Source organism: Ambystoma mexicanum, chromosome 6q (genome assembly GCF_040938575.1).
Source record: "Ambystoma mexicanum isolate Mex_15411 chromosome 6q, UKY_AmexF1_1, whole genome shotgun sequence".
Taxonomy (NCBI): Eukaryota; Metazoa; Chordata; class Amphibia; order Caudata; family Ambystomatidae; genus Ambystoma; species Ambystoma mexicanum.
Window position 1 is genome coordinate 1,630,222,095 of NC_090937.1, and position 101,029 is coordinate 1,630,323,123.

Genomic DNA, 101,029 nt, shown 5'->3' on the forward strand with positions numbered 1-101,029 from the left:
AGTTAGGGTGTGAGCTAGAGAAATGAGGCCTGTCTGCAAAAGGCCATGGGATGGGAGTGCGTGGTTGCAGGTTGTTTGGCTTTGTAAGGGATACTGCCCGCTTCACTCGAAACTGGGTCTAGGGTTGTCGGTTTGTAGGCTGTAAAAGCCCCGAAAAGCTCTCGTTCTCCAGCCAGCAGAGTGGCACAGCGGAAGCGTGCTGGGCCCATAACCCAGAGGTCGATGGATCGAAACCATCCTCTGCTAAGTTTTTTCAAATTATGTTTTTGTGTCATGGCATTAGGGCACAAAGAGCTGTAAGTGCCTGGATGCAATGTCATTCCTTGAACTTGCTGCCTCGTTTCACTCTTGCGCTAAATAGGAGAGGGTCCCAGCCCAGCCAACAAAATGTACTGTTCAATCAAACCAAACTTAAAACCAAGCTCCTTTTTTAAGGGGTCCCGGGGAAATGTTGGGCTGACCGGCAAGACCTCATGATGCGAACTGCTTCTGCGTCAAACGCAAGCTTTTTTCATTCCCAGCCAATGACTTATTCTTATTTCTAAGGGGCGCTCCATCAGATAGTCCAGACAGGCAGGCGTTGGTGGTATAGTGGTGAGCATAGCTGCCTTCCAAGCAGTTGACCCGGGTTCAAATCTTTAAATTGTTCAAAATGCATTTTTTGGAAATCAGACTCATGCTGAAAGCAAAGCTGACACACTTTTCGCGAAAATCAAAACCCCATCCAGGAAAGGTTCTTGCATCCTAGTTTCTGCAACTGTCTATCGGTGAGGGGATTGAAGCGAGCAGGGCTCCTGGCCCCTCCCCGACAAAGCCCTGACGAAGGCCTGACAAAGGCCTATTCGCCTTGCCCTGACGGGCAAAGGTCCCAGCGGGCCACCGAGCACAGCACCTCAGCCTATTAGAGTGAGGTTTCAGGATCTCTCTCATCCTGTAAACCAACATACTGAGGAAGGTGAAACGTGTGGCTGCGCTCCTCACATGCTGAAGCAGCAGCAGCCCTTTCCCTGAAGCAAAGTTCCTTCATTCCTCCCTCCCATAACCCTTAGCAGGGGATTTATGGTAATTGAGTTGAGTTTCCAAACTGGCCCTTCCTTCCTTCCCATATCTGCCAGCTCGAGAAGGCTTGTTTTGTTGCACCTGGGAAGTAAAGTATCTATTTGCGAGAGAGAGAGAATGAGAGAGAGAGACAGAGAGAGAGAGACAGAGAGAGAAGGGGAAGGGGTGTTGGCAGTTAGGGTGTGAGCTAGAGAAATGAGGCCTGTCTGCAAAAGGCCATGGGATGGGAGTGCGTGGTTGCATGTTGTTTGGCTTTGTAAGGCCTACTGCCCGCTTCACTCGAAACTGGGTCTAGGGTTGTCGGTTTGTAGGCTGTAAAAGCCCAGAAAAGCTCTTGTTCTCCAACCAGCAGAGTGGCGCAGCGGAAGCGTGCTGGACCCATAACCCAGAGGTCGATGGATCGAAACCATCCTCTGCTAAGTTTTTTCAAATTATGTTTTTGTGTCATGGCATTAGGGCACAAAGAGCTGTAAGTGCCTGGATGCAATGTCATTCCTTGAACTTGCTGCCTCGTTCCACTCTTGCGCTAAATAGGAGAGGGTCCCAGCCCAGCCAACAAAATGTACTGTTCAATCAAACCAAACTTAAAACCAAGCTCCTTTTTTAAGGGGTCCCGGGGAAATGTTGGGCTGACCGGCAAGACCTCATGATGCGAACTGCTTCTGCGTCAAACGCAAGCTTTTTTCATTCCCAGCCAATGACTTATTCTTATTTCTAAGGGGCGCTCCATCAGATAGCCCAGACAGGCAGGCTTTGGTGGTATAGTGGTGAGCATAGCTGCCTTCCAAGCAGTTGACCCGGGTTCGATTCCCGGCCAACGCAGATCAAATCTTTAAATTGTTCAAAATGCATTTTTTGGAAATCAGACTCATGCTGAAAGCAAAGCTGACACACTTTTCGTGAAAATCAAAACCCCATCCAGGAAAGGTTCTTGCATCCTAGTTTCTGCAACTGTCTATCGGTGAGGGGATTGAAGCGAGCAGGGCTCCTGGCCCCTCCCCGACAAAGCCCTGACGAAGGCCTGACAAAGGCCTATTCGCCTTGCCCTGACGGGCAAAGGTCCCAGCAGGCCACCGAGCACAGCACCTCAGCCTATTAGAGTGAGGTTTCAGGATCTCTCTCATCCTGTAAACCAACATACTGAGGAAGGTGAAACGTGTGGCTGCGCTCCTCACATGCTGAAGCAGCAGCAGCCCTTTCCCTGAAGCAAAGTTCCTTCATTCCTCCCTCCCATAACCCTTAGCAGGGGATTTATGGTAATTGAGTTGAGTTTCCAAACTGGCCCTTCCTTCCTTCCTTCCCATATCTGCCAGCTCGAGAAGGCTTGTTTTGTTGCACCTGGGAAGTAAAGTATCTATTTGCGAGAGAGAGAGAATGAGAGAGAGAGACAGAGAGAGAGACAGTGAGAGAAGGGGAAGGGGTGTTGGCAGTTAGGGTGTGAGCTAGAGAAATGAGGCCTGTCTGCAAAAGGCCATGGGATGGGAGTGCGTGGTTGCAGGTTGTTTGGCTTTGTAAGGCCTACTGCCCGCTTCACTCGAAACTGGGTCTAGGGTTGTCGGTTTGTAGGCTGTAAAAGCCCCGAAAAGCTCTCGTTCTCCAACCAGCAGAGTGGCACAGCGGAAGCGTGCTGGGCCCATAACCCAGAGGTCGATGGATCGAAACCATCCTCTGCTAAGTTTTTTCAAATTATGTTTTTGTGTCATGGCATTAGGGCACAAAGAGCTGTAAGTGCCTGGATGCAATGTCATTCCTTGAACTTGCTGCCTCGTTCCACTCTTGCGCTAAATAGGAGAGGGTCCCAGCCCAGCCAACAAAATGTACTGTTCAATCAAACCAAACTTAAAACCAAGCTCCTTTTTTAAGGGGTCCCGGGGAAATGTTGGGCTGACCGGCAAGACCTCATGATGCGAACTGCTTCTGCGTCAAACGCAAGCTTTTTTCATTCCCAGCCAATGACTTATTCTTATTTCTAAGGGGCGCTCCATCAGAGAGCTCAGACAGGCAGGCGTTGGTGGTATAGTGGTGAGCATAGCTGCCTTCCAAGCAGTTGACCACGCAGATCAAATCTTTAAATTGTTCAAAATGCATTTTTTGGAAATCAGACTCATGCTGAAAGCAAAGCTGACACACTTTTCGCGAAAATCAAAACCCCATCCAGGAAAGGTTCTTGCATCCTAGTTTCTGCAACTGTCTATCGGTGAGGGGATTGAAGCGAGCAGGGCTCCTGGCCCCTCCCCGACAAAGCCCTGACGAAGGCCTGACAAAGGCCTATTCGCCTTGCCCTGACGGGCAAAGGTCCCAGCAGGCCACCGAGCACAGCACCTCAGCCTATTAGAGTGAGGTTTCAGGATCTCTCTCATCCTGTAAACCAACATACTGAGGAAGGTGAAACGTGTGGCTGCGCTCCTCACATGCTGAAGCAGCAGCAGCCCTTTCCCTGAAGCAAAGTTCCTTCTTTCCTCCCCCCCATAACCCTTAGCAGGGGATTTATGGTAATTGAGTTGAGTTTCCAAACTGGCCCTTCCTTCCTTCCTTCCCATATCTGCCAGCTCGAGAAGGCTTGTTTTGTTGCACCTGGGAAGTAAAGTATCTACTTGCGAGAGAGAGAGAATGAGAGAGAGAGACAGAGAGAGAGAGACAGAGAGAGAAGGGGAAGGGGTGTTGGCAGTTAGGGTGTGAGCTAGAGAAATGAGGCCTGTCTGCAAAAGGCCATGGGATGGGAGTGCGTGGTTGCAGGTTGTTTGGCTTTGTAAGGCCTACTGCCCGCTTCACTCGAAACTGGGTCTAGGGTTGTCGGTTTGTAGGCTGTAAAAGCCCAGAAAAGCTCTTGTTCTCCAACCAGCAGAGTGGCGCAGCGGAAGCGTGCTGGGCCCATAACCCAGAGGTCGATGGATCGAAACCATCCTCTGCTAAGTTTTTTCAAATTATGTTTTTGTGTCATGGCATTAGGGCACAAAGAGCTGTAAGTGCCTGGATGCAATGTCATTCCTTGAACTTGCTGCCTCGTTCCACTCTTGCGCTAAATAGGAGAGGGTCCCAGCCCAGCCAACAAAATGTACTGTTCAATCAAACCAAACTTAAAACCAAGCTCCTTTTTTAAGGGGTCCCGGGGAAATGTTGGGCTGACCGGCAAGACCTCATGATGCGAACTGCTTCTGCGTCAAACGCAAGCTTTTTTCATTCCCAGCCAATGACTTATTCTTATTTCTAAGGGGCGCTCCATCACATAGCCCAGACAGGCAGGTGTTGGTGGTATAGTGGTGAGCATAGCTGCCTTCCAAGCAGTTGACCCGGTTCGATTCCCGGCCAACGCAGATCAAATCTTTAAATTGTTCAAAATGCATTTTTGGGAAATCAGACTCATGCTGAAAGCAAAGCTGACACACTTTTCGCGAAAATCAAAACCCCATCCAGGAAAGGTTCTTGCATCCTAGTTTCTGCAACTGTCTATCGGTGAGGGGATTGAAGCGAGCAGGGCTCCTGGCCCCTCCCCGACAAAGCCCTGACGAAGGCCTGACAAAGGCCTATTCGCCTTGCCCTGACGGGCAAAGGTCCCAGCAGGCCACCGAGCACAGCACCTCAGCCTATTAGAGTGAGGTTTCAGGATCTCTCTCATCCTGTAAACCAACATACTGAGGAAGGTGAAACGTGTGGCTGCGCTCCTCACATGCTGAAGCAGCAGCTGCCCTTTCCCTGAAGCAAAGTTCCTTCATTCCTCCCTCCCATAACCCTTAGCAGGGGATTTATGGTAATTGAGTTGAGTTTCCAAACTGGCCCTTCCTTCCTTCCTTCCCATATCTGCCAGCTCGAGAAGGCTTGTTTTGTTGCACCTGGGAAGTAAAGTATCTATTTGCGAGAGAGAGAGAATGAGAGAGAGAGACAGAGAGAGAGAGACAGAGAGAGAAGGGGAAGGGGTGTTGGCAGTTAGGGTGTGAGCTAGAGAAATGAGGCCTGTCTGCAAAAGGCCATGGGATGGGAGTGCGTGGTTGCAGGTTGTTTGGCTTTGTAAGGGATACTGCCCGCTTCACTCGAAACTGGGTCTAGGGTTGTCGGTTTGTAGGCTGTAAAAGCCCCGAAAAGCTCTCCTTCTCCAGCCAGCAGAGTGGCACAGCGGAAGCGTGCTGGGCCCATAACCCAGAGGTCGATGGATCGAAACCATCCTCTGCTAAGTTTTTTCAAATTATGTTTTTGTGTCATGGCATTAGGGCACAAAGAGCTGTAAGTGCCTGGATGCAATGTCATTCCTTGAACTTGCTGCCTCGTTCCACTCTTGCGCTAAATAGGAGAGGGTCCCAGCCCAGCCAACAAAATGTACTGTTCAATCAAACCAAACTTAAAACCAAGCTCCTTTTTTAAGGGGTCCCGGGGAAATGTTGGGCTGACCGGCAAGACCTCATGATGCGAACTGCTTCTGCGTCAAACGCAAGCTTTTTTCATTCCCAGCCAATGACTTATTCTTATTTCTAAGGGGCGCTCCATCAGATAGTCCAGACAGGCAGGCGTTGGTGGTATAGTGGTGAGCATAGCTGCCTTCCAAGCAGTTGACCCGGGTTCGATTCCCGGCCAACGCAGATCAAATCTTTAAATTGTTCAAAATGCATTTTTTGGAAATCAGACTCATGCTGAAAGCAAAGCTGACACACTTTTCGCGAAAATCAAAACCCCATCCAGGAAAGGTTCTTGCATCCTAGTTTCTGCAACTGTCTATCGGTGAGGGGATTGAAGCGAGCAGGGCTCCTGGCCCCTCCCCGACAAAGCCCTGACGAAGGCCTGACAAAGGCCTATTCGCCTTGCCCTGACGGGCAAAGGTCCCAGCGGGCCACCGAGCACAGCACCTCAGCCTATTAGAGTGAGGTTTCAGGATCTCTCTCATCCTGTAAACCAACATACTGAGGAAGGTGAAACGTGTGGCTGCGCTCCTCACATGCTGAAGCAGCAGCAGCCCTTTCCCTGAAGCAAAGTTCCTTCATTCCTCCCTCCCATAACCCTTAGCAGGGGATTTATGGTAATTGAGTTGAGTTTCCAAACTGGCCCTTCCTTCCTTCCTTCCCATATCTGCCAGCTCGAGAAGGCTTGTTTTGTTGCTCCTGGGAAGTAAAGTATCTATTTGCGAGAGAGAGAGAATGAGAGAGAGAGACAGAGAGAGAGAGACAGAGAGAGAAGGGGAAGGGGTGTTGGCAGTTAGGGTGTGAGCTAGAGAAATGAGGCCTGTCTGCAAAAGGCCATGGGATGGGAGTGCGTGGTTGCATGTTGTTTGGCTTTGTAAGGCCTACTGCCCGCTTCACTCGAAACTGGGTCTAGGGTTGTCGGTTTGTAGGCTGTAAAAGCCCAGAAAAGCTCTTGTTCTCCAACCAGCAGAGTGGCGCAGCAGAAGCGTGCTGGACCCATAACCCAGAGGTTGATGGATCGAAACCATCCTCTGCTAAGTTTTTTCAAATTATGTTTTTGTGTCATGGCATTAGGGCACAAAGAGCTGTAAGTGCCTGGATGCAATGTCATTCCTTGAACTTGCTGCCTCGTTCCACTCTTGCGCTAAATAGGAGAGGGTCCCAGCCCAGCCAACAAAATGTACTGTTCAATCAAACCAAACTTAAAACCAAGCTCCTTTTTTAAGGGGTCCCGGGGAAATGTTGGGCTGACCGGCAAGACCTCATGATGCGAACTGCTTCTGCGTCAAACGCAAGCTTTTTTCATTCCCAGCCAATGACTTATTCTTATTTCTAAGGGGCGCTCCATCAGATAGCCCAGACAGGCAGGCGTTGGTGGTATAGTGGTGAGCATAACTGCCTTCCAAGCAGTTGACCCGGGTTCGCTTCCCGGCCAACGCAGATCAAATCTTTAAATTGTTCAAAATGCATTTTTTGGAAATCAGACTCATGCTGAAAGCAAAGCTGACACACTTTTCGTGAAAATCAAAACCCCATCCAGGAAAGGTTCTTGCATCCTAGTTTCTGCAACTGTCTATCGGTGAGGGGATTGAAGCGAGCAGGGCTCCTGGCCCCTCCCCGACAAAGCCCTGACGAAGGCCTGACAAAGGCCTATTCGCCTTGCCCTGACGGGCAAAGGTCCCAGCAGGCCACCGAGCACAGCACCTCAGCCTATTAGAGTGAGGTTTCAGGATCTCTCTCATCCTGTAAACCAACATACTGAGGAAGGTGAAACGTGTGGCTGCGCTCCTCACTTGCTGAAGCAGCAGCAGCCCTTTCCCTGAAGCAAAGTTCCTTCATTCCTCCCTCCCATAACCCTTAGCAGGGGATTTATGGTAATTGAGTTGAGTTTCCAAACTGGCCCTTCCTTCCTTCCTTCCCATATCTGCCAGCTCGAGAATGCTTGTTTTGTTGCACCTGGGAAGTAAAGTATCTATTTGCGAGAGAGAGAGAATGAGAGAGAGAGACAGAGAGAGAGAGACAGAGAGAGAAGGGGAAGGGGTGTTGGCAGTTACGGTGTGAGCTAGAGAAATGAGGCCTGTCTGCAAAAGGCCATGGGATGGGAGTGCGTGGTTGCAGGTTGTTTGGCTTTGTAAGGCCTACTGCCCGCTTCACTCGAAACTGGGTCTAGGGTTGTCGGTTTGTAGGCTGTAAAAGCCCAGAAAAGCTCTTGTTCTCCAACCAGCAGAGTGGCGCAGCGGAAGCATGCTGGGCCCATAACCCAGAGGTCGATGGATCGAAACCATCCTCTGCTAAGTTTTTTCAAATTATGTTTTTGTGTCATGGCATTAGGGCACAAAGAGCTGTAAGTGCCTGGATGCAATGTCATTCCTTGAACTTGCTGCCTCGTTCCACTCTTGCGCTAAATAGGAGAGGGTCCCAGCCCAGCCAACAAAATGTACTGTTCAATCAAACCAAACTTAAAACCAAGCTCCTTTTTTAAGGGGTCCCGGGGAAATGTTGGGCTGACCGGCAAGACCTCATGATGCGAACTGCTTCTGCGTCAAACGCAAGCTTTTTTCATTCCCAGCCAATGACTTATTCTTATTTCTAAGGGGCGCTCCATCAAATAGCCCAGACAGGCAGGCGTTGGTGGTATAGTGGTGAGCATAGCTGCCTTCCAAGCAGTTGACCCGGGTTCGATTCCCGGCCAACGCAGATCAAATCTTTAAATTGTTCAAAATGCATTTTTTGGAAATCAGACTCATGCTGAAAGCAAAGCTGACACACTTTTCGTGAAAATCAAAACCCCATCCAGGAAAGGTTCTTGCATCCTAGTTTCTGCAACTGACTATCGGTGAGGGGATTGAAGCGAGCAGGGCTCCTGGCCCCTCCCCGACAAAGCCCTGACGAAGGCCTGACAAAGGCCTATTCGCCTTGCCCTGACGGGCAAAGGTCCCAGCAGGCCACCGAGCACAGCACCTCAGCCTATTAGAGTGAGGTTTCAGGATCTCTCTCATCCTGTAAACCAACATACTGAGGAAGGTGAAACGTGTGGCTGCGCTCCTCACATGCTGAAGCAGCAGCAGCCCTTTCCCTGAAGCAAAGTTCCTTCATTCCTCCCTCCCATAACCCTTAGCAGGGGATTTATGGTAATTGAGTTGAGTTTCCAAACTGGCCCTTCCTTCCTTCCTTCCCATATCTGCCAGCTCGAGAAGGCTTGTTTTGTTGCACCTGGGAAGTAAAGTATCTATTTGCGAGAGAGAGAGAATGAGAGAGAGAGACAGAGAGAGAGACAGTGAGAGAAGGGGAAGGGGTGTTGGCAGTTAGGGTGTGAGCTAGAGAAATGAGGCCTGTCTGCAAAAGGCCATGGGATGGGAGTGCGTGGTTGCAGGTTGTTTGGCTTTGTAAGGCCTACTGCCCGCTTCACTCGAAACTGGGTCTAGGGTTGTCGGTTTGTAGGCTGTAAAAGCCCCGAAAAGCTCTCGTTCTCCAACCAGCAGAGTGGCACAGCGGAAGCGTGCTGGGCCCATAACCCAGAGGTCGATGGATCGAAACCATCCTCTGCTAAGTTTTTTCAAATTATGTTTTTGTGTCATGGCATTAGGGCACAAAGAGCTGTAAGTGCCTGGATGCAATGTCATTCCTTGAACTTGCTGCCTCGTTCCACTCTTGCGCTAAATAGGAGAGGGTCCCAGCCCAGCCAACAAAATGTACTGTTCAATCAAACCAAACTTAAAACCAAGCTCCTTTTTTAAGGGGTCCCGGGGAAATGTTGGGCTGACCGGCAAGACCTCATGATGCGAACTGCTTCTGCGTCAAACGCAAGCTTTTTTCATTCCCAGCCAATGACTTATTCTTATTTCTAAGGGGCGCTCCATCACATAGCCCAGACAAGCAGGTGTTGGTGGTATAGTGGTGAGCAGAGCTGCCTTCCAAGCAGTTGACCCGGGTTCGATTCCCGGCCAACGCAGATCAAATCTTTAAATTGTTCAAAATGCATTTTTGGGAAATCAGACTCATGCTGAAAGCAAAGCTGACACACTTTTCGCGAAAATCAAAACCCCATCCAGGAAAGGTTCTTGCATCCTAGTTTCCGCAACTGTCTATCGGTGAGGGGATTGAAGCGAGCAGGGCTCCTGGCCCCTCCCCGACAAAGCCCTGACGAAGGCCTATTCGCCTTGCCCTGACGGGCAAAGGTCCCAGCAGGCCACCGAGCACAGCACCTCAGCCTATTAGAGTGAGGTTTCAGGATCTCTCTCATCCTGTAAACCAACATACTGAGGAAGGTGAAACGTGTGGCTGCGCTCCTCACATGCTGAAGCAGCAGCAGCCCTTTCCCTGAAGCAAAGTTCCTTCATTCCTCCCTCCCATAACCCTTAGCAGGGGATTTATGGTAATTGAGTTGAGTTTCCAAACTGGCCCTTCCTTCCTTCCTTCCCATATCTGCCAGCTCGAGAAGGCTTGTTTTGTTGCACCTGGGAAGTAAAGCATCTATTTGCGAGAGAGAGAGAATGAGAGAGAGAGACAGAGAGAGAGAGACAGAGAGAGAAGGGGAAGGGGTGTTGGCAGTTAGGGTGTGAGCTAGAGAAATGAGGCCTGTCTGCAAAAGGCCATGGGATGGGAGTGCGTGGTTGCAGGTTGTTTGGCTTTGTAAGGGATACTGCCCGCTTCACTCGAAACTGGGTCTAGGGTTGTCGGTTTGTAGGCTGTAAAAGCCCCGAAAAGCTCTCGTTCTCCAGCCAGCAGAGTGGCACAGCGGAAGCGTGCTGGGCCCATAACCCAGAGGTCGATGGATCGAAACCATCCTCTGCTAAGTTTTTTCAAATTATGTTTTTGTGTCATGGCATTAGGGCACAAAGAGCTGTAAGTGCCTGGATGCAATGTCATTCCTTGAACTTGCTGCCTCGTTCCACTCTTGCGCTAAATAGGAGAGGGTCCCAGCCCAGCCAACAAAATGTACTGTTCAATCAAACCAATCTTAAAACCAAGCTCCTTTTTTAAGGGGTCCCGGGGAAATGTTGGGCTGACCGGCAAGACCTCATGATGCGAACTGCTTCTGCGTCAAACGCAAGCTTTTTTCATTCCCAGCCAATGACTTATTCTTATTTCTAAGGGGCGCTCCATCAGATAGTCCAGACAGGCAGGAGTTGGTGGTATAGTGGTGAGCATAGCTGCCTACCAAGCAGTTGACCCGGGTTCGATTCCCGGCCAACGCAGATCAAATCTTTAAATTGTTCAAAATGCATTTTTTGGAAATCAGACTCATGCTGAAAGCAAAGCTGACACACTTTTCGCGAAAATCAAAACCCCATCCAGGAAAGGTTCTTGCATCCTAGTTTCTGCAACTGTCTATCGGTGAGGGGATTGAAGCGAGCAGGGCTCCTGGCCCCTCCCCGACAAAGGCCTGACAAAGGCCTATTCGCCTTGCCCTGACGGGCAAAGGTCCCAGCAGGCCACCGAGCACAGCAGCCTATTAGAGTGAGGTTTCAGGATCTCTCTCATCCTGTAAACCAACATACTGAGGAAGGTGAAACGTGTGGCTGCGCTCCTCACATGCTGAAGCAGCAGCAGCCCTTTCCCTGAAGCAAAGTTCCTTCATTCCTCCCTCCCATAACCCTTAGCAGGGGATTTATGGTAATTGAGTTGAGTTTCCAAACTGGCCCTTCCTTCCTTCCTTCCCATATCTGCCAGCTCGAGAATGCTTGTTTTGTTGCACCTGGGAAGTAAAGTATCTATTTGCGAGAGAGAGAGAATGAGAGAGAGAGACAGAGAGAGAGAGACAGAGAGAGAAGGGGAAGGGGTGTTGGCAGTTAGGGTGTGAGCTAGAGAAATGAGGCCTGTCTGCAAAAGGCCATGGGATGGGAGTGCGTGGTTGCAGGTTGTTTGGCTTTGTAAGGCCTACTGCCCGCTTCACTCGAAACTGGGTCTAGGGTTGTCGGTTTGTAGGCTGTAAAAGCCCAGAAAAGCTCTTGTTCTCCAACCAGCAGAGTGGCGCAGCGGAAGCGTGCTGGGCCCATAACCCAGAGGTCGATGGATCGAAACCATCCTCTGCTAAGTTTTTTCAAATTATGTTTTTGTGTCATGGCATTAGGGCACAAAGAGCTGTAAGTGCCTGGATGCAATGTCATTCCTTGAACTTGCTGCCTCGTTCCACTCTTGCGCTAAATAGGAGAGGGTCCCAGCCCAGCCAACAAAATGTACTGTTCAATCAAACCAAACTTAAAACCAAGCTCCTTTTTTAAGGGGTCCCGGGGAAATGTTGGGCTGACCGGCAAGACCTCATGATGCGAACTGCTTCTGCGTCAAACGCAAGCTTTTTTCATTCCCAGCCAATGACTTATTCTTATTTCTAAGGGGCGCTCCATCAGATAGCCCAGACAGGCAGGCGTTGGTGGTATAGTGGTGAGCATAGCTGCCTTCCAAGCAGTTGACCCGGGTTCCATAACGCAGATCAAATCTTTAAATTGTTCAAAATGCATTTTTTGGAAATCAGACTCATGCTGAAAGCAAAGCTGACACACTTTTCGTGAAAATCAAAACCCCATCCAGGAAAGGTTCTTGCATCCTAGTTTCTGCAACTGTCTATCGGTGAGGGGATTGAAGCGAGCAGGGCTCCTGGCCCCTCCCCGACAAAGGCCTGACAAAGGCCTATTCGCCTTGCCCTGACGGGCAAAGGTCCCAGCAGGCCACCGAGCACAGCACCTCAGCCTATTAGAGTGAGGTTTCAGGATCTCTCTCATCCTGTAAACCAACATACTGAGGAAGGTGAAACGTGTGGCTGTGCTCCTCACATGCTGAAGCAGCAGCAGCCCTTTCCCTGAAGCAAAGTTCCTTCATTCCTCCCTCCCATAACCCTTAGCAGGGGATTTATGGTAATTGAGTTGAGTTTCCAAACTGGCCCTTCCTTCCTTCCTTCCCTTATCTGCCAGCTCGAGAAGACTTGTTTTGTTGCACCTGGGAAGTAAAGTATCTATTTGCGAGAGAGAGAGAATGAGAGAGAGAGACAGAGAGAGAGAGACAGAGAGAGAAGGGGAAGGGGTGTTGGCAGTTAGGGTGTGAGCTAGAGAAATGAGGCCTGTCTGCAAAAGGCCATGGGATGGGAGTGCGTGGTTGCAGGTTGTTTGGCTTTGTAAGGTCTACTGCCCGCTTCACTCGAAACTGGGTCTAGGGTTGTCGGTTTGTAGGCTGTAAAAGCCCAGAAAAGCTCTTGTTCTCCAACCAGCAGAGTGGCGCAGCGGAAGCGTGCTGGGCCCATAACCCAGAGGTCGATGGATCGAAACCATCCTCTGCTAAGTTTTTTCAAATTATGTTTTTGTGTCATGGCATTAGGGCACAAAGAGCTGTAAGTGCCTGGATGCAATGTCATTCCTTGAACTTGCTGCCTCGTTCCACTCTTGCGCTAAATAGGAGAGGGTCCCAGCCCAGCCAACAAAATGTACTGTTCAATCAAACCAAACTTAAAACCAAGCTCCTTTTTTAAGGGGTCCCGGGGAAATGTTGGGCTGACCGGCAAGACCTCATGATGCGAACTGCTTCTGCGTCAAACGCAAGCTTTTTTCATTCCCAGCCAATGACTTATTCTTATTTCTAAGGGGCGCTCCATCACATAGCCCAGACAGGCAGGCGTTGGTGGTATAGTGGTGAGCATAGCTGCCTTCCAAGCAGTTGACCCGGGTTCGCTTCCCTGCCAACGCAGATCAAATCTTTAAATTGTTCAAAATGCATTTTTTGGAAATCAGACTCATGCTGAAAGCAAAGCTGACACACTTTTCGTGAAAATCAAAACCCCATCCAGGAAAGGTTCTTGCATCCTAGTTTCTGCAACTGTCTATCGGTGAGGGGATTGAAGCGAGCAGGGCTCCTGGCCCCTCCCCGACAAAGCCCTGACGAAGGCCTGACAAAGGCCTATTCGCCTTGCCCTGACGGGCAAAGGTCCCAGCAGGCCACCGAGCACAGCCCCTCAGCCTATTAGAGTGAGGTTTCAGGATCTCTCTCATCCTGTAAACCAACATACTGAGGAAGGTGAAACGTGTGGCTGCGCTCCTCACATGCTGAAGCAGCAGCAGCCCTTTCCCTGAAGCAAAGTTCCTTCATTCCTCCCTCCCATAACCCTTAGCAGGGGATTTATGGTAATTGAGTTGAGTTTCCAAACTGGCCCTTCCTTCCTTCCTTCCCATATCTGCCAGCTCGAGAAGGCTTGTTTTGTTGCACCTGGGAAGTAAAGTATCTATTTGTGAGAGAGAGAGAATGAGAGAGAGAGACAGAGAGAGAGAGACAGAGAGAGAAGGGGAAGGGGTGTTGGCAGTTAGGGTGTGAGCTAGAGAAATGAGGCCTGTCTGCAAAAGGCCATGGGATGGGAGTGCGTGGTTGCAGGTTGTTTGGCTTTGTAAGGCCTACTGCCCGCTTCACTCGAAACTGGGTCTAGGGTTGTCGGTTTGTAGGCTGTAAAAGCCCAGAAAAGCTCTTGTTCTCCAACCAGCAGAGTGGCGCAGCGGAAGCGTGCTGGGCCCATAACCCAGAGGTCGATGGATAGAAACCATCCTCTGCTAAGTTTTTTCAAATTATGTTTTTGTGTCATGGCATTAGGGCACAAAGAGCTGTAAGTGCCTGGATGCAATGTCATTCCTTGAACTTGCTGCCTCGTTCCACTCTTGCGCTAAATAGGAGAGGGTCCCAGCCCAGCCAACAAAATGTACTGTTCAATCAAACCAAACTTAAAACCAAGCTCCTTTTTTAAGGGGTCCCGGGGAAATGTTGGGCTGACCGGCAAGACCTCATGATGCGAACTGCTTCTGCGTCAAACGCAAGCTTTTTTCATTCCCAGCCAATGACTTATTCTTATTTCTAAGGGGCGCTCCATCAGATAGCCCAGACAGGCAGGCGTTGGTGGTATAGTGGTGAGCATAGCTGCCTTCCAAGCAGTTGACCCGGGTTCGATTCCCGGCCAACGCAGATCAAATCTTTAAATTGTTCAAAATGCATTTTTTGGAAATCAGACTCATGCTGAAAGCAAAGCTGACACACTTTTCGTGAAAATCAAAACCCCATCCAGGAAAGGTTCTTGCATCCTAGTTTCTGCAACTGTCTATCGGTGAGGGGATTGAAGCGAGCAGGGCTCCTGGCCCCTCCCCGACAAAGGCCTGACAAAGGCCTATTCGCCTTGCCCTGATGGGCAAAGGTCCCAGCAGGCCACCGAGCACAGCACCTCAGCCTATTAGAGTGAGGTTTCAGGATCTCTCTCATCCTGTAAACCAACATACTGAGGAAGGTGAAACGTGTGGCTGTGCTCCTCACATGCTGAAGCAGCAGCAGCCCTTTCCCTGAAGCAAAGTTCCTTCATTCCTCCCTCCCATAACCCTTAGCAGGGGATTTATGGTAATTGAGTTGAGTTTCCAAACTGGCCCTTCCTTCCTTCCTTCCCATATCTGCCAGCTCGAGAAGGCTTGTTTTGTTGCACCTGGGAAGTAAAGTATCTATTTGCGAGAGAGAGAGAATGAGAGAGAGAGACAGAGAGAGAGAGACAGAGAGAGAAGGGGAAGGGGTGTTGGCAGTTAGGGTGTGAGCTAGAGAAATGAGGCCTGTCTGCAAAAGGCCATGGGATGGGAGTGCGTGGTTGCAGGTTGTTTGGCTTTGTAAGGCCTACTGCCCGCTTCACTCGAAACTGGGTCTAGGGTTGTCGGTTTGTAGGCTGTAAAAGCCCAGAAAAGCTCTTGTTCTCCAACCAGCAGAGTGGCGCAGCGGAAGCGTGCTGGGCCCATAACCCAGAGGTCGATGGATCGAAACCATCCTCTGCTAAGTTTTTTCAAATTATGTTTTTGTGTCATGGCATTAGGGCACAAAGAGCTGTAAGTGCCTGGATGCAATGTCATTCCTTGAACTTGCTGCCTCGTTCCACTCTTGCGCTAAATAGGAGAGGGTCCCAGCCCAGCCAACAAAATGTACTGTTCAATCAAACCAAACTTAAAACCAAGCTCCTTTTTTAAGGGGTCCCGGGGAAATGTTGGGCTGACCGGTAAGACCTCATGATGCGAACTGCTTCTGCGTCAAACGCAAGCTTTTTTCATTCCCAGCCAATGACTTATTCTTATTTCTAAGGGGCGCTCCATCAGATAGCCCAGACAGGCAGGCGTTGGTGGTATAGTGGTGAGCATAGCTGCCTTCCAAGCAGTTGACCCGGGTTCGATTCCCGGCCAACGCAGATCAAATCTTTAAATTGTGCAAAATGCATTTTTTGGAAATCAGACTCATGCTGAAAGCAAAGCTGACACACTTTTCGTGACAATCAAAACCCCATCCAGGAAAGGTTCTTGCATCCTAGTTTCTGCAACTGTCTATCGGTGAGGGGATTGAAGCGAGCAGGGCTCCTGGCCCCTCCCCGACAAAGCCCTGACGAAGGCCTGACAAAGGCCTATTCGCCTTGCCCTGACGGGCCAAGGTCCCAGCAGGCCACCGAGCACAGCACCTCAGCCTATTAGAGTGAGGTTTCAGGATCTCTCTCATCCTGTAAACCAACATAAAGAGGAAGGTGAAACGTGTGGCTGCGCTCCTCACATGCTGAAGCAGCAGCAGCCCTTTCCCTGAAGCAAAGTTCCTTCATTCCTCCCTCCCATAACCCTTAGCAGGGGATTTATGGTAATTGAGTTGAGTTTCCAAACTGGCCCTTCCTTCCTTCCTTCCCATATCTGCCAGCTCGAGAAGGCTTGTTTTGTTGCACCTGGGAAGTAAAGTATCTATTTGCGAGAGAGAGAGAATGAGAGAGAGAGACAGAGAGAGAGAGAGACAGAGAGAGAAGGGGAAGGGGTGTTGGCAGTTAGGGTGCGAGCTAGAGAAATGAGGCCTGTCTGCAAAAGGCCATGGGATGGGAGTGCGTGGTTGCAGGTTGTTTGGCTTTGTAAGGCCTACTGCCCGCTTCACTCGAAACTGGGTCTAGGGTTGTCGGTTTGTAGGCTGTAAAAGCCCAGAAAAGCTCTTGTTCTGCAACCAGCAGAGTGGCGCAGCGGAAGTGTGCTGGGCCCATAACCCACAGGTCGATGGATTGAAACCATCCTCTGCTAAGTTTTTTCAAATTATGTTTTTGTGTCATGGCATTAGGGCACAAAGAGCTGTAAGTGCCTGGATGCAATGTCATTCCTTGAACTTGCTGCCTCGTTCCACTCTTGCGCTAAATAGGAGAGGGTCCCAGCCCAGCCAACAAAATGTACTGTTCAATCAAACCAAACTTAAAACCAAGCTCCTTTTTTAAGGGGTCCCGGGGAAATGTTGGGCTGACCGGCAAGACCTCATGATGCGAACTGCTTCTGCGTCAAACGCAAGCTTTTTTCATTCCCAGCCAATGACTTATTCTTATTTTTAAGGGGCGCTCCATCACATAGCCCAGACAGGCAGGCGTTGGTGGTATAGTGGTGAGCATAGCTGCCTTCCAAGCAGTTGACCCGGGTTCGATTCCCGGCCAAAGCAGATCAAATCTTTAAATTGTTCAAAATGCATTTTTTGGAAATCAGACTCATGCTGAAAGCAAAGCTGACACACTTTTCGTGAAAATCAAAACCCCATCCAGGAAAGGTTCTTGCATCCTAGTTTCTGCAACTGTCTATCGGTGAGGGGATTGAAGCGAGCAGGGCTCCTGGCCCCTCCCCGACAAATGCCTGACAAAGGCCTATTCGCCTTGCCCTGACGGGCCAAGGTCCCAGCAGGCCACCGAGCACAGCACCTCAGCCTATTAGAGTGAGGTTTCAGGATCTCTCTCATCCTGTAAACCAACATACTGAGGAAGGTGAAACATGTGGCTGCGCTCCTCACATGCTGAAGCAGCAGCAGCCCTTTCCCTGAAGCAAAGTTCCTTCATTCCTCCCTCCCATAACCCTTAGCAGGGGATTTAGGGTAATTGAGTTGAGTTTCCAAACTGGCCCTTCCTTCCTTCCTTCCCATATCTGCCAGCTCGAGAAGGCTTGTTTTGTTGCACCTGGGAAGTAAAGTATCTATTTGCGAGAGAGAGAGAATGAGAGAGAGAGAGACAGAGAGAGAGAGACAGAGAGAGAAGGGGAAGGGGTGTTGGCAGTTAGGGTGTGAGCTAGAGAAATGAGGCCTGTCTGCAAAAGGCCATGGGATGGGAGTGCGTGGTTGCAGGTTGTTTGGCTTTGTAAGGCCTACTGCCCGCTTCACTCGAAACTGGGTCTAGGGTTGTCGGTTTGTAGGCTGTAAAAGCCCAGAAAAGCTCTTGTTCTCCCACCAGCAGAGTGGCGCAGCGGAAGCGTGCTGGGCCCATAACCCAGAGGTCGATGGATCGAAACCATCCTCTGCTAAGTTTTTTCAAATTATGTTTTTGTGTCATGGCATTAGGGCACAAAGAGCTGTAAGTGCCTGGATGCAATGTCATTCCTTGAACTTGCTGCCTCGTTCCACTCTTGCGCTAAATAGGAGAGGGTCCCAGCCCAGCCAACAAAATGTACTGTTCAATCAAACCAAACATAAAACCAAGCTCCTTTTTTAAGGGGTCCCGGGGAAATGTTGGGCTGACCGGCAAGACCTCATGATGCGAACTGCTTCTGCGTCAAACGCAAGCTTTTTTCATTCCCAGCCAATGACTTATTCTTATTTCTAAGGGGCGCTCCATCACATAGCCCAGACAAGCAGGTGTTGGTGGTATAGTGGTGAGCATAGCTGCCTTCCAAGCAGTTGACCCGGATTCGATTCCCGGCCAACGCAGATCAAATCTTTAAATTGTTCAAAATGCATTTTTGGGAAATCAGACTCATGCTGAAAGCAAAGCTGACACACTTTTCGCGAAAATCAAAACCCCATCCAGGAAAGGTTCTTGCATCCTAGTTTCTGCAACTGTCTATCGGTGAGGGGATTGAAGCGAGCAGGGCTCCTGGCCCCTCCCCGACAAAGCCCTGACGAAGGCCTGACAAAGGCCTATTCGCCTTGCCCTGACGGGCAAAGGTCCCAGCAGGCCACCGAGCACAGCACCTCAGCCTATTAGAGTGAGGTTTCAGGATCTCTCTCATCCTGTAAACCAACATACTGAGGAAGGTGAAACGTGTGGCTGCGCTCCTCACATGCTGAAGCAGCAGCTGCCCTTTCCCTGAAGCAAAGTTCCTTCATTCCTCCCTCCCATAACCCTTAGCAGGGGATTTATGGTAATTGAGTTGAGTTTCCAAACTGGCCCTTCCTTCCTTCCTTCCCATATCTGCCAGCTCGAGAAGGCTTGTTTTGTTGCACCTGGGAAGTAAAGTATCTATTTGCGAGAGAGAGAGAATGAGAGAGAGAGACAGAGAGAGAGAGACAGAGAGAGAAGGGGAAGGGGTGTTGGCAGTTAGGGTGTGAGCTAGAGAAATGAGGCCTGTCTGCAAAAGGCCATGGGATGGGAGTGCATGGTTGCAGGTTGTTTGGCTTTGTAAGGCCTACTGCCCGCTTCACTCGAAACTGGGTCTAGGGTTGTCGGTTTGTAGGCTGTAAAAGCCCAGAAAAGCTCTTATTCTCCAACCAGCAGAGTGGCGCAGCGGAAGCGTGCTGGGCCCATAACCCAGAGGTCGATGGATGGGCCCATAACCCAGAGGTCGATGGATCGAAACCATCCTCTGCTAAGTTTTTTCAAATTATGTTTTTGTGTCATGGCATTAGGGCACAAAGAGCTGTAAGTGCCTGGATGCAATGTCATTCCTTGAACTTGCTGCCTCGTTCCACTCTTGCGCTAAATAGGAGAGGGTCCCAGCCCAGCCAACAAAATGTACTGTTCAATCAAACCAAACTTAAAACCAAGCTCCTTTTTTAAGGGGTCCCGGGGAAATGTTGGGCTGACCGGCAAGACCTCATGATGCGAACTGCTTCTGCGTCAAACGCAAGCTTTTTTCATTCCCAGCCAAAGACTTATTCTTATTTCTAAGGGGCGCTCCATCACATAGCCCAAACAGGCAGGGGTTGGTGGTATAGTGGTGAGCATAGCTGCCTTCCAAGCAGTTGACCCGGGTTCGATTCCCGGCCAACGCAGATCAAATCTTTAAATTGTTCAAAATGCATTTTTGGGAAATCAGACTCATGCTGAAAGCAAAGCTGACACACTTTTCGCGAAAATCAATACCCCATCCAGGAAAGGTTCTTGCATCCTAGTTTCCGCAACTGTCTATCGGTGAGGGGATTGAAGCGAGCAGGGCTCCTGGCCCCTCCCCGACAAAGCCCTGACGAAGGCCTATTCGCCTTGCCCTGACGGGCAAAGGTCCCAGCAGGCCACCGAGCACAGCACCTCAGCCTATTAGAGTGAGGTTTCAGGATCTCTCTCATCCTGTAAACCAACATACTGAGGAAGGTGAAACGTGTGGCTGCGCTCCTCACATGCTGAAGCAGCAGCAGCCCTTTCCCTGAAGCAAAGTTCCTTCATTCCTCCCTCCCATAACCCTTAGCAGGGGATTTATGGTAATTGAGTTGAGTTTCCAAACTGGCCCTTCCTTCCTTCCTTCCCATATCTGCCAGCTCGAGAAGGCTTGTTTTGTTGCACCTGGGAAGTAAAGTATCTATTTGCGAGAGAGAGAGAATGAGAGAGAGAGACAGAGAGAGAGAGACAGAGAGAGAAGGGGAAGGGGTGTTGGCAGTTAGGGTGTGAGCTAGAGAAATGAGGCCTGTCTGCAAAAGGCCATGGGATGGGAGTGCGTGGTTGCAGGTTGTTTGGCTTTGTAAGGGATACTGCCCGCTTCACTCGAAACTGGGTCTAGGGTTGTCGGTTTGTAGGCTGTAAAAGCCCCGAAAAGCTCTCGTTCTCCAGCCAGCAGAGTGGCACAGCGGAAGCGTGCTGGGCCCATAACCCAGAGGTCGATGGATCGAAACCATCCTCTGCTAAGTTTTTTCAAATTATGTTTTTGTGTCATGGCATTAGGGCACAAAGAGCTGTAAGTGCCTGGATGCAATGTCATTCCTTGAACTTGCTGCCTCGTTCCACTCTTGCGCTAAATAGGAGAGGGTCCCAGCCCAGCCAACAAAATGTACTGTTCAATCAAACCAAACTTAAAACCAAGCTCCTTTTTTAAGGGGTCCCGGGGAAATGTTGGGCTGACCGGCAAGACCTCATGATGCGAACTGCTTCTGCGTCAAACGCAAGCTTTTTTCATTCCCAGCCAATGACTTATTCTTATTTCTAAGGGGCGCTCCATCAGATAGTCCAGACAGGCAGGAGTTGGTGGTATAGTGGTGAGCATAGCTGCCTACCAAGCAGTTGACCCGGTCAAATCTTTAAATTGTTCAAAATGCATTTTTTGGAAATCAGACTCATGCTGAAAGCAAAGCTGACACACTTTTCGCGAAAATCAAAACCCCATCCAGGAAAGGTTCTTGCATCCTAGTTTCTGCAACTGTCTATCGGTGAGGGGATTGAAGCGAGCAGGGCTCCTGGCTCCTCCCCGACAAAGCCCTGACGAAGGCCTGACAAAGGCCTATTCGCCTTGCCCTGACGGGCAAAGGTCCCAGCAGGCCACCGAGCACAGCACCTCAGCCTATTAGAGTGAGGTTTCAGGATCTCTCTCATCCTGTAAACCAACATACTGAGGAAGGTGAAACGTGTGGCTGCGCTCCTCACATGCTGAAGCAGCAGCAGCCCTTTCCCTGAAGCAAAGTTCCTTCATTCCTCCCGCCCATAACCCTTAGCAGGGGATTTATGGTAATTGAGTTGAGTTTCCAAACTGGCCCTTCCTTCCTTCCTTCCCATATCTGCCAGCTCGAGAATGCTTGTTTTGTTGCACCTGGGAAGTAAAGTATCTATTTGCGAGAGAGAGAGAATGAGAGAGAGAGACAGAGAGAGAGAGACAGAGAGAGAAGGGGAAGGGGTGTTGGCAGTTAGGGTGTGAGCTAGAGAAATGAGGCCTGTCTGCAAAAGGCCATGGGATGGGAGTGCGTGGTTGCAGGTTGTTTGGCTTTGTAAGGCCTACTGCCCGCTTCACTCGAAACTGGGTCTAGGGTTGTCGGTTTGTAGGCTGTAAAAGCCCAGAAAAGCTCTTGTTCTCCAACCAGCAGAGTGGCGCAGCGGAAGCGTGCTGGGCCCATAACCCAGAGGTCGATGGATCGAAACCATCCTCTGCTAAGTTTTTTCAAATTATGTTTTTGTGTCATGGCATTAGGGCACAAAGAGCTGTAAGTGCCTGGATGCAATGTCATTCCTTGAACTTGCTGCCTCGTTCCACTCTTGCGCTAAATAGGAGAGGGTCCCAGCCCAGCCAACAAAATGTTCTGTTCAATCAAACCAAACTTAAAACCAAGCTCCTTTTTTAAGGGGTCCCGGGGAAATGTTGGGCTGACCGGCAAGACCTCATGATGCGAACTGCTTCTGCGTCAAACGCAAGTTTTTTTCATTCCCAGCCAATGACTTATTCTTATTTCTAAGGGGCGCTCCATCAGATAGCCCAGACAGGCAGGCGTTGGTGGTATAGTGGTGAGCATAGCTGCCTTCCAAGCAGTTGACCTGGGTTCCATTCCCTGCCAACGCAGATCAAATCTTTAAATTGTTCAAAATGCATTTTTTGGAAATCAGACTCATGCTGAAAGCAAAGCTGACACACTTTTCGTGAAAATCAAAACCCCATCCAGGAAAGGTTCTTGCATCCTAGTTTCTGCAACTGTCTATCGGTGAGGGGATTGAAGCGAGCAGGGCTCCTGGCCCCTCCCCGACAAAGGCCTGACAAAGGCCTATTCGCCTTGCCCTGACGGGCAAAGGTCCCAGCAGGCCACCGAGCACAGCACCTCAGCCTATTAGAGTGAGGTTTCAGGATCTCTCTCATCCTGTAAACCAACATACTGAGGAAGGTGAAACGTGTGGCTGTGCTCCTCACATGCTGAAGCAGCAGCAGCCCTTTCCCTGAAGCAAAGTTCCTTCATTCCTCCCTCCCATAACCCTTAGCAGGGGATTTATGGTAATTGAGTTGAGTTGACAAACTGGCCCTTCCTTCCTTCCTTCCCATATCTGCCAGCTCGAGAAGGCTTGTTTTGTTGCACCTGGGAAGTAAAGTATCTATTTGCGAGAGAGAGAGAATGAGAGAGAGAGACAGAGAGAGAGAGACAGAGAGAGAAGGGGAAGGGGTGTTGGCAGTTAGGGTGTGAGCTAGAGAAATGAGGCCTGTCTGCAAAAGGCCATGGGATGGGAGTGCGTGGTTGCAGGTTGTTTGGCTTTGTAAGGCCTACTGCCCGCTTCACTCGAAACTGGGTCTAGGGTTGTCGGTTTGTAGGCTGTAAAAGCCCAGAAAAGCTCTTGTTCTCCAACCAGCAGAGTGGCGCAGCGGAAGCGTGCTGGGCCCATAACCCAGAGGTCGATGGATAGAAACCATCCTCTGCTAAGTTTTTTCAAATTATGTTTTTGTGTCATGGCATTAGGGCACAAAGAGCTGTAAGTGCCTGGATGCAATGTCATTCCTTGAACTTGCTGCCTCGTTCTACTCTTGCGCTAAATAGGAGAGGGTCCCAGCCCAGCCAACAAAATGTACTGTTCAATCAAACCAAACTTAAAACCAAGCTCCTTTTTTAAGGGGTCCCGGGGAAATGTTGGGCTGACCGGCAAGACCTCATGATGCGAACTGCTTCTGCGTCAAACGCAAGCTTTTTTCATTCCCAGCCAATGACTTATTCTTATTTCTAAGGGGCGCTCCATCACATAGCCCAAACAGGCAGGCGTTGGTGGTATAGTGGTGAGCATAGCTGCCTTCCAAGCAGTTGACCCGGGTTCGCTTCCCTGCCAACGCAGATCAAATCTTTAAATTGTTCAAAATGCATTTTTTGGAAATCAGACTCATGCTGAAAGCAAAGCTGACACACTTTTCGTGAAAATCAAAACCCCATCCAGGAAAGGTTCTTGCATCCTAGTTTCTGCAACTGTCTATCGGTGAGGGGATTGAAGCGAGCAGGGCTCCTGGCCCCTCCCCGACAAAGCCCTGACGAAGGCCTGACAAAGGCCTATTCGCCTTGCCCTGACGGGCAAAGGTCCCAGCAGGCCACCGAGCACAGCCCCTCAGCCTATTAGAGTGAGGTTTCAGGATCTCTCTCATCCTGTAAACCAACATACTGAGGAAGGTGAAACGTGTGGCTGCACTCCTCACATGCTGAAGCAGCAGCAGCCCTTTCCCTGAAGCAAAGTTCCTTCATTCCTCCCTCCCATAACCCTTAGCAGGGGATTTATGGTAATTGAGTTGAGTTTCCAAACTGGCCCTTCCTTCCTTCCTTCCCATATCTGCCAGCTCGAGAAGGCTTGTTTTGTTGCACCTGGGAAGTAAAGTATCTATTTGTGAGAGAGAGAGAATGAGAGAGAGAGACAGAGAGAGAGAGACAGAGAGAGAAGGGGAAGGGGTGTTGGCAGTTAGGGTGTGAGCTAGAGAAATGAGGCCTGTCTGCAAAAGGCCATGGGATGGGAGTGCGTGGTTGCAGGTTGTTTGGCTTTGTAAGGCCTACTGCCCGCTTCACTCGAAACTGGGTCTAGGGTTGTCGGTTTGTAGGCTGTAAAAGCCCAGAAAAGCTCTTGTTCTCCAACCAGCAGAGTGGCGCAGCGGAAGCGTGCTGGGCCCATAACCCAGAGGTCGATGGATCGAAACCATCCTCTGCTAAGTTTTTTCAAATTATGTTTTTGTGTCATGGCATTAGGGCACAAAGAGCTGTAAGTGCCTGGATGCAATGTCATTCCTTGAACTTGCTGCCTCGTTCCACTCTTGCGCTAAATAGGAGAGGGTCCCAGCCCAGCCAACAAAATGTACTGTTCAATCAAACCAAACTTAAAACCAAGCTCCTTTTTTAAGGGGTCCCGGGGAAATGTTGGGCTGACCGGCAAGACCTCATGATGCGAACTGCTTCTGCGTCAAACGCAAGCTTTTTTCATTCCCAGCCAATGACTTATTCTTATTTCTAAGTGGCGCTCCATCAGATAGCCCAGACAGGCAGGCGTTGGTGGTATAGTGGTGAGCATAGCTGCCTTCCAAGCAGTTGACCCGGGTTCCATTCCCGGCCAACGCAGATCAAATCTTTAAATTGTTCAAAATGCATTTTTTGGAAATCAGACTCATGCTGAAAGCAAAGCTGACACACTTTTCGTGAAAATCAAAACCCCATCCAGGAAAGGTTCTTGCATCCTAGTTTCTGCAACTGTCTATCGGTGAGGGGATTGAAGCGAGCAGGGCTCCTGGCCCCTCCCCGACAAAGGCCTGACAAAGGCCTATTCGCCTTGCCCTGATGGGCAAAGGTCCCAGCAGGCCACCGAGCACAGCACCTCAGCCTATTAGAGTGAGGTTTCAGGATCTCTCTCATCCTGTAAACCAACATACTGAGGAAGGTGAAACGTGTGGCTGTGCTCCTCACATGCTGAAGCAGCAGCAGCCCTTTCCCTGAAGCAAAGTTCCTTCATTCCTCCCTCCCATAACCCTTAGCAGGGGATTTATGGTAATTGAGTTGAGTTTCCAAACTGGCCCTTCCTTCCTTCCTTCCCATATCTGCCAGCTCGAGAAGGCTTGTTTTGTTGCACCTGGGAAGTAAAGTATCTATTTGCGAGAGAGAGAGAATGAGAGAGAGAGACAGAGAGAGAGAGACAGAGAGAGAAGGGGAAGGGGTGTTGGCAGTTAGGGTGTGAGCTAGAGAAATGAGGCCTGTCTGCAAAAGGCCATGGGATGGGAGTGCGTGGTTGCAGGTTGTTTGGCTTTGTAAGGCCTACTGCCCGCTTCACTCGAAACTGGGTCTAGGGTTGTCGGTTTGTAGGCTGTAAAAGCCCAGAAAAGCTCTTGTTCTCCAACCAGCAGAGTGGCGCAGCGGAAGCGTGCTGGGCCCATAACCCAGAGGTCGATGGATCGAAACCATCCTCTGTTAAGTTTTTTCAAATTATGTTTTTGTGTCATGGCATTAGGGCACAAAGAGCTGTAAGTGCCTGGATGCAATGTCATTCCTTGAACTTGCTGCCTCGTTCCACTCTTGCGCTAAATAGGAGAGGGTCCCAGCCCAGCCAACAAAATGTACTGTTCAATCAAACCAAACTTAAAACCAAGCTCCTTTTTTAAGGGGTCCCGGGGAAATGTTGGGCTGACCGGCAAGACCTCATGATGCGAACTGCTTCTGCGTCAAACGCAAGCTTTTTTCATTCCCTGCCAATGACTTATTCTTATTTCTAAGGGGCGCTCCATCAGATAGTCCAGACAGGCAGGAGTTGGTGGTATAGTGGTGAGCATAGCTGCCTACCAAGCAGTTGACCCGGGTTCGATTCCCGGCCAACGCAGATCAAATCTTTAAATTGTTCAAAATGCATTTTTTGGAAATCAGACTCATGCTGAAAGCAAAGCTGACACACTTTTCGCGAAAATCAAAACCCCATCCAGGAAAGGTTCTTGCATCCTAGTTTCTGCAACTGTCTATCGGTGAGGGGATTGAAGCGAGCAGGGCTCCTGGCCCCTCCCCGACAAAGCCCTGACGAAGGCCTGACAAAGGCCTATTCGCCTTGCCCTGACGGGCAAAGGTCCCAGCAGGCCACCGAGCACAGCACCTCAGCCTATTAGAGTGAGGTTTCAGGATCTCTCTCATCCTGTAAACCAACATACTGAGGAAGGTGAAACGTGTGGCTGCGCTCCTCACATGCTGAAGCAGCAGCAGCCCTTTCCCTGAAGCAAAGTTCCTTCATTCCTCCCTCCCATAACCCTTAGCAGGGGATTTATGGTAATTGAGTTGAGTTTCCAAACTGGCCCTTCCTTCCTTCCTTCCCATATCTGCCAGCTCGAGAATGCTTGTTTTGTTGCACCTGGGAAGTAAAGTATCTATTTGCGAGAGAGAGAGAATGAGAGAGAGAGACAGAGAGAGAGAGACAGAGAGAGAAGGGGAAGGGGTGTTGGCAGTTAGGGTGTGAGCTAGAGAAATGAGGCCTGTCTGCAAAAGGCCATGGGATGGGAGTGCGTGGTTGCAGATTGTTTGGCTTTGTAAGGCCTACTGCCCGCTTCACTCGAAACTGGGTCTAGGGTTGTCGGTTTGTAGGCTGTAAAAGCCCAGAAAAGCTCTTGTTCTCCAACCAGCAGAGTGGCGCAGCGGAAGCGTGCTGGGCCCATAACCCAGAGGTCGATGGATCGAAACCATCCTCAGCTAAGTTTTTTCAAATTATGTTTTTGTGTCATGGCATTAGGGCACAAAGAGCTGTAAGTGCCTGGATGCAATGTCATTCCTTGAACTTGCTGCCTCGTTCCACTCTTGCGCTAAATAGGAGAGGGTCCCAGCCCAGCCAACAAAATGTGCTGTTCAATCAAACCAAACTTAAAACCAAGCTCCTTTTTTAAGGGGTCCCGGGGAAATGTTGGGCTGACCGGCAAGACCTCATGATGCGAACTGCTTCTGCGTCAAACGCAAGCTTTTTTCATTCCCAGCCAATGACTTATTCTTATTTCTAAGGGGCGCTCCATCAGATAGCCCAGACAGGCAGGCGTTGGTGGTATAGTGGTGAGCATAGCTGCCTTCCAAGCAGTTGACCCGGGTTCCATTCCCGGCCAACGCAGATCAAATCTTTAAATTGTTCAAAATGCATTTTTTGGAAATCAGACTCATGCTGAAAGCAAAGCTGACACACTTTTCGTGAAAATCAAAACCCCATCCAGGAAAGGTTCTTGCATCCTAGTTTCTGCAACTGTCTATCGGTGAGGGGATTGAAGCGAGCAGGGCTCCTGGCCCCTCCCCGACAAAGGCCTGACAAAGGCCTATTCGCCTTGCCCTGACGGGCAAAGGTCCCAGCAGGCCACCGAGCACAGCACCTCAGCCTATTAGAGTGAGGTTTCAGGATCTCTCTCATCCTGTAAACCAACATACTGAGGAAGGTGAAACGTGTGGCTGCGCTCCTCACATGCTGAAGCAGCAGCTGCCCTTTCCCTGAAGCAAAGTTCCTTCATTCCTCCCTCCCATAACCCTTAGCAGGGGATTTATGGTAATTGAGTTGAGTTTCCAAACTGGCCCTTCCTTCCTTCCTTCCCATATCTGCCAGCTCGAGAAGGCTTGTTTTGTTGCACCTGGGAAGTAAAGTATCTATTTGCGAGAGAGAGAGAATGAGAGAGAGAGACAGAGAGAGAGAGACAGAGAGAGAAGGGGAAGGGGTGTTGGCAGTTAGGGTGTGAGCTAGAGAAATGAGGCCTGTCTGCAAAAGGCCATGGGATGGGAGTGCATGGTTGCAGGTTGTTTGGCTTTGTAAGGCCTACTGCCCGCTTCACTCGAAACTGGGTCTAGGTTTGTCGGTTTGTAGGCTGTAAAAGCCCAGAAAAGCTCTTATTCTCCAACCAGCAGAGTGGCGCAGCGGAAGCGTGCTGGGCCCATAACCCAGAGGTCGATGGATGGGCCCATAACCCAGAGGTCGATGGATCGAAACCATCCTCTGCTAAGTTTTTTCAAATTATGTTTTTGTGTCATGGCATTAGGGCACAAAGAGCTGTAAGTGCCTGGATGCAATGTCATTCCTTGAACTTGCTGCCTCGTTCCACTCTTGCGCTAAATAGGAGAGGGTCCCAGCCCAGCCAACAAAATGTACTGTTCAATCAAACCAAACTTAAAACCAAGCTCCTTTTTTAAGGGGTCCCGGGGAAATGTTGGGCTGACCGGCAAGACCTCATGATGCGAACTGCTTCTGCGTCAAACGCAAGCTTTTTTCATTCCCAGCCAAAGACTTATTCTTATTTCTAAGGGGCGCTCCATCACATAGCCCAAACAGGCAGGCGTTGGTGGTATAGTGGTGAGCATAGCTGCCTTCCAAGCAGTTGACCCGGGTTCGATTCCAGGCCAACGCAGATCAAATCTTTAAATTGTTCAAAATGCATTTTTGGGAAATCAGACTCATGCTGAAAGCAAAGCTGACACACTTTTCGCGAAAATCAATACCCCATCCAGGAAAGGTTCTTGCATCCTAGTTTCCGCAACTGTCTATCGGTGAGGGGATTGAAGCGAGCAGGGCTCCTGGCCCCTCCCCGACAAAGCCCTGACGAAGGCCTATTCGCCTTGCCCTGACGGGCAAAGGTCCCAGCAGGCCACCGAGCACAGCACCTCAGCCTATTAGAGTGAGGTTTCAGGATCTCTCTCATCCTGTAAACCAACATACTGAGGAAGGTGAAACGTGTGGCTGCGCTCCTCACATGCTGAAGCAGCAGCAGCCCTTTCCCTGAAGCAAAGTTCCTTCATTCCTCCCTCCCATAACCCTTAGCAGGGGATTTATGGTAATTGAGTTGAGTTTCCAAACTGGCCCTTCCTTCCTTCCTTCCCATATCTGCCAGCTCGAGAAGGCTTGTTTTGTTGCACCTGGGAAGTAAAGTATCTATTTGCGAGAGAGAGAGAATGAGAGAGAGAGACAGAGAGAGAGAGACAGAGAGAGAAGGGGAAGGGGTGTTGGCAGTTAGGGTGTGAGCTAGAGAAATGAGGCCTGTCTGCAAAAGGCCATGGGATGGGAGTGCGTGGTTGCAGGTTGTTTGGCTTTGTAAGGGATACTGCCCGCTTCACTCGAAACTGGGTCTAGGGTTGTCGGTTTGTAGGCTGTAAAAGCCCCGAAAAGCTCTCGTTCTCCAGCCAGCAGAGTGGCACAGCGGAAGCGTGCTGGGCCCATAACCCAGAGGTCGATGGATCGAAACCATCCTCTGCTAAGTTTTTTCAAATTATGTTTTTGTGTCATGGCATTAGGGCACAAAGAGCTGTAAGTGCCTGGATGCAATGTCATTCCTTGAACTTGCTGCCTCGTTCCACTCTTGCGCTAAATAGGAGAGGGTCCCAGCCCAGCCAACAAAATGTACTGTTCAATCAAACCAAACTTAAAACCAAGCTCCTTTTTTAAGGGGTCCCGGGGAAATGTTGGGCTGACCGGCAAGACCTCATGATGCGAACTGCTTCTGCGTCAAACGCAAGCTTTTTTCATTCCCAGCCAATGACTTATTCTTATTTCTAAGGGGCGCTCCATCAGATAGTCCAGACAGGCAGGAGTTGGTGGTATAGTGGTGAGCATAGCTGCCTACCAAGCAGTTGACCCGGGTTCGATTCCCGGCCAACGCAGATCAAATCTTTAAATTGTTCAAAATGCATTTTTTGGAAATCAGACTCATGCTGAAAGCAAAGCTGACACACTTTTCGCGAAAATCAAAACCCCATCCAGGAAAGGTTCTTGCATCCTAGTTTCTGCAACTGTCTATCGGTGAGGGGATTGAAGCGAGCAGGGCTCCTGGCCCCTCCCCGACAAAGCCCTGACGAAGGCCTGACAAAGGCCTATTCGCCTTGCCCTGACGGGCAAAGGTCCCAGCAGGCCACCGAGCACAGCACCTCAGCCTATTAGAGTGAGGTTTCAGGATCTCTCTCATCCTGTAAACCAACATACTGAGGAAGGTGAAACGTGTGGCTGCGCTCCTCACATGCTGAAGCAGCAGCAGCCCTTTCCCTGAAGCAAAGTTCCTTCATTCCTCCCTCCCATAACCCTTAGCAGGGGATTTATGGTAATTGAGTTGAGTTTCCAAACTGGCCCTTCCTTCCTTCCTTCCCATATCTGCCAGCTCGAGAATGCTTGTTTTGTTGCACCTGGGAAGTAAAGTATCTATTTGCGAGAGAGAGAGAATGAGAGAGAGAGACAGAGAGAGAGCGACAGAGAGAGAAGGGGAAGGGGTGTTGGCAGTTAGGGTGTGAGCTAGAGAAATGAGGCCTGTCTGCAAAAGGCCATGGGATGGGAGTGCGTGGTTGCAGGTTGTTTGGCTTTGTAAGGCCTACTGCCCGCTTCACTCGAAACTGGGTCTAGGGTTGTCGGTTTGTAGGCTGTAAAAGCCCAGAAAAGCTCTTGTTCTCCAACCAGCAGAGTGGCGCAGCGGAAGCGTGCTGGGCCCATAACCCAGAGGTCGATGGATCGAAACCATCCTCTGCTAAGTTTTTTCAAATTATGTTTTTGTGTCATGGCATTAGGGCACAAAGAGCTGTAAGTGCCTGGATGCAATGTCATTCCTTGAACTTGCTGCCTCGTTCCACTCTTGCGCTAAATAGGAGAGGGTCCCAGCCCAGCCAACAAAATGTACTGTTCAATCAAACCAAACTTAAAACCAAGCTCCTTTTTTAAGGGGTCCCGGGGAAATGTTGGGCTGACCGGCAAGACCTCATGATGCGAACTGCTTCTGCGTCAAACGCAAGCTTTTTTCATTCCCAGCCAATGACTTATTCTTATTTCTAAGGGGCGCTCCATCAGATAGCCCAGACAGGCAGGCGTTGGTGGTATAGTGGTGAGCATAGCTGCCTTCCAAGCAGTTGACCCGGGTTCCATTCCCGGCCAACGCAGATCAAATCTTTAAATTGTTCAAAATGCATTTTTTGGAAATCAGACTCATGCTGAAAGCAAAGCTGACACACTTTTCGTGAAAATCAAAACCCCATCCAGGAAAGGTTCTTGCATCCTAGTTTCTGCAACTGTCTATCGGTGAGGGGATTGAAGCGAGCAGGGCTCCTGGCCCCTCCCCGACAAAGGCCTGACAAAGGCCTATTCGCCTTGCCCTGACGGGCAAAGGTCCCAGCAGGCCACCGAGCACAGCACCTCAGCCTATTAGAGTGAGGTTTCAGGATCTCTCTCATCCTGTAAACCAACATACTGAGGAAGGTGAAACGTGTGGCTGTGCTCCTCACATGCTGAAGCAGCAGCAGCCCTTTCCCTGAAGCAAAGTTCCTTCATTCCTCCCTCCCATAACCCTTAGCAGGGGATTTATGGTAATTGAGTTGAGTTTCCAAACTGGCCCTTCCTTCCTTCCTTCCCATATCTGCCAGCTCGAGAAGGCTTGTTTTGTTGCACCTGGGAAGTAAAGTATCTATTTGCGAGAGAGAGAGAATGAGAGAGAGAGACAGAGAGAGAGAGACAGAGAGAGAAGGGGAAGGGGTGTTGGCAGTTAGGGTGTGAGCTAGAGAAATGAGGCCTGTCTGCAAAAGGCCATGGGATGGGAGTGCGTGGTTGCAGGTTGTTTGGCTTTGTAAGGCCTACTGCCCGCTTCACTCGAAACTGGGTCTAGGGTTGTCGGTTTGTAGGCTGTAAAAGCCCAGAAAAGCTCTTGTTCTCCAACCAGCAGAGTGGCGCAGCGGAAGCGTGCTGGGCCCATAACCCAGAGGTCGATGGATAGAAACCATCCTCTGCTAAGTTTTTTCAAATTATGTTTTTGTGTCATGGCATTAGGGCACAAAGAGCTGTAAGTGCCTGGATGCAATGTCATTCCTTGAACTTGCTGCCTCGTTCCACTCTTGCGCTAAATAGGAGAGGGTCCCAGCCCAGCCAACAAAATGTACTGTTCAATCAAACCAAACTTAAAACCAAGCTCCTTTTTTAAGGGGTCCCGGGGAAATGTTGGGCTGACCGGCAAGACCTCATGATGCGAACTGCTTCTGCGTCAAACGCAAGCTTTTTTCATTCCCAGCCAATGACTTATTCTTATTTCTAAGGGGCGCTCCATCACATAGCCCAAACAGGCAGGCGTTGGTGGTATAGTGGTGAGCATAGCTGCCTTCCAAGCAGTTGACCCGGGTTCGCTTCCCTGCCAACGCAGATCAAATCTTTAAATTGTTCAAAATGCATTTTTTGGAAATCAGACTCATGCTGAAAGCAAAGCTGACACACTTTTCGTGAAAATCAAAACCCCATCCAGGAAAGGTTCTTGCATCCTAGTTTCTGCAACTGTCTATCGGTGAGGGGATTGAAGCGAGCAGGGCTCCTGGCCCCTCCCCGACAAAGCCCTGACGAAGGCCTGACAAAGGCCTATTCGCCTTGCCCTGACGGGCAAAGGTCCCAGCAGGCCACCGAGCACAGCCCCTCAGCCTATTAGAGTGAGGTTTCAGGATCTCTCTCATCCTGTAAACCAACATACTGAGGAAGGTGAAACGTGTGGCTGCACTCCTCACATGCTGAAGCAGCAGCAGCCCTTTCCCTGAAGCAAAGTTCCTTCATTCCTCCCTCCCATAACCCTTAGCAGGGGATTTATGGTAATTGAGTTGAGTTTCCAAACTGGCCCTTCCTTCCTTCCTTCCCATATCTGCCAGCTCGAGAAGGCTTGTTTTGTTGCACCTGGGAAGTAAAGTATCTATTTGTGAGAGAGAGAGAATGAGAGAGAGAGACAGAGAGAGAGAGACAGAGAGAGAAGGGGAAGGGGTGTTGGCAGTTAGGGTGTGAGCTAGAGAAATGAGGCCTGTCTGCAAAAGGCCATGGGATGGGAGTGCGTGGTTGCAGGTTGTTTGGCTTTGTAAGGCCTACTGCCCGCTTCACTCGAAACTGGGTCTAGGGTTGTCGGTTTGTAGGCTGTAAAAGCCCAGAAAAGCTCTTGTTCTCCAACCAGCAGAGTGGCGCAGCGGAAGCGTGCTGGGCCCATAACCCAGAGGTCGATGGATCGAAACCATCCTCTGCTAAGTTTTTTCAAATTATGTTTTTGTGTCATGGCATTAGGGCACAAAGAGCTGTAAGTGCCTGGATGCAATGTCATTCCTTGAACTTGCTGCCTCGTTCCACTCTTGCGCTAAATAGGAGAGGGTCCCAGCCCAGCCAACAAAATGTACTGTTCAATCAAACCAAACTTAAAACCAAGCTCCTTTTTTAAGGGGTCCCGGGGAAATGTTGGGCTGACCGGCAAGACCTCATGATGCGAACTGCTTCTGCGTCAAACGCAAGCTTTTTTCATTCCCAGCCAATGACTTATTCTTATTTCTAAGGGGCGCTCCATCAGATAGCCCAGACAGGCAGGCGTTGGTGGTATAGTGGTGAGCATAGCTGCCTTCCAAGCAGTTGACCCGGGTTCCATTCCCGGCCAACGCAGATCAAATCTTTAAATTGTTCAAAATGCATTTTTTGGAAATCAGACTCATGCTGAAAGCAAAGCTGACACACTTTTCGTGAAAATCAAAACCCCATCCAGGAAAGGTTCTTGCATCCTAGTTTCTGCAACTGTCTATCGGTGAGGGGATTGAAGCGAGCAGGGCTCCTGGCCCCTCCCCGACAAAGGCCTGACAAAGGCCTATTCGCCTTGCCCTGATGGGCAAAGGTCCCAGCAGGCCACCGAGCACAGCACCTCAGCCTATTAGAGTGAGGTTTCAGGATCTCTCTCATCCTGTAAACCAACATACTGAGGAAGGTGAAACGTGTGGCTGTGCTCCTCACATGCTGAAGCAGCAGCAGCCCTTTCCCTGAAGCAAAGTTCCTTCATTCCTCCCTCCCATAACCCTTAGCAGGGGATTTATGGTAATTGAGTTGAGTTTCCAAACTGGCCCTTCCTTCCTTCCTTCCCATATCTGCCAGCTCGAGAAGGCTTGTTTTGTTGCACCTGGGAAGTAAAGTATCTATTTGCGAGAGAGAGAGAATGAGAGAGAGAGACAGAGAGAGAGAGACAGAGAGAGAAGGGGAAGGGGTGTTGGCAGTTAGGGTGTGAGCTAGAGAAATGAGGCCTGTCTGCAAAAGGCCATGGGATGGGAGTGCGTGGTTGCAGGTTGTTTGGCTTTGTAAGGCCTACTGCCCGCTTCACTCGAAACTGGGTCTAGGGTTGTCGGTTTGTAGGCTGTAAAAGCCCAGAAAAGCTCTTGTTCTCCAACCAGCAGAGTGGCGCAGCGGAAGCGTGCTGGGCCCATAACCCAGAGGTCGATGGATCGAAACCATCCTCTGCTAAGTTTTTTCAAATTATGTTTTTGTGTCATGGCATTAGGGCACAAAGAGCTGTAAGTGCCTGGATGCAATGTCATTCCTTGAACTTGCTGCCTCGTTCCACTCTTGCGCTAAATAGGAGAGGGTCCCAGCCCAGCCAACAAAATGTACTGTTCAATCAAACCAAACTTAAAACCAAGCTCCTTTTTTAAGGGGTCCCGGGGAAATGTTGGGCTGACCGGCAAGACCTCATGATGCGAACTGCTTCTGCGTCAAACGCAAGCTTTTTTCATTCCCAGCCAATGACTTATTCTTATTTCTAAGGGGCGCTCCATCAGATAGTCCAGACAGGCAGGAGTTGGTGGTATAGTGGTGAGCATAGCTGCCTACCAAGCAGTTGACCCGGGTTCGATTCCCGGCCAACGCAGATCAAATCTTTAAATTGTTCAAAATGCATTTTTTGGAAATCAGACTCATGCTGAAAGCAAAGCTGACACACTTTTCGCGAAAATCAAAACCCCATCCAGGAAAGGTTCTTGCATCCTAGTTTCTGCAACTGTCTATCGGTGAGGGGATTGAAGCGAGCAGGGCTCCTGGCCCCTCCCCGACAAAGCCCTGACGAAGGCCTGACAAAGGCCTATTCGCCTTGCCCTGACGGGCAAAGGTCCCAGCAGGCCACCGAGCACAGCACCTCAGCCTATTAGAGTGAGGTTTCAGGATCTCTCTCATCCTGTAAACCAACATACTGAGGAAGGTGAAACGTGTGGCTGCGCTCCTCACATGCTGAAGCAGCAGCAGCCCTTTCCCTGAAGCAAAGTTCCTTCATTCCTCCCTCCCATAACCCTTAGCAGGGGATTTATGGTAATTGAGTTGAGTTTCCAAACTGGCCCTTCCTTCCTTCCTTCCCATATCTGCCAGCTCGAGAATGCTTGTTTTGTTGCACCTGGGAAGTAAAGTATCTATTTGCGAGAGAGAGAGAATGAGAGAGAGAGACAGAGAGAGAGAGACAGAGAGAGAAGGGGAAGGGGTGTTGGCAGTTAGGGTGTGAGCTAGAGAAATGAGGCCTGTCTGCAAAAGGCCATGGGATGGGAGTGCGTGGTTGCAGGTTGTTTGGCTTTGTAAGGCCTACTGCCCGCTTCACTCGAAACTGGGTCTAGGGTTGTCGGTTTGTAGGCTGTAAAAGCCCAGAAAAGCTCTTGTTCTCCAACCAGCAGAGTGGCGCAGCGGAAGCGTGCTGGGCCCATAACCCAGAGGTCGATGGATCGAAACCATCCTCTGCTAAGTTTTTTCAAATTATGTTTTTGTGTCATGGCATTAGGGCACAAAGAGCTGTAAGTGCCTGGATGCAATGTCATTCCTTGAACTTGCTGCCTCGTTCCACTCTTGCGCTAAATAGGAGAGGGTCCCAGCCCAGCCAACAAAATGTACTGTTCAATCAAACCAAACTTAAAACCAAGCTCCTTTTTTAAGGGGTCCCGGGGAAATGTTGGGCTGACCGGCAAGACCTCATGATGCGAACTGCTTCTGCGTCAAACGCAAGCTTTTTTCATTCCCAGCCAATGACTTATTCTTATTTCTAAGGGGCGCTCCATCAGATAGCCCAGACAGGCAGGCGTTGGTGGTATAGTGGTGAGCATAGCTGCCTTCCAAGCAGTTGACCCGGGTTCCATTCCCGGCCAACGCAGATCAAATCTTTAAATTGTTCAAAATGCATTTTTTGGAAATCAGACTCATGCTGAAAGCAAAGCTGACACACTTTTCGTGAAAATCAAAACCCCATCCAGGAAAGGTTCTTGCATCCTAGTTTCTGCAACTGTCTATCGGTGAGGGGATTGAAGCGAGCAGGGCTCCTGGCCCCTCCCCGACAAAGGCCTGACAAAGGCCTATTCGCCTTGCCCTGACGGGCAAAGGTCCCAGCAGGCCACCGAGCACAGCACCTCAGCCTATTAGAGTGAGGTTTCAGGATCTCTCTCATCCTGTAAACCAACATACTGAGGAAGGTGAAACGTGTGGCTGTGCTCCTCACATGCTGAAGCAGCAGCAGCCCTTTCCCTGAAGCAAAGTTCCTTCATTCCTCCCTCCCATAACCCTTAGCAGGGGATTTATGGTAATTGAGTTGAGTTTCCAAACTGGCCCTTCCTTCCTTCCTTCCCATATCTGCCAGCTCGAGAAGGCTTGTTTTGTTGCACCTGGGAAGTAAAGTATCTATTTGCGAGAGAGAGAGAATGAGAGAGAGAGACAGAGAGAGAGAGACAGAGAGAGAAGGGGAAGGGGTGTTGGCAGTTAGGGTGTGAGCTAGAGAAATGAGGCCTGTCTGCAAAAGGCCATGGGATGGGAGTGCGTGGTTGCAGGTTGTTTGGCTTTGTAAGGCCTACTGCCCGCTTCACTCGAAACTGGGTCTAGGGTTGTCGGTTTGTAGGCTGTAAAAGCCCAGAAAAGCTCTTGTTCTCCAACCAGCAGAGTGGCGCAGCGGAAGCGTGCTGGGCCCATAACCCAGAGGTCGATGGATAGAAACCATCCTCTGCTAAGTTTTTTCAAATTATGTTTTTGTGTCATGGCATTAGGGCACAAAGAGCTGTAAGTGCCTGGATGCAATGTCATTCCTTGAACTTGCTGCCTCGTTCCACTCTTGCGCTAAATAGGAGAGGGTCCCAGCCCAGCCAACAAAATGTACTGTTCAATCAAACCAAACTTAAAACCAAGCTCCTTTTTTAAGGGGTCCCGGGGAAATGTTGGGCTGACCGGCAAGACCTCATGATGCGAACTGCTTCTGCGTCAAACGCAAGCTTTTTTCATTCCCAGCCAATGACTTATTCTTATTTCTAAGGGGCGCTCCATCACATAGCCCAGACAGGCAGGCGTTGGTGGTATAGTGGTGAGCATAGCTGCCTTCCAAGCAGTTGACCCGGGTTCGCTTCCCTGCCAACGCAGATCAAATCTTTAAATTGTTCAAAATGCATTTTTTGGAAATCAGACTCATGCTGAAAGCAAAGCTGACACACTTTTCGTGAAAATCAAAACCCCATCCAGGAAAGGTTCTTGCATCCTAGTTTCTGCAACTGTCTATCGGTGAGGGGATTGAAGCGAGCAGGGCTCCTGGCCCCTCCCCGACAAAGCCCTGACGAAGGCCTGACAAAGGCCTATTCGCCTTGCCCTGACGGGCAAAGGTCCCAGCAGGCCACCGAGCACAGCCCCTCAGCCTATTAGAGTGAGGTTTCAGGATCTCTCTCATCCTGTAAACCAACATACTGAGGAAGGTGAAACGTGTGGCTGCACTCCTCACATGCTGAAGCAGCAGCAGCCCTTTCCCTGAAGCAAAGTTCCTTCATTCCTCCCTCCCATAACCCTTAGCAGGGGATTTATGGTAATTGAGTTGAGTTTCCAAACTGGCCCTTCCTTCCTTCCTTCCCATATCTGCCAGCTCGAGAAGGCTTGTTTTGTTGCACCTGGGAAGTAAAGTATCTATTTGTGAGAGAGAGAGAATGAGAGAGAGAGACAGAGAGAGAGAGACAGAGAGAGAAGGGGAAGGGGTGTTGGCAGTTAGGGTGTGAGCTAGAGAAATGAGGCCTGTCTGCAAAAGGCCATGGGATGGGAGTGCGTGGTTGCAGGTTGTTTGGCTTTGTAAGGCCTACTGCCCGCTTCACTCGAAACTGGGTCTAGGGTTGTCGGTTTGTAGGCTGTAAAAGCCCAGAAAAGCTCTTGTCTCCAACCAGCAGAGTGGCGCAGCGGAAGCGTGCTGGGCCCATAACCCAGAGGTCGATGGATCGGAACCATCCTCTGCTAAGTTTTTTCAAATTATGTTTTTGTGTCATGGCATTAGGGCACAAAGAGCTGTAAGTGCCTGGATGCAATGTCATTCCTTGAACTTGCTGCCTCGTTCCACTCTTGCGCTAAATAGGAGAGGGTCCCAGCCCAGCCAACAAAATGTACTGTTCAATCAAACCAAACTTAAAACCAAGCTCCTTTTTTAAGGGGTCCCGGGGAAATGTTGGGCTGACCGGCAAGACCTCATGATGCGAACTGCTTCTGCGTCAAACGCAAGCTTTTTTCATTCCCAGCCAATGACTTATTCTTATTTCTAAGGGGCGCTCCATCAGATAGCCCAGACAGGCAGGCGTTGGTGGTATAGTGGTGAGCATAGCTGCCTTCCAAGCAGTTGACCCGGGTTCCATTCCCGGCCAACGCAGATCAAATCTTTAAATTGTTCAAAATGCATTTTTTGGAAATCAGACTCATGCTGAAAGCAAAGCTGACACACTTTTCGTGAAAATCAAAACCCCATCCAGGAAAGGTTCTTGCATCCTAGTTTCTGCAACTGTCTATCGGTGAGGGGATTGAAGCGAGCAGGGCTCCTGGCCCCTCCCCGACAAAGGCCTGACAAAGGCCTATTCGCCTTGCCCTGATGGGCAAAGGTCCCAGCAGGCCACCGAGCACAGCACCTCAGCCTATTAGAGTGAGGTTTCAGGATCTCTCTCATCCTGTAAACCAACATACTGAGGAAGGTGAAACGTGTGGCTGTGCTCCTCACATGCTGAAGCAGCAGCAGCCCTTTCCCTGAAGCAAAGTTCCTTCATTCCTCCCTCCCATAACCCTTAGCAGGGGATTTATGGTAATTGAGTTGAGTTTCCAAACTGGCCCTTCCTTCCTTCCTTCCCATATCTGCCAGCTCGAGAAGGCTTGTTTTGTTGCACCTGGGAAGTAAAGTATCTATTTGCGAGAGAGAGAGAATGAGAGAGAGAGACAGAGAGAGAGAGACAGAGAGAGAAGGGGAAGGGGTGTTGGCAGTTAGGGTGTGAGCTAGAGAAATGAGGCCTGTCTGCAAAAGGCCATGGGATGGGAGTGCGTGGTTGCAGGTTGTTTGGCTTTGTAAGGCCTACTGCCCGCTTCACTCGAAACTGGGTCTAGGGTTGTCCGTTTGTAGGCTGTAAAAGCCCAGAAAAGCTCTTGTTCTCCAACCAGCAGAGTGGCGCAGCGGAAGCGTGCTGGGCCCATAACCCAGAGGTCGATGGATCGAAACCATCCTCTGCTAAGTTTTTTCAAATTATGTTTTTGTGTCATGGCATTAGGGCACAAAGAGCTGTAAGTGCCTGGATGCAATGTCATTCCTTGAACTTGCTGCCTCGTTCCACTCTTGCGCTAAATAGGAGAGGGTCCCAGCCCAGCCAACAAAATGTACTGTTCAATCAAACCAAACTTAAAACCAAGCTCCTTTTTTAAGGGGTCCCGGGGAAATTTTGGGCTGACCGGCAAGACCTCATGATGCGAACTGCTTCTGCGTCAAACGCAAGCTTTTTTCATTCCCAGCCAATGACTTATTCATATTTCTAAGGGGCGCTCCATCAGATAGCCCAGACAGGCAGGCGTTGGTGGTATAGTGGTGAGCATAGCTGCCTTCCAAGCAGTTGACCCGGGTTCGATTCCCGGCCAACGCAGATCAAATCTTTAAATTGTTCAAAATGCATTTTTTGGAAATCAGACTCATGCTGAAAGCAAAGCTGACACACTTTTCGTGACAATCAAAACCCCACCCAGGAAAGGTTCTTGCATCCTAGTTTCTGCAACTGTCTATCGGTGAGGGGATTGAAGCGAGCAGGGCTCCTGGCCCCTCCCCGACAAAGCCCTGACGAAGGCCTGACAAAGGCCTATTCGCCTTGCCCTGACGGGCCAAGGTCCCAGCAGGCCACCGAGCACAGCACCTCAGCCTATTAGAGTGAGGTTTCAGGATCTCTCTCATCCTGTAAACCAACATACTGAGGAAGGTGAAACGTGTGGCTGCGCTCCTCACATGCTGAAGCAGCAGCAGCCCTTTCCCTGAAGCAAAGTTCCTTCATTCCTCCCTCCCATAACCCTTAGCAGGGGATTTATGGTAATTGAGTTGAGTTTCCAAACTGGCCCTTCCTTCCTTCCTTCCCATATCTGCCAGCTCGAGAAGGCTTGTTTTGTTGCACCTGGGAAGTAAAGTATCTATTTGCGAGAGAGAGAGAATGAGAGAGAGAGACAGAGAGAGAGAGACAGAGAGAGAAGGGGAAGGGGTGTTGGCAGTTAGGGTGTGAGCTAGAGAAATGAGGCCTGTCTGCAAAAGGCCATGGGATGGGAGTGCGTGGTTGCAGGTTGTTTGGCTTTGTAAGGCCTACTGCCCGCTTCACTCGAAACTGGGTCTAGGGTTGTCGGTTTGTAGGCTGTAAAAGCCCAGAAAAGCTCTTGTTCTCCAACCAGCAGAGTGGCGCAGCGGAAGCGTGCTGGGCCCATAACCCAGAGGTCGATGGATAGAAACCATCCTCTGCTAAGTTTTTTCAAATTATGTTTTTGTGTCATGGCATTAGGGCACAAAGAGCTGTAAGTGCCTGGATGCAATGTCATTCCTTGAACTTGCTGCCTCGTTCCACTCTTGCGCTAAATAGGAGAGGGTCCCAGCCCAGCCAACAAAATGTACTGTTCAATCAAACCAAACTTAAAACCAAGCTCCTTTTTTAAGGGGTCCCGGGGAAATGTTGGGCTGACCGGCAAGACCTCATGATGCGAACTGCTTCTGCGTCAAACGCAAGCTTTTTTCATTCCCAGCCAATGACTTATTCTTATTTCTAAGGGGCGCTCCATCACATAGCCCAAACAGGCAGGCGTTGGTGGTATAGTGGTGAGCATAGCTGCCTTCCAAGCAGTTGACCCGGGTTCGCTTCCCTGCCAACGCAGATCAAATCTTTAAATTGTTCAAAATGCATTTTTTGGAAATCAGACTCATGCTGAAAGCAAAGCTGACACACTTTTCGTGAAAATCAAAACCCCATCCAGGAAAGGTTCTTGCATCCTAGTTTCTGCAACTGTCTATCGGTGAGGGGATTGAAGCGAGCAGGGCTCCTGGCCCCTCCCCGACAAAGCCCTGACGAAGGCCTGACAAAGGCCTATTCGCCTTGCCCTGACGGGCAAAGGTCCCAGCAGGCCACCGAGCACAGCCCCTCAGCCTATTAGAGTGAGGTTTCAGGATCTCTCTCATCCTGTAAACCAACATACTGAGGAAGGTGAAACGTGTGGCTGCACTCCTCACATGCTGAAGCAGCAGCAGCCCTTTCCCTGAAGCAAAGTTCCTTCATTCCTCCCTCCCATAACCCTTAGCAGGGGATTTATGGTAATTGAGTTGAGTTTCCAAACTGGCCCTTCCTTCCTTCCTTCCCATATCTGCCAGCTCGAGAAGGCTTGTTTTGTTGCACCTGGGAAGTAAAGTATCTATTTGTGAGAGAGAGAGAATGAGAGAGAGAGACAGAGAGAGAGAGACAGAGAGAGAAGGGGAAGGGGTGTTGGCAGTTAGGGTGTGAGCTAGAGAAATGAGGCCTGTCTGCAAAAGGCCATGGGATGGGAGTGCGTGGTTGCAGGTTGTTTGGCTTTGTAAGGCCTACTGCCCGCTTCACTCGAAACTGGGTCTAGGGTTGTCGGTTTGTAGGCTGTAAAAGCCCAGAAAAGCTCTTGTTCTCCAACCAGCAGAGTGGCGCAGCGGAAGCGTGCTGGGCCCATAACCCAGAGGTCGATGGATCGAAACCATCCTCTGCTAAGTTTTTTCAAATTATGTTTTTGTGTCATGGCATTAGGGCACAAAGAGCTGTAAGTGCCTGGATGCAATGTCATTCCTTGAACTTGCTGCCTCGTTCCACTCTTGCGCTAAATAGGAGAGGGTCCCAGCCCAGCCAACAAAATGTACTGTTCAATCAAACCAAACTTAAAACCAAGCTCCTTTTTTAAGGGGTCCCGGGGAAATGTTGGGCTGACCGGCAAGACCTCATGATGCGAACTGCTTCTGCGTCAAACGCAAGCTTTTTTCATTCCCAGCCAATGACTTATTCTTATTTCTAAGGGGCGCTCCATCAGATAGCCCAGACAGGCAGGCGTTGGTGGTATAGTGGTGAGCATAGCTGCCTTCCAAGCAGTTGACCCGGGTTCCATTCCCGGCCAACGCAGATCAAATCTTTAAATTGTTCAAAATGCATTTTTTGGAAATCAGACTCATGCTGAAAGCAAAGCTGACACACTTTTCGTGAAAATCAAAACCCCATCCAGGAAAGGTTCTTGCATCCTAGTTTCTGCAACTGTCTATCGGTGAGGGGATTGAAGCGAGCAGGGCTCCTGGCCCCTCCCCGACAAAGGCCTGACAAAGGCCTATTCGCCTTGCCCTGATGGGCAAAGGTCCCAGCAGGCCACCGAGCACAGCACCTCAGCCTATTAGAGTGAGGTTTCAGGATCTCTCTCATCCTGTAAACCAACATACTGAGGAAGGTGAAACGTGTGGCTGTGCTCCTCACATGCTGAAGCAGCAGCAGCCCTTTCCCTTAAGCAAAGTTCCTTCATTCCTCCCTCCCATAACCCTTAGCAGGGGATTTATGGTAATTGAGTTGAGTTTCCAAACTGGCCCTTCCTTCCTTCCTTCCCATATCTGCCAGCTCGAGAAGGCTTGTTTTGTTGCACCTGGGAAGTAAAGTATCTATTTGCGAGAGAGAGAGAATGAGAGAGAGAGACAGAGAGAGAGAGACAGAGAGAGAAGGGGAAGGGGTGTTGGCAGTTAGGGTGTGAGCTAGAGAAATGAGGCCTGTCTGCAAAAGGCCATGGGATGGGAGTGCGTGGTTGCAGGTTGTTTGGCTTTGTAAGGCCTACTGCCCGCTTCACTCGAAACTGGGTCTAGGGTTGTCGGTTTGTAGGCTGTAAAAGCCCAGAAAAGCACTTGTTCTCCAACCAGCAGAGTGGCGCAGCGGAAGCGTGCTGGGCCCATAACCCAGAGGTCGATGGATCGAAACCATCCTCTGCTAAGTTTTTTCAAATTATGTTTTTGTGTCATGGCATTAGGGCACAAAGAGCTGTAAGTGCCTGGATGCAATGTCATTCCTTGAACTTGCTGCCTCGTTCCACTCTTGCGCTAAATAGGAGAGGGTCCCAGCCCAGCCAACAAAATGTACTGTTCAATCAAACCAAACTTAAAACCAAGCTCCTTTTTTAAGGGGTCCCGGGGAAATGTTGGGCTGACCGGCAAGACCTCATGATGCGAACTGCTTCTGCGTCAAACGCAAGCTTTTTTCATTCCCAGCCAATGACTTATTCTTATTTCTAAGGGGCGCTCCATCAGATAGTCCAGACAGGCAGGAGTTGGTGGTATAGTGGTGAGCATAGAGCATAGCTGCCTACCAAGCAGTTGACCCGGGTTCGATTCCCGGCCAACGCAGATCAAATCTTTAAATTGTTCAAAATGCATTTTTTGGAAATCAGACTCATGCTGAAAGCAAAGCTGACACACTTTTCGCGAAAATCAAAACCCCATCCAGGAAAGGTTCTTGCATCCTAGTTTCTGCAACTGTCTATCGGTGAGGGGATTGAAGCGAGCAGGGCTCCTGGCCCCTCCCCGACAAAGCCCTGACGAAGGCCTATTCGCCTTGCCCTGACGGGCAAAGGTCCCAGCAGGCCACCGAGCACAGCTCCTCAGCCTATTAGAGTGAGGTTTCAGGATCTCTCTCATCCTGTAAACCAACATACTGAGGAAGGTGAAACGTGTGGCTGTGCTCCTCACATGCTGAAGCAGCAGCAGCCCTTTACCTGAAGCAAAGTTCCTTCATTCCTCCCTCCGATAACCCTTAGCAGGGGATTTATGGTAATTGAGTTGAGTTTCCAAACTGGCCCTTCCTTCCTTCCTTCCCATATCTGCCAGCTCGAGAAGGCTTGTTTTGTTGCACCTGGGAAGTAAAGTATCTATTTGCGAGAGAGAGAGAATGAGAGAGAGAGACAGAGAGAGAGAGACAGAGAGAGAAGGGGAAGGGGTGTTGGCAGTTAGGTTGTGAGCTAGAGAAATGAGGCCTGTCTGCAAAAGGCCATGGGATGGGAGTGCGTGGTTGCAGGTTGTTTGGCTTTGTAAGGCCTACTGCCCGCTTCACTCGAAACTGGGTCTATGGTTGTCGGTTTGTAGGCTGTAAAAGCCCAGAAAAGCTCTTCTCTCCAACCAGCAGAGTGGTGCAGCGGAAGCGTGCTGGGCCCATAACCCAGAGGTCGATGGATCGAAACCATCCTCTGCTAAGTTTTTTCAAATTATGTTTTTGTGTCATGGCATTAGGGCACAAAGTGCTGTAAGTGCCTGGATGCAATGTCATTCCTTGAACTTGCTGCCTCGTTCCACTCTTGCGCTAAATAGGAGAGGGTCCCAGCCCAGCCAACAAAATGTACTGTTCAATCAAACCAAACTTAAAACCAAGCTCCTTTTTTAAGGGGTCCCGGGGAAATGTTGGGCTGACCGGCAAGACCTCATGATGCGAACTGCTTCTGCGTCAAACGCAAGCTTTTTTCATTCCCAGCCAATGACTTATTCTTATTTCTAAGGGGCGCTCCATCAGATAGCCCAGACAGGCAGGCGTTGGTGGTATAGTGGTGAGCATAGCTGCCTTCCAAGCAGTTGACCCGGGTTCCATTCCCGGCCAACGCAGATCAAATCTTTAAATTGTTCAAAATGCATTTTTTGGAAATCAGACTCATGCTGAAAGCAAAGCTGACACACTTTTCGTGAAAATCAAAACCCCATCCAGGAAAGGTTCTTGCATCCTAGTTTCTGCAACTGTCTATCGGTGAGGGGATTGAAGCGAGCAGGGCTCCTGGCCCCTCCCCGACAAAGGCCTGACAAAGGCCTATTCGCCTTGCCCTGACGGGCAAAGGTCCCAGCAGGCCACCGAGCACAGCACCTCAGCCTATTAGAGTGAGGTTTCAGGATCTCTCTCATCCTGTAAACCAACATACTGAGGAAGGTGAAACGTGTGGCTGTGCTCCTCACATGCTGAAGCAGCAGCAGCCCTTTCCCTGAAGCAAAGTTCCTTCATTCCTCCCTCCCATAACCCTTAGCAGGGGATTTATGGTAATTGAGTTGAGTTTCCAAACTGGCCCTTCCTTCCTTCCTTCCCATATCTGCCAGCTCGAGAAGGCTTGTTTTGTTGCACCTGGGAAGTAAAGTATCTATTTGCGAGAGAGAGAGAATGAGAGAGAGAGACAGAGAGAGAGAGACAGAGAGAGAAGGGGAAGGGGTGTTGGCAGTTAGGGTGTGAGCTAGAGAAATGAGGCCTGTCTGCAAAAGGCCATGGGATGGGAGTGCGTGGTTGCAGGTTGTTTGGCTTTGTAAGGCCTACTGCCCGCTTCACTCGAAACTGGGTCTAGGGTTGTCGGTTTGTAGGCTGTAAAAGCCCAGAAAAGCTCTTGTTCTCCAACCAGCAGAGTGGCGCAGCGGAAGCGTGCTGGGCCCATAACCCAGAGGTCGATGGATAGAAACCATCCTCTGCTAAGTTTTTTCAAATTATGTTTTTGTGTCATGGCATTAGGGCACAAAGAGCTGTAAGTGCCTGGATGCAATGTCATTCCTTGAACTTGCTGCCTCGTTCCACTCTTGCGCTAAATAGGAGAGGGTCCCAGCCCAGCCAACAAAATGTACTGTTCAATCAAACCAAACTTAAAACCAAGCTCCTTTTTTAAGGGGTCCCGGGGAAATGTTGGGCTGACCGGCAAGACCTCATGATGCGAACTGCTTCTGCGTCAAACGCAAGCTTTTTTCATTCCCAGCCAATGACTTATTCTTATTTCTAAGGGGCGCTCCATCACATAGCCCAGACAGGCAGGCGTTGGTGGTATAGTGGTGAGCATAGCTGCCTTCCAAGCAGTTGACCCGGGTTCGCTTCCCTGCCAACGCAGATCAAATCTTTAAATTGTTCAAAATGCATTTTTTGGAAATCAGACTCATGCTGAAAGCAAAGCTGACACACTTTTCGTGAAAATCAAAACCCCATCCAGGAAAGGTTCTTGCATCCTAGTTTCTGCAACTGTCTATCGGTGAGGGGATTGAAGCGAGCAGGGCTCCTGGCCCCTCCCCGACAAAGCCCTGACGAAGGCCTGACAAAGGCCTATTCGCCTTGCCCTGACGGGCAAAGGTCCCAGCAGGCCACCGAGCACAGCCCCTCAGCCTATTAGAGTGAGGTTTCAGGATCTCTCTCATCCTGTAAACCAACATACTGAGGAAGGTGAAACGTGTGGCTGCACTCCTCACATGCTGAAGCAGCAGCAGCCCTTTCCCTGAAGCAAAGTTCCTTCATTCCTCCCTCCCATAACCCTTAGCAGGGGATTTATGGTAATTGAGTTGAGTTTCCAAACTGGCCCTTCCTTCCTTCCTTCCCATATCTGCCAGCTCGAGAAGGCTTGTTTTGTTGCACCTGGGAAGTAAAGTATCTATTTGTGAGAGAGAGAGAATGAGAGAGAGAGACAGAGAGAGAGAGACAGAGAGAGAAGGGGAAGGGGTGTTGGCAGTTAGGGTGTGAGCTAGAGAAATGAGGCCTGTCTGCAAAAGGCCATGGGATGGGAGTGCGTGGTTGCAGGTTGTTTGGCTTTGTAAGGCCTACTGCCCGCTTCACTCGAAACTGGGTCTAGGGTTGTCGGTTTGTAGGCTGTAAAAGCCCAGAAAAGCTCTTGTTCTCCAACCAGCAGAGTGGCGCAGCGGAAGCGTGCTGGGCCCATAACCCAGAGGTCGATGGATCGGAACCATCCTCTGCTAAGTTTTTTCAAATTATGTTTTTGTGTCATGGCATTAGGGCACAAAGAGCTGTAAGTGCCTGGATGCAATGTCATTCCTTGAACTTGCTGCCTCGTTCCACTCTTGCGCTAAATAGGAGAGGGTCCCAGCCCAGCCAACAAAATGTACTGTTCAATCAAACCAAACTTAAAACCAAGCTCCTTTTTTAAGGGGTCCCGGGGAAATGTTGGGCTGACCGGCAAGACCTCATGATGCGAACTGCTTCTGCGTCAAACGCAAGCTTTTTTCATTCCCAGCCAATGACTTATTCTTATTTCTAAGGGGCGCTCCATCAGATAGCCCAGACAGGCAGGCGTTGGTGGTATAGTGGTGAGCATAGCTGCCTTCCAAGCAGTTGACCCGGGTTCCATTCCCGGCCAACGCAGATCAAATCTTTAAATTGTTCAAAATGCATTTTTTGGAAATCAGACTCATGCTGAAAGCAAAGCTGACACACTTTTCGTGAAAATCAAAACCCCATCCAGGAAAGGTTCTTGCATCCTAGTTTCTGCAACTGTCTATCGGTGAGGGGATTGAAGCGAGCAGGGCTCCTGGCCCCTCCCCGACAAAGGCCTGACAAAGGCCTATTCGCCTTGCCCTGATGGGCAAAGGTCCCAGCAGGCCACCGAGCACAGCACCTCAGCCTATTAGAGTGAGGTTTCAGGATCTCTCTCATCCTGTAAACCAACATACTGAGGAAGGTGAAACATGTGGCTGTGCTCCTCACATGCTGAAGCAGCAGCAGCCCTTTCCCTGAAGCAAAGTTCCTTCATTCCTCCCTCCCATAACCCTTAGCAGGGGATTTATGGTAATTGAGTTGAGTTTCCAAACTGGCCCTTCCTTCCTTCCTTCCCATATCTGCCAGCTCGAGAAGGCTTGTTTTGTTGCACCTGGGAAGTAAAGTATCTATTTGCGAGAGAGAGAGAATGAGAGAGAGAGACAGAGAGAGAGAGACAGAGAGAGAAGGGGAAGGGGTGTTGGCAGTTAGGGTGTGAGCTAGAGAAATGAGGCCTGTCTGCAAAAGGCCATGGGATGGGAGTGCGTGGTTGCAGGTTGTTTGGCTTTGTAAGGCCTACTGCCCGCTTCACTCGAAACTGGGTCTAGGGTTGTCCGTTTGTAGGCTGTAAAAGCCCAGAAAAGCGCTTGTTCTCCAACCAGCAGAGTGGCGCAGCGGAAGCGTGCTGGGCCCATAACCCAGAGGTCGATGGATCGAAACCATCCTCTGCTAAGTTTTTTCAAATTATGTTTTTGTGTCATGGCATTAGGGCACAAAGAGCTGTAAGTGCCTGGATGCAATGTCATTCCTTGAACTTGCTGCCTCGTTCCACTCTTGCGCTAAATAGGAGAGGGTCCCAGCCCAGCCAACAAAATGTACTGTTCAATCAAACCAAACTTAAAACCAAGCTCCTTTTTTAAGGGGTCCCGGGGAAATGTTGGGCTGACCGGCAAGACCTCATGATGCGAACTGCTTCTGCGTCAAACGCAAGCTTTTTTCATTCCCAGCCAATGACTTATTCTTATTTCTAAGGGGCGCTCCATCAGATAGCCCAGACAGGCAGGCGTTGGTGGTATAGTGGTGAGCATAGCTGCCTTCCAAGCAGTTGACCCGGGTTCGATTCCCGGCCAACGCAGATCAAATCTTTAAATTGTTCAAAATGCATTTTTTGGAAATCAGACTCATGCTGAAAGCAAAGCTGACACACTTTTCGTGACAATCAAAACCCCATCCAGGAAAGGTTCTTGCATCCTAGTTTCTGCAACTGTCTATCGGTGAGGGGATTGAAGCGAGCAGGGCTCCTGGCCCCTCCCCGACAAAGCCCTGACGAAGGCCTGACAAAGGCCTATTCGCCTTGCCCTGACGGGCCAAGGTCCCAGCAGGCCACCGAGCACAGCACCTCAGCCTATTAGAGTGAGGTTTCAGGATCTCTCTCATCCTGTAAACCAACATACTGAGGAAGGTGAAACGTGTGGCTGCGCTCCTCACATGCTGAAGCAGCAGCAGCCCTTTCCCTGAAGCAAAGTTCCTTCATTCCTCCCTCCCATAACCCTTAGCAGGGGATTTATGGTAATTGAGTTGAGTTTCCAAACTGGCCCTTCCTTCCTTCCTTCCCATATCTGCCAGCTCGAGAAGGCTTGTTTTGTTGCACCTGGGAAGTAAAGTATCTATTTGCGAGAGAGAGAGAATGAGAGAGAGAGACAGAGAGAGAGAGACAGAGAGAGAAGGGGAAGGGGTGTTGGCAGTTAGGGTGTGAGCTAGAGAAATGAGGCCTGTCTGCAAAAGGCCATGGGATGGGAGTGCGTGGTTGCAGGTTGTTTGGCTTTGTAAGGCCTACTGCCCGCTTCACTCGAAACTGGGTCTAGGGTTGTCGGTTTGTAGGCTGTAAAAGCCCAGAAAAGCTCTTGTTCTCCAACCAGCAGAGTGGCGCAGCGGAAGCGTGCTGGGCCCATAACCCAGAGGTCGATGGATAGAAACCATCCTCTGCTAAGTTTTTTCAAATTATGTTTTTGTGTCATGGCATTAGGGCACAAAGAGCTGTAAGTGCCTGGATGCAATGTCATTCCTTGAACTTGCTGCCTCGTTCCACTCTTGCGCTAAATAGGAGAGGGTCCCAGCCCAGCCAACAAAATGTACTGTTCAATCAAACCAAACTTAAAACCAAGCTCCTTTTTTAAGGGGTCCCGGGGAAATGTTGGGCTGACCGGCAAGACCTCATGATGCGAACTGCTTCTGCGTCAAACGCAAGCTTTTTTCATTCCCAGCCAATGACTTATTCTTATTTCTAAGGGGCGCTCCATCACATAGCCCAAACAGGCAGGCGTTGGTGGTATAGTGGTGAGCATAGCTGCCTTCCAAGCAGTTGACCCGGGTTCGCTTCCCTGCCAACGCAGATCAAATCTTTAAATTGTTCAAAATGCATTTTTTGGAAATCAGACTCATGCTGAAAGCAAAGCTGACACACTTTTCGTGAAAATCAAAACCCCATCCAGGAAAGGTTCTTGCATCCTAGTTTCTGCAACTGTCTATCGGTGAGGGGATTGAAGCGAGCAGGGCTCCTGGCCCCTCCCCGACAAAGCCCTGACGAAGGCCTGACAAAGGCCTATTCGCCTTGCCCTGACGGGCAAAGGTCCCAGCAGGCCACCGAGCACAGCCCCTCAGCCTATTAGAGTGAGGTTTCAGGATCTCTCTCATCCTGTAAACCAACATACTGAGGAAGGTGAAACGTGTGGCTGCACTCCTCACATGCTGAAGCAGCAGCAGCCCTTTCCCTGAAGCAAAGTTCCTTCATTCCTCCCTCCCATAACCCTTAGCAGGGGATTTATGGTAATTGAGTTGAGTTTCCAAACTGGCCCTTCCTTCCTTCCTTCCCATATCTGCCAGCTCGAGAAGGCTTGTTTTGTTGCACCTGGGAAGTAAAGTATCTATTTGTGAGAGAGAGAGAATGAGAGAGAGAGACAGAGAGAGAGAGACAGAGAGAGAAGGGGAAGGGGTGTTGGCAGTTAGGGTGTGAGCTAGAGAAATGAGGCCTGTCTGCAAAAGGCCATGGGATGGGAGTGCGTGGTTGCAGGTTGTTTGGCTTTGTAAGGCCTACTGCCCGCTTCACTCGAAACTGGGTCTAGGGTTGTCGGTTTGTAGGCTGTAAAAGCCCAGAAAAGCTCTTGTTCTCCAACCAGCAGAGTGGCGCAGCGGAAGCGTGCTGGGCCCATAACCCAGAGGTCGATGGATCGAAACCATCCTCTGCTAAGTTTTTTCAAATTATGTTTTTGTGTCATGGCATTAGGGCACAAAGAGCTGTAAGTGCCTGGATGCAATGTCATTCCTTGAACTTGCTGCCTCGTTCCACTCTTGCGCTAAATAGGAGAGGGTCCCAGCCCAGCCAACAAAATGTACTGTTCAATCAAACCAAACTTAAAACCAAGCTCCTTTTTTAAGGGGTCCCGGGGAAATGTTGGGCTGACCGGCAAGACCTCATGATGCGAACTGCTTCTGCGTCAAACGCAAGCTTTTTTCATTCCCAGCCAATGACTTATTCTTATTTCTAAGGGGCGCTCCATCAGATAGCCCAGACAGGCAGGCGTTGGTGGTATAGTGGTGAGCATAGCTGCCTTCCAAGCAGTTGACCCGGGTTCCATTCCCGGCCAACGCAGATCAAATCTTTAAATTGTTCAAAATGCATTTTTTGGAAATCAGACTCATGCTGAAAGCAAAGCTGACACACTTTTCGTGAAAATCAAAACCCCATCCAGGAAAGGTTCTTGCATCCTAGTTTCTGCAACTGTCTATCGGTGAGGGGATTGAAGCGAGCAGGGCTCCTGGCCCCTCCCCGACAAAGGCCTGACAAAGGCCTATTCGCCTTGCCCTGATGGGCAAAGGTCCCAGCAGGCCACCGAGCACAGCACCTCAGCCTATTAGAGTGAGGTTTCAGGATCTCTCTCATCCTGTAAACCAACATACTGAGGAAGGTGAAACGTGTGGCTGTGCTCCTCACATGCTGAAGCAGCAGCAGCCCTTTCCCTGAAGCAAAGTTCCTTCATTCCTCCCTCCCATAACCCTTAGCAGGGGATTTATGGTAATTGAGTTGAGTTTCCAAACTGGCCCTTCCTTCCTTCCTTCCCATATCTGCCAGCTCGAGAAGGCTTGTTTTGTTGCACCTGGGAAGTAAAGTATCTATTTGCGAGAGAGAGAGAATGAGAGAGAGAGACAGAGAGAGAGAGACAGAGAGAGAAGGGGAAGGGGTGTTGGCAGTTAGGGTGTGAGCTAGAGAAATGAGGCCTGTCTGCAAAAGGCCATGGGATGGGAGTGCGTGGTTGCAGGTTGTTTGGCTTTGTAAGGCCTACTGCCCGCTTCACTCGAAACTGGGTCTAGGGTTGTCGGTTTGTAGGCTGTAAAAGCCCAGAAAAGCTCTTGTTCTCCAACCAGCAGAGTGGCGCAGCGGAAGCGTGCTGGGCCCATAACCCAGAGGTCGATGGATCGAAACCATCCTCTGCTAAGTTTTTTCAAATTATGTTTTTGTGTCATGGCATTAGGGCACAAAGAGCTGTAAGTGCCTGGATGCAATGTCATTCCTTGAACTTGCTGCCTCGTTCCACTCTTGCGCTAAATAGGAGAGGGTCCCAGCCCAGCCAACAAAATGTACTGTTCAATCAAACCAAACTTAAAACCAAGCTCCTTTTTTAAGGGGTCCCGGGGAAATGTTGGGCTGACCGGCAAGACCTCATGATGCGAACTGCTTCTGCGTCAAACGCAAGCTTTTTTCATTCCCAGCCAATGACTTATTCTTATTTCTAAGGGGCGCTCCATCAGATAGTCCAGACAGGCAGGAGTTGGTGGTATAGTGGTGAGCATAGCTGCCTACCAAGCAGTTGACCCGGGTTCGATTCCCGGCCAACGCAGATCAAATCTTTAAATTGTTCAAAATGCATTTTTTGGAAATCAGACTCATGCTGAAAGCAAAGCTGACACACTTTTCGCGAAAATCAAAACCCCATCCAGGAAAGGTTCTTGCATCCTAGTTTCTGCAACTGTCTATCGGTGAGGGGATTGAAGCGAGCAGGGCTCCTGGCCCCTCCCCGACAAAGCCCTGACGAAGGCCTGACAAAGGCCTATTCGCCTTGCCCTGACGGGCAAAGGTCCCAGCGGGCCACCGAGCACAGCACCTCAGCCTATTAGAGTGAGGTTTCAGGATCTCTCTCATCCTGTAAACCAACATACTGAGGAAGGTGAAACGTGTGGCTGCGCTCCTCACATGCTGAAGCAGCAGCAGCCCTTTCCCTGAAGCAAAGTTCCTTCATTCCTCCCTCCCATAACCCTTAGCAGGGGATTTATGGTAATTGAGTTGAGTTTCCAAACTGGCCCTTCCTTCCTTCCTTCCCATATCTGCCAGCTCGAGAAGGCTTGTTTTGTTGCTCCTGGGAAGTAAAGTATCTATTTGCGAGAGAGAGAGAATGAGAGAGAGAGACAGAGAGAGAGAGACAGAGAGAGAAGGGGAAGGGGTGTTGGCAGTTAGGGTGTGAGCTAGAGAAATGAGGCCTGTCTGCAAAAGGCCATGGGATGGGAGTGCGTGGTTGCATGTTGTTTGGCTTTGTAAGGCCTACTGCCCGCTTCACTCGAAACTGGGTCTAGGGTTGTCGGTTTGTAGGCTGTAAAAGCCCAGAAAAGCTCTTGTTCTCCAACCAGCAGAGTGGCGCAGCAGAAGCGTGCTGGACCCATAACCCAGAGGTTGATGGATCGAAACCATCCTCTGCTAAGTTTTTTCAAATTATGTTTTTGTGTCATGGCATTAGGGCACAAAGAGCTGTAAGTGCCTGGATGCAATGTCATTCCTTGAACTTGCTGCCTCGTTCCACTCTTGCGCTAAATAGGAGAGGGTCCCAGCCCAGCCAACAAAATGTACTGTTCAATCAAACCAAACTTAAAACCAAGCTCCTTTTTTAAGGGGTCCCGGGGAAATGTTGGGCTGACCGGCAAGACCTCATGATGCGAACTGCTTCTGCGTCAAACGCAAGCTTTTTTCATTCCCAGCCAATGACTTATTCTTATTTCTAAGGGGCGCTCCATCAGATAGCCCAGACAGGCAGGCGTTGGTGGTATAGTGGTGAGCATAACTGCCTTCCAAGCAGTTGACCCGGGTTCGCTTCCCGGCCAACGCAGATCAAATCTTTAAATTGTTCAAAATGCATTTTTTGGAAATCAGACTCATGCTGAAAGCAAAGCTGACACACTTTTCGTGAAAATCAAAACCCCATCCAGGAAAGGTTCTTGCATCCTAGTTTCTGCAACTGTCTATCGGTGAGGGGATTGAAGCGAGCAGGGCTCCTGGCCCCTCCCCGACAAAGCCCTGACGAAGGCCTGACAAAGGCCTATTCGCCTTGCCCTGACGGGCAAAGGTCCCAGCAGGCCACCGAGCACAGCACCTCAGCCTATTAGAGTGAGGTTTCAGGATCTCTCTCATCCTGTAAACCAACATACTGAGGAAGGTGAAACGTGTGGCTGCGCTCCTCACTTGCTGAAGCAGCAGCAGCCCTTTCCCTGAAGCAAAGTTCCTTCATTCCTCCCTCCCATAACCCTTAGCAGGGGATTTATGGTAATTGAGTTGAGTTTCCAAACTGGCCCTTCCTTCCTTCCTTCCCATATCTGCCAGCTCGAGAATGCTTGTTTTGTTGCACCTGGGAAGTAAAGTATCTATTTGCGAGAGAGAGAGAATGAGAGAGAGAGACAGAGAGAGAGAGACAGAGAGAGAAGGGGAAGGGGTGTTGGCAGTTACGGTGTGAGCTAGAGAAATGAGGCCTGTCTGCAAAAGGCCATGGGATGGGAGTGCGTGGTTGCAGGTTGTTTGGCTTTGTAAGGCCTACTGCCCGCTTCACTCGAAACTGGGTCTAGGGTTGTCGGTTTGTAGGCTGTAAAAGCCCAGAAAAGCTCTTGTTCTCCAACCAGCAGAGTGGCGCAGCGGAAGCATGCTGGGCCCATAACCCAGAGGTCGATGGATCGAAACCATCCTCTGCTAAGTTTTTTCAAATTATGTTTTTGTGTCATGGCATTAGGGCACAAAGAGCTGTAAGTGCCTGGATGCAATGTCATTCCTTGAACTTGCTGCCTCGTTCCACTCTTGCGCTAAATAGGAGAGGGTCCCAGCCCAGCCAACAAAATGTACTGTTCAATCAAACCAAACTTAAAACCAAGCTCCTTTTTTAAGGGGTCCCGGGGAAATGTTGGGCTGACCGGCAAGACCTCATGATGCGAACTGCTTCTGCGTCAAACGCAAGCTTTTTTCATTCCCAGCCAATGACTTATTCTTATTTCTAAGGGGCGCTCCATCAAATAGCCCAGACAGGCAGGCGTTGGTGGTATAGTGGTGAGCATAGCTGCCTTCCAAGCAGTTGACCCGGGTTCGATTCCCGGCCAACGCAGATCAAATCTTTAAATTGTTCAAAATGCATTTTTTGGAAATCAGACTCATGCTGAAAGCAAAGCTGACACACTTTTCGTGAAAATCAAAACCCCATCCAGGAAAGGTTCTTGCATCCTAGTTTCTGCAACTGACTATCGGTGAGGGGATTGAAGCGAGCAGGGCTCCTGGCCCCTCCCCGACAAAGCCCTGACGAAGGCCTGACAAAGGCCTATTCGCCTTGCCCTGACGGGCAAAGGTCCCAGCAGGCCACCGAGCACAGCACCTCAGCCTATTAGAGTGAGGTTTCAGGATCTCTCTCATCCTGTAAACCAACATACTGAGGAAGGTGAAACGTGTGGCTGCGCTCCTCACATGCTGAAGCAGCAGCAGCCCTTTCCCTGAAGCAAAGTTCCTTCATTCCTCCCTCCCATAACCCTTAGCAGGGGATTTATGGTAATTGAGTTGAGTTTCCAAACTGGCCCTTCCTTCCTTCCTTCCCATATCTGCCAGCTCGAGAAGGCTTGTTTTGTTGCACCTGGGAAGTAAAGTATCTATTTGCGAGAGAGAGAGAATGAGAGAGAGAGACAGAGAGAGAGACAGTGAGAGAAGGGGAAGGGGTGTTGGCAGTTAGGGTGTGAGCTAGAGAAATGAGGCCTGTCTGCAAAAGGCCATGGGATGGGAGTGCGTGGTTGCAGGTTGTTTGGCTTTGTAAGGCCTACTGCCCGCTTCACTCGAAACTGGGTCTAGGGTTGTCGGTTTGTAGGCTGTAAAAGCCCCGAAAAGCTCTCGTTCTCCAACCAGCAGAGTGGCACAGCGGAAGCGTGCTGGGCCCATAACCCAGAGGTCGATGGATCGAAACCATCCTCTGCTAAGTTTTTTCAAATTATGTTTTTGTGTCATGGCATTAGGGCACAAAGAGCTGTAAGTGCCTGGATGCAATGTCATTCCTTGAACTTGCTGCCTCGTTCCACTCTTGCGCTAAATAGGAGAGGGTCCCAGCCCAGCCAACAAAATGTACTGTTCAATCAAACCAAACTTAAAACCAAGCTCCTTTTTTAAGGGGTCCCGGGGAAATGTTGGGCTGACCGGCAAGACCTCATGATGCGAACTGCTTCTGCGTCAAACGCAAGCTTTTTTCATTCCCAGCCAATGACTTATTCTTATTTCTAAGGGGCGCTCCATCACATAGCCCAGACAAGCAGGTGTTGGTGGTATAGTGGTGAGCATAGCTGCCTTCCAAGCAGTTGACCCGGGTTCGATTCCCGGCCAACGCAGATCAAATCTTTAAATTGTTCAAAATGCATTTTTGGGAAATCAGACTCATGCTGAAAGCAAAGCTGACACACTTTTCGCGAAAATCAAAACCCCATCCAGGAAAGGTTCTTGCATCCTAGTTTCCGCAACTGTCTATCGGTGAGGGGATTGAAGCGAGCAGGGCTCCTGGCCCCTCCCCGACAAAGCCCTGACGAAGGCCTATTCGCCTTGCCCTGACGGGCAAAGGTCCCAGCAGGCCACCGAGCACAGCACCTCAGCCTATTAGAGTGAGGTTTCAGGATCTCTCTCATCCTGTAAACCAACATACTGAGGAAGGTGAAACGTGTGGCTGCGCTCCTCACATGCTGAAGCAGCAGCAGCCCTTTCCCTGAAGCAAAGTTCCTTCATTCCTCCCTCCCATAACCCTTAGCAGGGGATTTATGGTAATTGAGTTGAGTTTCCAAACTGGCCCTTCCTTCCTTCCTTCCCATATCTGCCAGCTCGAGAAGGCTTGTTTTGTTGCACCTGGGAAGTAAAGCATCTATTTGCGAGAGAGAGAGAATGAGAGAGAGAGACAGAGAGAGAGAGACAGAGAGAGAAGGGGAAGGGGTGTTGGCAGTTAGGGTGTGAGCTAGAGAAATGAGGCCTGTCTGCAAAAGGCCATGGGATGGGAGTGCGTGGTTGCAGGTTGTTTGGCTTTGTAAGGGATACTGCCCGCTTCACTCGAAACTGGGTCTAGGGTTGTCGGTTTGTAGGCTGTAAAAGCCCCGAAAAGCTCTCGTTCTCCAGCCAGCAGAGTGGCACAGCGGAAGCGTGCTGGGCCCATAACCCAGAGGTCGATGGATCGAAACCATCCTCTGCTAAGTTTTTTCAAATTATGTTTTTGTGTCATGGCATTAGGGCACAAAGAGCTGTAAGTGCCTGGATGCAATGTCATTCCTTGAACTTGCTGCCTCGTTCCACTCTTGCGCTAAATAGGAGAGGGTCCCAGCCCAGCCAACAAAATGTACTGTTCAATCAAACCAATCTTAAAACCAAGCTCCTTTTTTAAGGGGTCCCGGGGAAATGTTGGGCTGACCGGCAAGACCTCATGATGCGAACTGCTTCTGCGTCAAACGCAAGCTTTTTTAATTCCCAGCCAATGACTTATTCTTATTTCTAAGGGGCGCTCCATCAGATAGTCCAGACAGGCAGGAGTTGGTGGTATAGTGGTGAGCATAGCTGCCTACCAAGCAGTTGACCCGGGTTCGATTCCCGGCCAACGCAGATCAAATCTTTAAATTGTTCAAAATGCATTTTTTGGAAATCAGACTCATGCTGAAAGCAAAGCTGACACACTTTTCGCGAAAATCAAAACCCCATCCAGGAAAGGTTCTTGCATCCTAGTTTCTGCAACTGTCTATCGGTGAGGGGATTGAAGCGAGCAGGGCTCCTGGCCCCTCCCCGACAAAGGCCTGACAAAGGCCTATTCGCCTTGCCCTGACGGGCAAAGGTCCCAGCAGGCCACCGAGCACAGCAGCCTATTAGAGTGAGGTTTCAGGATCTCTCTCATCCTGTAAACCAACATACTGAGGAAGGTGAAACGTGTGGCTGCGCTCCTCACATGCTGAAGCAGCAGCAGCCCTTTCCCTGAAGCAAAGTTCCTTCATTCCTCCCTCCCATAACCCTTAGCAGGGGATTTATGGTAATTGAGTTGAGTTTCCAAACTGGCCCTTCCTTCCTTCCTTCCCATATCTGCCAGCTCGAGAATGCTTGTTTTGTTGCACCTGGGAAGTAAAGTATCTATTTGCGAGAGAGAGAGAATGAGAGAGAGAGACAGAGAGAGAGAGACAGAGAGAGAAGGGGAAGGGGTGTTGGCAGTTAGGGTGTGAGCTAGAGAAATGAGGCCTGTCTGCAAAAGGCCATGGGATGGGAGTGCGTGGTTGCAGGTTGTTTGGCTTTGTAAGGCCTACTGCCCGCTTCACTCGAAACTGGGTCTAGGGTTGTCGGTTTGTAGGCTGTAAAAGCCCAGAAAAGCTCTTGTTCTCCAACCAGCAGAGTGGCGCAGCGGAAGCGTGCTGGGCCCATAACCCAGAGGTCGATGGATCGAAACCATCCTCTGCTAAGTTTTTTCAAATTATGTTTTTGTGTCATGGCATTAGGGCACAAAGAGCTGTAAGTGCCTGGATGCAATGTCATTCCTTGAACTTGCTGCCTCGTTCCACTCTTGCGCTAAATAGGAGAGGGTCCCAGCCCAGCCAACAAAATGTACTGTTCAATCAAACCAAACTTAAAACCAAGCTCCTTTTTTAAGGGGTCCCGGGGAAATGTTGGGCTGACCGGCAAGACCTCATGATGCGAACTGCTTCTGCGTCAAACGCAAGCTTTTTTCATTCCCAGCCAATGACTTATTCTTATTTCTAAGGGGCGCTCCATCAGATAGCCCAGACAGGCAGGCGTTGGTGGTATAGTGGTGAGCATAGCTGCCTTCCAAGCAGTTGACCCGGGTTCCATAACGCAGATCAAATCTTTAAATTGTTCAAAATGCATTTTTTGGAAATCAGACTCATGCTGAAAGCAAAGCTGACACACTTTTCGTGAAAATCAAAACCCCATCCAGGAAAGGTTCTTGCATCCTAGTTTCTGCAACTGTCTATCGGTGAGGGGATTGAAGCGAGCAGGGCTCCTGGCCCCTCCCCGACAAAGGCCTGACAAAGGCCTATTCGCCTTGCCCTGACGGGCAAAGGTCCCAGCAGGCCACCGAGCACAGCACCTCAGCCTATTAGAGTGAGGTTTCAGGATCTCTCTCATCCTGTAAACCAACATACTGAGGAAGGTGAAACGTGTGGCTGTGCTCCTCACATGCTGAAGCAGCAGCAGCCCTTTCCCTGAAGCAAAGTTCCTTCATTCCTCCCTCCCATAACCCTTAGCAGGGGATTTATGGTAATTGAGTTGAGTTTCCAAACTGGCCCTTCCTTCCTTCCTTCCCTTATCTGCCAGCTCGAGAAGACTTGTTTTGTTGCACCTTGGAAGTAAAGTATCTATTTGCGAGAGAGAGAGAATGAGAGAGAGAGACAGAGAGAGAGAGACAGAGAGAGAAGGGGAAGGGGTGTTGGCAGTTAGGGTGTGAGCTAGAGAAATGAGGCCTGTCTGCAAAAGGCCATGGGATGGGAGTGCGTGGTTGCAGGTTGTTTGGCTTTGTAAGGTCTACTGCCCGCTTCACTCGAAACTGGGTCTAGGGTTGTCGGTTTGTAGGCTGTAAAAGCCCAGAAAAGCTCTTGTTCTCCAACCAGCAGAGTGGCGCAGCGGAAGCGTGCTGGGCCCATAACCCAGAGGTCGATGGATCGAAACCATCCTCTGCTAAGTTTTTTCAAATTATGTTTTTGTGTCATGGCATTAGGGCACAAAGAGCTGTAAGTGCCTGGATGCAATGTCATTCCTTGAACTTGCTGCCTCGTTCCACTCTTGCGCTAAATAGGAGAGGGTCCCAGCCCAGCCAACAAAATGTACTGTTCAATCAAACCAAACTTAAAACCAAGCTCCTTTTTTAAGGGGTCCCGGGGAAATGTTGGGCTGACCGGCAAGACCTCATGATGCGAACTGCTTCTGCGTCAAACGCAAGCTTTTTTCATTCCCAGCCAATGACTTATTCTTATTTCTAAGGGGCGCTCCATCACATAGCCCAGACAGGCAGGCGTTGGTGGTATAGTGGTGAGCATAGCTGCCTTCCAAGCAGTTGACCCGGGTTCGCTTCCCTGCCAACGCAGATCAAATCTTTAAATTGTTCAAAATGCATTTTTTGGAAATCAGACTCATGCTGAAAGCAAAGCTGACACACTTTTCGTGAAAATCAAAACCCCATCCAGGAAAGGTTCTTGCATCCTAGTTTCTGCAACTGTCTATCGGTGAGGGGATTGAAGCGAGCAGGGCTCCTGGCCCCTCCCCGACAAAGCCCTGACGAAGGCCTGACAAAGGCCTATTCGCCTTGCCCTGACGGGCAAAGGTCCCAGCAGGCCACCGAGCACAGCCCCTCAGCCTATTAGAGTGAGGTTTCAGGATCTCTCTCATCCTGTAAACCAACATACTGAGGAAGGTGAAACGTGTGGCTGCGCTCCTCACATGCTGAAGCAGCAGCAGCCCTTTCCCTGAAGCAAAGTTCCTTCATTCCTCCCTCCCATAACCCTTAGCAGGGGATTTATGGTAATTGAGTTGAGTTTCCAAACTGGCCCTTCCTTCCTTCCTTCCCATATCTGCCAGCTCGAGAAGGCTTGTTTTGTTGCACCTGGGAAGTAAAGTATCTATTTGTGAGAGAGAGAGAGAATGAGAGAGAGAGACAGAGAGAGAGAGACAGAGAGAGAAGGGGAAGGGGTGTTGGCAGTTAGGGTGTGAGCTAGAGAAATGAGGCCTGTCTGCAAAAGGCCATGGGATGGGAGTGCGTGGTTGCAGGTTGTTTGGCTTTGTAAGGCCTACTGCCCGCTTCACTCGAAACTGGGTCTAGGGTTGTCGGTTTGTAGGCTGTAAAAGCCCAGAAAAGCTCTTGTTCTCCAACCAGCAGAGTGGCGCAGCGGAAGCGTGCTGGGCCCATAACCCAGAGGTCGATGGATAGAAACCATCCTCTGCTAAGTTTTTTCAAATTATGTTTTTGTGTCATGGCATTAGGGCACAAAGAGCTGTAAGTGCCTGGATGCAATGTCATTCCTTGAACTTGCTGCCTCGTTCCACTCTTGCGCTAAATAGGAGAGGGTCCCAGCCCAGCCAACAAAATGTACTGTTCAATCAAACCAAACTTAAAACCAAGCTCCTTTTTTAAGGGGTCCCGGGGAAATGTTGGGCTGACCGGCAAGACCTCATGATGCGAACTGCTTCTGCGTCAAACGCAAGCTTTTTTCATTCCCAGCCAATGACTTATTCTTATTTCTAAGGGGCGCTCCATCAGATAGCCCAGACAGGCAGGCGTTGGTGGTATAGTGGTGAGCATAGCTGCCTTCCAAGCAGTTGACCCGGGTTCGATTCCCGGCCAACGCAGATCAAATCTTTAAATTGTTCAAAATGCATTTTTTGGAAATCAGACTCATGCTGAAAGCAAAGCTGACACACTTTTCGTGAAAATCAAAACCCCATCCAGGAAAGGTTCTTGCATCCTAGTTTCTGCAACTGTCTATCGGTGAGGGGATTGAAGCGAGCAGGGCTCCTGGCCCCTCCCCGACAAAGGCCTGACAAAGGCCTATTCGCCTTGCCCTGATGGGCAAAGGTCCCAGCAGGCCACCGAGCACAGCACCTCAGCCTATTAGAGTGAGGTTTCAGGATCTCTCTCATCCTGTAAACCAACATACTGAGGAAGGTGAAACGTGTGGCTGTGCTCCTCACATGCTGAAGCAGCAGCAGCCCTTTCCCTGAAGCAAAGTTCCTTCATTCCTCCCTCCCATAACCCTTAGCAGGGGATTTATGGTAATTGAGTTGAGTTTCCAAACTGGCCCTTCCTTCCTTCCTTCCCATATCTGCCAGCTCGAGAAGGCTTGTTTTGTTGCACCTGGGAAGTAAAGTATCTATTTGCGAGAGAGAGAGAATGAGAGAGAGAGACAGAGAGAGAGAGACAGAGAGAGAAGGGGAAGGGGTGTTGGCAGTTAGGGTGTGAGCTAGAGAAATGAGGCCTGTCTGCAAAAGGCCATGGGATGGGAGTGCGTGGTTGCAGGTTGTTTGGCTTTGTAAGGCCTACTGCCCGCTTCACTCGAAACTGGGTCTAGGGTTGTCGGTTTGTAGGCTGTAAAAGCCCAGAAAAGCTCTTGTTCTCCAACCAGCAGAGTGGCGCAGCGGAAGCGTGCTGGGCCCATAACCCAGAGGTCGATGGATCGAAACCATCCTCTGCTAAGTTTTTTCAAATTATGTTTTTGTGTCATGGCATTAGGGCACAAAGAGCTGTAAGTGCCTGGATGCAATGTCATTCCTTGAACTTGCTGCCTCGTTCCACTCTTGCGCTAAATAGGAGAGGGTCCCAGCCCAGCCAACAAAATGTACTGTTCAATCAAACCAAACTTAAAACCAAGCTCCTTTTTTAAGGGGTCCCGGGGAAATGTTGGGCTGACCGGTAAGACCTCATGATGCGAACTGCTTCTGCGTCAAACGCAAGCTTTTTTCATTCCCAGCCAATGACTTATTCTTATTTCTAAGGGGCGCTCCATCAGATAGCCCAGACAGGCAGGCGTTGGTGGTATAGTGGTGAGCATAGCTGCCTTCCAAGCAGTTGACCCGGGTTCGATTCCAGGCCAACGCAGATCAAATCTTTAAATTGTGCAAAATGCATTTTTTGGAAATCAGACTCATGCTGAAAGCAAAGCTGACACACTTTTCGTGACAATCAAAACCCCATCCAGGAAAGGTTCTTGCATCCTAGTTTCTGCAACTGTCTATCGGTGAGGGGATTGAAGCGAGCAGGGCTCCTGGCCCCTCCCCGACAAAGCCCTGACGAAGGCCTGACAAAGGCCTATTCGCCTTGCCCTGACGGGCCAAGGTCCCAGCAGGCCACCGAGCACAGCACCTCAGCCTATTAGAGTGAGGTTTCAGGATCTCTCTCATCCTGTAAACCAACATAAAGAGGAAGGTGAAACGTGTGGCTGCGCTCCTCACATGCTGAAGCAGCAGCAGCCCTTTCCCTGAAGCAAAGTTCCTTCATTCCTCCCTCCCATAACCCTTAGCAGGGGATTTATGGTAATTGAGTTGAGTTTCCAAACTGGCCCTTCCTTCCTTCCTTCCCATATCTGCCAGCTCGAGAAGGCTTGTTTTGTTGCACCTGGGAAGTAAAGTATCTATTTGCGAGAGAGAGAGAATGAGAGAGAGAGACAGAGAGAGAGAGAGACAGAGAGAGAAGGGGAAGGGGTGTTGGCAGTTAGGGTGCGAGCTAGAGAAATGAGGCCTGTCTGCAAAAGGCCATGGGATGGGAGTGCGTGGTTGCAGGTTGTTTGGCTTTGTAAGGCCTACTGCCCGCTTCACTCGAAACTGGGTCTAGGGTTGTCGGTTTGTAGGCTGTAAAAGCCCAGAAAAGCTCTTGTTCTGCAACCAGCAGAGTGGCGCAGCGGAAGTGTGCTGGGCCCATAACCCACAGGTCGATGGATTGAAACCATCCTCTGCTAAGTTTTTTCAAATTATGTTTTTGTGTCATGGCATTAGGGCACAAAGAGCTGTAAGTGCCTGGATGCAATGTCATTCCTTGAACTTGCTGCCTCGTTCCACTCTTGCGCTAAATAGGAGAGGGTCCCAGCCCAGCCAACAAAATGTACTGTTCAATCAAACCAAACTTAAAACCAAGCTCCTTTTTTAAGGGGTCCCGGGGAAATGTTGGGCTGACCGGCAAGACCTCATGATGCGAACTGCTTCTGCGTCAAACGCAAGCTTTTTTCATTCCCAGCCAATGACTTATTCTTATTTTTAAGGGGCGCTCCATCACATAGCCCAGACAGGCAGGCGTTGGTGGTATAGTGGTGAGCATAGCTGCCTTCCAAGCAGTTGACCCGGGTTCGATTCCCGGCCAAAGCAGATCAAATCTTTAAATTGTTCAAAATGCATTTTTTGGAAATCAGACTCATGCTGAAAGCAAAGCTGACACACTTTTCGTGAAAATCAAAACCCCATCCAGGAAAGGTTCTTGCATCCTAGTTTCTGCAACTGTCTATCGGTGAGGGGATTGAAGCGAGCAGGGCTCCTGGCCCCTCCCCGACAAATGCCTGACAAAGGCCTATTCGCCTTGCCCTGACGGGCCAAGGTCCCAGCAGGCCACCGAGCACAGCACCTCAGCCTATTAGAGTGAGGTTTCAGGATCTCTCTCATCCTGTAAACCAACATACTGAGGAAGGTGAAACATGTGGCTGCGCTCCTCACATGCTGAAGCAGCAGCAGCCCTTTCCCTGAAGCAAAGTTCCTTCATTCCTCCCTCCCATAACCCTTAGCAGGGGATTTAGGGTAATTGAGTTGAGTTTCCAAACTGGCCCTTCCTTCCTTCCTTCCCATATCTGCCAGCTCGAGAAGGCTTGTTTTGTTGCACCTGGGAAGTAAAGTATCTATTTGCGAGAGAGAGAGAATGAGAGAGAGAGAGACAGAGAGAGAGAGACAGAGAGAGAAGGGGAAGGGGTGTTGGCAGTTAGGGTGTGAGCTAGAGAAATGAGGCCTGTCTGCAAAAGGCCATGGGATGGGAGTGCGTGGTTGCAGGTTGTTTGGCTTTGTAAGGCCTACTGCCCGCTTCACTCGAAACTGGGTCTAGGGTTGTCGGTTTGTAGGCTGTAAAAGCCCAGAAAAGCTCTTGTTCTCCCACCAGCAGAGTGGCGCAGCGGAAGCGTGCTGGGCCCATAACCCAGAGGTCGATGGATCGAAACCATCCTCTGCTAAGTTTTTTCAAATTATGTTTTTGTGTCATGGCATTAGGGCACAAAGAGCTGTAAGTGCCTGGATGCAATGTCATTCCTTGAACTTGCTGCCTCGTTCCACTCTTGCGCTAAATAGGAGAGGGTCCCAGCCCAGCCAACAAAATGTACTGTTCAATCAAACCAAACATAAAACCAAGCTCCTTTTTTAAGGGGTCCCGGGGAAATGTTGGGCTGACCGGCAAGACCTCATGATGCGAACTGCTTCTGCGTCAAACGCAAGCTTTTTTCATTCCCAGCCAATGACTTATTCTTATTTCTAAGGGGCGCTCCATCACATAGCCCAGACAAGCAGGTGTTGGTGGTATAGTGGTGAGCATAGCTGCCTTCCAAGCAGTTGACCCGGGTTCGATTCCCGGCCAACGCAGATCAAATCTTTAAATTGTTCAAAATGCATTTTTGGGAAATCAGACTCATGCTGAAAGCAAAGCTGACACACTTTTCGCGAAAATCAAAACCCCATCCAGGAAAGGTTCTTGCATCCTAGTTTCTGCAACTGTCTATCGGTGAGGGGATTGAAGCGAGCAGGGCTCCTGGCCCCTCCCCGACAAAGCCCTGACGAAGGCCTGACAAAGGCCTATTCGCCTTGCCCTGACGGGCAAAGGTCCCAGCAGGCCACCGAGCACAGCACCTCAGCCTATTAGAGTGAGGTTTCAGGATCTCTCTCATCCTGTAAACCAACATACTGAGGAAGGTGAAACGTGTGGCTGCGCTCCTCACATGCTGAAGCAGCAGCTGCCCTTTCCCTGAAGCAAAGTTCCTTCATTCCTCCCTCCCATAACCCTTAGCAGGGGATTTATGGTAATTGAGTTGAGTTTCCAAACTGGCCCTTCCTTCCTTCCTTCCCATATCTGCCAGCTCGAGAAGGCTTGTTTTGTTGCACCTGGGAAGTAAAGTATCTATTTGCGAGAGAGAGAGAATGAGAGAGAGAGACAGAGAGAGAGAGACAGAGAGAGAAGGGGAAGGGGTGTTGGCAGTTAGGGTGTGAGCTAGAGAAATGAGGCCTGTCTGCAAAAGGCCATGGGATGGGAGTGCATGGTTGCAGGTTGTTTGGCTTTGTAAGGCCTACTGCCCGCTTCACTCGAAACTGGGTCTAGGGTTGTCGGTTTGTAGGCTGTAAAAGCCCAGAAAAGCTCTTATTCTCCAACCAGCAGAGTGGCGCAGCGGAAGCGTGCTGGGCCCATAACCCAGAGGTCGATGGATGGGCCCATAACCCAGAGGTCGAATGATCGAAACCATCCTCTGCTAAGTTTTTTCAAATTATGTTTTTGTGTCATGGCATTAGGGCACAAAGAGCTGTAAGTGCCTGGATGCAATGTCATTCCTTGAACTTGCTGCCTCGTTCCACTCTTGCGCTAAATAGGAGAGGGTCCCAGCCCAGCCAACAAAATGTACTGTTCAATCAAACCAAACTTAAAACCAAGCTCCTTTTTTAAGGGGTCCCGGGGAAATGTTGGGCTGACCGGCAAGACCTCATGATGCGAACTGCTTCTGCGTCAAACGCAAGCTTTTTTCATTCCCAGCCAAAGACTTATTCTTATTTCTAAGGGGCGCTCCATCACATAGCCCAAACAGGCAGGGGTTGGTGGTATAGTGGTGAGCATAGCTGCCTTCCAAGCAGTTGACCCGGGTTCGATTCCCGGCCAACGCAGATCAAATCTTTAAATTGTTCAAAATGCATTTTTGGGAAATCAGACTCATGCTGAAAGCAAAGCTGACACACTTTTCGCGAAAATCAATACCCCATCCAGGAAAGGTTCTTGCATCCTAGTTTCCGCAACTGTCTATCGGTGAGGGGATTGAAGCGAGCAGGGCTCCTGGCCCCTCCCCGACAAAGCCCTGACGAAGGCCTATTCGCCTTGCCCTGACGGGCAAAGGTCCCAGCAGGCCACCGAGCACAGCACCTCAGCCTATTAGAGTGAGGTTTCAGGATCTCTCTCATCCTGTAAACCAACATACTGAGGAAGGTGAAACGTGTGGCTGCGCTCCTCACATGCTGAAGCAGCAGCAGCCCTTTCCCTGAAGCAAAGTTCCTTCATTCCTCCCTCCCATAACCCTTAGCAGGGGATTTATGGTAATTGAGTTGAGTTTCCAAACTGGCCCTTCCTTCCTTCCTTCCCATATCTGCCAGCTCGAGAAGGCTTGTTTTGTTGCACCTGGGAAGTAAAGTATCTATTTGCGAGAGAGAGAGAATGAGAGAGAGAGACAGAGAGAGAGAGACAGAGAGAGAAGGGGAAGGGGTGTTGGCAGTTAGGGTGTGAGCTAGAGAAATGAGGCCTGTCTGCAAAAGGCCATGGGATGGGAGTGCGTGGTTGCAGGTTGTTTGGCTTTGTAAGGGATACTGCCCGCTTCACTCGAAACTGGGTCTAGGGTTGTCGGTTTGTAGGCTGTAAAAGCCCCGAAAAGCTCTCGTTCTCCAGCCAGCAGAGTGGCACAGCGGAAGCGTGCTGGGCCCATAACCCAGAGGTCGATGGATCGAAACCATCCTCTGCTAAGTTTTTTCAAATTATGTTTTTGTGTCATGGCATTAGGGCACAAAGAGCTGTAAGTGCCTGGATGCAATGTCATTCCTTGAACTTGCTGCCTCGTTCCACTCTTGCGCTAAATAGGAGAGGGTCCCAGCCCAGCCAACAAAATGTACTGTTCAATCAAACCAAACTTAAAACCAAGCTCCTTTTTTAAGGGGTCCCGGGGAAATGTTGGGCTGACCGGCAAGACCTCATGATGCGAACTGCTTCTGCGTCAAACGCAAGCTTTTTTCATTCCCAGCCAATGACTTATTCTTATTTCTAAGGGGCGCTCCATCAGATAGTCCAGACAGGCAGGAGTTGGTGGTATAGTGGTGAGCATAGCTGCCTACCAAGCAGTTGACCCGGGTTCGATTCCCGGCCAACGCAGATCAAATCTTTAAATTGTTCAAAATGCATTTTTTGGAAATCAGACTCATGCTGAAAGCAAAGCTGACACACTTTTCGCGAAAATCAAAACCCCATCCAGGAAAGGTTCTTGCATCCTAGTTTCTGCAACTGTCTATCGGTGAGGGGATTGAAGCGAGCAGGGCTCCTGGCTCCTCCCCGACAAAGCCCTGACGAAGGCCTGACAAAGGCCTATTCGCCTTGCCCTGACGGGCAAAGGTCCCAGCAGGCCACCGAGCACAGCACCTCAGCCTATTAGAGTGAGGTTTCAGGATCTCTCTCATCCTGTAAACCAACATACTGAGGAAGGTGAAACGTGTGGCTGCGCTCCTCACATGCTGAAGCAGCAGCAGCCCTTTCCCTGAAGCAAAGTTCCTTCATTCCTCCCTCCCATAACCCTTAGCAGGGGATTTATGGTAATTGAGTTGAGTTTCCAAACTGGCCCTTCCTTCCTTCCTTCCCATATCTGCCAGCTCGAGAATGCTTGTTTTGTTGCACCTGGGAAGTAAAGTATCTATTTGCGAGAGAGAGAGAATGAGAGAGAGAGACAGAGAGAGAGAGACAGAGAGAGAAGGGGAAGGGGTGTTGGCAGTTAGGGTGTGAGCTAGAGAAATGAGGCCTGTCTGCAAAAGGCCATGGGATGGGAGTGCGTGGTTGCAGGTTGTTTGGCTTTGTAAGGCCTACTGCCCGCTTCACTCGAAACTGGGTCTAGGGTTGTCGGTTTGTAGGCTGTAAAAGCCCAGAAAAGCTCTTGTTCTCCAACCAGCAGAGTGGCGCAGCGGAAGCGTGCTGGGCCCATAACCCAGAGGTCGATGGATCGAAACCATCCTCTGCTAACTTTTTTCAAATTATGTTTTTGTGTCATGGCATTAGGGCACAAAGAGCTGTAAGTGCCTGGATGCAATGTCATTCCTTGAACTTGCTGCCTCGTTCCACTCTTGCGCTAAATAGGAGAGGGTCCCAGCCCAGCCAACAAAATGTACTGTTCAATCAAACCAAACTTAAAACCAAGCTCCTTTTTTAAGGGGTCCCGGGGAAATGTTGGGCTGACCGGCAAGACCTCATGATGCGAACTGCTTCTGCGTCAAACGCAAGTTTTTTTCATTCCCAGCCAATGACTTATTCTTATTTCTAAGGGGCGCTCCATCAGATAGCCCAGACAGGCAGGCGTTGGTGGTATAGTGGTGAGCATAGCTGCCTTCCAAGCAGTTGACCTGGGTTCCATTCCCTGCCAACGCAGATCAAATCTTTAAATTGTTCAAAATGCATTTTTTGGAAATCAGACTCATGCTGAAAGCAAAGCTGACACACTTTTCGTGAAAATCAAAACCCCATCCAGGAAAGGTTCTTGCATCCTAGTTTCTGCAACTGTCTATCGGTGAGGGGATTGAAGCGAGCAGGGCTCCTGGCCCCTCCCCGACAAAGGCCTGACAAAGGCCTATTCGCCTTGCCCTGACGGGCAAAGGTCCCAGCAGGCCACCGAGCACAGCACCTCAGCCTATTAGAGTGAGGTTTCAGGATCTCTCTCATCCTGTAAACCAACATACTGAGGAAGGTGAAACGTGTGGCTGTGCTCCTCACATGCTGAAGCAGCAGCAGCCCTTTCCCTGAAGCAAAGTTCCTTCATTCCTCCCTCCCATAACCCTTAGCAGGGGATTTATGGTAATTGAGTTGAGTTGACAAACTGGCCCTTCCTTCCTTCCTTCCCATATCTGCCAGCTCGAGAAGGCTTGTTTTGTTGCACCTGGGAAGTAAAGTATCTATTTGCGAGAGAGAGAGAATGAGAGAGAGAGACAGAGAGAGAGAGACAGAGAGAGAAGGGGAAGGGGTGTTGGCAGTTAGGGTGTGAGCTAGAGAAATGAGGCCTGTCTGCAAAAGGCCATGGGATGGGAGTGCGTGGTTGCAGGTTGTTTGGCTTTGTAAGGCCTACTGCCCGCTTCACTCGAAACTGGGTCTAGGGTTGTCGGTTTGTAGGCTGTAAAAGCCCAGAAAAGCTCTTGTTCTCCAACCAGCAGAGTGGCGCAGCGGAAGCGTGCTGGGCCCATAACCCAGAGGTCGATGGATAGAAACCATCCTCTGCTAAGTTTTTTCAAATTATGTTTTTGTGTCATGGCATTAGGGCACAAAGAGCTGTAAGTGCCTGGATGCAATGTCATTCCTTGAACTTGCTGCCTCGTTCTACTCTTGCGCTAAATAGGAGAGGGTCCCAGCCCAGCCAACAAAATGTACTGTTCAATCAAACCAAACTTAAAACCAAGCTCCTTTTTTAAGGGGTCCCGGGGAAATGTTGGGCTGACCGGCAAGACCTCATGATGCGAACTGCTTCTGCGTCAAACGCAAGCTTTTTTCATTCCCAGCCAATGACTTATTCTTATTTCTAAGGGGCGCTCCATCACATAGCCCAAACAGGCAGGCGTTGGTGGTATAGTGGTGAGCATAGCTGCCTTCCAAGCAGTTGACCCGGGTTCGCTTCCCTGCCAACGCAGATCAAATCTTTAAATTGTTCAAAATGCATTTTTTGGAAATCAGACTCATGCTGAAAGCAAAGCTGACACACTTTTCGTGAAAATCAAAACCCCATCCAGGAAAGGTTCTTGCATCCTAGTTTCTGCAACTGTCTATCGGTGAGGGGATTGAAGCGAGCAGGGCTCCTGGCCCCTCCCCGACAAAGCCCTGACGAAGGCCTGACAAAGGCCTATTCGCCTTGCCCTGACGGGCAAAGGTCCCAGCAGGCCACCGAGCACAGCCCCTCAGCCTATTAGAGTGAGGTTTCAGGATCTCTCTCATCCTGTAAACCAACATACTGAGGAAGGTGAAACGTGTGGCTGCACTCCTCACATGCTGAAGCAGCAGCAGCCCTTTCCCTGAAGCAAAGTTCCTTCATTCCTCCCTCCCATAACCCTTAGCAGGGGATTTATGGTAATTGAGTTGAGTTTCCAAACTGGCCCTTCCTTCCTTCCTTCCCATATCTGCCAGCTCGAGAAGGCTTGTTTTGTTGCACCTGGGAAGTAAAGTATCTATTTGTGAGAGAGAGAGAATGAGAGAGAGAGACAGAGAGAGAGAGACAGAGAGAGAAGGGGAAGGGGTGTTGGCAGTTAGGGTGTGAGCTAGAGAAATGAGGCCTGTCTGCAAAAGGCCATGGGATGGGAGTGCGTGGTTGCAGGTTGTTTGGCTTTGTAAGGCCTACTGCCCGCTTCACTCGAAACTGGGTCTAGGGTTGTCGGTTTGTAGGCTGTAAAAGCCCAGAAAAGCTCTTGTTCTCCAACCAGCAGAGTGGCGCAGCGGAAGCGTGCTGGGCCCATAACCCAGAGGTCGATGGATCGAAACCATCCTCTGCTAAGTTTTTTCAAATTATGTTTTTGTGTCATGGCATTAGGGCACAAAGAGCTGTAAGTGCCTGGATGCAATGTCATTCCTTGAACTTGCTGCCTCGTTCCACTCTTGCGCTAAATAGGAGAGGGTCCCAGCCCAGCCAACAAAATGTACTGTTCAATCAAACCAAACTTAAAACCAAGCTCCTTTTTTAAGGGGTCCCGGGGAAATGTTGGGCTGACCGGCAAGACCTCATGATGCGAACTGCTTCTGCGTCAAACGCAAGCTTTTTTCATTCCCAGCCAATGACTTATTCTTATTTCTAAGTGGCGCTCCATCAGATAGCCCAGACAGGCAGGCGTTGGTGGTATAGTGGTGAGCATAGCTGCCTTCCAAGCAGTTGACCAGGGTTCCATTCCCGGCCAACGCAGATCAAATCTTTAAATTGTTCAAAATGCATTTTTTGGAAATCAGACTCATGCTGAAAGCAAAGCTGACACACTTTTCGTGAAAATCAAAACCCCATCCAGGAAAGGTTCTTGCATCCTAGTTTCTGCAACTGTCTATCGGTGAGGGGATTGAAGCGAGCAGGGCTCCTGGCCCCTCCCCGACAAAGGCCTGACAAAGGCCTATTCGCCTTGCCCTGATGGGCAAAGGTCCCAGCAGGCCACCGAGCACAGCACCTCAGCCTATTAGAGTGAGGTTTCAGGATCTCTCTCATCCTGTAAACCAACATACTGAGGAAGGTGAAACGTGTGGCTGTGCTCCTCACATGCTGAAGCAGCAGCAGCCCTTTCCCTGAAGCAAAGTTCCTTCATTCCTCCCTCCCATAACCCTTAGCAGGGGATTTATGGTAATTGAGTTGAGTTTCCAAACTGGCCCTTCCTTCCTTCCTTCCCATATCTGCCAGCTCGAGAAGGCTTGTTTTGTTGCACCTGGGAAGTAAAGTATCTATTTGCGAGAGAGAGAGAATGAGAGAGAGAGACAGAGAGAGAGAGACAGAGAGAGAAGGGGAAGGGGTGTTGGCAGTTAGGGTGTGAGCTAGAGAAATGAGGCCTGTCTGCAAAAGGCCATGGGATGGGAGTGCGTGGTTGCAGGTTGTTTGGCTTTGTAAGGCCTACTGCCCGCTTCACTCGAAACTGGGTCTAGGGTTGTCGGTTTGTAGGCTGTAAAAGCCCAGAAAAGCTCTTGTTCTCCAACCAGCAGAGTGGCGCAGCGGAAGCGTGCTGGGCCCATAACCCAGAGGTCGATGGATCGAAACCATCCTCTGCTAAGTTTTTTCAAATTATGTTTTTGTGTCATGGCATTAGGGCACAAAGAGCTGTAAGTGCCTGGATGCAATGTCATTCCTTGAACTTGCTGCCTCGTTCCACTCTTGCGCTAAATAGGAGAGGGTCCCAGCCCAGCCAACAAAATGTACTGTTCAATCAAACCAAACTTAAAACCAAGCTCCTTTTTTAAGGGGTCCCGGGGAAATGTTGGGCTGACCGGCAAGACCTCATGATGCGAACTGCTTCTGCGTCAAACGCAAGCTTTTTTCATTCCCAGCCAATGACTTATTCTTATTTCTAAGGGGCGCTCCATCAGATAGTCCAGACAGGCAGGAGTTGGTGGTATAGTGGTGAGCATAGCTGCCTACCAAGCAGTTGACCCGGGTTCGATTCCCGGCCAACGCAGATCAAATCTTTAAATTGTTCAAAATGCATTTTTTGGAAATCAGACTCATGCTGAAAGCAAAGCTGACACACTTTTCGCGAAAATCAAAACCCCATCCAGGAAAGGTTCTTGCATCCTAGTTTCTGCAACTGTCTATCGGTGAGGGGATTGAAGCGAGCAGGGCTCCTGGCCCCTCCCCGACAAAGCCCTGACGAAGGCCTGACAAAGGCCTATTCGCCTTGCCCTGACGGGCAAAGGTCCCAGCAGGCCACCGAGCACAGCACCTCAGCCTATTAGAGTGAGGTTTCAGGATCTCTCTCATCCTGTAAACCAACATACTGAGGAAGGTGAAACGTGTGGCTGTGCTCCTCACATGCTGAAGCAGCAGCAGCCCTTTCCCTGAAGCAAAGTTCCTTCATTCCTCCCTCCCATAACCCTTAGCAGGGGATTTATGGTAATTGAGTTGAGTTTCCAAACTGGCCCTTCCTTCCTTCCTTCCCATATCTGCCAGCTCGAGAAGGCTTGTTTTGTTGCACCTGGGAAGTAAAGTATCTATTTGCGAGAGAGAGAGAATGAGAGAGAGAGACAGAGAGAGAGAGACAGAGAGAGAAGGGGAAGGGGTGTTGGCAGTTAGGGTGTGAGCTAGAGAAATGAGGCCTGTCTGCAAAAGGCCATGGGATGGGAGTGCGTGGTTGCAGGTTGTTTGGCTTTGTAAGGCCTACTGCCCGCTTCACTCGAAACTGGGTCTAGGGTTGTCGGTTTGTAGGCTGTAAAAGCCCAGAAAAGCTCTTGTTCTCCAACCAGCAGAGTGGCGCAGCGGAAGCGTGCTGGGCCCATAACCCAGAGGTCGATGGATAGAAACCATCCTCTGCTAAGTTTTTTCAAATTATGTTTTTGTGTCATGGCATTAGGGCACAAAGAGCTGTAAGTGCCTGGATGCAATGTCATTCCTTGAACTTGCTGCCTCGTTCCACTCTTGCGCTAAATAGGAGAGGGTCCCAGCCCAGCCAACAAAATGTACTGTTCAATCAAACCAAACTTAAAACCAAGCTCCTTTTTTAAGGGGTCCCGGGGAAATGTTGGGCTGACCGGCAAGACCTCATGATGCGAACTGCTTCTGCGTCAAACGCAAGCTTTTTTCATTCCCAGCCAATGACTTATTCTTATTTCTAAGGGGCGCCCAATCACATAGCCCAGACAGGCAGGCGTTGGTGGTATAGTGGTGAGCATAGCTGCCTTCCAAGCAGTTGACCCGGGTTCGCTTCCCTGCCAACGCAGATCAAATCTTTAAATTGTTCAAAATGCATTTTTTGGAAATCAGACTCATGCTGAAAGCAAAGCTGACACACTTTTCGTGAAAATCAAAACCCCATCCAGGAAAGGTTCTTGCATCCTAGTTTCTGCAACTGTCTATCGGTGAGGGGATTGAAGCGAGCAGGGCTCCTGGCCCCTCCCCGACAAAGCCCTGACGAAGGCCTGACAAAGGCCTATTCGCCTTGCCCTGACGGGCAAAGGTCCCAGCAGGCCACCGAGCACAGCCCCTCAGCCTATTAGAGTGAGGTTTCAGGATCTCTCTCATCCTGTAAACCAACATACTGAGGAAGGTGAAACGTGTGGCTGCACTCCTCACATGCTGAAGCAGCAGCAGCCCTTTCCCTGAAGCAAAGTTCCTTCATTCCTCCCTCCCATAACCCTTAGCAGGGGATTTATGGTAATTGAGTTGAGTTTCCAAACTGGCCCTTCCTTCCTTCCTTCCCATATCTGCCAGCTCGAGAAGGCTTGTTTTGTTGCACCTGGGAAGTAAAGTATCTATTTGTGAGAGAGAGAGAATGAGAGAGAGAGACAGAGAGAGAGAGACAGAGAGAGAAGGGGAAGGGGTGTTGGCAGTTAGGGTGTGAGCTAGAGAAATGAGGCCTGTCTGCAAAAGGCCATGGGATGGGAGTGCGTGGTTGCAGGTTGTTTGGCTTTGTAAGGCCTACTGCCCGCTTCACTCGAAACTGGGTCTAGGGTTGTCGGTTTGTAGGCTGTAAAAGCCCAGAAAAGCTCTTGTCTCCAACCAGCAGAGTGGCGCAGCGGAAGCGTGCTGGGCCCATAACCCAGAGGTCGATGGATCGGAACCATCCTCTGCTAAGTTTTTTCAAATTATGTTTTTGTGTCATGGCATTAGGGCACAAAGAGCTGTAAGTGCCTGGATGCAATGTCATTCCTTGAACTTGCTGCCTCGTTCCACTCTTGCGCTAAATAGGAGAGGGTCCCAGCCCAGCCAACAAAATGTACTGTTCAATCAAACCAAACTTAAAACCAAGCTCCTTTTTTAAGGGGTCCCGGGGAAATGTTGGGCTGACCGGCAAGACCTCATGATGCGAACTGCTTCTGCGTCAAACGCAAGCTTTTTTCATTCCCAGCCAATGACTTATTCTTATTTCTAAGGGGCGCTCCATCAGATAGCCCAGACAGGCAGGCGTTGGTGGTATAGTGGTGAGCATAGCTGCCTTCCAAGCAGTTGACCCGGGTTCCATTCCCGGCCAACGCAGATCAAATCTTTAAATTGTTCAAAATGCATTTTTTGGAAATCAGACTCATGCTGAAAGCAAAGCTGACACACTTTTCGTGAAAATCAAAACCCCATCCAGGAAAGGTTCTTGCATCCTAGTTTCTGCAACTGTCTATCGGTGAGGGGATTGAAGCGAGCAGGGCTCCTGGCCCCTCCCCGACAAAGGCCTGACAAAGGCCTATTCGCCTTGCCCTGATGGGCAAAGGTCCCAGCAGGCCACCGAGCACAGCACCTCAGCCTATTAGAGTGAGGTTTCAGGATCTCTCTCATCCTGTAAACCAACATACTGAGGAAGGTGAAACGTGTGGCTGTGCTCCTCACATGCTGAAGCAGCAGCAGCCCTTTCCCTGAAGCAAAGTTCCTTCATTCCTCCCTCCCATAACCCTTAGCAGGGGATTTATGGTAATTGAGTTGAGTTTCCAAACTGGCCCTTCCTTCCTTCCTTCCCATATCTGCCAGCTCGAGAAGGCTTGTTTTGTTGCACCTGGGAAGTAAAGTATCTATTTGCGAGAGAGAGAGAATGAGAGAGAGAGACAGAGAGAGAGAGACAGAGAGAGAAGGGGAAGGGGTGTTGGCAGTTAGGGTGTGAGCTAGAGAAATGAGGCCTGTCTGCAAAAGGCCATGGGATGGGAGTGCGTGGTTGCAGGTTGTTTGGCTTTGTAAGGCCTACTGCCCGCTTCACTCGAAACTGGGTCTAGGGTTGTCCGTTTGTAGGCTGTAAAAGCCCAGAAAAGCTCTTGTTCTCCAACCAGCAGAGTGGCGCAGCGGAAGCGTGCTGGGCCCATAACCCAGAGGTCGATGGATCGAAACCATCCTCTGCTAAGTTTTTTCAAATTATGTTTTTGTGTCATGGCATTAGGGCACAAAGAGCTGTAAGTGCCTGGATGCAATGTCATTCCTTGAACTTGCTGCCTCGTTCCACTCTTGCGCTAAATAGGAGAGGGTCCCAGCCCAGCCAACAAAATGTACTGTTCAATCAAACCAAACTTAAAACCAAGCTCCTTTTTTAAGGGGTCCCGGGGAAATTTTGGGCTGACCGGCAAGACCTCATGATGCGAACTGCTTCTGCGTCAAACGCAAGCTTTTTTCATTCCCAGCCAATGACTTATTCATATTTCTAAGGGGCGCTCCATCAGATAGCCCAGACAGGCAGGCGTTGGTGGTATAGTGGTGAGCATAGCTGCCTTCCAAGCAGTTGACCCGGGTTCGATTCCCGGCCAACGCAGATCAAATCTTTAAATTGTTCAAAATGCATTTTTTGGAAATCAGACTCATGCTGAAAGCAAAGCTGACACACTTTTCGTGACAATCAAAACCCCATCCAGGAAAGGTTCTTGCATCCTAGTTTCTGCAACTGTCTATCGGTGAGGGGATTGAAGCGAGCAGGGCTCCTGGCCCCTCCCCGACAAAGCCCTGACGAAGGCCTGACAAAGGCCTATTCGCCTTGCCCTGACGGGCCAAGGTCCCAGCAGGCCACCGAGCACAGCACCTCAGCCTATTAGAGTGAGGTTTCAGGATCTCTCTCATCCTGTAAACCAACATACTGAGGAAGGTGAAACGTGTGGCTGCGCTCCTCACATGCTGAAGCAGCAGCAGCCCTTTCCCTGAAGCAAAGTTCCTTCATTCCTCCCTCCCATAACCCTTAGCAGGGGATTTATGGTAATTGAGTTGAGTTTCCAAACTGGCCCTTCCTTCCTTCCTTCCCATATCTGCCAGCTCGAGAAGGCTTGTTTTGTTGCACCTGGGAAGTAAAGTATCTATTTGCGAGAGAGAGAGAATGAGAGAGAGAGACAGAGAGAGAGAGACAGAGAGAGAAGGGGAAGGGGTGTTGGCAGTTAGGGTGTGAGCTAGAGAAATGAGGCCTGTCTGCAAAAGGCCATGGGATGGGAGTGCGTGGTTGCAGGTTGTTTGGCTTTGTAAGGCCTACTGCCCGCTTCACTCGAAACTGGGTCTAGGGTTGTCGGTTTGTAGGCTGTAAAAGCCCAGAAAAGCTCTTGTTCTCCAACCAGCAGAGTGGCGCAGCGGAAGCGTGCTGGGCCCATAACCCAGAGGTCGATGGATAGAAACCATCCTCTGCTAAGTTTTTTCAAATTATGTTTTTGTGTCATGGCATTAGGGCACAAAGAGCTGTAAGTGCCTGGATGCAATGTCATTCCTTGAACTTGCTGCCTCGTTCCACTCTTGCGCTAAATAGGAGAGGGTCCCAGCCCAGCCAACAAAATGTACTGTTCAATCAAACCAAACTTAAAACCAAGCTCCTTTTTTAAGGGGTCCCGGGGAAATGTTGGGCTGACCGGCAAGACCTCATGATGCGAACTGCTTCTGCGTCAAACGCAAGCTTTTTTCATTCCCAGCCAATGACTTATTCTTATTTCTAAGGGGCGCTCCATCACATAGCCCAAACAGGCAGGCGTTGGTGGTATAGTGGTGAGCATAGCTGCCTTCCAAGCAGTTGACCCGGGTTCGCTTCCCTGCCAACGCAGATCAAATCTTTAAATTGTTCAAAATGCATTTTTTGGAAATCAGACTCATGCTGAAAGCAAAGCTGACACACTTTTCGTGAAAATCAAAACCCCATCCAGGAAAGGTTCTTGCATCCTAGTTTCTGCAACTGTCTATCGGTGAGGGGATTGAAGCGAGCAGGGCTCCTGGCCCCTCCCCGACAAAGCCCTGACGAAGGCCTGACAAAGGCCTATTCGCCTTGCCCTGACGGGCAAAGGTCCCAGCAGGCCACCGAGCACAGCCCCTCAGCCTATTAGAGTGAGGTTTCAGGATCTCTCTCATCCTGTAAACCAACATACTGAGGAAGGTGAAACGTGTGGCTGCACTCCTCACATGCTGAAGCAGCAGCAGCCCTTTCCCTGAAGCAAAGTTCCTTCATTCCTCCCTCCCATAACCCTTAGCAGGGGATTTATGGTAATTGAGTTGAGTTTCCAAACTGGCCCTTCCTTCCTTCCTTCCCATATCTGCCAGCTCGAGAAGGCTTGTTTTGTTGCACCTGGGAAGTAAAGTATCTATTTGTGAGAGAGAGAGAATGAGAGAGAGAGACAGAGAGAGAGAGACAGAGAGAGAAGGGGAAGGGGTGTTGGCAGTTAGGGTGTGAGCTAGAGAAATGAGGCCTGTCTGCAAAAGGCCATGGGATGGGAGTGCGTGGTTGCAGGTTGTTTGGCTTTGTAAGGCCTACTGCCCGCTTCACTCGAAACTGGGTCTAGGGTTGTCGGTTTGTAGGCTGTAAAAGCCCAGAAAAGCTCTTGTTCTCCAACCAGCAGAGTGGCGCAGCGGAAGCGTGCTGGGCCCATAACCCAGAGGTCGATGGATCGAAACCATCCTCTGCTAAGTTTTTTCAAATTATGTTTTTGTGTCATGGCATTAGGGCACAAAGAGCTGTAAGTGCCTGGATGCAATGTCATTCCTTGAACTTGCTGCCTCGTTCCACTCTTGCGCTAAATAGGAGAGGGTCCCAGCCCAGCCAACAAAATGTACTGTTCAATCAAACCAAACTTAAAACCAAGCTCCTTTTTTAAGGGGTCCCGGGGAAATGTTGGGCTGACCGGCAAGACCTCATGATGCGAACTGCTTCTGCGTCAAACGCAAGCTTTTTTCATTCCCAGCCAATGACTTATTCTTATTTCTAAGGGGCGCTCCATCAGATAGCCCAGACAGGCAGGCGTTGGTGGTATAGTGGTGAGCATAGCTGCCTTCCAAGCAGTTGACCCGGGTTCCATTCCCGGCCAACGCAGATCAAATCTTTAAATTGTTCAAAATGCATTTTTTGGAAATCAGACTCATGCTGAAAGCAAAGCTGACACACTTTTCGTGAAAATCAAAACCCCATCCAGGAAAGGTTCTTGCATCCTAGTTTCTGCAACTGTCTATCGGTGAGGGGATTGAAGCGAGCAGGGCTCCTGGCCCCTCCCCGACAAAGGCCTGACAAAGGCCTATTCGCCTTGCCCTGATGGGCAAAGGTCCCAGCAGGCCACCGAGCACAGCACCTCAGCCTATTAGAGTGAGGTTTCAGGATCTCTCTCATCCTGTAAACCAACATACTGAGGAAGGTGAAACGTGTGGCTGTGCTCCTCACATGCTGAAGCAGCAGCAGCCCTTTCCCTGAAGCAAAGTTCCTTCATTCCTCCCTCCCATAACCCTTAGCAGGGGATTTATGGTAATTGAGTTGAGTTTCCAAACTGGCCCTTCCTTCCTTCCTTCCCATATCTGCCAGCTCGAGAAGGCTTGTTTTGTTGCACCTGGGAAGTAAAGTATCTATTTGCGAGAGAGAGAGAATGAGAGAGAGAGACAGAGAGAGAGAGACAGAGAGAGAAGGGGAAGGGGTGTTGGCAGTTAGGGTGTGAGCTAGAGAAATGAGGCCTGTCTGCAAAAGGCCATGGGATGGGAGTGCGTGGTTGCAGGTTGTTTGGCTTTGTAAGGCCTACTGCCCGCTTCACTCGAAACTGGGTCTAGGGTTGTCGGTTTGTAGGCTGTAAAAGCCCAGAAAAGCACTTGTTCTCCAACCAGCAGAGTGGCGCAGCGGAAGCGTGCTGGGCCCATAACCCAGAGGTCGATGGATCGAAACCATCCTCTGCTAAGTTTTTTCAAATTATGTTTTTGTGTCATGGCATTAGGGCACAAAGAGCTGTAAGTGCCTGGATGCAATGTCATTCCTTGAACTTGCTGCCTCGTTCCACTCTTGCGCTAAATAGGAGAGGGTCCCAGCCCAGCCAACAAAATGTACTGTTCAATCAAACCAAACTTAAAACCAAGCTCCTTTTTTAAGGGGTCCCGGGGAAATGTTGGGCTGACCGGCAAGACCTCATGATGCGAACTGCTTCTGCGTCAAACGCAAGCTTTTTTCATTCCCAGCCAATGACTTATTCTTATTTCTAAGGGGCGCTCCATCAGATAGTCCAGACAGGCAGGAGTTGGTGGTATAGTGGTGAGCATAGCTGCCTACCAAGCAGTTGACCCGGGTTCGATTCCCGGCCAACGCAGATCAAATCTTTAAATTGTTCAAAATGCATTTTTTGGAAATCAGACTCATGCTGAAAGCAAAGCTGACACACTTTTCGCGAAAATCAAAACCCCATCCAGGAAAGGTTCTTGCATCCTAGTTTCTGCAACTGTCTATCGGTGAGGGGATTGAAGCGAGCAGGGCTCCTGGCCCCTCCCCGACAAAGCCCTGACGAAGGCCTATTCGCCTTGCCCTGACGGGCAAAGGTCCCAGCAGGCCACCGAGCACAGCTCCTCAGCCTATTAGAGTGAGGTTTCAGGATCTCTCTCATCCTGTAAACCAACATACTGAGGAAGGTGAAACGTGTGGCTGTGCTCCTCACATGCTGAAGCAGCAGCAGCCCTTTACCTGAAGCAAAGTTCCTTCATTCCTCCCTCCGATAACCCTTAGCAGGGGATTTATGGTAATTGAGTTGAGTTTCCAAACTGGCCCTTCCTTCCTTCCTTCCCATATCTGCCAGCTCGAGAAGGCTTGTTTTGTTGCACCTGGGAAGTAAAGTATCTATTTGCGAGAGAGAGAGAATGAGAGAGAGAGACAGAGAGAGAGAGACAGAGAGAGAAGGGGAAGGGGTGTTGGCAGTTAGGGTGTGAGCTAGAGAAATGAGGCCTGTCTGCAAAAGGCCATGGGATGGGAGTGCGTGGTTGCAGGTTGTTTGGCTTTGTAAGGCCTACTGCCCGCTTCACTCGAAACTGGGTCTATGGTTGTCGGTTTGTAGGCTGTAAAAGCCCAGAAAAGCTCTTCTCTCCAACCAGCAGAGTGGCGCAGCGGAAGCGTGCTGGGCCCATAACCCAGAGGTCGATGGATCGAAACCATCCTCTGCTAAGTTTTTTCAAATTATGTTTTTGTGTCATGGCATTAGGGCACAAAGTGCTGTAAGTGCCTGGATGCAATGTCATTCCTTGAACTTGCTGCCTCGTTCCACTCTTGCGCTAAATAGGAGAGGGTCCCAGCCCAGCCAACAAAATGTACTGTTCAATCAAACCAAACTTAAAACCAAGCTCCTTTTTTAAGGGGTCCCGGGGAAATGTTGGGCTGACCGGCAAGACCTCATGATGCGAACTGCTTCTGCGTCAAACGCAAGCTTTTTTCATTCCCAGCCAATGACTTATTCTTATTTCTAAGGGGCGCTCCATCACATAGCCCAAACAGGCAGGCGTTGGTGGTATAGTGGTGAGCATAGCTGCCTTCCAAGCAGTTGACCCGGGTTCGCTTCCCTGCCAACGCAGATCAAATCTTTAAATTGTTCAAAATGCATTTTTTGGAAATCAGACTCATGCTGAAAGCAAAGCTGACACACTTTTCGTGAAAATCAAAACCCCATCCAGGAAAGGTTCTTGCATCCTAGTTTCTGCAACTGTCTATCGGTGAGGGGATTGAAGCGAGCAGGGCTCCTGGCCCCTCCCCGACAAAGCCCTGACGAAGGCCTGACAAAGGCCTATTCGCCTTGCCCTGACGGGCAAAGGTCCCAGCAGGCCACCGAGCACAGCCCCTCAGCCTATTAGAGTGAGGTTTCAGGATCTCTCTCATCCTGTAAACCAACATACTGAGGAAGGTGAAACGTGTGGCTGCACTCCTCACATGCTGAAGCAGCAGCAGCCCTTTCCCTGAAGCAAAGTTCCTTCATTCCTCCCTCCCATAACCCTTAGCAGGGGATTTATGGTAATTGAGTTGAGTTTCCAAACTGGCCCTTCCTTCCTTCCTTCCCATATCTGCCAGCTCGAGAAGGCTTGTTTTGTTGCACCTGGGAAGTAAAGTATCTATTTGTGAGAGAGAGAGAATGAGAGAGAGAGACAGAGAGAGAGAGACAGAGAGAGAAGGGGAAGGGGTGTTGGCAGTTAGGGTGTGAGCTAGAGAAATGAGGCCTGTCTGCAAAAGGCCATGGGATGGGAGTGCGTGGTTGCAGGTTGTTTGGCTTTGTAAGGCCTACTGCCCGCTTCACTCGAAACTGGGTCTAGGGTTGTCGGTTTGTAGGCTGTAAAAGCCCAGAAAAGCTCTTGTTCTCCAACCAGCAGAGTGGCGCAGCGGAAGCGTGCTGGGCCCATAACCCAGAGGTCGATGGATCGAAACCATCCTCTGCTAAGTTTTTTCAAATTATGTTTTTGTGTCATGGCATTAGGGCACAAAGAGCTGTAAGTGCCTGGATGCAATGTCATTCCTTGAACTTGCTGCCTCGTTCCACTCTTGCGCTAAATAGGAGAGGGTCCCAGCCCAGCCAACAAAATGTACTGTTCAATCAAACCAAACTTAAAACCAAGCTCCTTTTTTAAGGGGTCCCGGGGAAATGTTGGGCTGACCGGCAAGACCTCATGATGCGAACTGCTTCTGCGTCAAACGCAAGATTTTTTCATTCCCAGCCAATGACTTATTCTTATTTCTAAGGGGCGCTCCATCAGATAGCCCAGACAGGCAGGCGTTGGTGGTATAGTGGTGAGCATAGCTGCCTTCCAAGCAGTTGACCCGGGTTCCATTCCCGGCCAACGCAGATCAAATCTTTAAATTGTTCAAAATGCATTTTTTGGAAATCAGACTCATGCTGAAAGCAAAGCTGACACACTTTTCGTGAAAATCAAAACCCCATCCAGGAAAGGTTCTTGCATCCTAGTTTCTGCAACTGTCTATCGGTGAGGGGATTGAAGCGAGCAGGGCTCCTGGCCCCTCCCCGACAAAGGCCTGACAAAGGCCTATTCGCCTTGCCCTGATGGGCAAAGGTCCCAGCAGGCCACCGAGCACAGCACCTCAGCCTATTAGAGTGAGGTTTCAGGATCTCTCTCATCCTGTAAACCAACATACTGAGGAAGGTGAAACGTGTGGCTGTGCTCCTCACATGCTGAAGCAGCAGCAGCCCTTTCCCTGAAGCAAAGTTCCTTCATTCCTCCCTCCCATAACCCTTAGCAGGGGATTTATGGTAATTGAGTTGAGTTTCCAAACTGGCCCTTCCTTCCTTCCTTCCCATATCTGCCAGCTCGAGAAGGCTTGTTTTGTTGCACCTGGGAAGTAAAGTATCTATTTGCGAGAGAGAGAGAATGAGAGAGAGAGACAGAGAGAGAGAGACAGAGAGAGAAGGGGAAGGGGTGTTGGCAGTTAGGGTGTGAGCTAGAGAAATGAGGCCTGTCTGCAAAAGGCCATGGGATGGGAGTGCGTGGTTGCAGGTTGTTTGGCTTTGTAAGGCCTACTGCCCGCTTCACTCGAAACTGGGTCTAGGGTTGTCGGTTTGTAGGCTGTAAAAGCCCAGAAAAGCACTTGTTCTCCAACCAGCAGAGTGGCGCAGCGGAAGCGTGCTGGGCCCATAACCCAGAGGTCGATGGATCGAAACCATCCTCTGCTAAGTTTTTTCAAATTATGTTTTTGTGTCATGGCATTAGGGCACAAAGAGCTGTAAGTGCCTGGATGCAATGTCATTCCTTGAACTTGCTGCCTCGTTCCACTCTTGCGCTAAATAGGAGAGGGTCCCAGCCCAGCCAACAAAATGTACTGTTCAATCAAACCAAACTTAAAACCAAGCTCCTTTTTTAAGGGGTCCCGGGGAAATGTTGGGCTGACCGGCAAGACCTCATGATGCGAACTGCTTCTGCGTCAAACGCAAGCTTTTTTCATTCCCAGCCAATGACTTATTCTTATTTCTAAGGGGCGCTCCATCAGATAGTCCAGACAGGCAGGAGTTGGTGGTATAGTGGTGAGCATAGCTGCCTACCAAGCAGTTGACCCGGGTTCGATTCCCGGCCAACGCAGATCAAATCTTTAAATTGTTCAAAATGCATTTTTTGGAAATCAGACTCATGCTGAAAGCAAAGCTGACACACTTTTCGCGAAAATCAAAACCCCATCCAGGAAAGGTTCTTGCATCCTAGTTTCTGCAACTGTCTATCGGTGAGGGGATTGAAGCGAGCAGGGCTCCTGGCCCCTCCCCGACAAAGCCCTGACGAAGGCCTATTCGCCTTGCCCTGACGGGCAAAGGTCCCAGCAGGCCACCGAGCACAGCTCCTCAGCCTATTAGAGTGAGGTTTCAGGATCTCTCTCATCCTGTAAACCAACATACTGAGGAAGGTGAAACGTGTGGCTGTGCTCCTCACATGCTGAAGCAGCAGCAGCCCTTTACCTGAAGCAAAGTTCCTTCATTCCTCCCTCCGATAACCCTTAGCAGGGGATTTATGGTAATTGAGTTGAGTTTCCAAACTGGCCCTTCCTTCCTTCCTTCCCATATCTGCCAGCTCGAGAAGGCTTGTTTTGTTGCACCTGGGAAGTAAAGTATCTATTTGCGAGAGAGAGAGAATGAGAGAGAGAGACAGAGAGAGAGAGACAGAGAGAGAAGGGGAAGGGGTGTTGGCAGTTAGGGTGTGAGCTAGAGAAATGAGGCCTGTCTGCAAAAGGCCATGGGATGGGAGTGCGTGGTTGCAGGTTGTTTGGCTTTGTAAGGCCTACTGCCCGCTTCACTCGAAACTGGGTCTATGGTTGTCGGTTTGTAGGCTGTAAAAGCCCAGAAAAGCTCTTCTCTCCAACCAGCAGAGTGGCGCAGCGGAAGCGTGCTGGGCCCATAACCCAGAGGTCGATGGATCGAAACCATCCTCTGCTAAGTTTTTTCAAATTATGTTTTTGTGTCATGGCATTAGGGCACAAAGTGCTGTAAGTGCCTGGATGCAATGTCATTCCTTGAACTTGCTGCCTCGTTCCACTCTTGCGCTAAATAGGAGAGGGTCCCAGCCCAGCCAACAAAATGTACTGTTCAATCAAACCAAACTTAAAACCAAGCTCCTTTTTTAAGGGGTCCCGGGGAAATGTTGGGCTGACCGGCAAGACCTCATGATGCGAACTGCTTCTGCGTCAAACGCAAGCTTTTTTCATTCCCAGCCAATGACTTATTCTTATTTCTAAGGGGCGCTCCATCAGATAGCCCAGACAGGCAGGCGTTGGTGGTATAGTGGTGAGCATAGCTGCCTTCCAAGCAGTTGACCCGGGTTCCATTCCCGGCCAACGCAGATCAAATCTTTAAATTGTTCAAAATGCATTTTTTTGAAATCAGACTCATGCTGAAAGCAAAGCTGACACACTTTTCGTGAAAATCAAAACCCCATCCAGGAAAGGTTCTTGCATCCTAGTTTCTGCAACTGTCTATCGGTGAGGGGATTGAAGCGAGCAGGGCTCCTGGCCCCTCCCCGACAAAGGCCTGACAAAGGCCTATTCGCCTTGCCCTGACGGGCAAAGGTCCCAGCAGGCCACCGAGCACAGCACCTCAGCCTATTAGAGTGAGGTTTCAGGATCTCTCTCATCCTGTAAACCAACATACTGAGGAAGGTGAAACGTGTGGCTGTGCTCCTCACATGCTGAAGCAGCAGCAGCCCTTTCCCTGAAGCAAAGTTCCTTCATTCCTCCCTCCCATAACCCTTAGCAGGGGATTTATGGTAATTGAGTTGAGTTTCCAAACTGGCCCTTCCTTCCTTCCTTCCCATATCTGCCAGCTCGAGAAGGCTTGTTTTGTTGCACCTGGGAAGTAAAGTATCTATTTGCGAGAGAGAGAGAATGAGAGAGAGAGACAGAGAGAGAGAGACAGAGAGAGAAGGGGAAGGGGTGTTGGCAGTTAGGGTGTGAGCTAGAGAAATGAGGCCTGTCTGCAAAAGGCCATGGGATGGGAGTGCGTGGTTGCAGGTTGTTTGGCTTTGTAAGGCCTACTGCCCGCTTCACTCGAAACTGGGTCTAGGGTTGTCGGTTTGTAGGCTGTAAAAGCCCAGAAAAGCTCTTGTTCTCCAACCAGCAGAGTGGCGCAGCGGAAGCGTGCTGGGCCCATAACCCAGAGGTCGATGGATAGAAACCATCCTCTGCTAAGTTTTTTCAAATTATGTTTTTGTGTCATGGCATTAGGGCACAAAGAGCTGTAAGTGCCTGGATGCAATGTCATTCCTTGAACTTGCTGCCTCGTTCCACTCTTGCGCTAAATAGGAGAGGGTCCCAGCCCAGCCAACAAAATGTACTGTTCAATCAAACCAAACTTAAAACCAAGCTCCTTTTTTAAGGGGTCCCGGGGAAATGTTGGGCTGACCGGCAAGACCTCATGATGCGAACTGCTTCTGCGTCAAACGCAAGCTTTTTTCATTCCCAGCCAATGACTTATTCTTATTTCTAAGGGGCGCTCCATCACATAGCCCAGACAGGCAGGCGTTGGTGGTATAGTGGTGAGCATAGCTGCCTTCCAAGCAGTTGACCCGGGTTCGCTTCCCTGCCAACGCAGATCAAATCTTTAAATTGTTCAAAATGCATTTTTTGGAAATCAGACTCATGCTGAAAGCAAAGCTGACACACTTTTCGTGAAAATCAAAACCCCATCCAGGAAAGGTTCTTGCATCCTAGTTTCTGCAACTGTCTATCGGTGAGGGGATTGAAGCGAGCAGGGCTCCTGGCCCCTCCCCGACAAAGCCCTGACGAAGGCCTGACAAAGGCCTATTCGCCTTGCCCTGACGGGCAAAGGTCCCAGCAGGCCACCGAGCACAGCCCCTCAGCCTATTAGAGTGAGGTTTCAGGATCTCTCTCATCCTGTAAACCAACATACTGAGGAAGGTGAAACGTGTGGCTGCACTCCTCACATGCTGAAGCAGCAGCAGCCCTTTCCCTGAAGCAAAGTTCCTTCATTCCTCCCTCCCATAACCCTTAGCAGGGGATTTATGGTAATTGAGTTGAGTTTCCAAACTGGCCCTTCCTTCCTTCCTTCCCATATCTGCCAGCTCGAGAAGGCTTGTTTTGTTGCACCTGGGAAGTAAAGTATCTATTTGTGAGAGAGAGAGAATGAGAGAGAGAGACAGAGAGAGAGAGACAGAGAGAGAAGGGGAAGGGGTGTTGGCAGTTAGGGTGTGAGCTAGAGAAATGAGGCCTGTCTGCAAAAGGCCATGGGATGGGAGTGCGTGGTTGCAGGTTGTTTGGCTTTGTAAGGCCTACTGCCCGCTTCACTCGAAACTGGGTCTAGGGTTGTCGGTTTGTAGGCTGTAAAAGCCCAGAAAAGCTCTTGTTCTCCAACCAGCAGAGTGGCGCAGCGGAAGCGTGCTGGGCCCATAACCCAGAGGTCGATGGATCGGAACCATCCTCTGCTAAGTTTTTTCAAATTATGTTTTTGTGTCATGGCATTAGGGCACAAAGAGCTGTAAGTGCCTGGATGCAATGTCATTCCTTGAACTTGCTGCCTCGTTCCACTCTTGCGCTAAATAGGAGAGGGTCCCAGCCCAGCCAACAAAATGTACTGTTCAATCAAACCAAACTTAAAACCAAGCTCCTTTTTTAAGGGGTCCCGGGGAAATGTTGGGCTGACCGGCAAGACCTCATGATGCGAACTGCTTCTGCGTCAAACGCAAGCTTTTTTCATTCCCAGCCAATGACTTATTCTTATTTCTAAGGGGCGCTCCATCAGATAGCCCAGACAGGCAGGCGTTGGTGGTATAGTGGTGAGCATAGCTGCCTTCCAAGCAGTTGACCCGGGTTCCATTCCCGGCCAACGCAGATCAAATCTTTAAATTGTTCAAAATGCATTTTTTGGAAATCAGACTCATGCTGAAAGCAAAGCTGACACACTTTTCGTGAAAATCAAAACCCCATCCAGGAAAGGTTCTTGCATCCTAGTTTCTGCAACTGTCTATCGGTGAGGGGATTGAAGCGAGCAGGGCTCCTGGCCCCTCCCCGACAAAGGCCTGACAAAGGCCTATTCGCCTTGCCCTGATGGGCAAAGGTCCCAGCAGGCCACCGAGCACAGCACCTCAGCCTATTAGAGTGAGGTTTCAGGATCTCTCTCATCCTGTAAACCAACATACTGAGGAAGGTGAAACATGTGGCTGTGCTCCTCACATGCTGAAGCAGCAGCAGCCCTTTCCCTGAAGCAAAGTTCCTTCATTCCTCCCTCCCATAACCCTTAGCAGGGGATTTATGGTAATTGAGTTGAGTTTCCAAACTGGCCCTTCCTTCCTTCCTTCCCATATCTGCCAGCTCGAGAAGGCTTGTTTTGTTGCACCTGGGAAGTAAAGTATCTATTTGCGAGAGAGAGAGAATGAGAGAGAGAGACAGAGAGAGAGAGACAGAGAGAGAAGGGGAAGGGGTGTTGGCAGTTAGGGTGTGAGCTAGAGAAATGAGGCCTGTCTGCAAAAGGCCATGGGATGGGAGTGCGTGGTTGCAGGTTGTTTGGCTTTGTAAGGCCTACTGCCCGCTTCACTCGAAACTGGGTCTAGGGTTGTCCGTTTGTAGGCTGTAAAAGCCCAGAAAAGCTCTTGTTCTCCAACCAGCAGAGTGGCGCAGCGGAAGCGTGCTGGGCCCATAACCCAGAGGTCGATGGATCGAAACCATCCTCTGCTAAGTTTTTTCAAATTATGTTTTTGTGTCATGGCATTAGGGCACAAAGAGCTGTAAGTGCCTGGATGCAATGTCATTCCTTGAACTTGCTGCCTCGTTCCACTCTTGCGCTAAATAGGAGAGGGTCCCAGCCCAGCCAACAAAATGTACTGTTCAATCAAACCAAACTTAAAACCAAGCTCCTTTTTTAAGGGGTCCCGGGGAAATGTTGGGCTGACCGGCAAGACCTCATGATGCGAACTGCTTCTGCGTCAAACGCAAGCTTTTTTCATTCCCAGCCAATGACTTATTCTTATTTCTAAGGGGCGCTCCATCAGATAGCCCAGACAGGCAGGCGTTGGTGGTATAGTGGTGAGCATAGCTGCCTTCCAAGCAGTTGACCCGGGTTCGATTCCCGGCCAACGCAGATCAAATCTTTAAATTGTTCAAAATGCATTTTTTGGAAATCAGACTCATGCTGAAAGCAAAGCTGACACACTTTTCGTGACAATCAAAACCCCATCCAGGAAAGGTTCTTGCATCCTAGTTTCTGCAACTGTCTATCGGTGAGGGGATTGAAGCGAGCAGGGCTCCTGGCCCCTCCCCGACAAAGCCCTGACGAAGGCCTGACAAAGGCCTATTCGCCTTGCCCTGACGGGCCAAGGTCCCAGCAGGCCACCGAGCACAGCACCTCAGCCTATTAGAGTGAGGTTTCAGGATCTCTCTCATCCTGTAAACCAACATACTGAGGAAGGTGAAACGTGTGGCTGCGCTCCTCACATGCTGAAGCAGCAGCAGCCCTTTCCCTGAAGCAAAGTTCCTTCATTCCTCCCTCCCATAACCCTTAGCAGGGGATTTATGGTAATTGAGTTGAGTTTCCAAACTGGCCCTTCCTTCCTTCCTTCCCATATCTGCCAGCTCGAGAAGGCTTGTTTTGTTGCACCTGGGAAGTAAAGTATCTATTTGCGAGAGAGAGAGAATGAGAGAGAGAGACAGAGAGAGAGAGACAGAGAGAGAAGGGGAAGGGGTGTTGGCAGTTAGGGTGTGAGCTAGAGAAATGAGGCCTGTCTGCAAAAGGCCATGGGATGGGAGTGCGTGGTTGCAGGTTGTTTGGCTTTGTAAGGCCTACTGCCCGCTTCACTCGAAACTGGGTCTAGGGTTGTCGGTTTGTAGGCTGTAAAAGCCCAGAAAAGCTCTTGTTCTCCAACCAGCAGAGTGGCGCAGCGGAAGCGTGCTGGGCCCATAACCCAGAGGTCGATGGATAGAAACCATCCTCTGCTAAGTTTTTTCAAATTATGTTTTTGTGTCATGGCATTAGGGCACAAAGAGCTGTAAGTGCCTGGATGCAATGTCATTCCTTGAACTTGCTGCCTCGTTCCACTCTTGCGCTAAATAGGAGAGGGTCCCAGCCCAGCCAACAAAATGTACTGTTCAATCAAACCAAACTTAAAACCAAGCTCCTTTTTTAAGGGGTCCCGGGGAAATGTTGGGCTGACCGGCAAGACCTCATGATGCGAACTGCTTCTGCGTCAAACGCAAGCTTTTTTCATTCCCAGCCAATGACTTATTCTTATTTCTAAGGGGCGCTCCATCACATAGCCCAAACAGGCAGGCGTTGGTGGTATAGTGGTGAGCATAGCTGCCTTCCAAGCAGTTGACCCGGGTTCGCTTCCCTGCCAACGCAGATCAAATCTTTAAATTGTTCAAAATGCATTTTTTGGAAATCAGACTCATGCTGAAAGCAAAGCTGACACACTTTTCGTGAAAATCAAAACCCCATCCAGGAAAGGTTCTTGCATCCTAGTTTCTGCAACTGTCTATCGGTGAGGGGATTGAAGCGAGCAGGGCTCCTGGCCCCTCCCCGACAAAGCCCTGACGAAGGCCTGACAAAGGCCTATTCGCCTTGCCCTGACGGGCAAAGGTCCCAGCAGGCCACCGAGCACAGCCCCTCAGCCTATTAGAGTGAGGTTTCAGGATCTCTCTCATCCTGTAAACCAACATACTGAGGAAGGTGAAACGTGTGGCTGCACTCCTCACATGCTGAAGCAGCAGCAGCCCTTTCCCTGAAGCAAAGTTCCTTCATTCCTCCCTCCCATAACCCTTAGCAGGGGATTTATGGTAATTGAGTTGAGTTTCCAAACTGGCCCTTCCTTCCTTCCTTCCCATATCTGCCAGCTCGAGAAGGCTTGTTTTGTTGCACCTGGGAAGTAAAGTATCTATTTGTGAGAGAGAGAGAATGAGAGAGAGAGACAGAGAGAGAGAGACAGAGAGAGAAGGGGAAGGGGTGTTGGCAGTTAGGGTGTGAGCTAGAGAAATGAGGCCTGTCTGCAAAAGGCCATGGGATGGGAGTGCGTGGTTGCAGGTTGTTTGGCTTTGTAAGGCCTACTGCCCGCTTCACTCGAAACTGGGTCTAGGGTTGTCGGTTTGTAGGCTGTAAAAGCCCAGAAAAGCTCTTGTTCTCCAACCAGCAGAGTGGCGCAGCGGAAGCGTGCTGGGCCCATAACCCAGAGGTCGATGGATCGAAACCATCCTCTGCTAAGTTTTTTCAAATTATGTTTTTGTGTCATGGCATTAGGGCACAAAGAGCTGTAAGTGCCTGGATGCAATGTCATTCCTTGAACTTGCTGCCTCGTTCCACTCTTGCGCTAAATAGGAGAGGGTCCCAGCCCAGCCAACAAAATGTACTGTTCAATCAAACCAAACTTAAAACCAAGCTCCTTTTTTAAGGGGTCCCGGGGAAATGTTGGGCTGACCGGCAAGACCTCATGATGCGAACTGCTTCTGCGTCAAACGCAAGCTTTTTTCATTCCCAGCCAATGACTTATTCTTATTTCTAAGGGGCGCTCCATCAGATAGCCCAGACAGGCAGGCGTTGGTGGTATAGTGGTGAGCATAGCTGCCTTCCAAGCAGTTGACCCGGGTTCCATTCCCGGCCAACGCAGATCAAATCTTTAAATTGTTCAAAATGCATTTTTTGGAAATCAGACTCATGCTGAAAGCAAAGCTGACACACTTTTCGTGAAAATCAAAACCCCATCCAGGAAAGGTTCTTGCATCCTAGTTTCTGCAACTGTCTATCGGTGAGGGGATTGAAGCGAGCAGGGCTCCTGGCCCCTCCCCGACAAAGGCCTGACAAAGGCCTATTCGCCTTGCCCTGATGGGCAAAGGTCCCAGCAGGCCACCGAGCACAGCACCTCAGCCTATTAGAGTGAGGTTTCAGGATCTCTCTCATCCTGTAAACCAACATACTGAGGAAGGTGAAACGTGTGGCTGTGCTCCTCACATGCTGAAGCAGCAGCAGCCCTTTCCCTGAAGCAAAGTTCCTTCATTCCTCCCTCCCATAACCCTTAGCAGGGGATTTATGGTAATTGAGTTGAGTTTCCAAACTGGCCCTTCCTTCCTTCCTTCCCATATCTGCCAGCTCGAGAAGGCTTGTTTTGTTGCACCTGGGAAGTAAAGTATCTATTTGCGAGAGAGAGAGAATGAGAGAGAGAGACAGAGAGAGAGAGACAGAGAGAGAAGGGGAAGGGGTGTTGGCAGTTAGGGTGTGAGCTAGAGAAATGAGGCCTGTCTGCAAAAGGCCATGGGATGGGAGTGCGTGGTTGCAGGTTGTTTGGCTTTGTAAGGCCTACTGCCCGCTTCACTCGAAACTGGGTCTAGGGTTGTCGGTTTGTAGGCTGTAAAAGCCCAGAAAAGCACTTGTTCTCCAACCAGCAGAGTGGCGCAGCGGAAGCGTGCTGGGCCCATAACCCAGAGGTCGATGGATCGAAACCATCCTCTGCTAAGTTTTTTCAAATTATGTTTTTGTGTCATGGCATTAGGGCACAAAGAGCTGTAAGTGCCTGGATGCAATGTCATTCCTTGAACTTGCTGCCTCGTTCCACTCTTGCGCTAAATAGGAGAGGGTCCCAGCCCAGCCAACAAAATGTACTGTTCAATCAAACCAAACTTAAAACCAAGCTCCTTTTTTAAGGGGTCCCGGGGAAATGTTGGGCTGACCGGCAAGACCTCATGATGCGAACTGCTTCTGCGTCAAACGCAAGCTTTTTTCATTCCCAGCCAATGACTTATTCTTATTTCTAAGGGGCGCTCCATCAGATAGTCCAGACAGGCAGGAGTTGGTGGTATAGTGGTGAGCATAGCTGCCTACCAAGCAGTTGACCCGGGTTCGATTCCCGGCCAACGCAGATCAAATCTTTAAATTGTTCAAAATGCATTTTTTGGAAATCAGACTCATGCTGAAAGCAAAGCTGACACACTTTTCGCGAAAATCAAAACCCCATCCAGGAAAGGTTCTTGCATCCTAGTTTCTGCAACTGTCTATCGGTGAGGGGATTGAAGCGAGCAGGGCTCCTGGCCCCTCCCCGACAAAGCCCTGACGAAGGCCTGACAAAGGCCTATTCGCCTTGCCCTGACGGGCAAAGGTCCCAGCAGGCCACCGAGCACAGCACCTCAGCCTATTAGAGTGAGGTTTCAGGATCTCTCTCATCCTGTAAACCAACATACTGAGGAAGGTGAAACGTGTGGCTGCGCTCCTCACATGCTGAAGCAGCAGCAGCCCTTTCCCTGAAGCAAAGTTCCTTCATTCCTCCCTCCCATAACCCTTAGCAGGGGATTTATGGTAATTGAGTTGAGTTTCCAAACTGGCCCTTCCTTCCTTCCTTCCCATATCTGCCAGCTCGAGAATGCTTGTTTTGTTGCACCTGGGAAGTAAAGTATCTATTTGCGAGAGAGAGAGAATGAGAGAGAGAGACAGAGAGAGAGAGACAGAGAGAGAAGGGGAAGGGGTGTTGGCAGTTAGGGTGTGAGCTAGAGAAATGAGGCCTGTCTGCAAAAGGCCATGGGATGGGAGTGCGTGGTTGCAGGTTGTTTGGCTTTGTAAGGCCTACTGCCCGCTTCACTCGAAACTGGGTCTAGGGTTGTCGGTTTGTAGGCTGTAAAAGCCCAGAAAAGCTCTTGTTCTCCAACCAGCAGAGTGGCGCAGCGGAAGCGTGCTGGGCCCATAACCCAGAGGTCGATGGATCGAAACCATCCTCTGCTAAGTTTTTTCAAATTATGTTTTTGTGTCATGGCATTAGGGCACAAAGAGCTGTAAGTGCCTGGATGCAATGTCATTCCTTGAACTTGCTGCCTCGTTCCACTCTTGCGCTAAATAGGAGAGGGTCCCAGCCCAGCCAACAAAATGTACTGTTCAATCAAACCAAACTTAAAACCAAGCTCCTTTTTTAAGGGGTCCCGGGGAAATGTTGGGCTGACCGGCAAGACCTCATGATGCGAACTGCTTCTGCGTCAAACGCAAGCTTTTTTCATTCCCAGCCAATGACTTATTCTTATTTCTAAGGGGCGCTCCATCAGATAGCCCAGACAGGCAGGCGTTGGTGGTATAGTGGTGAGCATAGCTGCCTTCCAAGCAGTTGACCCGGGTTCCATTCCCGGCCAACGCAGATCAAATCTTTAAATTGTTCAAAATGCATTTTTTGGAAATCAGACTCATGCTGAAAGCAAAGCTGACACACTTTTCGTGAAAATCAAAACCCCATCCAGGAAAGGTTCTTGCATCCTAGTTTCTGCAACTGTCTATCGGTGAGGGGATTGAAGCGAGCAGGGCTCCTGGCCCCTCCCCGACAAAGGCCTGACAAAGGCCTATTCGCCTTGCCCTGACGGGCAAAGGTCCCAGCAGGCCACCGAGCACAGCACCTCAGCCTATTAGAGTGAGGTTTCAGGATCTCTCTCATCCTGTAAACCAACATACTGAGGAAGGTGAAACGTGTGGCTGTGCTCCTCACATGCTGAAGCAGCAGCAGCCCTTTCCCTGAAGCAAAGTTCCTTCATTCCTCCCTCCCATAACCCTTAGCAGGGGATTTATGGTAATTGAGTTGAGTTTCCAAACTGGCCCTTCCTTCCTTCCTTCCCATATCTGCCAGCTCGAGAAGGCTTGTTTTGTTGCACCTGGGAAGTAAAGTATCTATTTGCGAGAGAGAGAGAGAATGAGAGAGAGAGACAGAGAGAGAGAGACAGAGAGAGAAGGGGAAGGGGTGTTGGCAGTTAGGGTGTGAGCTAGAGAAATGAGGCCTGTCTGCAAAAGGCCATGGGATGGGAGTGCGTGGTTGCAGGTTGTTTGGCTTTGTAAGGCCTACTGCCCGCTTCACTCGAAACTGGGTCTAGGGTTGTCGGTTTGTAGGCTGTAAAAGCCCAGAAAAGCTCTTGTTTTCCAACCAGCAGAGTGGCGCAGCGGAAGCGTGCTGGGCCCATAACCCAGAGGTCGATGGATAGAAACCATCCTCTGCTAAGTTTTTTCAAATTATGTTTTTGTGTCATGGCATTAGGGCACAAAGAGCTGTAAGTGCCTGGATGCAATGTCATTCCTTGAACTTGCTGCCTCGTTCCACTCTTGCGCTAAATAGGAGAGGGTCCCAGACCAGCCAACAAAATGTACTGTTCAATCAAACCAAACTTAAAACCAAGCTCCTTTTTTAAGGGGTCCCGGGGAAATGTTGGGCTGACCGGCAAGACCTCATGATGCGAACTGCTTCTGCGTCAAACGCAAGCTTTTTTCATTCCCAGCCAATGACTTATTCTTATTTCTAAGGGGCGCTCCATCACATAGCCCAGACAGGCAGGCGTTGGTGGTATAGTGGTGAGCATAGCTGCCTTCCAAGCAGTTGACCCGGGTTCGCTTCCCTGCCAACGCAGATCAAATCTTTAAATTGTTCAAAATGCATTTTTTGGAAATCAGACTCATGCTGAAAGCAAAGCTGACACACTTTTCGTGAAAATCAAAACCCCATCCAGGAAAGGTTCTTGCATCCTAGTTTCTGCAACTGTCTATCGGTGAGGGGATTGAAGCGAGCAGGGCTCCTGGCCCCTCCCCGACAAAGCCCTGACGAAGGCCTGACAAAGGCCTATTCGCCTTGCCCTGACGGGCAAAGGTCCCAGCAGGCCACCGAGCACAGCCCCTCAGCCTATTAGAGTGAGGTTTCAGGATCTCTCTCATCCTGTAAACCAACATACTGAGGAAGGTGAAACGTGTGGCTGCGCTCCTCACATGCTGAAGCAGCAGCAGCCCTTTCCCTGAAGCAAAGTTCCTTCATTCCTCCCTCCCATAACCCTTAGCAGGGGATTTATGGTAATTGAGTTGAGTTTCCAAACTGGCCCTTCCTTCCTTCCTTCCCATATCTGCCAGCTCGAGAAGGCTTGTTTTGTTGCACCTGGGAAGTAAAGTATCTATTTGCGAGAGAGAGAGAATGAGAGAGAGAGACAGAGAGAGAGAGAGACAGAGAGAGAAGGGGAAGGGGTGTTGGCAGTTAGGGTGCGAGCTAGAGAAATGAGGCCTGTCTGCAAAAGGCCATGGGATGGGAGTGCGTGGTTGCAGGTTGTTTGGCTTTGTAAGGCCTACTGCCCGCTTCACTCGAAACTGGGTCTAGGGTTGTCGGTTTGTAGGCTGTAAAAGCCCAGAAAAGCTCTTGTTCTGCAACCAGCAGAGTGGCGCAGCCGAAGTGTGCTGGGCCCATAACCCAGAGGTCGATGGATCGAAACCATCCTCTGCTAAGTTTTTTCAAATTATGTTTTTGTGTCATGGCATTAGGGCACAAAGAGCTGTAAGTGCCTGGATGCAATGTCATTCCTTGAACTTGCTGCCTCGTTCCACTCTTGCGCTAAATAGGAGAGGGTCCCAGCCCAGCCAACAAAATGTACTGTTCAATCAAACCAAACTTAAAACCAAGCTCCTTTTTTAAGGGGTCCCGGGGAAATGTTGGGCTGACCGGCAAGACCTCATGATGCGAACTGCTTCTGCGTCAAACGCAAGCTTTTTTCATTCCCAGCCAATGACTTATTCTTATTTCTAAGGGGCGCTCCATCACATAGCCCAGACAGGCAGGCGTTGGTGGTATAGTGGTGAGCATAGCTGCCTTCCAAGCAGTTGACCCGGGTTCTATTCCCGGCCAAAGCAGATCAAATCTTTAAATTGTTCAAAATGCATTTTTTGGAAATCAGACTCATGCTGAAAGCAAAGCTGACACACTTTTCGTGAAAATCAAAACCCCATCCAGGAAAGGTTCTTGCATCCCAGTTTCTGCAACTGTCTATCGGTGAGGGGATTGAAGCGAGCAGGGCTCCTGGCCCCTCCCCGACAAAGGCCTGACAAAGGCCTATTCGCCTTGCCCTGACGGGCCAAGGTCCCAGCAGGCCACCGAGCACAGCACCTCAGCCTATTAGAGTGAGGTTTCAGGATCTCTCTCATCCTGTAAACCAACATACTGAGGAAGGTGAAACGTGTGGCTGTGCTCCTCACATGCTGAAGCAGCAGCAGCCCTTTCCCTGAAGCAAAGTTCCTTCATTCCTCCCTCCCATAACCCTTAGCAGGGGATTTATGGTAATTGAGTTGAGTTTCCAAACTGGCCCTTCCTTCCTTCCTTCCCATATCTGCCAGCTCGAGAAGGCTTGTTTTGTTGCACCTGGGAAGTAAAGTATCTATTTGCGAGAGAGAGAGAATGAGAGAGAGAGACAGAGAGAGAGAGAGACAGAGAGAGAAGGGGAAGGGGTGTTGGCAGTTAGGGTGTGAGCTAGAGAAATGAGGCCTGTCTGCAAAAGGCCATGGGATGGGAGTGCGTGGTTGCAGGTTGTTTGGCTTTGTAAGGCCTACTGCCCGCTTCACTCGAAACTGGGTCTAGGGTTGTCGGTTTGTAGGCTGTAAAAGCCCAGAAAAGCTCTTGTTCTCCAACCAGCAGAGTGGCGCAGCGGAAGTGTGCTGGGCCCATAACCCAGAGGTCGATGGATAGAAACCATCCTCTGCTAAGTTTTTTCAAATTATGTTTTTGTGTCATGGCATTAGGGCACAAAGAGCTGTAAGTGCCTGGATGCAATGTCATTCCTTGAACTTGCTGCCTCGTTCCACTCTTGCGCTAAATAGGAGAGGGTCCCAGACCAGCCAACAAAATGTACTGTTCAATCAAACCAAACTTAAAACCAAGCTCCTTTTTTAAGGGGTCCCGGGGAAATGTTGGGCTGACCGGCAAGACCTCATGATGCGAACTGCTTCTGCGTCAAACGCAAGCTTTTTTCATTCCCAGCCAATGACTTATTCTTATTTCTAAGGGGCGCTCCATCACATAGCCCAGACAGGCAGGCGTTGGTGGTATAGTGGTGAGCATAGCTGCCTTCCAAGCAGTTGACCCGGGTTCGCTTCCCTGCCAACGCAGATCAAATCTTTAAATTGTTCAAAATGCATTTTTTGGAAATCAGACTCATGCTGAAAGCAAAGCTGACACACTTTTCGTGAAAATCAAAACCCCATCCAGGAAAGGTTCTTGCATCCTAGTTTCTGCAACTGTCTATCGGTGAGGGGATTGAAGCGAGCAGGGCTCCTGGCCCCTCCCCGACAAAGCCCTGACGAAGGCCTATTCGCCTTGCCCTGACGGGCAAAGGTCCCAGCAGGCCACCGAGCACAGCTCCTCAGCCTATTAGAGTGAGGTTTCAGGATCTCTCTCATCCTGTAAACCAACATACTGAGGAAGGTGAAACGTGTGGCTGCGCTCCTCACATGCTGAAGCAGCAGCAGCCCTTTACCTGAAGCAAAGTTCCTTCATTCCTCCCTCCGATAACCCTTAGCAGGGGATTTATAGTAATTGAGTTGAGTTTCCAAACTGGCCCTTCCTTCCTTCCTTCCCATATCTGCCAGCTCAAGAAGGCTTGTTTTGTTGCACCTGGGAAGTAAAGTATCTATTTGCGAGAGAGAGAGAATGAGAGAGAGAGACAGAGAGAGAGAGACAGAGAGAGAAGGGGAAGGGGTGTTGGCAGTTAGGGTGTGAGCTAGAGAAATGAGGCCTGTCTGCAAAAGGCCATGGGATGGGAGTGCGTGGTTGCAGGTTGTTTGGCTTTGTAAGGCCTACTGCCCGCTTCACTCGAAACTGGGTCTATGGTTGTCGGTTTGTAGGCTGTAAAAGCCCAGAAAAGCTCTTCTCTCCAACCAGCAGAGTGGCGCAGCGGAAGCGTGCAGGGCCCATAACCCAGAGGTCGATGGATCGAAACCATCCTCTGCTAAGTTTTTTCAAATTATGTTTTTGTGTCATGGCATTAGGGCACAAAGTGCTGTAAGTGCCTGGATGCAATGTCATTCCTTGAACTTGCTGCCTCGTTCCACTCTTGCGCTAAATAGGAGAGGGTCCCAGCCCAGCCAACAAAATGTACTGTTCAATCAAACCAAACTTAAAACCAAGCTCCTTTTTTAAGGGGTCCCGGGGAAATGTTGGGCTGACCGGCAAGACCTCATGATGCGAACTGCTTCTGCGTCAAACGCAAGCTTTTTTCATTCCCAGCCAATGACTTATTCTTATTTCTAAGGGGCGCTCCATCAGATAGCCCAGACAGGCAGGCGTTGATGGTACAGTGGTGAGCATAGCTGCCTTCCAAGCAGTTGACCCGGGTTCAATTCCCGGCCAACGCAGATCAAATCTTTAAATTGTTCAAAATGCATTTTTTGGAAATCAGACTCATGCTGAAAGCAAAGCTGACACACTTTTCGTGAAAATCAAAACCCCATCCAGGAAAGGTTCTTGCATCCTAGTTTCTGCAACTGTCTATCGGTGAGGGGATTGAAGCGAGCAGGGCTCCTGGCCCCTCCCCGACAAAGGCCTGACAAAGGCCTATTCGCCTTGCCCTGACGGGCAAAGGTCCCAGCAGGCCACCGAGCACAGCACCTCAGCCTATTAGAGTGAGGTTTCAGGATCTCTCTCATCCTGTAAACCAACATACTGAGGAAGGTGAAACGTGTGGCTGTGCTCCTCACATGCTGAAGCAGCAGCAGCCCTTTCCCTGAAGCAAAGTTCCTTCATTCCTCCCTCCCATAACCCTTAGCAGGGGATTTATGGTAATTGAGTTGAGTTTCCAAACTGGCCCTTCCTTCCTTCCTTCCCATATCTGCCAGCTCGAGAAGGCTTGTTTTGTTGCACCTGGGAAGTAAAGTATCTATTTGCGAGAGAGAGAGAATGAGAGAGAGAGACAGAGAGAGAGAGACAGAGAGAGAAGGGGAAGGGGTGTTGGCAGTTAGGGTGTGAGCTAGAGAAATGAGGCCTGTCTGCAAAAGGCCATGGGATGGGAGTGCGTGGTTGCAGGTTGTTTGGCTTTGTAAGGCCTACTGCCCGCTTCACTCGAAACTGGGTCTAGGGTTGTCGGTTTGTAGGCTGTAAAAGCCCAGAAAAGCTCTTGTTCTCCAACCAGCAGAGTGGCGCAGCGGAAGCGTGCTGGGCCCATAACCCAGAGGTCGATGGATCGAAACCATCCTCTGCTAAGTTTTTTCAAATTATGTTTTTGTGTCATGGCATTAGGGCACAAAGAGCTGTAAGTGCCTGGATGCAATGTCATTCCTTGAACTTGCTGCCTCGTTCCACTCTTGCGCTAAATAGGAGAGGGTCCCAGCCCAGCCAACAAAATGTACTGTTCAATCAAACCAAATTTAAAACCAAGCTCCTTTTTTAAGGGGTCCCGGGGAAATGTTGGGCTGACCGGCAAGACCTCATGATGCGAACTGCTTCTGCGTCAAACGCAAGCTTTTTTCATTCCCAGCCAATGACTTATTCTTATTTCTAAGGGGCGCTCCATCACATAGCCCAGACAAGCAGGTGTTGGTGGTATAGTGGTGAGCATAGCTGCCTTCCAAGCAGTTGACCCGGGTTCGATTCCCGGCCAACGCAGATCAAATCTTTAAATTGTTCAAAATGCATTTTTGGGAAATCAGACTCATGCTGAAAGCAAAGCTGACACACTTTTCGCGAAAATCAAAACCCCATCCAGGAAAGGTTCTTGCATCCTAGTTTCTGCAACTGTCTATCGGTGAGGGGATTGAAGCGAGCAGGGCTCCTGGCCCCTCCCCGACAAAGCCCTGACGAAGGCCTGACAAAGGCCTATTCGCCTTGCCCTGACGGGCAAAGGTCCCAGCAGGCCACCGAGCACAGCACCTCAGCCTATTAGAGTGAGGTTTCAGGATCTCTCTCATCCTGTAAACCAACATACTGAGGAAGGTGAAACGTGTGGCTGCGCTCCTCACATGCTGAAGCAGCAGCTGCCCTTTCCCTGAAGCAAAGTTCCTTCATTCCTCCCTCCCATAACCCTTAGCAGGGGATTTATGGTAATTGAGTTGAGTTTCCAAACTGGCCCTTCCTTCCTTCCTTCCCATATCTGCCAGCTCGAGAAGGCTTGTTTTGTTGCACCTGGGAAGTAAAGTATCTATTTGCGAGAGAGAGAGAATGAGAGAGAGAGACAGAGAGAGAGAGACAGAGAGAGAAGGGGAAGGGGTGTTGGCAGTTAGGGTGTGAGCTAGAGAAATGAGGCCTGTCTGCAAAAGGCCATGGGATGGGAGTGCATGGTTGCAGGTTGTTTGGCTTTGTAAGGCCTACTGCCCGCTTCACTCGAAACTGGGTCTAGGGTTGTCGGTTTGTAGGCTGTAAAAGCCCAGAAAAGCTCTTGTTCTCCAACCAGCAGAGTGGCGCAGCGGAAGCGTGCTGGGCCCATAACCCAGAGGTCGATGGATGGGCCCATAACCCAGAGGTTGATGGATCGAAACCATCCTCTGCTAAGTTTTTTCAAATTATGTTTTTGTGTCATGGCATTAGGGCACAAAGAGCTGTAAGTGCCTGGATGCAATGTCATTCCTTGAACTTGCTGCCTCGTTCCACTCTTGCACTAAATAGGAGAGGGTCCCAGCCCAGCCAACAAAATGTACTGTTCAATCAAACCAAACTTAAAACCAAGCTCCTTTTTTAAGGGGTCCCGGGGAAATGTTGGGCTGACCGGCAAGACCTCATGATGCGAACTTCTTCTGCGTCAAACGCAAGCTTTTTTCATTCCCAGCCAAAGACTTATTCTTATTTCTAAGGGGCGCTCCATCACATAGCCCAGACAGGCAGGCATTGCTGGTATAGTGGTGAGCATAGCTGCCTTCCAAGCAGTTGACCCGGGTTCGATTCCCGGCCAACGCAGATCAAATCTTTAAATTGTTCAAAATGCATTTTTGGGAAATCAGACTCATGCTGAAAGCAAAGCTGACACACTTTTCGCGAAAATCAAAACCCCATCCAGGAAAGGTTCTTGCATCCTAGTTTCCGCAACTGTCTATCGGTGAGGGGATTGAAGCGAGCAGGGCTCCTGGCCCCTCCCCGACAAAGCCCTGACGAAGGCCTATTCGCCTTGCCCTGACGGGCAA

At 49.9% G+C, this 101,029-nt stretch overlaps 21 non-coding genes across 21 annotated transcripts; all 21 read left to right on the plus strand.

Annotated features, from left to right (window-relative positions):
* The first annotated feature begins 5,558 nt into the window (after nt 1-5,558).
* TRNAG-UCC (transfer RNA glycine (anticodon UCC)) lies at nt 5,559-5,630 on the plus strand. The gene has a single exon. It is a non-coding gene; the product is annotated as a tRNA-Gly (tRNA).
* Nucleotides 5,631-8,072: 2,442 nt separating this feature from the next.
* Nucleotides 8,073-8,144, plus strand: TRNAG-UCC (transfer RNA glycine (anticodon UCC)). Its single transcript has one exon. It is a non-coding gene; the product is annotated as a tRNA-Gly (tRNA).
* Nucleotides 8,145-10,573: 2,429 nt separating this feature from the next.
* On the plus strand, nt 10,574-10,645 carry TRNAG-ACC (transfer RNA glycine (anticodon ACC)). Its single transcript has one exon. It is a non-coding gene; the product is annotated as a tRNA-Gly (tRNA).
* A 3,664-nt stretch (nt 10,646-14,309) lies between these two features.
* Nucleotides 14,310-14,381, plus strand: TRNAG-UCC (transfer RNA glycine (anticodon UCC)). Its single transcript has one exon. It is a non-coding gene; the product is annotated as a tRNA-Gly (tRNA).
* A 1,174-nt stretch (nt 14,382-15,555) lies between these two features.
* Nucleotides 15,556-15,627, plus strand: TRNAG-UCC (transfer RNA glycine (anticodon UCC)). The gene has a single exon. It is a non-coding gene; the product is annotated as a tRNA-Gly (tRNA).
* A 9,948-nt stretch (nt 15,628-25,575) lies between these two features.
* Nucleotides 25,576-25,647, plus strand: TRNAG-ACC (transfer RNA glycine (anticodon ACC)). The gene has a single exon. It is a non-coding gene; the product is annotated as a tRNA-Gly (tRNA).
* A 3,704-nt stretch (nt 25,648-29,351) lies between these two features.
* Nucleotides 29,352-29,423, plus strand: TRNAG-ACC (transfer RNA glycine (anticodon ACC)). The gene has a single exon. It is a non-coding gene; the product is annotated as a tRNA-Gly (tRNA).
* Nucleotides 29,424-34,357: 4,934 nt separating this feature from the next.
* Nucleotides 34,358-34,429, plus strand: TRNAG-ACC (transfer RNA glycine (anticodon ACC)). Its single transcript has one exon. It is a non-coding gene; the product is annotated as a tRNA-Gly (tRNA).
* A 4,933-nt stretch (nt 34,430-39,362) lies between these two features.
* On the plus strand, nt 39,363-39,434 carry TRNAG-UCC (transfer RNA glycine (anticodon UCC)). Its single transcript has one exon. It is a non-coding gene; the product is annotated as a tRNA-Gly (tRNA).
* An 8,689-nt stretch (nt 39,435-48,123) lies between these two features.
* On the plus strand, nt 48,124-48,195 carry TRNAG-UCC (transfer RNA glycine (anticodon UCC)). The gene has a single exon. It is a non-coding gene; the product is annotated as a tRNA-Gly (tRNA).
* Nucleotides 48,196-51,883: 3,688 nt separating this feature from the next.
* TRNAG-ACC (transfer RNA glycine (anticodon ACC)) lies at nt 51,884-51,955 on the plus strand. The gene has a single exon. It is a non-coding gene; the product is annotated as a tRNA-Gly (tRNA).
* A 2,442-nt stretch (nt 51,956-54,397) lies between these two features.
* On the plus strand, nt 54,398-54,469 carry TRNAG-UCC (transfer RNA glycine (anticodon UCC)). Its single transcript has one exon. It is a non-coding gene; the product is annotated as a tRNA-Gly (tRNA).
* A 2,429-nt stretch (nt 54,470-56,898) lies between these two features.
* TRNAG-ACC (transfer RNA glycine (anticodon ACC)) lies at nt 56,899-56,970 on the plus strand. The gene has a single exon. It is a non-coding gene; the product is annotated as a tRNA-Gly (tRNA).
* Nucleotides 56,971-60,636: 3,666 nt separating this feature from the next.
* TRNAG-UCC (transfer RNA glycine (anticodon UCC)) lies at nt 60,637-60,708 on the plus strand. The gene has a single exon. It is a non-coding gene; the product is annotated as a tRNA-Gly (tRNA).
* Nucleotides 60,709-66,919: 6,211 nt separating this feature from the next.
* Nucleotides 66,920-66,991, plus strand: TRNAG-ACC (transfer RNA glycine (anticodon ACC)). Its single transcript has one exon. It is a non-coding gene; the product is annotated as a tRNA-Gly (tRNA).
* Nucleotides 66,992-71,925: 4,934 nt separating this feature from the next.
* On the plus strand, nt 71,926-71,997 carry TRNAG-ACC (transfer RNA glycine (anticodon ACC)). Its single transcript has one exon. It is a non-coding gene; the product is annotated as a tRNA-Gly (tRNA).
* Nucleotides 71,998-75,684: 3,687 nt separating this feature from the next.
* TRNAG-UCC (transfer RNA glycine (anticodon UCC)) lies at nt 75,685-75,756 on the plus strand. Its single transcript has one exon. It is a non-coding gene; the product is annotated as a tRNA-Gly (tRNA).
* A 3,688-nt stretch (nt 75,757-79,444) lies between these two features.
* Nucleotides 79,445-79,516, plus strand: TRNAG-ACC (transfer RNA glycine (anticodon ACC)). Its single transcript has one exon. It is a non-coding gene; the product is annotated as a tRNA-Gly (tRNA).
* Nucleotides 79,517-83,192: 3,676 nt separating this feature from the next.
* On the plus strand, nt 83,193-83,264 carry TRNAG-ACC (transfer RNA glycine (anticodon ACC)). Its single transcript has one exon. It is a non-coding gene; the product is annotated as a tRNA-Gly (tRNA).
* Nucleotides 83,265-88,186: 4,922 nt separating this feature from the next.
* On the plus strand, nt 88,187-88,258 carry TRNAG-UCC (transfer RNA glycine (anticodon UCC)). Its single transcript has one exon. It is a non-coding gene; the product is annotated as a tRNA-Gly (tRNA).
* A 3,688-nt stretch (nt 88,259-91,946) lies between these two features.
* Nucleotides 91,947-92,018, plus strand: TRNAG-ACC (transfer RNA glycine (anticodon ACC)). Its single transcript has one exon. It is a non-coding gene; the product is annotated as a tRNA-Gly (tRNA).
* Nucleotides 92,019-101,029: the final 9,011 nt, after the last annotated feature.